Source organism: Marmota flaviventris, chromosome 18, assembly GCF_047511675.1.
Source record: "Marmota flaviventris isolate mMarFla1 chromosome 18, mMarFla1.hap1, whole genome shotgun sequence".
In the NCBI taxonomy this organism is placed as follows: domain Eukaryota; kingdom Metazoa; phylum Chordata; class Mammalia; order Rodentia; family Sciuridae; genus Marmota; species Marmota flaviventris.
The window spans coordinates 1,674,932-1,814,148 of NC_092515.1; the positions used below are offsets into that span (position 1 = coordinate 1,674,932).

General features: G+C 55.8%; 4 protein-coding genes across 23 annotated transcripts in view; 1 reads left to right on the forward strand and 3 right to left on the reverse strand.

The window, feature by feature from the left end:
- Positions 1–17,297: 17,297 nt before the first annotated feature.
- On the reverse strand, positions 17,298–31,034 carry Znf444 (zinc finger protein 444). Of its 18 annotated transcripts, XM_027921182.2 has the most exons (6): positions 30,912–30,990; positions 27,925–28,065; positions 27,240–27,424; positions 26,719–27,065; positions 21,404–21,512; positions 17,298–20,357 (listed from the first exon to the last, which is right to left on the reverse strand). In XM_027921182.2, exons 4-6 carry the CDS (start codon positions 27,034–27,036, stop codon positions 19,774–19,776), a joined length of 1,011 nt encoding a protein of 336 aa, XP_027776983.1. In that variant the 5' UTR covers positions 27,037–27,065; positions 27,240–27,424; positions 27,925–28,065; positions 30,912–30,990; the 3' UTR covers positions 17,298–19,773. The 18 variants fall into 18 exon arrangements, with proteins under 18 accessions (XP_027776983.1, XP_027776984.1, XP_027776990.1 ...); XM_027921183.2 differs by lacking the exon at positions 27,925–28,065 and having other exon boundaries at positions 30,945–31,034; XM_027921189.2 differs by lacking the exons at positions 27,925–28,065; positions 30,912–30,990 and adding an exon at positions 31,009–31,027 and having other exon boundaries at positions 27,240–27,296.
- A 13,028-nt stretch (positions 31,035–44,062) lies between these two features.
- Znf787 (zinc finger protein 787) lies at positions 44,063–63,609 on the forward strand. 3 transcript variants are annotated; one of them, XM_027921105.2, is made up of 3 exons: positions 44,063–44,451; positions 56,301–56,389; positions 61,895–63,609. In XM_027921105.2, exons 2-3 carry the CDS (start codon positions 56,311–56,313, stop codon positions 62,959–62,961), a joined length of 1,146 nt encoding a protein of 381 aa, XP_027776906.1. In that variant the 5' UTR covers positions 44,063–44,451; positions 56,301–56,310; the 3' UTR covers positions 62,962–63,609. The 3 variants fall into 3 exon arrangements, with proteins under 3 accessions (XP_027776906.1, XP_071461261.1, XP_071461262.1); XM_071605160.1 differs by lacking the exon at positions 44,063–44,451 and adding an exon at positions 44,751–44,955; XM_071605161.1 differs by lacking the exon at positions 44,063–44,451 and adding an exon at positions 51,421–56,187.
- A 23,091-nt stretch (positions 63,610–86,700) lies between these two features.
- Positions 86,701–121,256, reverse strand: LOC139702765 (NACHT, LRR and PYD domains-containing protein 4-like). Its single transcript, XM_071604902.1, has 12 exons — positions 120,977–121,256; positions 117,594–119,157; positions 116,351–116,512; positions 115,791–115,958; positions 114,763–114,930; positions 113,914–114,084; positions 110,932–111,102; positions 110,328–110,431; positions 89,729–89,879; positions 88,605–88,704; positions 86,978–87,195; positions 86,701–86,869 (listed from the first exon to the last, which is right to left on the reverse strand). Exons 1-12 carry the CDS (start codon positions 121,254–121,256, stop codon positions 86,701–86,703), a joined length of 3,426 nt encoding a protein of 1,141 aa, XP_071461003.1.
- A 13,868-nt stretch (positions 121,257–135,124) lies between these two features.
- LOC139702766 (NACHT, LRR and PYD domains-containing protein 4-like) overlaps positions 135,125–139,217 on the reverse strand; it is a 14,721-nt gene continuing 10,628 nt past the window's right edge. The window contains exons 7-9 of the mRNA XM_071604903.1: positions 138,656–138,826; positions 137,404–137,574; positions 135,125–135,206 (exon numbers count right to left, since the gene is read on the reverse strand). Of these exons, the coding sequence (XP_071461004.1) occupies positions 135,125–135,206; positions 137,404–137,574; positions 138,656–138,826 (424 nt within the window). The remainder of the gene's footprint in view (positions 135,207–137,403; positions 137,575–138,655; positions 138,827–139,217) is intronic.

A 139,217-nucleotide genomic window follows, 5' to 3' on the forward strand; every position in this document is an offset into this window, starting at 1 on the left:
AGGCGGTGAGTATCACATTGGTGACTGGGTCTGATTTGTGCAAAGTTTTGTCAGTACTAATTCCCAGATCATGGAAAAATGAAAGGTAAATACTGGATAATCCGTATTGGTGAACGTTTAACTTGTTTTCATCAGCTTGGAATTAATGTTAAAACTTTGGCTCAAACTAGATTCAATCGCTGGTTTGACATCCGTCAACATACTCTTTTGCAGCATCAGTGGGAACCAGAGAAAAGCAGGCCCACTCTGTGCCCCACGCCGGGGCCCCCGGGGGTGGTTTCTGGTGGATTGAGGCCCTTTGCTTGGGACCGGGGCTGCCAACCCCTGGCTGTGCCTCACAGGTTTAGAAAAGCCTTCATGTGGGCTGTGAACTGCGCGTTGTAGAGTCAGTGCTGGGTAATAATTAAGGGTTGGGCAAAATTAGGGTGTGATTTTGGAAGCTCCATAGGATGGACGTGGAAGAAAAAAAAATCATTCAAGCACAGTCTTAACACATTTGAGTTCACAGTGGACTTGTTCAACCTCCAAGATGAATCCGAGGGACGTTGGTTTAGATGGATTCTGCTTCACTGCCCTGGGAGATCCTGAGCAAGCCTCTGGGCCCTCACCCTGAACTCCTGCCGGTGGTTTTAGGGACACTTCACCTTCCTGCATTCCCTCCAGTGAGCAAGACCCTGACTGCGTGTGCCTGGCACACAAGGTCATTTAATCAAAGAACAAAAAACAAACTGTGATTACTTTTTCTTGTTGACACCAGAGGTGCTGATAAGAAGTCAGTTGAGAATGGGTTTAGCCAGCACATAATCTGTAATCCCATCTGCTCAGGAGCCTGAGGCAGGAGAATTCCAAATTCAAGGCCAGACTGGCAATTTGAGAGACCCAGTATTTGAAATGCTACGAAAGGAAAGGAAAGGAAAGGCTAGGGTGTGGCTTGGTGGTAGAGCACTTGACTAGCATTCCTGAGGTCTGGGTTTCAACCCTTGACAGCACAAAAGCATCTTACAAATTAAGAAAAAAAGAACGGATTTGTAACTGGAGTTAGTGGAGTCTGAAACCACCATTTACCTACCAGATGGCAAAATCCTCCACTCTGGAGACCTGCCCTCTGGGGCTGTGTGCCTGCTCTGAGTTCTCAGTTGAGCTGAACATGTCTAACTTAGGCCCAGCCCACTGCACTGCCTTGTCCTAACAGAAGCCCACAGAGGAGAGGGGGGCGGCTCAGTGGTTAGACTTCAAGCCTGACCTCTGAATTCTCTCTCTCTCTCTCTTTGTTTATTTATTTACTTATTTTGCTGGGGATGGAACCCGGGGCCTTGTGCATTCAAGGCAAGCACTCTATCAACTAAGCTATATCCCCAGCACCTCTCTCTTTTTTTAAAAATCATTTTTAGTTGTTGATAGACCTTTATTTATTTACACGTGGTATTGGGAATCAAACTCAATGCCTCACACATGCCAGGCAAGTGTGCTAGCACTGAGCCCCAGCCCCAGCCCTCTCTCTCTTTTTAAATAATTCCTTCTTTTAGTTGGCAATGGACCTCCATTTTATTTATTTATTTATTTTTCTGTGGTGCTGAGGATTGAACCCAGGGCCTCACGGGTGCCAGACAAGCCCTCACCCCCCCAGCCCCCGGCCCCGCCCTGAATTGTCTTGATTACATCCCTGGGTCCCTTCCCAGACAAAAGGCTTTCATTCAAAGCTCAATTGAAAGTCTATTGCTTTCTGTGTTTAATGACATATACTTATTTGACCAAAAACTTATATAAAAGGTATATAACTTGATTTTTAAAATTAATTCCTTTATTTTTAATTGACTAATAACAATGGCATATACTCAGGGGGTTCCGTGTTAGACTTTGATATATGTGTATGTTGTGGCTTGATTAAATCAAGCTGATTAACATGCTCAGTGCCTCTTCTGGTCTTTGTTGTGTGGTGAGAGCATTTAGAATCTACTGTGGGGGCGTTGAGCCTCTCTCTCAGCCCCCTGTGCTGCACTTAACAGAGAACCACCTTCACCTTCAACAGATCTGTCTCTTGCCTCTTAAAAAAAAAAATGTTCTTTTCACAATTTCAAAGTATGAGATACATTATTAACTGTGGTTACCAAGCTGATACTTTGATATTAAACATTGTTGAACAATCGCCACGACAGGGTAATTAATGTCCATCAACAAACATGGCTACACTTAACCACTGAGCCCCATCCCCAGCCCTTTTTGTTTTTGAGACAGGGTCTCCCTAGGTTGCTGAGATTGGCTTTAAGCTTGTGACCCTCCAGAGACACTGGGACCACAGGAGTGGCCACCACACCCTGCCCCTTTCCCTTTTCCATGCGTATGTGTGTGTGGTAAGATGCTCAAGAGCTTAAGTAATTTTTATCTTTTTTGGTGCTAGGGGTGGATCTGAGGGTGCTTTACCACGGAGCCACAGCCCCACCCTTTTATTTTTTACTTTGAGACAGACTGAGTCACTGAGGCTGGCCTTTGGGATGCTCCTGCCTCAGCCTTCACGGTCACTGGGATGAGAGGTGTGGGCCCAGCTCTCTCAGCAGATGTGGAGCGCAGTGATCCCTTGTCCTTGAGAGACGCCTTCCAAGAGGCTCACGTTGCTGGGACCTTGGGAGGTTCCCACCCCTGGACACAGGCTAAGCCTGCCCTGGAGCTGCTCTCAGAAGACCTGGGGCTACTTGGGGGCTGGGGGGTGACTGCTGACTGGATTCTGGGGGTGGAGCGACAGGGTGACAACGTCCTGTAACTAGATAGTGGCAAGACTCAGACGCCTGGACCCAGGGATGTGGATCTGCACTCTGGACCAGGAGGAGCCTGGGCACAGGAAGGCTTGCTGGGCTCCCCTGGTGGGGACAGGAGCCCCAGGCTGACCCCAGGAGGGCCAAAGGCGTCCCAGGGGAGGCCGGACTAGGCTCCTCCTCTCCTGCCTCCTGCTGAGGCTCAGGCCTCACCACCCTCCTGTCTGCCCTGGGGTGACTTGTGCTGGGGTCTGGGAGGTGAGAGCCCTCCGTTGGAAGGCGGCCACGTGGTGTGCTGAGGTGTGACTCCAAGGCACCGGGGACCATCAGAGTGTGCCCCTGCTCCTGTTTTTAACGGCAGGTGTACCCAGCCTCCCTGGGGACAGGATTGCCTGAGCTGTGGAGCTAAGCCCACGGTGACTCTTCTCTCAGGGACCCGAGGCCCTGTGGCCCCTCCTGGGCCAGCAACGAGGTCCTGGTGGAGAGGGAGACGCTTCCCCACTGCTGCGAGCCTCTTCCTGGGCTCTCACCTGAGGTGGCCGCGGGGAGAGCCCAGGCTCTGCCCTGAGCTGCGCCCGGCCCCTGGGTGGGTCTTCCCTGTCTACACTGAGTGGCTCCTGTGCAGGGTTGGCGTGGGACCCAGCCTTCCTGCGGTATCACCAGCGCAGCAGCCTCAAGGGCAAAGCCACCTTGGACTGGGGGAATCGGCCCACCCAGGCTGAACCCGGCCAGCACCTCGGTCCAAGCAAGCCACAGGGGGTTGGGGACCCCGCGGCCGAGCCCCGCCCCGTTCCTGACCTGCACGACTGCGCTGTGTGGAAGGAGATGCTGCCCAGGCCAGTGGGTTTGGGGGCCTGGAGCCATTAACGTCAAGCAGAAGGGAGATGAGGGTGGGGGACACCATGGAGCCCCAAGTGACACTGGCCAGCCACGCAGCAGGGACCTGCAGAAACCAGAACGAAGCCCCTCCCAGGGGCCGTCCAAAGCCCGCGGCCTTGGTCTGCACGTTGAGTCCTGTCCCGGCCCTGCCCCTGGCCCTGGCCCCGCCCTCCTCGACCTCGCTGTCCCCCCAGATCCCGCACCAGGTAAGGGAAGCAAGACCCAGCTACCGGCCACCTGCTGCCCTCTCGCTGCTCCAGGTGACCGCCCCTGCTGTACCCAAGGACAGGGAAGGGCGCTGTCCCCTGGGAGGACCCCCCCAGTCCAGCCTTCACAGAGTTCAGACCTGTCACTCACGGCTGATGGGAGGGAGGCCTGGATAACCCAGAAGGTTCCAGAGTACAGTCACTTTCCCCCGACCTCCCCAGCCTCCCTAACAGTTCCCCACCAATCAGCCCTGTGTCCTTTAAGGACATTTTATACTTATTCCAAGAACTGACCAATAAAACCTGAGACCCTCCAAGGATATTGTATTCATTTTTTTACTTATTTAAGGCTCAAGACGGAACCCAGGGTTTTACCACTGAGTTACAGCCTCAGCTTTTTTATTGTTTGTTTTGAGACAAGATCTTGCTGATTTGATGATATTGGCCTTCAACATTCGCTCCTCCTGACTCTACCTCCCAGTAGCGAGGATTGCAGGTCTGAGCAAGATCTTGCGACCCTTCCTCAGTACTCCAGCATTTCTTCACGAGGTCTGGGGCTTAGTTTCAGGGTCTTGGTGCTCAAACTCTGGGTTGCACAGTAAGGGGTCAAGCTAGAGGTCTTCCCAGGGGGCAGGAGGAGCTGGAGAAGAGAAAGACAAGAAGCCAGCGTTGGGGACCCCTCCACCTCAGGGCACCTGCCTCCTCAGGAACTTCCTGCCAAGGGAGCCCAGAGCCCTGGGAGAGGAAGGGTGGGTGGATGCTAGGACTCAGCAAGCTGTCAGCAAGTTCTAGGGGCCAATCGCAGTCACGCCCACCGTCCTTCTCCCCTTCTGCCCCCCACTACCCTCCCGCTCAGCCCCCCCCCCCCAGCTCAGCCTCCTGTTTGATTTCATCCACCCACACGGCTTCCTTTCCCACGCCCACTTTAGGAGAGACAGTCAAGGCTGGGTGGGAACTGTGAAGGAGGGGGCCTGGATCCAGCAGGCCTGGTGCTCGCCCTCGAGGGGAGGAGTGCCACTGGGACCATGTGAGGGGCAGGCACCCTGGAAGGTCAGCACTGAGAAGCAGCACACAGGCTCAGGCTGACGAAGGGGAGGGACTGGTGACATCCAGCCTGGGAGGGCAGGCAGGGCCAGTCCTGGCTGGGACCAGGACAGGCAGGGCTGGGGTCCCAGCACCAGGGACGGGCTGAGATGCTCGAGTTCGGGACCCCCAAAAGACCACCAGAGACCAAGATCGATGTAAGCAGCAAAGAGGTGTTTATTGCCAGCTAGGTCAGTCCTCTGCGCGCACACAGCAACTGGTGACGCTGAGAGGCCCCGAGCCCAGGGTTTGCAGCAGTTTTATACACTCTTTGGGGAAGGCAGGGACCCCCACACACATCATAGCATCTCTTAGCACATCATCACACACCGCGGGAAAATCATAAAACAACTCTAAAACATGATTAGCACATTCACTGGCGGGAACAAGTTGGGTAGGGGTGATTGGTTAGTACAAAAGGACGATTCATTTGAACTGATTGGTTTAGGCCACGAGGGGAGTACGTGCTGAACTACATGGTTTCCCAACATGTTATCAACCCCCATAAACTACTGGGGAGTCATCTGGCATCCCAGGTATTTCCCTGTCTCATGCTGATTGGTGGTTGCTAGGGGGCTGCTATGGTCCTCACCTAGCCTGACTGAGTCAGGGACACCTGGCGCCACAGACCTCTCCTGTTATTTGTAGATAAGCAACTCAGCAGGGTGGGTATGTGCCTGTGGGTCTTTCCAAGGACAAGGGTCACGCCCCCTTCTTGGACAGGCTTTGCTCTGAGGTAGAGGCTGGTTTCTCAAAAACTGGAGTCACATCAGTTTCTCAGGGCAAAGACGTCAGGGCTGGGGACTCGCAGGAAGACATGAGGAGTGACCACGGGCTGGTGCTCCCCCTGCGTGCAGACGCCCCCTGGGACCCGCCCCTGCGTTCTCCCACTGGAACACTCCTTACACCACTCACGTCTGGAGGGCCTCTACACAAGTGGAGGCAGGGTCCCCTCTCCAGGTTCCCAACTAGTAAGTGGCTGGGCGGGGGCAGCTGAGGCACTTGTGAGCCAATGGGGGGTTTCTGGAGAGGGGACCCTGACCCACTCACCTGTGGCCCTCCACAGGTCTAGGAGCTCCAAAGGCCACGCCCTCTCCCTGTGCTGGTCAGCTAGGAGGGTGGAGGGTCGGTGGAGGACTGGGGCAGGGCGGAGAGAGGGAGGGTCAGATGGTGAAGTGCAGCACCAGGTGCCTCCCTGGGGCCGGGGCACTGCCCCTGGACCTCCCCACCCTGCCCTGCCCTCAGAGCCAGGAGGCAGGAGGCAGGGCTGGGGTGGACCCCGCTGCGCCTGGCTCCAGGGCTACATTCTCCCTGCTCTGCCTGGCTGTGCAGGACCTGGGTCTACTGCGGAGGGGCACCCCCTTGCTCCACTGAAAAGTCTTAACGGGGTTCTCCAGAAGTCTCCACCATGGCTGATTTTAGGACTGTCAGCAAAAGAGTCTCTGCAAAAGAGGCCAATGTAGGATAAACTTCCTATTTTCATGTCGTCCTGTTTACTTGGCCACTGGCCGGGAAGATACCAGCAGTCCAGGTGCTGCACACCCCTTACTAGTTTTTCAGACATATGCAGTATAGTACTTTGAAGAAATGTGCAAATAAGGCCTCTGGCCTTGAGCTGGGCTTCACAGAGGTGTCTACATTTTTAGGATAAGAGGAGTTACCAACTGGGCTCCATGGTAACAGCTGGCAGGGGGAGGAAAGAGAGGAGAAGAAGCTCCCCCCTTCTCAGGTGTGGTCCTTGGAGGGTTAACTTGCCCAGAACAGTGAAAGAAAAAGCTGCTTTTATGTGAACTTCTGCAGACTGTGAACTTCTGAGCCCCTCCCCTTACATGCTGGGTGTAAAACTCTGAAACTACAGGAACTCGGGGTTCAGGGGATTGATTGATTAGAGCAACAGCTGTGCCCTCTGAGCCTGGCTGCAGCCAAATAGGACTGTTTCCTGCTGTCCTCGGTGCCTTGCCTCGTTTGTCCCTGCAACACTTGGACCACCGAGCGGAACCCTGCCTGAACCTGCCTCAAGCATCACAGGGACTTCAGCTGTCCTGGGATTAAGGACATGGCCGTGTGCCCAAGTGCCCAGGAAGCAGGGAAACCCAGAGGGAGGGAGGCAGGAAGAGGAGGAACCCCAGCCGGCCGTGGGCAGCACCCTGGTGTGCCAGCACAGCCCTCCCCATCCTTGTCTCCTAGGCAGCAGTGCATCACCCCTCCCCCCGCTGTCTCAAGGGGGAAACTGAGGCACGGGGGCAGCGGGCTGTGCACCAAGAAAGAGCTCACTGTGGACCTTAGACGGGCTCCGAGCCCAAACCTCTGCCTGGACAAGCCCCCGAGGCAGATGTGGATTAACCACAGGTTCCCTGGCGTGGGTTGGGGTCTTTGCACCCTCTGGAGCTGGGTCAGGAGAGAGCGGGCTCCCTTACCAGGACCCAGAGGGTAGCCAGCACTGTTGAAGGTCTAGCCAGAGATGGACAGATGGAGAAATGAGGATTCAGAGTTTCAGAGGGGCCGGGCCCAGGGTGGTGCAGGTACCAGGCCACTCTGCCAACGCCCTGGAGCAGGCCAGTCAGGACCCCTGGCACACAGCCAGTCATCAGGGACAGCTTCACAGGCACTGCTGTGGGAGCAGAGGGGCTGCCAGCTGGGCGGGCAGTGGGACGGCTCTCCACCTGCACCCAGAGCCAGGCAGGCAGGTGAGGAGAGGGGTCTGCAGCACCGAGCCTGTGGCTAACAACCCATATCTGTGCTTCAGACATGTTGAGAGGTGGGTGTGGTGGCCACGCCCTGTCCCAGGTACTGGGAGGCTGAGGCAGGCTGGAGTTCAAGGCCAGCCTGGGCAATGCAGCAAGGCCCTGTCTCAGACTGAAAAGGGCAGGGGAGATGGCTCAGTGGTAGAGTGTCCCCGGGCTCCACCCCCAGGACTGGAAAAAAAATTGAAGGACAGCTCTCACGTTAAGAATTATGACCACAAACAAACAAAACTGCGCACACGGGAGTGAGGGAAATACGGGGAGGTGGCTTTGGGAGCTTGGGGCGGGTTGTGGTGTCAGGGGTGTGCAACGCCTAGCTCATCCGTGTGTGCACAGGAGGCGTCTGTTAATGCACGTTGTGTTAACCATACCTCAAGAAAGCCTTAAAATGCAATACTCTCTCTGTTTTCTTCTGGTACTTGAGATTGAAACACTGAGCCACATCCCCAGCCCTTTTTTTATTTTTTATTTTGAGGCGGGGTCTCACTAAGTTGCTGGGCTGCCCTTGCACTGCTGGTCCTCTCCGCAGTCTGACAACTGCTGGGATCCCGGGTGCAGCGCCAGGCTGCAGCACTCCAGCTCCTTACCTGGTCGGGTACAAGGAAGGCTCAGGACACAGCCAGGCACTCAGCTGCGTGGAGCAGAGCTGATTTCCACATTCAGAGCAACTGAATTGCTTTGCTTTTTAGTGTGTTTTACATTGGCAAATAAAAACCACAGATGATTATGGTGAGCAGACGCTGAAATACTGAGCACCTGGCTCTGCCAGGCTGACGGACATGCGTCACCTCACACTCACCATTTGGGGGAGAGAATGCTTAGCCTACTCTCCCCGCAACTTCCGAACCACAGGCCTCTGGAGCATCTCCTGCTCAGGGATGAACCCAGCCGACAGTCAGGGTGCTGTGATCTAGGCTGTGCCCCCTGCAGATCCGGCTCCGCAGCAGCTGCCCCAAGGAGTGTGCTGGAGGCAAGTTCTCTAGCCCCTGTGCAGCACCAACCAGAAATGCTCATCCCGGGTCCCTTCGGGCACTTTTTCTCTGGGGTTTGCTTTGGGGTGGGCCCCGAGGAAGGCGCTATTGGCAGCTCCGCACCAGGAGGTGCTGGCCTTGAGCGCCTGGAGCTCCCACGCAGCCTCTGGAAATTTAAGGCCTCTCCCCAGAGGGCAGTGGCCAACCCGGGAAGGGACGGGTTTACCCTGTGGGCAGGTGCAGATGCCCGAGTCTCCGCCAGGCTCAGAAGGATGGCAAGAAGAACCAGAGGGACAGAGGGGACATGCATGGCCACAGAATGCTGCAGAGAGTGTAGGAGCTGCTCCCCAGAAGCAAGGGACGCTCAGTCCTGGCCAGGAGGAGTCCAGTGTCACCTCCACCGAGAGCCGCACAGAGCTCACAGCTGGATGGGCTTAGCCATGGGCACATGCCCTGCTGCCAGGGCACCAGCACACCGCCAGCTGCCCCATCCAGAGGGGCCCGGAGAACTCCTCCGTCTAGGCCACCCCGCCTCCAGCGTGAAGGTGCCTGTGTGGGGACTGAGAGCTCAGGGACAGGCTTTTTAAACGCTCAGAAAGATGAATGCGGGCTGAGCTGTGCTTCTCTGTGTAGGGAGCTGGTTGGGGCCTGGGGCTGTAGCCCAGTGGTAGAGCGCTTGCCTGCACATGTGAGGCACTGGGTTCGGTCCTCTCCACCACAGAAAAATAAATAAAAGATAGTGTCCAACTACACCCAATTTTTTTTTTTAAATAAAAAAGATTATTTAAAAGAGAGAGAGAGAGAGAGTTGGTTGAGGCAAAATGTTGGTTCAGGAAGTACAGCGGGGGGTGGTGGCCCGTGACTTCTTCCCAGCAGCTCAGGAGGATGGCGAGTTTGAGGCCAGCCTCAGAAACTTAGCCAGGCCCTAAGCAACTCAGTGAGACTCTGTCTCAAAATAAGAAATAAAAGGGCTGGGGATGTGGCTCAGTGGTAAAACATCCCTGGGTTCAATCCCCAGTGCCATAAAAGAATTTAAAAATAAAATAAAAAGTCCAACCTCCCTCAGTATCTGTAGGGGACGCGTTCCAGGACTGTCACGGACACCCAAATCAGAAGATGCTCCAGTCACCCACGCGGAACAGAGCAGCACTTGCAGGGAACCCCAGGACCCCGCCACGGGTCATCCAGGAGACCGTGCAGATGCGTTTAGGTCCCACAGCACGGTGGTGAAAGAGCCGGGGACAGGGGTTCTGTCTCCAGACACCAAGAACGGACAAAGCTTTCAGGGACACAAACATCCTCTCCCGGATCTGGTCATCACCCACTGTGTACGCGGATCCCAGCACACACTGCATCATCGTCAGGAATCAGCTCAGATAAAGCAATGTCCAGCAAACAGAAGCCACCCCCCAGGACGTGGATGATCTGAGGAATCCGCCCTGCTCCTGCCTGGGTCTCTGACCACCTCTGGCCATCCAGGCCTGGATGCCCACACCCGTCCTGCTACCTCTGGCTCCTCACCACCTCCAGGTCACCAGTGCCCCTCTCCCTCCTCTCTCCCAGGACCCCACTGTCCCGCATCCTCCCTGGGCCCTGGACTGTCCCCGCTGGGTTGCTGGCCGCTCTTGCCCCTCTCTGCGTGTGGCTCTTATGGCTTTGAGGAGGAAGGAGCAGGCAGGAGGAGGAGGGTGGAGAGGAAAGGAGCAGGAGGCGCACAGCATGGAGGTGGGGGACAGAGGAGCAAGGACTTCACCAGGGAAGGGGCCCTCGGTCTTGGAGGGAGGCCCACCCCTTCCTCCACTTATTTTATATTTGATTGACATGATGCATACACAGCCCTGTGTGTCCATGTCGGGATACCTGACAGGACCGCAAGGCGCAGGGGGGTTGTCAATCAAGCCCTCTCAGCATCACCCCGGCTTTGTGGGGAGCAACCTCTCTTCTAGTTATTTGGAAATATGCATCCCTGTGGTGGTCAGTGTCCTCATCATGGCGCTCCACTGCTGAGCTGCATCCCCAGGGCCTTGCTAAGTGCGGAGGCTGGCCTGGAAGATCCCTCCTGCCTGGGCCTCCAGGTGGCTGGGACTGCAGGCCTGGGCGGAGGGGCCTGGCTGACAGCAAGCTGACCACAGCCCTGGGTTACCTTCTGACTCAGCTGGAAGAGGAAGGCCTTGGGAGAGGGAGGCCCGCCCTCCACTGAGATCTGGAGGCCAGAGGGGGAGGAGGCCGGAGGGAGAGGAGGAGGGAGGGGGAGGCACTCTGATCAAGAAAGTGGCAAGGAGACCCCAATGGCTCTGCTGGGAAAGAGGAAGTGGGGACCCAGGGTGCAGTGGCCACGGGGAGGTGGCCTGGACCAGGAGCCAGAGGGGGAGGCCCAGGCCTCGCTGCCCCTGCGGCTGGTGAGGAGGTGATGGAGCAGGTCACACTGTCCACCCCTTGGTGCCTCTGTCTGCCTGCCTCACACAGGCCTCTGTGGCTGAGCCTGGCCAGTGTCTGCCTTGAGCCTCACCCTTCAGTAACTGAGGAAGCTGGGGGTGAGCCCCCCTCCTGCCCTGCCGCCACCAGCACTTCCCGCTCCCACCCCCTGCCCCCAAAGCTCCTCTGTCCACTGTCACAGGGGCCAGGGGCCCTCCTGCCTCTCCTCCCCTCCTCCCCCTCTCCCTACTCCCCCAGTGGGTAAGCACCAGTGCCTAAGTGCTCTGGGTCCCCACCCACACTCCATCATATTTATTCCAGAGAAGAGAAAATACTTCTCTGGGGGCTTCTGAGATAAAGGAGAAAAACTTTCTTGTTCTTTTTTGAAGTTTTTATTTTAAAATAATCTCCTGCTTACAGAGACTTTGTCCAAAGAATCCCAGTGCTCTGCTTCCAGGTTCAGCCTGGCACATCTGCGCCGTCCCCATGTGTGTGAGCTGTTTAGAGCAAGCTGCAAACACCCTGCCCTTCACCCAGCAATTTTCAATGCCTTCCCCCAAAACAAGGATGGTCTGTGGTGTAGCCCCAGCACAATTGTCAAAATACCCAAGTCGACACCGACGTGGCACTAATGTCCAGCCTGGGAGCCTGCCAGTCAGTCTACCCCTCAGACTCCTCCATCTCCTTTGCCCCCACGACCTTGGCATTACTAAAGGGCAGAGGCAGGGCATTTTTCAGGGTGCCCATCAATCCGTGTCACCAACATTTGCACACGTTGGTGGACAATCCCCGGAGGTCACGGCGTGTCGGGTGTGTCCGTGGCTCTCTGTGCCTGCATGGGGCCGGGCCTAGCGGGCCCTTTCGGCTCGGGGTCCAAACCTGACCTGTGCGCAAGGTCTGCCTCTTGTTCTCTTTGTGACTTTTTGCTCCCTGCTGCCTTTCTCCCTCCCTAGCAGCAGGGGAACCAGGTCAACGCCCGCGTCCTAGGCCAGTTCCTTCAGTGACCACAAGGATACAGGTCGCTGAGTCGCCAGCCTGGGCCTGAGCTAGAGCTACTGGTCGTAAGGACCCTGGGAGCCCTGTCCCTGCACTTCCCTTCCTGCCCCCATGAGGCGGACAGTGTTAGGGACCTCAGTCCCCTGCCTTTCCCTGGCAGAACTCTCCTTTTCCTCAAAACCCTGTCCTTGTTAGCGGATAGTGCTTGGGTGGGTACCGGGGGCAAGGGCCAAGCGCTCGGTGTCAATAGGAAGGTGATTCACCCATTGCTGGTGACTTAATTCCAATCGCTTGGTCAAGCTGCTGTCCCTAGATGTCTCCTCAGCAGACCTTGTCCCTTTACAACTCCCGTGGACCTGAGGGGAGAGACTGAGGTGCGGTGTGCCTCCTGGCTCTTCTGGGGATTCTGGCCAGCCTCTTCCTCTCTGGCCTCCCGTGTCTCCGCATCTCTCTCTCTCCCTTGCTCTCTCTCTCCACCTCCTCTCTCTCTTCGTCTCTTCTTTCTCCCTGTCTCCCTCCACTTCTTCTCTCTCTCTCTCTCTCTCTCTCTCCCTCTCCCTCTCTCTCCCCGTCTCTTCTTTCTTCCTGTCTCTCTCCATCTCGCTCCTCTCTCCAGGTCTCTACTTGTCTCCAGAAGCCCACAGCCCTGGGCCTTGTTGTCGTGCCTCCCTGTCACCATGAGGAGGAGCCACACACAGGTGGAGACTGAGCAAGTGACCTCTGGAGGGACCCTGTGCCGACTGGGCGACAGTGCGGCGGCCGTCAGCGCTCCTCCGCGCCCTCGGTTAAGCAGGGTGAGTTGCAAGGCGCCGCCGCCCTGCTCCCGCCTCCCGCGCTCCACCGCACCGGGTCCTGGGTCCAGGCGCGCCCGTGTCCCCAGCGCACTCGCTGCTCGGCTGTCTCCTGCGCACCAGCTCCAGGGCTTCCGATTTGACTGTCTCCCAGGGTAAGCTCACGGGGCAGGGACGCTCTGGTTTCTTTTCAATACTACACCTTCAGTGCTTAGCAGTAACGTTATCCTGGCGCTTGGCGTGCGCTCTCCTGCTTGGAAATCCGACCTCAACTGTCTGTTGAAGACTGCAAGCCACAGGGAGCCGGCTTTAGCCAGCAGGCGGGGAAGCTCTGCCAGGAGCTCTCCGTTGGATTGTGGGGCACGGGGGTGGGTGGGCGGGGACCTGGGGGTACCTGTGTCAAGTGTTCCTGCGCCCTCCAGTTGGGCGCTTTGGTTCTGTGGGTGCAAATCTTCATCCCTCTGAAATCGTGGCTAAGAATCTTTTTTCTACACTCCCTCCTCTTGCCTGCCCCACGATCTACTTGGCTGAGCACACCCATCCATCCACAGCCAAAGGACTGAGGGTCCCTCCACTCACTATCCGTCCAGTACTGGAGGAGATGGAGGAGGTGGAGTCAGTCGGTCCCCAAATAACAACAAAGTTTTAAGTAAGTGCCTGGAGGATGAAATTATATGTGAATCAAAAGAAGGGAAATGAGATCAGAGGCAGGAGGCACCAGGTTTTCCATCTGCTCTCTTCCACTTAGGAATACTGAGAAAGAAAACAGAATATGAGGTGGATGGACCTGGAAAAGGAGATGATAGGCAGACGGATAAAGATGATGGGCAGGTGGATAGATGATTGAAAGATGATTTATATGGAAGTTACATGGATGATAGGCAGACAGATGGCAGATGATTGATAGGTAGTAATAGATGGATCAAGGAATAGATTTATGACTCACAGATGATAGAAATAGAAGTTAAACAGACAATAGATGGTGGATAACCAGAAACTACACAGCTAAATGATATAGGACCTTAATCATCTCTGCCTTTGTTTTGTGAAAATTGAGTTAACACACTCACTGTATTTAGAATAACACCTGCTACTTAGGAAGTGCTCAAAATAGGAGATAAGGCCAGGTAGCTGTGTTCCTACTCATCTACATGGACAAAAGACACAGATGGCTGGAGAGAATATTTGCATCTAAAACAGATCCGTGCTGCTCCTCAGAGCTAGAGGAGTGGGATAAATATTTCCAGAGCAATGCTTAGTGGATGATAAAACCATGGCTCTGAGCCAGGTATGATGGCACATGCCTGTAATCCCAGTGGCTCAGGAGGCTGAGGCAGGAGGATCACAAGTCCAAAGCCAGCCTCAGCAATAGCGAGGCACTAAGCAACTCAGTAAGTTGGATGGGTGGGGATGGGGCTCAGTGGTCGAGTGCCCCTGAGTTCAATCCCCAGTACCAACAACAAACAAATAACAACAAAAATCTGTGGCTCAGCAGAGGGCCCTTCCTATATTCCAGGCACTGTGCATATAGCTTTATATGGTTTATCTCATTTATTCTCAAAATAGACCTTCTATGACCCTCATTTTACAAAGGGGAATCTTGGGTCTGGGGTCCAGATACTGTGCCCAAGATCGCATAGCTCAAAAGGGACAGGGTGAGGTTCAACTACAGATCTGCTGGTGTGTCGGTGGCACCCTCAGCTTCCACATGCAATCACACAGAACAAGCCAGGAACTTCTCAGTATGTGAACATCCTACAAAACTGAGGACTTCTTCAGGTTCAAGTCCCAGGAGAAAAGCAACTCAGTCAAAAGTTATAAACTTCTGAAACTCTTAATGTGTTTCCAAATTGCCTTCCAGCAACATGTACCAGTCTTCAGTTCCACTAGCATGGCAGGAAGATTCCCATTTTATTCCAGAAAGTCAAGCTTTGGGGAATATTGCTGAGAAAGCTCTGTCAATGTGGGAGAAAGCCCTGAGGGATTCTTGAACCAGTGTTATGTGCAGGCTATGGGCAACGACCAAACAGACTCCATTTTACCCTGACACTCCACGTCACGTAAGAAATCCTTCTCCCATGGGAACACCCCGGCCCTGCACCTATCAGTAGTTGCTTAGGATAGCAGGCTTGGCTACACAAAAGGGCAATTCTTAAACAATGTAAAATTGTTCTCTTTGGTTCCCATTTTTCTTGGACAATGTACCTTTTTCAGAGGATGATTGTCTAGATGTTAGTAATCATTCTTTAACTTGTATTCAACTGGGGTCATTTTGATCCACTTCCCTTCTGCTTATGAACATGGAGATTCCCAGGATGAAAATATGATTATGGGCATTGTGTTGCCTCGATAACTGCTCAATCCAGCTTCGGTACCTGCTTGCATGCAGCTACACCAACCCAGATGTGGTTTTTGCCTTTAAATACCTTGAAAGGCTCAGGCTCAGGGCTGCAGAGACAGTTTTGGGTTCTACGGGGAGCAGTTGCTAGCTGGCTAATAAAGACCCCCCAATTCAGAGTGTTTGGAGTGGTCTGCCCCAGTGTTAGCACAGCTGCAGCCATCTTCCTTCCCCACCCCACTTTATGACAAAGTGGCTCCAGGTAAGACCTACGTGCCTGCAGCCTAGACACACGCTGGTCTCTCCTGGTCTCACTGAGAGGTAGGAGACAACCTACTGGCCCTGAGACAGGGACACACTGGTTCCCTGTTCTCTCCTTGAGAAGATAAAGGGACCTGCTGGTTTCCCTGCTCCCCTCTGAGAGACAGGAAGGCTGCCTGTCTCTGTTCCCAAGAAACAAGACCAGGGATGCTCACTAAAGCCAGTCAGGACAAACCCGCCCCTGGCGCACGGCCAGGACTGCAGCCTGTAAAAGGCCACGTTCAAGAGGAGTGGCTGCGCTCTCCCTGCTGCTCTGCTGTCCCTCTCTTGGTGCAGAGCAGCTTGTCAGGCCCCTGACAATAACCGGCTTCCTATCCCAGGTGTGTGTGATCAGTCCTGCGCCACTTTTCTTTCACTCATAACACCAGAGGAAACAAATTCTTGGATTTTCCGAGGGCAAATGTGCTGATGAAGTTGAAAATAATGGTTTCAGGAAGACTAAGGTGTTTAAGAGGCCAGGCCCGATGACGCACACTGTAACCTCTGCAGCTTGGGAGGCTGAAGCAGGAGGATTGCAAGGTGGAGGCCAGCCTGGGCAATTTAGTGAGACCCTGTCTCAAGATTTAAAAAAAAAAAAAAAAAAAGGGCTGGGGAGCTGGGCTCAGTGGTGCATGCTTATAATCCCAGTGGCTCAGGAGACTGAGGCAGGAGGATCACAGGTTCAAAGCCAGCCTCAGCAATGGTGTAGCACTAAGCAACTTGGTGAGACCCTGTCTCTAAATAAAATACAAAATAGGACTGGGGATGTGGCTCAGTGCTCAAGTGCCTGAGTTCAATCCCTGGTATTCCCCCCCAAAAAAATAGGGGTAGGGATATAGTTCAGTAGTATAGTACCCCTTGGTTCTACCCCCAGTGCCAAAAAAGAGGTGAAGAAATGAAGGATAGGAATCTGCAGCCAGGGAGAGAATTCAGAGCTGACTCTCCTGAGAACCTGTCATTGGGAAGTCGAGGTGAGTCAGAATGGAGTGGCCTTTGAGGGCCCATTTGGGGCCAGAGTTAGAATGTCACTACGGACGTTGCCATCACAGGCTCAGTCAGGTGGAGAGACGTGAGAGCAGGGTGCTGACTCCATCATGGTGGCGGAGAGGGTCCAGTAGCCTGGCTGGTGATGGCAAGCAGCACAATAGTGAATATCTCCATCTGCCAGGGGCAAGTAGATGCCAAGTGACAGGAAATGAAAGAGCTGAAGATGTCCCCCCCCCCTTTTGAGTAAGAAGCAGCACAGGAAGTGGTGACCACAGAGATGGCCCTGTGTGACCGGCCAGGGGGCCAAGCAAAGACTTAGTGCTGACTGGATGAGTTGAGGACCCTCCCTAGTGGTGCTGGGAGCTCTGATGAGGGAGATGCTTAGAGACCCCTGCCCGGGCTCAGCTCTAAACTACTCCTCTTGCAGCAGGAGGGGACAGATGGACTGGGGTCAGAACCAAAGGGCAAGGGTACACTTGTTCAGAAGGGACCAACTGCTCAGACATCCAGCCAAGACCTGCACAAGCCCACGAGCCACACAGACCAGACTGTGGCCCAGTAGGCACAATGCCACCAGAAAGCACAGTTGTCACAAGACCCCAAGTCCCTGGGGAAGCAGGACATTAAGACCTGCACCCACCAACATAAGCTTGGTAAGACCAGTTCCAGTTAGGACCTGTGGGTGGGCCAGGATGACAGGATGCTCATCAGCACAGCACCATGACGTCAGAGGAACTGTAGCTCTTCTCCCCAGCGGTTGTGCCTAGATACCTGCGGACAGAAGCATGCGCAGCAGAGGTTTGCCAACCTGATGGACTGTCCATTCAGAGCCGGAAGGTCTTTGCCATACTTTTACTACACTTTGTGCCTTGCTTGTCTTTTGTGAGAACACCAGCTGAGAAGATAACTCCAATCTCTGGTGACAATAGGAAGTCATTCCAGTTGTCCAAGAAGATAGGGGAAGTTGCTTGGCCCATGTGGGTGATGAAAATGGGGAGAGAGGCTGGTTTGGGGAGTATTTTGGAAGAGGAATTGGAATGGGTTCAGGACCAGCTAGCAGGCCGCTGAGAGAGGAAGGGTTGACTCAGGGTGGAGAAGGGCTTGGATTTGGTGTGTGACCCCCCGCACGTGGTCCTCAATCCAGGTCTCATTTCCCAAGGGTCCCAGCACCTTCAGCTGACCTGTCCCTGAGTTCTCGGACTTCCCTCAAGTGATGTGCCTCCTCTTCCCCTCTCTGGTGACAGGTGCTCCTGGCACTCCAATCCTCTGCCATGCCAAGCAGCCTTGGACAAACAGCTCTCTACAAGTCTGTTTGGATGTGTGTGAGGGTCTTCCTGGTTGTGGAGGGGAGTGGCCCATGATATGCTCCTGTAGTGGCACCCCCTCCTCCACAGAAAATCTTAATTAAGCTTCTCCGGAAATCTTCACCATAATTGATTTTAGGACTATCAACAGCAGAGTCTCTATAGAAGAGTTCAATGCAGGTAAACTTCCTATTTTCCTGTTGCTGTATTTTCCAGGCTTCCTAGCCTGGAAGAAATCAGCACTCCAGGTGATTAACACCCCTTTACTAGTTTTTCACAAACATTTATCCAGAATAGTAGTTTGTAGAAGTGTGCTTTCAAATGCAAAGATTAAAAAAAATAATAATAAAAAAAGACAGACCCTTTAACAAGGCCTCTGGTCTTGAGCTGGGCTTCACAGAGATGTTGACATTTCTAAGAGAAGTTACCAACTGGGCTCTGTGGTAACAGCTGGCAGGGGAGGAATGAAAGGGGAGAAGCTCCCCCCTTCTCAGGTGCTGCTCTTGAAGGGTTAACTTGCCCAGAACAGTGAGAGAAAAAGCTGCTTTCATGTGAACTTCTGAGCCCCTCCCCTTACATGCTGGGTTTTAAGTTCTGAAACTACCTGAACTCGGGGTTCAGGGGATTAATTGATTACAACAAAAGCTGTGCCCTCTGAGCCTGGCTGCAGCCAAATAAAACTGTTTCCTGCTGTCTTCAGGCCCTACCTTGTCTGTCCCTACAGTAGTCCTATATTCTAGATTGTTCTGCTTCAACCTATGCCCCACGTGTAGTGCCCCTTAAAGCTTCCTGTTGCCCATGTGGACAGTATTTGTTTTAGGCTTCCTGTGTCTTACCTCAGAGGAAACCATCTAGTTTTGGCCACTGGGGTCTGCACTCTCAACCTCGTATGCTTTCCTGCTAACCTGCCAGGACTGAGCTGTGGGGCCAGGGTTGCCCACTCCCTCCACTGAGGTTTCCCTGCTAAGCTACAGGGCAGTGCAATGCCGAGCTCTGGGAACGCAGGCACCCAGCAGGGTCTGGCCAGAGCCTGTGCACTGGACAGCAGACAGCGCCCCTTCCCAGAGCCAGGCTGCAGGCTCATGGCCTGCCCGCAGGACTGGAGACTCCCTCTTGGCCAAACGGGCCGCACAAGACACCTACTAATACTGATACCTGGGGGTCCTTGAATGTCCCAGGATGGCATGGCTAAAGCAGCAGCCTCAGCAAGGCACCACTGTGGATATTATATCAGATGTGGAAGCTGCTGCTCAGAGAGACACGTCTTGCCTGAAGCTGCACAGCCAGGAAGAGTGGGGTCCAGAACTGAGCTGGAGACGGGCAGGGCCCCTTCTCTGAACCTCCTCCCTGTCTTTGTAAGATAAGCATGGGGCAGCCCCACCCCTGCCCCCAGAGCTGAGCCCAGACTTCAGGAGGGTCTGAGGTGGGCCCAAAGGTTCAGTCCTGGAGGGCTGTAGGCATGGTGACAGCCTGGGACAGCAGGCTACACACTGAGTCAGCGACTTTATTAATAGTCTCCGATGCTGGTGAACTGTGGTTCCTGACCACCTTCCCAGGAGCAGGCACCCATTCACCTGGGTCGCAGAGAGGTGCCCCAGACCAAGGTGCCCCACCTGGCTGCTGGGTCTAGCGGGTCAGAACCTTCGCCCCTCCCTTTCCTGCCTCCATCTGGCCTGGGGACAAGACCCAGCCCTTTCCTCAGGGTCTCCTTCACCCCAGGAGCCCCGCCACTACTCCTTGCCCAGGCTCTTCTCTAGCGAGTGGGACCCTGACTCTGCTCGCCGCAGGGAAAGGGTGGCAGGGGGAGGAAGGAGGAAACAGAGGAGGGCTACGAGAGAAGCGAGGCCCTTTACACAGGGGTAGGAGAGGCTGAAGGCTCGCCAAGGGAGGAAAGGAGGCAACAGTGAGGCTCAACTGGAAAGTGGCATCTGGAAAGAAAGAGTGGGAAGGGAAAGGCGGGCTGGGGGAGGCGAAGGGAGGCCGTGGGCAGTGTGAGGGCGGTGAGCTAGCTACCCAAGAGGCCAGGGTGGGAATGAGCCTCCGCCCTCAGGGACCGGCGTGGCGGTCCCCTGTGCGCTAGCTGCCGCTCGGCCGTGAATACGCTGGTGGCGCAATACGTGCTCCCGGCGCCCGAAGCCCTTGCCACACTCCCAGCAGGCAAAGGGCCGCGCGCCCGAGTGCGTCTTGCGGTGGCGCACGAGGTGCTCACGCCAGTAGAAGGTCTTGCCGCACTCGCAGCATGCGTGTGGCTTCTCTCGCGCGGGCAGTGGGCGCAGGGCCGGGCCCGGGCCGCCAGGGTGCGTGCCGCGATGTCGCCGCAGGTGCTCCTTGCGCCGGAAGGCCTTGCCGCACTCGGGACAGGCGTGCGGCTTCTCACTGGAGTGGCTCTGCCGGTGGCGCTGCAGGTGGGCCGGCTTCAGGGGCGTCTTGCCGCACTCCGGGCAGGACGCGGCGCCTGGGGCTGCCAAGAAGACAGGTAGGCCGGGCGCTGGAGGTGCTGGCGGTGGGCTGCCCGGCTCCTGCTTGTAGGGGCGCACGGCCCGGGTGTCCCCTGCTGCTGGCGGCACCTCAGTCCCAGGCACTGCATCTCCTGCTGGAAAGGCGCAGGGTCAGGGGCCCGCTGTGGGCTGCGATCGGGGCGGGCGGGGCAGGCAGACTTAGTACCAGTGTCTGCGGGTCTGGACAAAGGCTGGCGAGCAGCCAGGCCTAGGTGAATACTCAGTGGACAGATGGACTGCGTGGGGGACACGGACGTGTGGGTGGGGAGGGGTGACAGGACGAACACCGGTGGAATGACAGGTGGGGGAGGGAGGAACAAGCATACAGAGGGATAGGGCAAGTGCAGATGCCGCGCTGGGGTGGCCACACGATGAAGCGCAGCAGCGGCAGGAAGGTACCAGGAAGACACGGCGGTGGCCGTCTGGCTGGGTGGAGATAGGATGGGAGGTGTCGGGGTGACTGGGAACCAAACTAGACAGTCAGATGAGCGCCTATGCCTTCCTGCAGGTTCCCCATCTGCTTTGGTTTTCCTGTTTTACATTGTGAGCTCAGCTTGACCCTCCCGCCTGGTCTCCAGCACTGGTTCCGCCTAGACCACCAGTCTCTTCCTCAGGTGGACGTCTTTGGCGGTCCCTTCTCCAAAGGGGCTGCACAATGGCGAGCCCTCCTTGCCCTAAAGACTGCACTCCCATCCAAGGCAGTAGGCCCAGAGCGTCACACCCTGACACAGTGACTGTGGGAGATGGGGCGGGCTCCACTGGAGGGGACCTGCTGAGGGCTGGGTGCACAGGCTCAGGAATGGGCTGCCAGCACTGCTCTCCAGACAGCCCTTTCTAGCACCTACTATCAGTAGCCACAAAACACAGAGAGCAAGACCTTCTCTCCAGGGGCTGCTGAGGGCTTTGGACAGAGGCAGCACTCACTGCAGCCGGTGCTTCTCACCGACTGCTCCTGTGGCCTGCCCTCCTCAGTCTGACGCCATCTACCGCCAGCTCCCCAAGGGCAGAGACATGCCAGAGTCATCTCTGGTTCTGGTGCCTCGGCCCGTCACTGAACAAGTGGATGACAGCAGGGGCCAAGGGAGAGAAGGGACCCCTAGTGCTGGGGGCCAGGAGAATGTAGGGAAGAGCCACTGCTCACCTAAAGGCACCATCCCTCTATCTTCCTTTCCGACACTGACCCCGGAGCCTTCTGTCGTGTCCTGAGATACCCTCACTGCTGTTGAATGATTTGGGGAGGTGGCTGGTCCCTGAAACGAGAGATACCACATTCCAAATTGAGAGACCGGGTCGCAGCCTGTACCTCCCTTCCCTCACCCACTTCAACCAGTCATCGGACTGGTTTGCTCCAGGCAAACCCAAAGCTGTGCTGGAGAAGCTCCCCTGGCCTCTGGAAACCAGTGTCAGGGAGCTGTCTGGGAGGTGTGTCCTCCGCCCTGTCAACCCTTAGCCAGGCCACCTGTCCGGCCACTCTCACATTGATGACCCACACAAACTGGGCTTCAGTGTCTCTTTAAGCTCCTAAACTTGGGGTGATTTTTTTCCATAGCATCAGATAACTAATTCACACACCTGTTGTAAATCTCACTGTGGCTTCTTGCTGTCCTTTAGATAAACTGCAGAACCTATAAGCTACTTTTAACTCAGGAAAAAAAAAAAAAAATGAAGTGAGTTGAGAACCAGGGCTTCTCTCAGCACAAATGGTGGATAGCTTCTGAGTAGATGGTACCAGCCAAGAGCCCAAAGGCCAAAGAAAAGCTTTGGATTGTCTGTTTTTAGGTCCTTTGTGCCATGGTTGCCATTCCTCAAACCCTTGCCCCAGATGACTGTAGTTCTTCTGGGCTGGTGGAGTTGGCCCAGGACCACACACACCACACCCCTTCACTTGAACTCTGCTTGGAACATGAGCCTCTCCCACCCGAATCACCAGTCCCTGGGGACACTGGCCATGCTGATGGCCCCACTCTGGGAGGACTCCAGCCTTTCCTGGAAATGCCTCGTGTTGGGAGATGGGGACTAACTCCTGACCACTCAAGCAGCTCCAGTGGTTATGGGCTGCTGACCATCCCTTGGAGATGGCTCTGGTCTTTGCCACGCGCTCTAGCTCCACCCTGCTCAGGCCCATCCTTGAACCCTAGATTCAGGTCACAAAGTCAGAGCTTTATGGAGGTTTCCTCAGGATGAATATCTGTGCGTCTGATTAAACCCGGCTTGCCTTCAACATGCCAGTTTACCAGGTGCCGGCTCACATCCTATTTGGGATTCTTGTGTCTTTTTTCCTTGAGATGGGCCTACACCTTGCTTTTCCTGGGCTGTCCTTGCATGGCTAGGCCAGTTGGGGGGAGGTTTGGCAGCCTTGCACAATGGGCTGGGTGCGGTCCCACCTTCTCTGTGTTCTCAGATAGTTTATAAAAGACAAGATGAGCCATTTCTTGGAAGGGCTGGCAGCACAGAACTGCTGGGGCCTGATGCTTTTTTCTTTTTGTACTGGGGATTAAACCACTGAGTACATCTCTGGCACATTTTGTTTTTTGAGACAGGGTCTCACTAAGTTCTCAAGGCTGGCCTTGAACTTGAAATCCTCCTGACTTAGCCTCTCAAGACACCGGGATTACAGGAGCGCACCACCACAGGGGAAGCTGGCTTGACACCTTTTGTGGAGGTCTTTGATAAATATCTGATTCACCTCCTCTGGCTTTTGGACTGCAGATGTGCTGCTTCCTCATGAGCACAATTTCCCAGAAATTGTGTACTTCCTCTGGGTGCATAGAGCTGTTCTCTCCAAGGGTGAGCTGTTCTCACCCCTGCTCTGTTCCTCACCAACTTGCTGATGGTCTGTTACAACTTTATTCTTCCCAAGTACAAGTCTGGGGCTTTCTGGTCACACACCTTTGCTTCTCACTACCTCCTGCCTGACCTGTGGACCCAGGATCCCCTCCTTTCCTTTCCTTTTCTGGGTTTCTGTAGTGCTCCAGGGCTCTGCCTGAGGCCCCTCCCCCAACCCCCTGCTTCCTGGCCACCCACCAGTCTTCCTCTGGGTTGGGTAGGCTGGCTAGTGCCCTGCCCCCATGTCTCAAAATAATCCTCTTTAGCTATTGTGTGCTGAGACCAGCTGCTGGGTGACTACAAACAAGTCATCTGAGCTCTCTGGGCAGATCAGATTCTCTCTCAACAGAAGTGGGGAAAGCAGATTATGCTGGGGCTTCCCCATGTCAAACTGGGTACTTCCAGGAAGCGCAAAGATTATTCATTCCCCCAAAGCAAGCATTTTCTTAGTAACTACTACGTGCCAGGGACACATCAGTGAACAAGATGACGCTCCTATCTGAGAAAGGCTGAATCTACAATCTGGCTAGGGCTCAACATGCCATCAAAAAAATAAAATTAAAGGGTCTGGGGATGTGGCTCAGTGGTAAAGTGCCTGAGTTCCATCCCCAGTACCATTAAAAAAAGAAAGAAAAAAAGTAATGCACTAGGGTACAGTTCAGTGATAGAGCACTTGCAGTAACATGGGTGAGGTCCTGGGTTCGAGCCCCAGCCACACACACACACACAAATTAGCAAATTCATCAAGGCCAGCATCTTAGTGAGGGGCTCCCTCCATCCTCTAGAACCTGCAAGGCTAAGCAAAGCCCCTGGGGCCAGGGAAGGCTACCGGTTCCCACACTTAGATTCCCCCAGCATACTCCCTCCCTTCCCCAAATGGGAGGGATTTTTCTGCTAGATACACAAATGCAAGTTAAAAGCAACAGTAATTACTATGACTTTACCATCTTACCTAAAAGGACATTTTAATGCCCAAGGAGGCAATTGAATGAGCCAAAAGCAGTAACAGCAACTGGCCACCAAGGGGTGTTTCTGTGCAGGGTTGTTCTGAGTTTGTTCACTCCCCCCACAAGGTGGACATGCACTCCCACCTTGCCGTAGACTAAGTCAGGGCTCAGAGAGAGAGCTATTCACCTGCAGTCTTGAGGCTACCACCAGGTGGGAACATCTCCAGGGCCCTTGGAGATGTTCTCTTGCCAGTGGTTGCCAACCCCAGTGGTAAACAAATTGTGAGGAGCTTTTTTAAAAATGTGAAATTCTAATACCGACAAAGGACTTATATCCATAATATACCAACAATGCTCAACACTCACCAGCAAGAAAACAAACGGCCAGTTCAGAAGCCAGCAAAAGACTCTGCTGTGGGCTGAGCGCCTTGCCCCAACTCCCCAGCTGGGAGCCTCACCCCCAGGAGGTAGTGCCAGCAAGGTACGAGGTTGTGAAGGTAGCTCTCCGGAGTGAACAGAAGAGGCCAGAGTCTCCTGGCCCCTCCTGCCTTTGGAGGATGCAGAGAAAAGGTGCCATCAGGAACCAAGAAAGGGGCCTTCACCAAACCCACCATTGTCTTTGACCTCAGCCTTCTGCATCCAGACTGTGATGGCTTTCTGCCGTTTATGAGCTGCCTGGCCTTGACACTTGGTTACAGGGCCCAAATGGATACATGAAAACCAGAAAGCACCTCCAACAGAAACCTACACTGGAGGTCACAGCAGCTGATTCCCAAAGACAGTGGGAAACTGGAAGCCCACCTGCTTGAGTGGAGAAGTGGAGACACATCTAACATGGTCCAGGTCACAGCATGCCAGGGTGGCCTTAAAGACACTCTGCAGAGTGGGAAGCCGCCTGGAAGGCTGTGCACCCCAGGATTCCCTTAACTGGGAGCAGATGCTTCTCTGCTGGGCTGACGCAGGGGTGAGGGAGTGCGGAGACAGCAGAGCTGGCCAAAGGGAGTTCTTTGGGGTGCTGGGATAGTCTGATTGTGGTGGTTATGAAATGTCACGCGTCAAATGCATAAGTGCATCAACTCAGATCTATCATTTTGCAGTTTTGGAGCCAGAAGTTCAGAATGGGTCTCTGGGCTAAAATCAAGGTGCTAGCAGGGACGCCTTCCTTCTGGAGTCTCCAGGGCCAAATATATTCTGGCGGCTTTTCCAGCTCCCAGAGTCTGCAAAGGGAGGAAGCCAGGCCCAGGAGCTGTGTGTAAGCCACGTGCCACTGGTGGTCTGTTACAGCACCCAAACCAGAACACGGTGACCCAGAAAGGGTGAGGAGAAGGCCTGAGCAGCCAGTGGGTGAGCATGGGGTGGCCACAGGGTGGAAGAGGTAAGTGTGGCCCAGAGGAAGAGAAGAGAGCCTAAAAGGCCAGGCTAGAGAAGGGAGCCAGAGGCGGTGGCTGGAGTGGGAGGTGGAGGTCACTTGGAAGAGCAAGAGGACATCCAACTCCCCTGCACCCAAATTTTGCTCAGAGACCTGGAGATGCTGCCCTTCCCTCTGCTATGCCCCAGTCCCCTGAGGATGAACTGTCACTGTTCTTCCCAACGCCTCACCCCACTGCTGCTCCCCTTGACTGCACCACACCTACAAGCACGCATATCTGCTCCAGCTTCTCCTCACCAGCCCCACATGGTGGCTGAGGCCACATGTTGAAAGGAAAATGCCTTAGACCCTGGGTATTAAAACCAAACTTGCCTGTCTCCTTTTTCCTCTTTTAATGTGGCTGCTGGAACACTTGGGAAGACGTGTGGCTTACATTCTATCTCCCCAGGACAGCATGGCTCTAAACCAGGGTAGACAAGCTTCCTCTGCAAAGGCCCAGATGGTCAAGGTTTTTGGCCTGGCGGGCCACCAGGCTTGGCCCAGTGCTGTGAAAGGCTAGAAGGCCAGTTTTGTCGCTGTGGCTCCAGACCACACAGAAGTAAGAGCCATGGCTGTGCACCAACAAGACTTCTAGAAAAAGGGGTTATGTCTGCAAATCCCTGTAAGGAATTTAACCTTGCCCTAAGAGCAGGCTAGGCCTTGGCCTTGGCCTCTGGGAAGTCATCCCTGAGCCCTCAAGGCCTGGCCAGCCAGAACACAACAAGGGATTTAGAGTGGGACCTGGAGCCACACAGCGGCAGCTGACTTCCAGGCAGGGCGGAGACGGAGACGGGCCCCAGTAAACACCAGCTTGGCCAGGCCCCTGGCTGATGGTGCTGTGTGCGCTGCCACGCACTGCCACAGGGCAGGCAGCCCTGTACAGGACCCCATGGGTGGACAGAGGGGATGTGTAAGACCCTTCCAGAACAGCATGTCTCCCTACACACAGCAGCTCTCAGGAGCCCTGAGAGTCCTTCCAGCAAGCACCACAGTAACTGAGGGCCTGGGTCCTACTGGGCGGCAGGTGTTGAAAGGAGAGTGGCTCCTGTGCCCTCTTCCTGCCAGATGTTCTCTGAACTTCACCCGTGTCTGCTTTGCAGCATCTGCACTTGGGCTGCACCTTGGTTGTGTGTTCCGAGTGTGTGCAGTCTCCCCCATGCCCTGAGGGCTGGCATCCTCTGCAGTGCAGAGCGGGCTCTTAAGAAAGTCCTCCCCGGCCCCGAGGAGATGGTGGCCAGGGAACCTCTTGCGCAGCCCCGCCCCCTGCCAGCTCACCCAGAGCTCCTCCAGCAGGGCCACGGCCTCCTCCCCGCTCTGGGGCCTTCGACTGCACACCCAGGCCTGGGTGTCCGCGGGGAGGGCACTCAGGAACTGCTCTAGCACCAGCAGTTCCAGCATCTGCTCCTTGGTGTGCACCTCCGGCTGCAGCCAGTCCCGGCACAGGGCACGGAGCAGCCCCAGTGCCTCTCGCGGCCCTGGCGCATCGCCCAGGTGGAAGTGGCGGAAGCGATGCCACGGGGAGTCCAGGGTCAGGGCCTCGGCCACCCCGCCCTCCTGCTTCACTGGCAGCTGCTGGGGCACAGGGACCTCCATGGGGCCTTCTGGGTTGGGGGTGGCAGCACCTGTGGGGAGGGGAATTTTGAAAGTGAGGACCCAGCTCCATCCCCCTAGAGACCACTGCCTTCCCCTGTGCCCAAGGGGACCGCAGGGCCCAGACAGGTCTGAAGCCGGGCAGCATCCTAGCTCCACTGCCCTCTCTGACCTCAGCTTCCTCCCTTGTCAGATGCAGTACTTGCCTGTCTCTCCTGGCCACGGGTAGGACAGGTCAATCGAGGTCCCTGTGAGGTGCTGTGCTGAAGAAAGGGTGATTGTGACTCCTCCTGGGAACAGACGGATTCAAATCCTGGCCCTGGCCCTGCTCCTCCCTGGGGGCAGCCCTGGGTACTGCTGTACCTCAGGCTCCTCCAAGCTTCTCCAACAGCTTCAAGGTGAGGATTAAAAACATGTACAGGGCTTATAAGGAGGCCTCAAGAGCAAGCACCACCCACCCTCTTCCTCCTAAATAGCCAGGGGCTGATCTTCGGCCCTAGGACTACCCACGTGTCTGTGTCTCCTCCAGCTTTTGGGAGGGAGCAGGTTAAGTGAGATAAGGGGAGCAGTGGGATAGGACTATGACCTTGTAAGAGACTGGTTCCTCTCTGCCATGCAAGGACAGTGAGGTGGCCTCTGCAATAAGAGGCCTCACCTGCCCCCCACCCCCAGCTGCACTCTGACCTCAGCCTCCAGCCTCATAAACAGATTCAGTTCAGGAAGCTGTAAAAAAGCATCACAGGGGGCTGGAGTTGTGGCTGACATGCATGAGGAACTGCACATAAACAGCACTGCATATAAACAAATAAACAAAGTCTATGGACAACTAAAAATATATATTAAAAAAAAAAGGACCAGACTGGGTGGCCTGGACAACACATAGACGCTTACTTCTAAGGCTGGAGTCTAAGGGGAGGTACAGCACCGGGGCTGCTCAGGCCATGTCCGGCTGCAGAGGCTGCCCTGCGTCTTGTGGTGGGCAGGGGAAGGGAACTCGCGTCTTTCCTTGAGGAGCACTGATCCCTCTCATTCCTGAAGGCAGAGGTGGACAAGGCTACGGCTGCAGAATGGGTGATGCTACCAGAGGGGACACTTAGCAAGGTCTGCAAACAGGTCTGTCAGTGCACAGAGAGAGCCCCGCACTGTTGGCCTCAGTGGACCCTGGCCAGAGGTACTGGTCAGCATCCTACAGTGCACAGGACAAGCCTCCAGTCAGAACCATCTGCCCTCACATGTCAGCAGTGCCAAGGATGAGAAACTCTGGACAGGAGTCATGGTCCTGGGTTGTCTGGAGACCTCTGAGAGCCTTCCAGGGGTACTATGGTTCAGTACTGTTTTCATGACACTAGGAAAGTGATCTGCTTCCGGCTTCTTGTTACACTGAAGCCAGGTCACCCTGACAGGCCAGGCCCTCTGTGGCTCACAGCTGAGAGTTGCTAACTGATCTGTGATCATGAGATGAAGAGTTCATCTGCTGTGTGCTGGCTCCACGTTGGGCATGAACCATCTGGCAGAGGCCTCCCTCCTCTGGTGCAGCACTCCTTCCCTGTTCTCTATACTCCAGCCACATAGGCTCCCTCCTATGCCCACTCAAGGTAGCTCCCACTCCAGGGCCTATGCCTGGCTCCTCCTCTCTGCCATGCACCTGCTGTCTCCTCCCTGGATGGCTCTTCTGCCCATGGTCACACTCAGCTGAAACCATCTCCTCACTGGGGCCTCGATGCCCCTCTGGAGATGCTCCCAGACCATGCACCCTGCTGTGGCATCCATGTGCATTTCTCCATTGCCTCCCTATTACTAGTTTTCTTTTAGTATTTAATAAGATGTGGCATTAACCATATTGCTGTTCCATCTTCCTTCACTAGAGTTTAAGCTCCAAGAAGGCAAGACACCATATATTCCAGGCCCAGAATTCTGGTGGGCACTCAGAAATTTTATAGGATGACCAATCCCACGGGGCTGGTGTCATCACCCCTTCATGCAGATGAGAAAGTACAGCTTGCTGAAACACCAGCTAGTAAGTGGAAGAACCTGAATTCACCCCACTTCTGCAGGGTTCAAATCTAGGCTGCAGCATCCCCTCCACCCACCCAGGTCTGATGGGCTTGGAAGCCAACAAGGAAGGCATCCAGAAAACCAGGGCCAGTGCCAAGCCTCAAAAGCCTCACAGAAACCTGTTCTACCATGGAAAGACCCTTGTGCACTGGAGAGGGACTCTGAGCCAATGGGAGTGAGGTCCAGGCATCTGGCTGACCTGATTTATAAGCCTGGGTTGCAGAGAGTAAGCTGCTTGGGACAGGGAGGACTTTTTGCTAGGACCTGAGGTCACTCAGTTCAGGAATACGTACTAAATAATGAGTATGATTATTCACCCTGTAGGTCAACCTGTCCCTCAAGGAGTACTCTCTGCCATCTGCATGAAGGCAGCTGTGACCCTGTTGTCTGGCAGGCTGGTTGTGCCACAGGGTTCATCCCAGAGCCACATACCCTGGATACCTAAGGAATGACATCTGCCTTACACTGCAACACCTTCCAACAGCCCTGAGCTAGGATCCCACTGTACAGAGAAATGTACACCAAAGGAGTGATGGAACTGAACCCAGATCTGACTCCAGGGCTCACGCCAGTCATACCCAGCATCATGGTGCAGCATCCACACAGGCTGGACTCATGTCATGGTTAAGAGCCAGGCTCTGGAGCATGGCTGGCTCACTAGACTTCTAGCTCTGCCACTCATCATCATCAACTTGGCCATGTGACTTGCCTTCTCTAAGCTTATCAGCTCCACCTTTAATTAATACAGGACCAATAGTAGCCCCTGCTCCTCAAGTAGAAGCATGGATTAGACACGGTACAGCATAGATCAAATGTCCCATAAAGGCCTGCTGGCCCCTGAGACTCACAACCTCAGCATTAATGGCATCTGGGACTGGACAATTTCTGTGTCACAGGAGGCTGTCCTGTGCAGTGCAGATGTTTAGCAGTATCCTTGGCCTCGTTCCATTACACGCTAGTAGCACTTTCTAGGTGTGACAACCTCAAACATCTCCAGTTATCGTTGGCTGTTCCTGGGGCGACAAAACCATGCCTGGCTAAGAAGCCACTCACCCACAGGCCAAATATTTACTCAGAGCAAAAGAACTCTGAAGCAAATTCCGGCTCTGCCACCTACCGTCCAGCGTCCTTGGACAAAGTACAAGGACACGTTTTACACACAGAATCTCCATCTCCTGGGCCGTAAAATAGGGACAAAAATAATAAAACTAGCCCAAGAGCCGCAGTGAGAAATAATATAAGGAAAATAAAAATGCGGAGAAGAGCACCTTGCAAGATGTCTAGGTGCTCAAGTTAGCATTTAGTCTTATGATTGTCCAGAGTCCCTTGCGAGATGCTACGGGAAACAAGCACACAGATTGAAACACACTTATAAACTGCAACAGGCATCAAAACAGGACTTAGGAGTGGCCCCACCCTAACCGGGCGGCCCCTCCAGACGGCCGGCCACCTCCAAGCCCACAGGATGAATTCTGTCCCCTTGCAGCACGCTACTGAGGCAGGCGCCCTTGACCCAGAAATAAAGGAACAGGGCCGCGATCCTCACCCGCGGGAATCCCAGCGCCGTGGGGCGCAGGTACGCGGCAAACAGCGCGCACGCCAGGCCGCCGCTCGCCACCCGCCTCGGGTCCCTCCCCGAACCCCGCGCGCACCTTCCCGAAGGGGCGGCTCCCTCGTGGGGTCGCGCTCGGCCGCCTCCCTCCCCACGGCCCACCCCGGACAGCCCTCCGCCCCCGACGCCGCCCGCTCCCGCCCCGGGCCGCGCCCCAGAAGCGCCTAGTCCCCGGTCCACCGCCCAGCCCTCCTCCTCTCCCCTCGCTCACCTCACTCCCGGCGCGGCCCCCCAAGCCCCTCACCTTCCCGCACATGCGCACAGAGCTCACCGGACTCCATGCCCCGGCAGGCTTTGCGCCAACTCACCCGGCTCCCCCTTCCCCTCAACACCCACACCCCGAGTTGCCCGTTCCGCCCAACAACTCCCCTCCTCCAGGGCCGCTCTGGGACTACGCTTCCCAGGGGGCATCGCGCCAAAGGCGGCTGCCCATTGGTCCTCGCTGCGCCCCGCGTCTCCACCAGCGCTAGAACTACATTTCCCAAGATGCATCGGAGCGCGGCCTGCGCCCAATAGACTACCGCGAACGCAAACTGAGTGCTGCGGTCTTCGGACTACGTTTCCCCGAATTCATGCGGGGGCTTCCTATTAGCCAGCGCGCCAGCCTCGAAAGAAGAGGCGGAGCCATGGCGGCGGCGTCGCGGAGACGAAGTGAGGGCTGGCACTTCTCCTCACTCCGGAGAAGCGCCTCCGGGACCCAGGAGCCTCGGCCGGCAGGAGGCGAGTCCGGCCCGGGCTCTCCGTCCTGCCGCAGCCGCCGCCTCGGCCGCAGGTTGCGAGAAGCCCCGCACCTCTAGTACCTCTGAAGACCCCTGCAGGGACAGGGAGGCGGGTACCTAGCAAGCATCCGCCAGAAGGCAGCTGGTTACAGTGCTCACCGAATTCGTGGATGCACAGGTGTCACGGCGGTTAACTGGCGGGCCTACCCACCGTGGCCTACTGCCCTGCCCCACCTGTAAGGCCCCCCTCTGCCTGCCTAACGTGTTGTTGTCATCCAAGCCTCTTCTGCTCCTAGAACCCCGGTCTCGTTTTCCTGTGTTATCTAATGGCCTATTTCACACCTCCACTTGGATTCCTAGGCCCCGCCCATCCCAGACTCTCCCTCCCTGCCTGCCAGGATTTCTTAAAAGGCATCTCTGACATAAAATGGGCAGTCGAGAATGTTTCACTACTTTCCTTTCCCGAGAAGAAACTGGTTTCTTTCTGCTACACCATCTTAAACGTGTCCATCATTCATCCAAATGTTCAGGCCAAAAATGGCAGGGTGGACCTTGAGTCTCCTCTTCCACCATTCCTACACAAGCGAAGGGTGGTCTTTGAGTCTCTTTTTCCATGCCAGTCGCCCATACACATCTATTCTAACAGCAGGTCCTGTTGACTCTGCCTTCAGAATAGTCAGGACTATGATGGAATGCTATTTAGTCTTGAAATGCGATTTAGTCAGAGCTGTCCACAGCTCTCCCGTCCACTGCTAACCTGGTCCAAGTTGCTTTGCCCCCTCTGAACATTGACCTGCTTGCTCTCTGGCCTCCTGCACCCAGTTCCTTCTGCAGATCACAGCCAGAGGGATTTTTTTTTCTTTTTTCTTAATGGTAAAATTTACATAGCATGAAACTTGCTTTATTGACCCATTTTTTTATTGTACCTTTTGGTGGCATTTAAGTACATTTAGATTGTTATACAAAACCATCCACCTCCAGAACTTCTTTATTTTGCAAAATTGAATCTGCATCCATTAAACAATAGCTTTCTATTCACTCTCCCCAGCCTCTGGCAACCACCATCCATTTTTGTTATTGTTGGACTGGGAATTGAGCCCAGGGCCTCACACATGGGAGGTAAGTGCTCTGCTACTGAGTACACCCCCAGCCCCTAACATCATCATCATCATATTGTTTGTGTTGAGGTTGGAATTCAGGAACTCATGTATGCCTAGGCAAGTGGTCTACTGCTGAGCACTTGCTTAAGCCCCACCATCCTACTCTGTCTCTGTGGATCTGACTATTCTAGGTACCTTATATAAGTGAAATCATGAACTTTTGGTACTTTTGTGGCTGGCTTATTTCACTGAGCACAGTGTCCTCCAGGTTAGTTTATGTAGCATGTGTCAGGATTTCCTTCCTTTTCAAGACTAAATAGCATTCCATCATATAGACATATAACATTTTGTTGCTCTGTTTTAGTTTTTTGTTTCCACTCCTATGGGAGGTGGGGCTCTGCCGTGTTTGCAGCCCTTCAGGGTGCACCTTTGACCCTGGTATGCACAGTTCCCCACGTGATCTGAGCCCTCAGATCCAGTGTCCTCTGTCCACACAGGGTCAGGCACTCCTCAGAAGCTGCAGGCCTGAGCCAGGGCACAGGGCACAGGCTTGGCAAGTGGATTGGGAGGGATGGTTCAGCCACCACCTCCAGCCTGGCCGGGTGTGTGTGGGTCGGGTCCTTGGTTCACAGAGGCCTTCAGCCCAGCACCCCTTCCCACCTCCTCACTGTGCACTGTGCGTCAGCACACTGGCCACTTTGTGTTCCTCTAACACAGGTTCTCCAAGTCCAGTCCCCAAGCCAGCTGCACAGCAACACCTGGGATGCAAATTTTTGGCCCCTACCTCTGGTTTACTGAATCAGAAGCTGCTGGTGGGCCTGGTGGCTTGTTTTCAGGAGCCTGGGGGTTGGGGTTCTGGTGCATGCTGGTGGGCCCCTTATGTCCTACCTGCAGGCTAGAGGAACTACCACTTACTTGGTCGTGTTCTTGTGCAGAGTACCTAGGACTTCCAGGTGGAGCAAAGATCCTAAAAACACCTTCGATTCTTGCTTTATCTACACTAAAGTTCTGTACCCAAGCCAGAGCAGTTGAACACCCACTCCCCACCCCCTGAATGTGGCAAAACCAGCCAATTCCACCACAAAATGTTGTCTCCCCTTCATTCAGTTCACATGGATTGGGCACCTTCTGTGAGACACTGTGCAGGCTTGGAGGACAAGGGGTGGAAGAGGCAAACGGAATCTGTGCTCCCCCCAAGTTGAGGGCATACATGGGAGGAACATGTGAGAGCTGGGCTTGAAACTCCACCTAACACCCCCCAAATGTGAGACCTGGGCCACTCACCAGTGCTCCATTGAGATGGCGATACAGGACTGCTCAGAGTTGGGGTGGGGGTTAGTAAGGGCTGGGTCTTTACTGGCCTAAGCCAATCAGGACCTTCCCCTCCTTGCCAGTTATTGGTGGAGGCCCAGGTGTCTGACTGGAGAGATGTGGGGGCTGTTTTGCCCCCACCCCAGCGGTGGGAGAACTTGCAGAATGGTTTTCCCAGCTCTCAAGAGGCGAGAGGAGGAAACAGTTGTCCTGTGACCTCATCCTGTGTGTGGGTGATGCTTTAAACTCTGGCAACTGTCTGGGTGTCATGAGGATGATGGTTGGAGCTCCCAACTAGGACAGGCAGGAGGGGAGAAGGAAGAGCTGGGTCCTTCATGATGCAGTAAACAGCTAAATTGACCAGCCAAGGCTGGAGCTCCTTCATCCCCTCCTCTTGACACCAAGCAAGTCTCCTCAAGCCATACTGGGATTATCTCTTCTTGGAACTGGAAGTGTCAGCCAGTCACATATCTGGGGCAGGCTTCTTGGGGTTGCACCCTGCACACCATGTGATGCCCTGAAGTTGGTCTTGGGGTTCTTGATCAGCAGGGGAGTCTGCCCTGGGCCCTGCTCCTGTGCATGTCTGTGCAGTGTCTGAACTCCACGTTCAGGCCAGGTGTCCTTAGTTCAGGTTCCTGGATAGGAGGGCCTGATCTCATTTACCTGGGCAGATGGTCCTTATCTCATATCACTTGTGATGTACCCTGAGTGCACCATAGACACTAGCAGGGAGCAGGAGGGAACCATGGCTCGGTGGACTTCCTTCCTCCCTTGTACATCCTGCGTCCCGCAGTGACCATTTCAGATGTCTCCTGCTTCTGGAAGTCTTGCCAGACCACCCCCACCTCAGTAAGCCTGCACAAAGTTCTCCACTGAGCCTCCCCAAGGACACCCACCCCATGCTTCATGCAGCAAAGACCAGCTGTCGCCTGCCCAGGCCTTGCTTCAGCTTGGCACCTGTGTGCAATGAGGGAAGCGGGTCTCACCCGGCTTCCCAGCCCCCGGGGTGAGAATTCCTTTGGCAGCAAATTTAGCTCCTACCCCCCTAAAGCAGCCTGGTTCCTTTGTAGCATGCCTGTAATTATTACTCAAAACAATAATTAACGTTTTCTGTCTGTATGGTGCTTTGAAGCCACAAGGTCCTCCAGGGCAAGGATGGGGTTCGGTTCATTGCTGGGTCTGCAGCCTCTGGCGCCAGGAGGCTCAGGTTGTTATTGGACAGATGGATGATGGGTGAGTAAGCGAGCCGCGGAGAGCCCAGGAAGGAGAAGCCTAAGTGAACAGCACCCGTCCATGCAGCTCTGTGCCCCATGGCGGGGCCTCCAGGGACTGACTTGGAGTGTGAATCATTTTTGGATCCCTGGGCCCCAGGAAATGTTTGAGAATGGATAATTAAATTAATAAATGAATTGCTTAATGATGGGAACACGCTGCCCATTATCTCTGCCCGCACGCTCACCTGCTCACCTGTGGGAGACGGCACCTCAGACACCAGCACATTCCGCCTTGAGGATGAGAGGCTTGCGGGCGAGTGTGGTTCCCCAAGTGGCAGAGGAGAGGCCGAGGGAGGCAGAGGAGAGGCCGAGGGAGGCCGAGACCCAAGTGTCTGCCCATCCCAGCCCTGGTGGCAGGAATACTCTCCTCCGGGACGGCAGGCTACAGGCAGGACCCCATACCCTCACTGCCAAGGCAGGGAAGAACCCAGGAGCCTGCCCAGCCACTTGGCAATGTCGAGCCAGAGCAGTGTGGTTCCTGGGAGGAGGATCTCTGGCTTCCACCCCACTCCCACCCATCTCTTCTCCGGAGAGGCTGGGAGTTAAAACTGTTTGCTGGACCTCCTGTCTGCTAGTCAGGGATCTGGGGGTGAGTTTGGTGTGTGCTGGTGTGTGTTGAATGCTCCCCTGGTCCCAGCTCTGGGTTCAGTGGCTGCCCACTTCCACTGGCCACCCTTATGAGGGTGAGAAGGCCAGGGGCGTGTTACCCAGAGTTGCGTCTTGACCCTTGCCAGAGGCAAGGCTATCAGCAGGAAAGCTGCCCGGTGGCCTGCCTAGCACAGAGGCCCTGTGCACCACTGTGCTGGGGAGTCTGGGAAGTCCTACAAATCAACACTGGCTCGTGTTTTGAGTTTCCTAGGAGTCGGGCGTACATTCACGGTTGCAATTATTGCCTACATTCTGTTAAACGCAGAACAAAACAAGCCTGAGTGTGTTGAGTTGCTGCAGGAGTTAGGTTCCATGCGTTCACCACAAAGGAATACTGCCACTGACAGTGGCTGCCCACAAGGCAGGGGCTAGTGCTGTGTCCTGGGCTCCTGAGAGAGGGTTTCCAACAAGACACAACACCTGGTGAAAGTGTAGCAAAGTTTGTTAAAAAAGAAGGCACCAAAGGGAGAATGGGGTTATTTCCAAGAGGAGACCCAGGACTGTCTTCTTTGTGAGCTCAGTTTTATTGAGTAGGAGGGGAAGTTTTGGGAGAACCCTGGCCCAGTACCACTCCTAGCTCCTGATGGACAGTGAATCATGTCACTTCCTAGATCTCACTCTGCCTTTTACTCAAGGGGGGGAGTACCTAACTGCTATCCTGGAGCAAGGGGGGAGAGCTGTACCCAACTGCTATCCTGGAGCGGTGCTAGCTACCTAAGGTAGGGCCTGCCGTCCTAGGCCCAGCAACAACAGGTCCTAATTGGAACTAGTTTTATGGAATTTATGGTCAGTGCGCTGAGACCTGAATCACGCTGCTTTCCCAGGTCTGGGACTCTTTGGCTGGTGTGGTTGGTGCAGGTCTTGTTTAAGATGTCTCAGCAATTAGGCCCTTCTGAACAAACACAACCTTGTCCTCCCCTGGGTTGATCCATCTCCCTCCTGCTGCAGGAGGAGTAGTTGACAGAGCCGAGCCCAGGCAGGGTCTCGAGGTAGCTAACTGGGTGCCACTGACTTGTTCTGCGAAGTGTGTTTGCCTAACCGGCTGGCTCCTGCTCACATCTACATGCTGCCCAACTAGGGGCAGTTCTGGGGAGCCTCCAACCATGTGTTCATCAGCTGATCGATACTTAGCCTTGTTTGGTGTGTTCCTGTTTAAAGATGCCTTATATGATGTGTGTTGTTGACTCATGAACATTGAACTTGAGGCCAATGGCACCATAACCCACCTCAGAGCCACCTGCCCCTAGCTGGCTTCTCGCCCAGGCTCATCACAGCTTCCTGGCGCTCAGGGGAGGCAGAGGTCTCCTGCAGCCTGGGCTGCGGGCGTGCTGTGCTCTTCCTGTGTGGACACATTTGAGAGAGTAGGCAGATTCGCTCGCATGGACTCCATGCTAATCAGGATCACACACTGTTTTTGAAAATTGTTTCCCAGTTTTGTTTATCAAGAGAATCCCAACCAAAACGCAAAACAACTGTCTTGTGAAACTGAGACGGGCCACGTCAGGCCGCCTTCTCCAGTACCAGTTAGCTGGGCATGGGGCCTCGCGGGCTGCCTCAGGTTCACAGTGGCCTGGTGAGGCTCCAGGGCCGCGCATGCCGCAGCCCTACACAAAGTCGCCACCTGAACTTCAAGGCTGGCGCCATCTCCCCCTCTTCAAGCAGCAGGTGGCAGGGATGTGAGATCAGATCTGGAACACTTGATGTCCTGTGATCATGTCAGGAAAAACCACCCCAGGTAAGCTCCTGCAGCTGCGAGAAGGGCAGGGAGGCACGTGTTTCTCAGAACACTGGGAATTTACAGAACCTCTTTCTAGCTCTGCGAACAAGGCCCTGCCTGAGGAGGACCACGGGCATCTTCCAGGGTCCGCTCATTCACATCTCTGCTTTGACAGTTTGTGACGCCAGGGTAGGTTTCCCTTGAAATGAACCGCGCCTGGAGGGTCAGAATACCCTTTTCTTATTAAAGGACAGGGGCTCGGTGGTTAAGAGGTCCGTGGATGTCTTGTTCTGCTTTGTTCAGTCTTTTCTCCTGGGTGTCAGGGTTTTGGGGAGCAGGAAGTGCAGTGGATAGCCAACTACACCTCACTTAACAGACGTAGTTACAGATGCATTTCATTCCTAAGAGTTGCATATCATGCCTTTGCATATCCTTTTAAAGAGCACACAGACACATCTGCGCCTGTCTTCCATACTGGCACCTGCCTCGGAGACCCCTGTGGAGCTTTGTGAGATGAAGGATGGAACCGCTGGGGACCAGGCTGCTCTGTCTGAGATCAATGAGGGTTACAGGAGGAAAGGCAGCACCCTGTCCCTGCTTGCCCCTAGCCCTGCGGTGGTCTGGCTCAGCTTCCTCTCCCTCGTCTTCATTAACTACACCCTGATATTCCCAGGGAGAGAGACACCGGTCACCTCTTCCCCATCTTTCCTTCCCTGGGGTTCATCACTAATTCCAGGAGTGAACATGAGACTCCAGATCTGCCAATCAGAGCACTGTCTACCCCACCCTCTGTGATTTGCTTAGGTGGCCCAATCAGAGCCAGTTGGACAGGAGGGGCATCTGCTGGGGCACTGAGATGGGATCAGGTGCCAGCTTCACCTGCTGACTTCTGCCTGGGTGAGCAGAGGCTGGCCACCGCTGGAGGCTGTCCTTCCACTGTAAGGGTCCCCAGAGCAAAAGCAAAGCTGGCAAGCAGAGCCTGAAGAGGTGCAAGACCAGGCCCTGGTGACACTGAGGTGCTGGCTCTAAGCATGCCTGAAGACATGCAGGTTCAGGGATTTTTGGTGGTGGTTTCTGTTTTTGGCCACCTAACTGAAGTCTCCCTGCCCCACCCCCTTTTTACTTTGAACCTGTTGGACCTGCATTTCTGTCTCCTCTGACCTGGGCCCTGTGTTTATAGTCTTTGTGGTTGATGACTGAATTCCTGGGTAGGAGCTTGGAATCCTTCAGGTTTGTGAAGACTGCAGAGGGCGACCAACCCCTGGATCGCGTGATTCTAATAGAGCCACAGGCGCTTAAAGGAAGCTGGGCCTGACCCTCTCCAATCCAGATGGCCCCGGGCTGAGCCTCGGCTCTGCTCTGCTTGCTGCAGGATACAGCAGGAGGGATGGGGTCGTGTTGAAGGAGTGGGTGCAAGTAGGTGGTCCACACCTTGACAAATCAGGAAGGATGTGTGGGAACGACCTGGGGAAGGGAGAGGGCATCGTGCTGGGGAGCAGCTGGAGCAGGTGCCAGCAGTGGAGAGTTGGTGGCACCTCAGGGGCATGCCCAGTTCTCTATGGCTGTCACCTTGTATGGCCTCCAGTGCAGGTGAGCGTGTGGGTGTAGGGTGAGGTTCTGAGACATGAGGGGTCCTGTAGGCTCAGGTGAACAGCCTTGGCTTCAGCCCAGGGCAATGGGGGAGCTGCAGGGGGCTGAGCTAGAGAGGTGTTAGGAATCTATTTTGAGGCAGACATGGGGAAGAGGATGTGGAGGAGGTAAGGGCTGGACAGGGTCAGAGCAGGGGCTCGACCAGCTGCATTCAGACCCCAGCCCACCACTCACTCAGCTTCTTTGGGTCTTGAATAAGTCTCCCTCTGCCACCTGCACCCCCACCTCCCTTATCCAACACTGAGGGGTTGGAAATACTCTCATGCTGGAGAGTCCTGGGTGTCTGTCAGCACAGAGCTTCTAGGGACCAGGTGAAGCCCACAGAACTGTTGCCGCTTGGCCTCTGATGTCAGGCAGGACTCGATGAGAAGGTAGCCCGCGGCTCTGGGCCCTCAGGCTCCTGTCTCCATCACTGCTCCCACCTGCAGGGAGCAAGGGCAATGGTGATGGTGTCATGCCAGATTCGTGGGACCCCAATAGACCTCCAGGAGCCGAATCCAATGCAAGCAACAAGGTCTTTATTGCACGCTCGAGCCTGGACTCACAACTGTTCCCGACGCAGCGGTCCCAGGGAGTGAGTCCTGATCCTTTGTTCAGTGAGATTTAAAGGTTTTGGGGGATACTCTATGTGTCACAGCATCACACAGCGAATCATTTCACACTGCGGGGAAGTCAGTCAACAACTCTTAACATTGATTAGCACATTCACTGGCGGGAACAAGTTGGGTAGGGGTGATTGGTTAGTACAAGAGGGGGATTCCTTTGAACTGATTGGTTTAGGCCACGAGGGGTGTACGTGCTAAACTACATGGTTTCCCAACATGTTATCAACCACCATAAACTACTGGGGGGTCATCTGGCATCCCAGGTATTTCCCTGTCTCATGCTGATTGGTGGTTGCTAGGGGGGTTGCTATGGGTCCTCACCTAGCCTGACTGAGTCAGGGACACCTGGCACAGCAGATCTCTCCTGTTATTTGTAGACAAACACCTCAGCAGGGTGGGTATGTGCTTAGGGGTGCTCTGTGGGTCTTTCCAAGGACAAGGGCCACGCCCCCTTCCTTGGACAGGCTTTGCTCTGAAGTAGAGGCTGGTTTCTCAATGCTTTCTGTCTGTGTTAGGTGGGATGTGCCCCTCTGTAATTGACAGAAAACTCAAATCCAACATGCTCAAACTGAAGGAGGATTTATCAGCCCCAAGATAGGGATATCTTCAGGAGTTGATTTGATCCAGACACAACAAACTGCCATCACAGGCCTGTCTTTCCTGGACTCTGTTTCCTGTGGTGTGGGCTCTGTCTTCAGGTGGTTATCCTCATGGTGGCAGAATGAATGTTGCTCTGCCAAGTATCATGTCCTGTATCCTGCCATGCAGGAGGCAACTTTATGCCACAGAACCCCACTCAAAACACTTCTCTGTTATGGGCACAAATTGGGTGACATGCTACCCAGAGAGGGGAACCGTGAGATGGGATTGTGCTCAGCTGTGTAGCAGGTGTTGCTTCCATTTCCATACAGCCAGGGATGGAATCATCTCCCTCTTTTCTACACTCCTGATGCCCAGCCTGGGGATGCCCAGAAGAGGTGTGGGATCTAGGGAAATGGGTGGGGAGGTGCTGTCACAATCTGGGGCTGCTGGGCTCAATGAAAGGTAGGACATCCAGTTACACTGTTTCAAATAAATGACAAGCACTTCTTTTGGGGACCAGTTTGGGACATGTCTATACTAGAAAACCATAGTTGCCTGGAATTCAGATTAAAGAGGGCATCCTTGGTTGACCAGGGCCAGCCTTCCTCACACTTCTGTGTGAGGAGGAGTCCTGAGGGTGAAGGTTAGAATGCAGATTCGGATTCTGTGGTGTGGGGAGAAGCCTGGGAAACTGCACTGTCCACAGCACAGTTGCCAGTGTGCAGCGGAGGCCCCCACTTTGGGGAGTAGAGCAGGTAGCTCAGAAGGGAAGTCGCTGGCCAGGGAGAAAACTCAGGAGGTGCTTGCTGACTTAACAACGGGGAGATCTGCAGAGGGTGGCTGTGCACTTCTCTGAGTACAGGGCTTCACAGCAACGGGACTTCAACAGCTGCAGACCCTCCGCCTCTGATCTGCCAACTGCAGCTGCTCCTGACGGGTGGGGCGGTGTGGGACGACATTCACATGGGGCTGGCAGCAGCCCTAGAGGCATGCTCCGCGCCTCAGAGAGCTGGCCACTGGGGCTTTACTGCTCAGCAAGAGCCAGGCCCCCAAGTGCAGTGCCTGGAGACTGGGCTCTTCAGTTACCAGTGGCAGAGACCCACATGAAGTTAGCAGAGGCCTTCCTGGGGACCTCCTGGGGACTCTGGAGAGACGTCTGAGGAAAGGAGAGCGTAAGCTTCAGCACGGCTGGTGGAACTGGGGCACCAGGGCCTTCTGGCTAGGATGGCTGAGCCACGGGTCATGCCCTCTCACCCCTCACCTACATGCCCAGCCTCATTTTCTGCTGTGGCCTCCTCTGCATGGTGGGGGACAGGTCACCGTTGGCTCCAGAGCCTCCCTGTCCCAGTGTCTGCCTAGGAATGCAAACTTGTGGGGCCACAGAGGAGAAGGCCCCTGGCTGGCTGGTGTGGATCACGGGAGGCAGTGAGAGCTCTGCTGTTCTCTCTATATGCAAACCCAGCACTCCATCATACTCAGCGTCTCTGCTTCAAATCATTGCATCTAGAGGACAATGACGTTTGGGGGTGGGGGTGGGGCTGGCAGTTAGGCATACATCTGAAAGTCTGCATCAGGGAGGGCAGCTGCAGGAAAAGTATCTCTCCATTAGAAGTCGTTTCTATTCATATTTTAAAAACATTTTCATTTGTGGTAAATGCACATAGCTTAGCCATCTTTAGTTGTATAGTTCAGTTTAATTATTTTCCTTTTGTGCTTCCAGCGTCACCAAAAGTGAAATGAGGCACCCTAACCAACACCTCTCCATTCCTCCCACCGGCCCTCTGGTGATCACAGGTCTGCCTATCTCTGACTTTCTCCACTCTCAGTACTTCCTGGAGCGGAGTCACACAGTTTCTTTTCTGACTAGCTCAGGTCACTTAATGTCTGCAAGGCTCCTCTGTGCTGTTGCACATGTCAGAGTTCCTTTCCTTTCTAAGGCCAAACAATATCCCATTTTGTCTATGCATTCATCTGTCCATGGACACTCAGGTGGCTCCCATCTCTCAGTTACTGTGGACAAAGCTGCTATGGCCATGGGTATGCAGATCAGACGCTGCTCTCTACTTCAGACGGGCACCCGGTGGGAGAATGGGTTAACACAGGGTCAACGGGGGACCCAAGCTTCTCTGGCTTTGCTGTTTCCTTTGTTACTGTCCATGTCCAGCCAGCAAGAGGGGAGACAGTGAAGCTCCTAAAAGCCTGGGCCTGGAAGTGGCCTGTGTCACCTGTACTCCCATCCCATTGGTGAGAACCCATCATGAAGCTACACTGAGATGCCGAGAGGACAGTGTAACCCCAGGAATGACCTTAGGCCAGAGGAAGGGAAGAGCGTGGGTTTTAGTGGTAACGGAGCCACTGCAACCCTGCCCTGTGGTTGAGAAACATCCCAGTGCTCGTTTGGTTGTTTTACAGACTCAGAACTAGCAGTTTCCCTCTCATGTGAAACTCAGCAGGCACTGTGCCTGTCACAGAACCATCAAGTGCCTAAGTCACCCTGTCTCCTAACTCCACCATCTTCTACGCGTGGCTTCCGTCTGGTGATCCAAGCCAGCTGCTCCAGATCTCAGTGTTTGGTTCTGTTTGGCCAGCTAGTAAGGGAAGGGGACAAAGAGTGAGGAAGCTGCCCTTTCACTACAGCCTCCACAGGACACCTGCTGACCTAATTCAGAGGAACACAGATGTGGTGTTTCTTGTACATGGGCTGTGTGTGCAGAGTTCATACACATGATCATAAATCTATAGCAGCATACTCCTTCTTTACTAAGATTTGTTTTAAAAATTGCCTTTGCAGTATTTTTGAAGCCGGGACACAAACATATCTTACTATTGGCATGCAAAGACATTGAGTGTGCAATCTCGGGATTCGTGTGGACTGACCTGAGGATTCCCCGCAGCTGTAGCATGAAATGGCTAATAAGTAATCATTGTCCCATTGCCGTTGGGGTTTAGATGAGCCAGGGAGCGAACTGAGCGACGTTCACAGGTGTTACTACACACATGGTCTTCCCGCCCCGTTTCACAGATAAGAAAGTGAGGCTGAGAGAGGTGTCCCATCACAAGTTAAGTGTAGCGCTTGTGTCTCTGACTCCCAAGCTTGCTGTCCGTTTCAGTGACGACAACATAAAATGATTATAATTAACCTGCAGCTTAGGTCACATTAGGGGAGAGGGAGTAAAATAGGGAAGAGAAGACACCAGGGGCTCCGGCTCACAGACACTGGTGTGGACCATTATTTAAAAATACGTGTTTTAAGGCCCTTGCTTGAGGGCCGCCCTGGGCGGCGGGCGAGACGGGTCGCGGGGCAACGGCCCACACAGGAGCCCTGCCTGGCAGCGCCGGGGCCCGCGCGGGGACGGGGACTCCCGCTGCCGAGTGCACAGTCACGGCGAAACGCACCCTCGCGAGTCGCTCAGTGAGCGCCCTGGCCGCTCGCGCTCCGCAAGTGGGGAGGAGACCCATTACGAAGCCTGGTTGTGCCAGGACCTAGGGGAGGCACCGCGCGTGTCGCGTCCTTCGGCAGCGGGAAACTGAGGCCGACAGGAGCGGCAGGGACAGGCTTCCCTGGCGCGGCGCCTGAAGCGCAGCACTGTCCGGCAGCCGTGGGGCCCAGGGCCAGATCCCGGGACGGAAGGGGTTACCATGATAGAGACGACAGGAGGACCGGGTGGCGCGAGCGTCCCCGGGGTGGCGCGGCCTGCGGACCGCGCAGGCGCGAGCGGCCGGCTGGGGGCCGCCCAGACACCCGGAAGTCAGCGCCTAACGGGCCGTGCCGAGCCTGCTGTCCTGGGAGGGGCGGGGCCGGCGCCCCTCGGCGCGAGGCGCCATAGAGCGGGGACGGAGGACTCGGGTCCTAGACGCGTCCGGAAGTGGCTTCCTTCGGCGCCGCTCGGCACCATAGAGCTGGGGGGCTGCGGCCAGGGGTCGCGGAGCCCTCCTGCCTAGAGCGGCGAGGACGGGGTGGCGGCCCGGGCGGAGGGGCAGGGGAGGGGGAGCGGCGCGGGCGGAAGCGGCCGGGAAGGTCACTTCCGGCCTGGGCGCCCGTCCCCCTGACCCCAGGGTCTGAGTCGCCGCTGCCGCCGCTGCCACCATCCGCGAGGCAGGCGCGAGGAGGAGGAGTGCGGCGCGGTGGCCCCGGGCCGGAGGAGGTGAGGGCGGCACGGGCGTGGGGGGCGTGCATCGGGGGTGGCGGGGGGCGCGCGTCGGGAGCCAGGCTTCGCACGGGGGTGGGTGGGGAGGCGGGCGGGCGAGCGCGGCCAGGCGGGCGAGCGCGCGTGCGCGCCGTGGGGGGGGGAACGTGAGCGGGCGCGCGACCGGGGACTGCGCGTGCGCGCGACCCGCGGTTCTGGGGCAGTGCGCGGGCGCGCGGCACGGTGGCGCGCGTGTGACTGTTGGGCTGGGCCGGGTCGGGTCGGGTCGGGTGGCTGGGTCCGTGGCTTCTCCGTGCCGCTCGGCACCTCCGCCCCCCGCGGCCGGAAGTGCTGGCGACTTCGGGTGGGGGGGAGTTGAGGCCGCGCGGGGCCGGGCTGGCCGGAAGCGGCGGCCGGGCCGTCGCGGCCCTAGGTCTCGCGGGTCTCTTCCTTCCTTCCCCTTTCCGAGTCGGCGTGGTCCGCTGCTGCCCCGGGCGGGCCGCTCTGCCCTTTGATCCACGGGTAATTACGGGGATGCGGGCAGCGAAGGCCCATTCATTCCCCCGCTCGCCGGCGGGCGGCAGGAAGCGCGTCCCGGGCAGGAGGCGGCCGGGCCAAGGTCAGCGCCGCGTGGCCGCGCGGGGCCAAGGCCGCGGCCTCCCTGCGCGCCCCGCCGGCCGCCGCGCCTCCCCCGCTGCCCCTGTGGCGGCCGGGGGAGCAAGTGAAGTGAGGACGGAGGCCGCCTGTGTCCACCCGTGCTGGGCATCAGGGACCGCGAGACAGCACGGGCCCAGGTGGAGGGCTGACAGCGAACCCTGACAGGGCACCACCCTGCCAAAGCCCTGCTGGGTCCGGGAGCCACCCCGACCAGCCCTTGGGGCCTCAGGAGGGCAGCGACTTGTTTTTTTCCCTGTGGTTTTCTGGTTGCAGGCTCCTGTTGGGCAGTGCAGAGGAGCCAGTTGAGGTCTGGCCTCGGTGCTGGGCCAGCACAGTGTCCTGGCGCCTTGGCAGACCCTGAGCCTCTTGGGCTCAGTTTAGACCCCTTGCCTCTGCCCAGAGAACATCCCGTCAGTCAACAACTTGTGGTGCCGCAGGTCCTAACCTTCCGAGCTGAGCGGAGGAACGGGAAGGGCTTATCCTGCCTGGCACATGGCGCAATGCCAGAGTGAAGAGAGGCGCTGGCCGGCCGGGAGTATTCCCCAAGAACGCTGGGGCGCCAGTCCTTCAGCCTGCCCTCCTTCCTTCTACAGCCGGAGACAGGAAATTACACTCCTTTTCTTCCTGGACAGCCCTGGTTGATAAGGACAGCGTTAGCTTCAGTAGAAGGCTCTTGATACTTCCCTTTAAGAGCCAGGGCAGAATTCAAGAGGTCAGTGTAAAGCTCTGGAAAGGGCTCTGGAGCCAGGCATTGAGTTCCCATTTTGGCCCAGTCTAGTCCAGTTCTGTGACCTTGGATGTGTTACTTCCTCTTTCCTGGACTGTTTCTTCTTCCCTCCTGCAATGTGAAGAGCCTGGTGAAATTCCCTTAATAAACTAGTCCATCAAGGACGCAGACACAGGTGGTTCCAGTGTATTGCTGTGCTGTGGGGCCCCAGACTGGGTGGCAGAGGAGGGTCCCAGTGCCTCTTGAGCCAGGCCCAGTGGCTGTAGAGAGATGGGGTGATTTGCCAGAGTGGCCCCAGAGACTCAGAGGGAGTGCACTGTGGTCAGGTGAATGTGCAGGGCCAGCAGCACATCTGGGGTAGATAGAGTAGGAAATAGCCAAGAGGACCCAGGGACCTCAGGGGGATGGCAGGATGCATAGTCAAGGCCATAGCAACTGTGCAGCTGCCCTAGGGTCTTCTAGTCACTGATGAACACCCAGCTCTTAGGACTGTACCCAGACACACCTCATAGGCCTCCGTGAACCTGGGTTAGTTGTCCTCTGGAGCTGAGGTCATGCCAGTATTGGGCCTTGGTATTTAGCGGTCTGCAGACTTGACACTTGCCATGCGTTTAGTGTCTGGTGTTGCCCTGAGTTCTTCAAGGCCCTGGGGCAGAGGTGGTTACCCCATTTAGCAGGATTGAATGGAGGCTGGTCAGTGCTCACAAGCTCCAGGACCCACAGCACCATCAGAACACTGTGCTGTGTTTAGTTCCTGTGCTGGCCCTTGACTGCTGTACCACCCCTCTGCTGGCCTGATTGTTTTGGCTAAGAGCCGAGTCAGAAGAGATGAACCCGAACCGAAGGCCTCTTAGTTGTAGAGTTGTGGTCTCTGGGTTCCCCATTCTGTGGGGTGCACTGTCATGAGAACTCCATGCAGGGCTGCTGGCTGCCTCAAGGGACTCTTTGAGAACCAGCCTCCCATTTTAGGGGTCCTGCAGCATAGGGAGAGATTCATGCCAGCCAAGTGGATGGGGGAATTGGGGTTGTCACACTGCTAGTGCTGGTGGCCCTGTCCTAGGAGCTCAGAGAGCACGTGCCTTACTGCTATGGAGGAGCCAACCAGCTTGAGCCCTGGCCCAGGTGGGCCAGGCCACTGGGGCCCTCCCCAGTGGTTTCCACACTTGCCTTTGCCATCCCCTTTGCCCTCTCCCTGTGAGCTTGCAAACAGTGGCTTCTCTATCCTGTGCTGAGGGGGGAGCCCTGTCCAACCTCCCCCAGGATGCCTGGCCTTGCAGTAGATGATACTAGGAACCCAGGGAAGATCAGATGAAGTCGCAGACTCAGTGCTCAGGGTCAGGCTGCTCAGAGCCATTGATTCCTGAGGGTGCTGTAGGGTTTGTGCTGGGCAGTGCTGCGAGTAGTCTGTGCCCTCCTTGAGGACATACTCTGCTGGACGCTGTTTAGGACTTGCCAGGGGGTCCCATGGCAGGAGCCACGGAGGTTAGGTAGCCATCTTTCCTAGGGAACAGGTCTCACCCATGTTAGCAGGCGCTGACAGGGAGCCAGTGCCAGCACCGAGAGACTGCAGACTGTGTCTCGGCTGGGGCTCTGTGGCTCTGGCATCGCACCAGCCACACAGCCTGTCTCAACCTCTGGATCAAATGGCAGTGATGGTGTTGACACCTTCACTGTGTCTGCTGCTGCTTGTCGAACTCTCAGCGTGCCTTATCCTGTTGGATCCCAATCCTGGCCCTGGGAGCGCAGGACGGACACACAGGCAAAGCACCTTGCCCAGGTCACTGGCTGCTCTGGTGGGGCTGCTTGCTGACCCAGCAGCCTGCCTGGAGAGATTGTCCTTGCGCCTCGCCATCTCTCCTAGGTGTTAGGGGATCAGGAGTGGAGCTTATGTGCTTACGGCACTCTGTGCCTGCGGGTCTGGGGCTTGATCTGTGTCCATGAATGTGCTCTGTTGCCTCGGGGTAAGGAGGACAGTGGAGCTGGGGGAAGGGGCAGTCGGACAGCTTCCAGGCAGGGGCCATTGATGATGGGGTTTGTCAGTGGGCACACTGCCTCAGCAGAGAGCAAGCTAGAGAGGCGAGTGAGGTAGGGGCAAGTATGTGTTGCTGGAAGGTTGATGGGAGGGTGTACGCCCAACCAGAAAGTGCCCTGCTGGGGGCTGGTCCGTGCTTGTTCTTGCCTATCTTTTAATATGCTTTTTTTTTTTTTTTTTAAAGGGGCACTATAGATTGAACCCAGGGGCACATAACTACTGAGCTATACCCTCTAGCCCCTTTTTATTTTTAATTTTGAGACAGGGTCTTGCTCAGTCACTAGAACCTCACCAAGTTGCTGAGGCTGGCCTTGAACTTTCTATCCTCCTGCCTCAGCCTCCTGAGTAGCTGGGATCACAGGTGTGTGCCATCATGTCTGGCATGTATGTTAATTTTTAAGAGCAGTTTTAGGTTTGCAACAGAACTGAGTAAAGTTTGCAGGGCTCCTGTGTGTCCCTGTCTTTCTGCCCTCACCGTGGCCATGTTTGTTAACCCTGATGAACTCGCGTCACCTGTTACCACCAGAGTCCATAGTATACGTTCTGAAGAGTAATCTGTTGGGTTTTAGCAGGTTTCAGTTATTTGCCAGCATTTGAGAATCTGAGTGTTGGGAGTAGATCTGAAGATCAGCATGCACAGAGGGCAGCCCGTGGCCAGGGAGGGGCAGGGTTGCTCCCCAGGGACCTGAGCTCCTGCCACTCCAGCTGCACTGCAGCTTCACAGTAGGTGAGGGTTCTAGAAATGTCTTGTGGAGAAGGCGGGTGTGACTCCAGGGCAAGAGCCATCTATGTCCTGCTCAGTCATGTGTGGGGAACCAGGGGGGCTGGGCACTGGTCTGCTGAGGCAGCAGAGGTGCCCAGCATGTGACCTTGAGTGGGAAGAAGACTGGGAGGGGGGAGCAGGTGCCCTGTGGTGCTCCCAGCCACCTTTAAATGCAGCCTCAAATGGACTGAAGCGCAGATAGTGTTCTCAGAGAATGTGGTCTATCAGAAGTGGCTCCAGGTGAGATGCGGGAACCTGGGGCTCACCCCCAAACAGGAGTGAGAGCCTGACATGCGTCAGAGTCGATGGTCAGGCCTCGCCCCAGGCTGACCGTGCTGAGGGCCTGGCTTTGGCCTTGTGCAGATGTAGTCCTGGGATCGGGGGGCAGGGAGGGAGGAGAATGGGTTCCAGGACTGGCACGAGCGAGGATGGGGGAAGGAGGTGGTGGGGAAGCAGTGGTGGTTCTGTTGGGCCCAGGAAGAGGTGGGGGCGGTAGGATGGAGAGGTCCACTGAGGTCATGAGTCTGTGTCTGGGACTGCGGGTGCAGGGGAAAGGGGGAGGCACACCTAGAGCTCGCCCTCAAGGAACTTGTGGCCAGGAAGGAATAGACAAGGTGACTAGAGGGTGGGAGGTGGCCAATGGTGGAGCACCTGCCTGCCGCGCACAGTGCCCTGGGTCCAATCCCCAGCACCGCAGGAACCAAGAAAGGATGATGAGAGGTGGAGGAAGAAGGGGACCCTTGAGCCCACCCTTGAAAAGGGGAATGGGCTGGCAGGTGGAGGATTGGGCAGGGCTCTCCAGAGAGAAATGCTAGGTGTGGCCAGGAGAGGTGGCAGTGCACAGGGAATCCAGGTCTGGAGGAAGACGCCGCTGCAGGGGAGACAGGGCCCTGTGGAGGAATCTGGGTTTCACAGTGCTCCTTGGGCCAGTGGTGGGCGCGTGGGCAGGGAGCACTGAGCTGCGCTGCTTTTACTTGTCGTCGTGGCTTTGTTAAGGTAAGGCCCCCCATGCCACAGCTCACCCATGTAAGGTGTGCCTTCCCAAGTTGTGCATCCATTGCCATGGTCGATTTTAGAACACCGTGCTCCTCCCCAAGAGAAGCTGCCCTCTGAGTGGCCATCCTGTCTACCTGCCTGGCCCGGGAGCTGTCAGTCCACTGTCTTTCTCCACGGACATCTGGACATCATGCACACTTAGAGGCAGGCAGTGCCCTCTGCCTGGCGCACTCTGAGCCCTGAGTTTGCAGGGCTCCTCTGTAGGGTGGGTGTCAGCTGGGCGGTGGGTGCCTCCGCTCCGGCTGTGGAGAGTGTGTTTTTGTGGACATTCACGTCGGGGGTTCTGGGTGGCTGTGTTCTTGGGTGTGCGCTCAGGAGTGGAGGTGCTGGCCTGTGAGGGCTGCCCATATCCCACTGCAGTGCGCTAGCCTGCCCAGGAGAGGCTTCCAGCCCCCCCAGCAGCCCCGAGCCCGTGTTCCAGGGGTGCGAGGTGCCAGGTGCCATCTCCTTAGGCTCCTTCAGTCTCCCTGAGAGCCGATGGCCTGGGGCAGTTCTCCGAGCTTGCCACCACTTGTGTGTGTTCTTTGGAAAAATGCTTGTTCAGCGCCTTTGCCCAGTGTTCCTAATTAGATGTCTTATTATGCGCCATGGTGGGGTTCACATTGACCACCTCCCACATGCACTGAATACCGTTTGCTCCACTCATTCTCCAGGGCTTCCTCTTCCCTCCCTCCCCTGCCCCCGATCCCCTTCCTCCACGCTTGTCTTCCTTCTATTGTTTTTAAAAATTGGCGTTTTATGGATGTACACAGAGGTGGAATTCACCGTGATGTATTTATGTGTGTACATAGTGTGATTTGCTGTCCGATTCCACGGCTCCTCCCTTTTCCCGTCCCTCCTCCCTCTACCTCAGTCTCCTTCCTCTGCTCACTGATCTCCCTTCGGGTCTCCTAGAATCATGGCATTTCCTCCCCTACCCCAAATTTCCCCCCTTAACTTTGCTCTAGCTTCTGCATGTGAGAGAAAACATTCTGACCCTTGACTCTCTGGCTTATTTCACTTGGTATGATGGTCTCCATTTCCATCCATTTACCAGCAGATACCATAATTTTATTCTTTATGACAGTAAAAGTTTATTATGTATAAATATCATATTTCTTTAACCCAATCTCGTAGGAGCACAGTTCAACAATAGCTAGGTTATGGAACCAGCCCAGGTGCCCAGTTTTTAACAAGGTTATTTGAACAGAGTGACTTTTTACAAGGGTTCACTGGTTGTGATGTGGGAGGGGACTTGAGAAGGGCAGGCTGGGAGCCTGCACTGTGGTAGCCGAGGGGGGAGGCCCCCAGGAGCTGGCAGTGGGAAGGGTGGGTAGAGAAGCCTGTGCTGGTGAAGGGAACAGGAGGAGTGCATGAGGTGCCCGTGCCCATGCCTTTGCCGGTGCCACAGCGATGTCAGAGGGTTCATGTTGAAGGGTGGCCGCAGCATTGGGTGACTGAAAAGTCAGAGGGTGTTTCTTAACTGAGTTGCTAAGTGGGAGGAGTGCAGATGGTCAAGGGCTGCCCAGGAGGTGAGAAGGAGGTACAGTCCCCCTCCAAGGCTTAGCCAGTGTGTGAGGATGCATGTGGGTGGGAGAGAGGGTCTGGGAGCATCTGCTGGGAGCAGCCTGGCTTGGCCTTGCTGGGAGGGGTTGCTTCTGACCCTGCCCACAGCCCCAGTGTCGGGGAGGGGAGGGGAGGAGGAGGCTGGATTGGCAGTAGAAGAAAGAGGGGATAATTGGCGGGCAGGCATCCAGCAGGGTGGGTGGGACCTCATAACAACAATAATAACAATAATTTGTCTGGGGCTTAATAGCCCTGCCAGATCCACGTGCTAATTGGACTGCTGGAGGGCCCGACTGGGGTGGGTGCAGGAGATGCCCTCCCCTCCTTCCTTTGGAGGTGGAGGTCAGAGCAGGGTGAACACCTGCACGGAGAGGGCCCTGAAGGGAGTGGCAGGACAGGCAGGGATGGCTGGGGTAGGCTCTGATTCAGGCTGCTGCCTCTTGCTTCGGGGTTCCCTGAATTGCCTTCAGTGCTCTTCTTTTCTAGTGTGTGGTGCTGGGGATCAGACCAGGTCCTCATGCCTGGGGTTTTCTTGAGAGCAGGTGAGGGACCTTCTCCAGGGAATTGCCCTGGGTCCTGAAAGTGGAGTCAGGAGCTGCCCGAGGTCCCCAGCTCCTCATCTTTGACCCCGCAGATGAAGCCCCACTCCCCACACCGTGAGGTCCTAGGGGTGGGCCCCAGAGCCCAGAGGTTTAGGGAGGAGGGCCAGCACCCAGGTGAGGGTGTCAGGGAAGGTGAATGGAGAGGAGGAGGACTGCGTGGCATTTCAGCTACCCTTAGGCTGTTTGCCAGTCTTGCTGATTACTTCCTACACAGTGGTACCAGTCGTCTGCTGTTCCTTGTCCCCATCCTACGGAGGATGCTGTTGAGGCCTGAAGAAGCAGAGCCTTGCTCAAGGTCAAAGAGCAGTGCTGCCGAGGGACTAGAGAGGGCGTCTGCGCTCAGCTTGTTTATGCACATCTGCCTCCCAGGGATGCTGTCCTGCCCCAGACCGCAGCTGCTCTCAGCAGCCACCGACTGGGAGAAGTCAGGGGCAAGCAGCACCTAAGCCTTGGTAAAGACCCCCGCCCCTGCAGCTGACCGCCAGATGCCTGTGCTCCAGCTCAGTGCCCATGCGCTCCTTCTGCCACGCCCGCTGCAGGCCCTGGTGCACAGTGGTGATTCGGGCTGTGCAGAGTAGCAGGAGGAAGGCCTCCCTCCTGCCCAGGCTGCTCTGGGTCTGCCGGGTTATTATGTGGTCTGTCACCTGTGAGCCCACCCAGCAGCCCTCATTTATGAACCTTGGATCCACAGACAGAATCATCAAGAATTTGGGGTCAGCAGCCACACAACACTGAGGGCAAGCTGGGGCCTCCCTCCTGCCTGCCCTGTTCCTGTCTCTTCCCTCCTCCTGTCCTCAGTCTCCCCCGGGTTCCTCTTTGCTGGGCCTTGAGAGCTTCCCTCCGGTCCTGTAGCCCCATCGTTCACATCAGGAGTCAGTGAACTTCTGTAAGGGGCCACTTCTCAAGTATTTTAGGGTTTGTGGACCAGGAGGCAAGTCGCCTCTGTCATTCATGTAGGTAATTAGATAAAAGTCTTAAAATGTGACAATGACCATTGGCAGGTGGGAGGAGTTTGTTGACCTCAGACTCCTGCAGAGAGCTTAGGGTCAACCCCTCCACCTCTCAGCCGCCAGCTCTCTTCCTGGCCCTGATGCCTGTGGCCTCACTGCCCTGGGCTGCCCCTCCCTGCAGAAGCTGGGCCTGAGACTGGGGCCAGGGAGGGCTCTGAGCTGGGAAGTCCCTGTGCCTCTTGAGCTTAGGCTTTCGTCTCAGGGAAACATTATCGCACTTGGCAGAGAAGGCTCAAACAGCAAAGGCCATGAGGCCTGGCCCTCCCCTGGCCCTGGCGGCCCCTGGCAGCAGCCTCCCGTCTCTCCGGTTCTCTTCCCATGTGGTGTTGTCGTCAGTGGGCGGGGCGCTCTTCTAGAGTTCACTTTTTACTAGAGGTTTGTGCGCACTGAGACGCTCTTCTGCAGTGTACAACTTGGTGGTCTCTATCATTCGCGGAGTTGCTTAGGCAGCACCACTGTCTAGTTCCAGAGTGTCTCCTCACCTTCCAGGAGCCCCCACCACTCGGCATTCACTCCTGTTCCTGCCTTGACCTCCAGCAGCCACTGTGTCTTTCCTGGCGCAGACAGCCTGCATGGGGAGTCCCCGCCATGTGTGCCTTGTGCCCTTGCCTTGGCGTTTGGATTGGTCCAACTTTTTGCCCATTGGGAACAACTTGCCATGAACACCACCTGTGGCATTTGTGGCGGACATGAGTGTTTTCTTCTGTTGGGTATGGGCCCAACAGTGGACTTGAGGGTCTGTAGTCAGTGCGTTTGTCACTAGAAGAGTTGCCAGGCTGTTTCCCAAAGCTGGGCACTACTCTTTGTCCCTTGCAGTGTGCCAGACTTTGCCTGATTTAAAAAAAAAAAAAAAATTTGGTATTGGGGATTGGTTCCAGTGGTACTCTAGCACTGAGCTACATCCTCAGTCCTTTTTTTAAATTTTATTTTGGGACGGGGTCTTGCTAAGTTGCTGAGCCTGTCCTGAACTTGTGATCCTCCTGCTTCAGCTTCCCGAGTCGCTGAGGTTACAGGTCTGGTCACTGTGCCTGGCTCCTATGGTGTTTGGAGGTTGATGATGTATTGTGTAGGCTGCAGTTTTGTGTCTTTTTTTTGGGGGGGGGTACCAGGTGTTGAACGCAGGGGCACTCGACCACTGAACCACATACCCACCCTGTTTTATATTTTATTTAGATACAGGGTCTCACAGAGTTGCTTAGTGCCTCACCCGTTGCTGAGGCTGGCTTTGAACTTGCAATCCTCCTGTCTCAGCCTCCAAGGTGCTGGGATTACAGGCGTGCACCACCACACCGGCCAGTTTTGTGTGTTTGCAGGGGAAGCAGAACTTCCTCTCGTAGGGCCTCTGGGCCTGAGAGGCTGACAGGAGACAGATGACCAGGAGAAAAGCATGTGCCTTAACCTTGCCTGTGTGCTGGAGGCGTCCTGGGACAGTGAGGCCCAAGGCTGGGGACCGCCGGGAGGGTGGCCGCGTGGCTGGGGCTGAGGGGAATCCGAGCTTCAGCGGGGCTTGTTTGTGCAGAAGGCCGAGGCCTTGGCTCCCCTTGTGGTAAGTCGCTCGGCTGCCCGTACAAGGAGCAGAGCACATTGCATGTGGGAGTTTCTCCCCTGCTTTCAGGCAGAAAGGGAGTCGCCGCTGCCTCTGTGGTTGAGGTCAGCCCTGGCTGGGCGTATCCCGGGCACTTCTGCTGCCCCCCACTCTGCCCTTGTGCCCACCACTTGCCCATTTGATACAGTTCTCACAACTGTCAAAAAGATCAGTCTTTATAGTCTTTTTCTCTTATTAAGTAATTATGGGCTGGGGATGTGGCTCAAGTGGTAGCGCGCTTGCCTGGCATGGATCGACCCGGGTTCAATCCTCAGCACCACATACAAAAACAAAAGATGTTGTGTCTGCCGAAAACTAAAAAATAAAAAAAAAAGAAGTAATTATATTTTACTATTAAATCAGAAAAATAGAGTCAGAAGGAAGTTAGAATCAATCCTCATGTGATGAGCAGGTGGTCCCTGTTGGTGGCACCCTGCTATCATTGGGGCCAGCCCACCCTCTGTGGAGCAGGCCAGTATGATTCGCTGACACTTTCTTCCATTGTTGGGCAGGTGTGACCTTGCTGGCTTTCTGGTGCTAAACTCTGCCATGATCTTTTTTTCCCTCATAAAAAGCGTCTGCTGAGGTTTTGGTTTTCCCTTCTGAGTGGCTTCTGGAGAGGTGATCCTCTGGTCAGGGGCCTGTATGCTGTGCAAGCTCCCGGGCTGTTGGTGTCTGTCCCCAGCGTGTTCTTGCTGGAGTTCTGCCTGAGCCGGGTGGGGAGGTCCTGCACGTGGGGTGCGGCAGGCTATGCCTCAGCAGGCTGCTCCCTCAAGTCTTGGTCCACATTCCCGAGAGCACCCCCATGCCTGGCGCTGCAGGGGTGCAGGGTTAGTGCTGCCAGTGGGCAGGGGCGTGCAGACCGACCAGCAAGAGGCGAGGGAGCTAGGGCCTTCCGGAGGAGGGCCGGCAGTGCGAGGCTCTCTGGAGACGGTGTCTCAGAACGCGTTGAGGGGTTTGGGCTGGCTGGGCTGATGGGAAATGGTCGTGCTGCCGAGGCTGCCGCCGAGGCTGCTCCCGAGGCCCGGAGCTGGCTGGCCCTTCTGCTGCCTGCCTGCAAGACCCATGCATGGCTCTTGTCTTGAGGGTCTGGAGTTGTGACAGCTTTGTCTCCTGCAGGTGCTGGGGACTTGAGAGCCAGTCAGAGTGCCTGTACAGGAGGCAGGAGTTCTTTGTGTTTGGAATTCCCTCTTACTGCTCTGTTTTGGCTGTAGAAGCTGGCAGCACTGTGTCAGTTCCCCTCCCCAAATTCTACTGGAACTTTCTTGTTTGTGAAGTCCTAGCATCTGGAAGCTGCCTGCTGGCTCTGCCATTCCTTGATGCCATGTGTCACTGGAGTTCCCTGCACACCTGGATGCCAGTGTTGTCTGGCTGCCGTCTGAGCAGATACCCTCGAGGTCCAGTTACTCTCCTCGAGTGCGCTGGTGGACTGGCGTCAGGAACCTGCCCACGGTGTCTGGCTTGAGGATTTCGTGTGGTTGGGATATAGGAAGGCCTCAGGGCAGGCAGGTGCACTTGCTGCTGTCCAGTCCTGCTGTGCTGGTAGGTGACCTGTCATAGGCACAAGGACCTCTGTGGCTCAGGAGTCCCTCCGTGGCAAGAGTGCTGTATGCATCATCCTGTTTGCACCTGAGGTCCTTCATCTTGCCTATGAGGAAACTGAGGCACAGAGGCAGCACTGTACGCTGTGTCCCAGCTGTAGTGGCGCTGGGCAGGAGGCTGGTGTGGCTGTGGCCTGAGTGGCTGCCCCAGGCCTTCCCTCCACTCCCTGTCAGAGGCGAGTTGTGGGCGTTGTCTGCTGGGCTGTTGGTGCAGTGCCTGACCCCAGGGCCTTCAGTTCCATCTGGTGCCCTGTAAACTGTGACCTTCTGTCTCATCCACTTCCTACAGGGACGTAGACATGGAGCTTCGGGAAGAGGCCTGGTCTCCAGGGCCACTGGATTCTGAGGACCAGCAGATGGCCAGTCACGAGAACCCAGGTGAGGTGGCCCTGTAGGTTCCACTAAGCCAGCTCCGCTGCCCTCCCGCCAGGGGGGGAACGCTCTTCCCCCTGCTGTGACTCTGGCACGCCTGGTTCCCCGCCCCTTCCTCTCCTCCCCAGGGCTCTGCATCCTAGCTTGGAGGGGCTCCTGTTGGTGTTTCCAGTTGTCCTTGCAGTGGAACCGTCCTGAGGCCTTGGGGACCACCTCTGTCTGATTTCTTCTCCGGTGCCTCCAGCTTGGGGCAGCACCCTGTCCCTTGCTGAGGGTACCCCTGCTCTTCCACTGGCCTCTGGTTCCAGGTGGCCCTTGCTCCCTGGCAGGCTGCTCCTCAGACCAGGGGTGGCCAACCCAAGTGCAGGGCCTGGAAGGCAGCAGTGACCTGCCTGGAGGGTGGGTGCCTGTGTTTCAGGGGACTTGATGGGTGTCACCATGAAATCTTTACGTGTTGGCAATGTTTTTTGTTTAATAAAGTATTTGGGTGAATAAAACGCATCTGTAGGCTGCACAGTCCAGGGTGTGTTTGAGACGCAGCCCACCACACACTCACTCCCTCTGTTGCCATGACTACAGCCCAGGGATGAGAAGGCCCTGGGAAGAGGCGCAGTGGCAACAGGCAGCCTCGCCCCAGGTTTGGCGTCCTCAGTGCCCAGGCAGCACTGCTCACAGAGCCTGAGGCTCAGCTGGCTCAGTTGGGGCCTGCGTCTGCACCCAGGACGTGGCCCTGTGCCTGCTTACATGGGGCTGGAGGGAGAGTGGGGCACAAATCCTGACGTCTGGAAGCACTCACTGCTGCTTGCCCGTGTTTCTCCTGCCCTTTGTCCTGCCACTGGCCAGCCAGCGCAGTGACCTGCTGCTGGCACTGTGGCCAGGCCTGTGCTGGAGCAGGCGCTCCTGAGGGAGGGTGCTGAGCTGCCTGGTGCCTGCCTGTCCACTGGAGACCAGCGAGGGGGTCGCGGAGGAGAGCCGAGGGGGCCGTCTTCGGGCTCGTTGGTTTGCCAGGGTCTTGGTGCCACTGGAGGCTTTATCGTCGTGTTCTGTGTTCGAATGCTTCTGAGAAGTGTGCTCAGGTCCTCCAAGCCAGTCCTTCACCGAGAACGGCACTTCGTTCACCTGTCCCCACTAGTTCTCTTGAGGTGGGTCGTCTCCTGGAGCCCACACAGAGCCCAGTGAGGTTGGGCTTCCTGCTGATCAGTGCCATCCTTCCTGTCCGCGCAGGTGAGGCAGCAGAAGCCGTGACAGGGTGTGGAGGTGAGCCCCGTCTGCCTCTTGGGCACCTAGTCTCCTGATGGCTCGGTCCCGACTTGGGGTTCTCAGTCTGCAGTGAGCAGTGGTGGGTGGGCAGAGCCCCAAGCCCTCCAGGGCCTTCGCTACAGGGCGTGAAAGGAGAAGCGGCCCACACGACCTCCTAAGGAGACATGCTGATTCTGAGGGAGCTTTCTCAGCGGCTGTGTGGCCCCGGACGATCCTCAGGTTCCCGGGCAGGAACTTAGCAGTTGGATAGTCAAGCCCAGCACACTGCCGACGCGAGGCCCAAGCCCCTGTGGACTGCAGCGAGGGTGCTGGGAAGAGGAAGGCGGGGCGGTTGCCTTCAGGCTCTTCAGGAAAGCATGGGGGGCCTTGGAGATGGGCAGCTGAAGGAGGGGCTGCTGTGTCCAGGCCAGGGAGGTCTGAAGGGCTGGAGCAGCCCGGGCCTGGGGCTCTTGGATCAGCCAGAACCAACAGGAAGCCTGCTGGGCCCCTGTCCTTGCTGACAGAGAAGGAGAGAGGGTCCCAATGAAAATGGGAGCAGCCAATAGAGCCCCGCGGGTGGGCGCGCGGGTGGCCACTGAGCACGGGGTGCAGGCAGCTGAAGTCAAACTCACCACCTCCGCGGATCCTCGTGAGCCACAGAAGAATGCTAAGGGCAGCCCCCAAAAGATACCCTGGAAAGGACAACAGAAGAGCACACCCAGGAAGGTGAGGATCCCTGAGATGTGCAAGATGCACAGCGCGTGGAAGAACCCCAGAACTGCAGAGCCCAGGATTCCTTATGAACAGTTGAGGTGACAGAGAGAGGACGTAAAATGGAAGAGAAATGAAGAGGGTCAGCAGTGACGCGTGTGGAGGCCAGGCACAGGGAAGGCTCACGCACCGCGAGGCAGCCCTGCGGAGTTTGTCGGGGCGAGAGAGTGAAGCAGGAGACCCCCAAGCAGGCCACGCAGCATGGACCCCACTGCCTGCCCCTTGTGGTGTTGCAGCAGAAGTAGCACGTGATGTGACGTGAGTGGGTGAGCACCGCTGTCCAGCGCCCAGGGCAGAGGCGGGGTCCTCGGGTGAGCCGTGAGCCCAGGTGCCCGAGCGCCCTCCCAGGGAGTCTGATGGCAGACCAGTGAGCCTCAGACGGCTGTGGGCGGTGAGCGGCCAGGCCTCAGCACTGCGCAGGTGAGGCTGTCCCCATGTATGCCTGGTGGGTGGGCACAGTTGTGTGCGGGGCATGAGGACAGCAGATGCTGCGGGGTCCCTTAGGTGCATGGCCGAGTCACCGAGTCAAGGTTTCACGGGGAGAAGTGGGGTGCAAGTGTCAGATGTGAGAGGCTAAATTAAAACCTTGGAGTCCCAGATGTGAATGGGGGTTTCACTGTGAACTCCTGAGGACCTTTAAAAAAGGAGCAGTGAGTGTTTCCTGATATTGCTTGTGCAAGCCTTTTGCACCACAAGAGGCCAGGGCTCTGGGGACACTGGTGATATGGTCTGGGGCAGGGAGTGTGGAAGTAGGTGGTGCTACTGAAGGCCACGGGTCCTGTGGGCAGACGGCGTTTCAGCCAGCAGCAGGAGGAGCTTGCCAGCTGTCCACCTTCATCCCCAGTGGTGCTGGGGAGAGGGGACCTCAGACGACAGGGAGCCAGTGCTTTTTCCTGAAAACCTTGCCATTGAGGGACAGTGAGCTCTTGACCCGCCATCACCTCCTGAGACTGCACTGGGTGCTGAGGGGCAGGTATGGGGTCTGTAGGATTCAGTTCAGCTTCAACACAAAGGGCAAGGGAGGGCCCTTTTGTGCACCCCATTCAACCTGTGGTCCACTCTGTCGGCGTTACGTGGAGACACACAAGGAGATGCTGTGAGCCCTCTGGAAAAAGCAGGACGACGCCACGCTGTGCCTGAGTGAGCTGCCTGGCCGAGGCCCGGGAGGACCCTGTGGCCATCTTCAACAGGAACACTGCGAGGAAACACGGGCTGTCCTTTGGACCAGCCAGCTTAGAGTGACACACCGAAGCACAGTGCCTCGGAGTGCAGTCCTGGTGGCAGAGCTATGAAGAAGTACCAGGAGCTGATCCGCTTGGGCTTGGGAGGTGGGGGGATCTCCCTGCGGGCGACGGAGATGCCTGGCCTGGTGTGTCTTTATATTGAGCTCCTTTCCTCTGCATTTGGTTTTGGAGCTCTTTGTGCCTGCCATGTGTGCCACAGAAGGCTGACATCAGAACTGTGGCTGCTGGGCTCCACTTCGGGGGTCTGAGGGGTGGGACACTGCCTGCTCTGTGCCAGGGCTGGAGGAGCTGAAGGACCCCTGAACTCCTTGTCCCCAAGCTGAGAACAGCGTTGGTCTGCTGTGGGGTTGAATTGATCCTTGGGCACATTCAGCAATAGGAAGGTGTCGGGACCCTGCCCTCCGCCCAGGGCCCTGCTCCAGCCTCAGTCGCCCTGGTTCCTGCTGGTTTTCATCGAGTACCTGTGTTCTGCACCACTCTCCTCCCGGGGATGTGTTGTGTTGTGTGCACTCACATGCGTGTGCTAGGGAACTGAACCCAGAACCTGGCACACACTGCTGCTGGGCTGCATCCCCAGCTTCTCCGGTCCTTTTAATTGACTGCGGGGATTCTGGGAACATGGTAGCCTCTTCCTCCTGAGATGGGGAGGCTGAAGGACCCAAGTGGCATTCTGCCTAATAGCCTGCCCTCCACCTGCAGCACCATGCGGGGCTGGCCTGGTGTGTGACGCGGTGCATGGTGGGACAAAGAGCCCACCTCCCGAGGGATGAGAGGGTCCTCATCCGGCAGTATGAAGCACTGTGTTGGAGGTAGCTGCTGGAACCAGCCTCTCCTCCAGCACCTCTGGCCACACTCCTGCACCTCAGCCTCCCGCAGTGCCCTGCTTGGCCTTCTCAGCTCTGCTCTGCATCACACGTTGTGTCCCATGCTCTTGACAACTTTGCAAACGAGGCAACTGTTGTTTTTATGGGAAAGCAGGTCTCCTACCCCGTTTCCCGGTCACTCTGCCTGGGACTAAGAGCTTCCGAGGTTTTTGTTTTTAATTCTCTTTTTAATGTACTTATAAGCTGTAATTTCTTTCTTGATTTGTGTTGACAACAAATTGGGGTTCATGCCATCTCTTCAGGGTTCCTCCCTGATGCTCACATCCTGCCTGGATTTTGTCCCCTGCCAATGTGACTCTAGTGTTCTTTGCCTTACAATATAGTAATTCTCAAACTCGAGGACACCAGAACCCCCTGGTGGGTGGACTGGAGTGAAGCCCAGGGGTCTGCATCTGCAGTTCCTGGTGGTCCTGGTGCTGCTGGCCAGGGACCCTGCTGGGAGAGTGAGGGCCTGTTGCAGGAGGTGGCTGAGCAGGCGGGCCGTGGCTGTCGGGGTGTGCCAGGCGTCAGCTTGTCCTGCCTGGGTTTCTCACTCGCAAAGACTCATGTTTCATAGCAGCCATCTTATGCGATCTGACATATAGAGGGCACGGAGCTCTGCCCTCGGAGGGTCTAGCTCTTCTCCCTGTGTTCACCAGTGACGTCTCACAGATGTATTTGAGCACTTTTGTGTTAGCAAGAGGGAACACAGTTCGGGTAGGTTGTGATTCCTGCTTTGAAGGAAATCAGGGTGCACCCCTTGAGGCCCTATAGCTCTGGCAGACCCCATGAGGAGAGCAGGTGTTGTGGATGTGGACAGCACCCACGTCTCAAGAACAGGACGGGCTGGGAGACAGGCGCCTGGGCGGGCATGGTGCACATGCGGGAAGGGCTTTGTCGGGGTGGGCTGCAGGTGGCGTCCTCCATCGTACAGGTCCAGGCTGCATCTGGGTGTGGCCCGACTCTGGCCCTCAGCCTCCCTGCCCCAGCTCAGGGCTCCGGGTTTCCCGGGTTCTCCCTGGAGGCCTTTCTTGGCCTCCTTCCTAAACATCCATTTATGTAGTTGGTGAATGGCCTCCTGGAGGTCCTTCTGCTCCCTAGGCATGGCTGCCACGGCCTGCAGGAGCGCACCTTGGGGAAGATGGGTGATGAACACTCGTGCAGATGCCCCCGAGAGGTCAGTGCCCTGGGCAGAGGACAGGCCGAGGGTGTGAAGAGCAGCAGACCCGACCCGCACTCTGTGATGTGGGTGCTGTCCCCACTGTGGTAGGGTGTACTCCATAAAGGCAGTCAAGAAGCTGTCCCAGCCAGCACTCAGCCAGGGTTCCTGCATGGACAGCCCTCTGTGGAGCTGCTGCCTCTGACTCCCTCCCCACCTCTCTCTTGTCTTCCAGTGGACATACTCATCATGGATGATGACGACGTCCCCAGCTGGCCCCCGACCAAGCTCTCCCCGCCCCAGTCTGCACCCCCGGCCGGGCCCCCACCCAGGCCACGGCCGCCCGCCCCCTACATCTGCAACGAGTGCGGCAAGAGCTTCAGCCACTGGTCCAAGCTGACACGGCACCAGCGCACGCACACGGGCGAGCGGCCCAACGCCTGCAGCGACTGCGGCAAGACCTTCTCGCAGAGCTCGCACCTGGTGCAGCACCGGCGCATCCACACGGGCGAGAAGCCCTACGCCTGCTCCGAGTGTGGCAAGCGCTTCAGCTGGAGCTCCAACCTCATGCAGCACCAGCGCATCCACACCGGCGAGAAGCCCTATGCCTGCCCCGACTGCGGCCGCAGTTTCACGCAGAGCAAGAGCCTGGCCAAGCACCGGCGCTCGCATAGCGGCCTCAAGCCCTTTGTGTGTCCGCGCTGTGGCCGCGGTTTCAGCCAGCCAAAGAGCCTGGCGCGCCACCTGCGGCTGCACCCCGAGCTGTCGGGGCCTGGTGTGGCCGCCAAGGTGTTGGCAGCCAGTGTGCGCCGCGCTAAGGCGCCCGAGGAGGCAGCGGCGGCAGACGGCGAGATCGCCATCCCGGTGGGCGACGGCGAGGGCATCATCGTGGTGGGCGCGCCTGGCGAGAGCGCCGCGGCTGCCGCAGCTATGGCCGGCGCAGGGGCACGGGCGTCCGGGCCGAGGTCACGGCGCGCCCCGGCTCCCAAGCCTTATGTGTGCATGGAGTGCGGGAAGGGCTTCGGGCATGGGGCTGGGCTTCTGGCCCACCAGCGGGCTCAGCACGGGGACGGGCTGGGGGCGGCGGGCGGCGAGGAGCCTGCGCACATCTGTGTGGAGTGTGGCGAGGGCTTCGTGCAGGGCGCTGCGCTCCGCAGACACAAGAAGATCCACGCTGTGGGCGCGCCCTCGGTCTGCAGCAGCTGCGGACAGAGCTTCTACCGGGCTGGCGGGGAGGATGAGGACGAGGACGCAGCCTCCGGAGGGCGCTGCACCGAGTGTCGTGGCACAGAGGGCCGGTAGGGGCGGGGGCGCCCGGGGGGGAGCAGGGCCCCTCGGGCTTGGCGGGGACGACAAGACCTGGAGGCCAGGGAGAAATGGACAGAGGGGTGCGACCGGTGGCATCCTCGTCTCCTGCCCCTGCTACTCGGCCTGCGCTGTCTTGGTGCGAGAGGACCTGTGGGCATTAGGGCAAGATGGTTTCTCAAGGTGCCCGCTGGCTCTCCCAACCCTGCCCTTTCTAGGTTCTCCGCCAGAGCTAGACAATGTGAGAACTGTAGAGGTCAAGAGGCCAGACCCTCACGCGAGAGGCTGCCCCTCTCTTCCCACACTGTCTGGGATGTTGTAAGGGATGGAGGGAAGTCTGGCCTTTTGTAATTAGAGGGTCCCAGAAAGGCGAGGGGAGAGGGGCCCTTTGCCCTCTTAGAGTTTTCTTTTAATCATACCCCTTACCCCCTCCCATCCACTATTTTTTCTGCCCTTCGAGTCCTATTGATTTTATAGCCCAGGTTTTCCTCCTGCTCCTGGGTGTGGGGTAGCAGAGGAGTGAAGCAGAAGGAGACCCTACACCCAGGGTAGCCCCCTTCAGAGGATGGGGTGCGCTGTCTGTTCTCTGGCGTGGGCAGGTGGAAGAAGGGGTGTGAGGGCAATAAATCACACTATTCGATTGTCCCCGTAGCCGTGTGGTTCTTGGATTTGGGAGGAAGAAGGGCAAGAGGCTGAAGGGCTCTGGCAACCCCAGGTGTAGCAGTGGACGCCAGCCCGGTCAGTGAACAGCCCCGCCTGTGCCGGTGCTCCTGCTGGGTGCTGCTCAGGAGCCACGGATTCCCTGCCACTGGCTGGAGGAAGGCGCTGCGCTGTGCCGCAGGGGGCAGTTCTCCAATCCCGGAGTCCTGCCTTCCTCCCTGGAGACAGCACACACCTCTCCTGCCCAGATGCCTCCAGCCAGTTGGTCACATGGGCACTTCTTGCAAAGGTAGCTGTGCTGGGAGGGCTAATTCCCAGTGACAAACTAGGGCACTGAAGGTGGGAGATGCATTTGGGGGCAGGACCTAGGTATCACTGAGTGCTGTGGCTGTGTGCAGCACTGAGCTGCAGTGTCTGCCGCCTGGTCCCTCAGGACCGCTGTAGCGTCCTGTCAGAAGGGTCCTCTGATGCCAATTCCAGTTACCTGGGTCACAGCCCCAGGGCAGAGACCCCTGTCCCTGGGGCCTTGAGGGGGGTGCGGTGACGCCCCACCAGTGGGTGTTTCCAAGCTGGCGGGCAGCCGGGAGGTGCTTGGAGGGGGTGGGCCGCAGGCTCCCTCCCCTGCACTGCAGGAGGCGGGGAGGGGCTTGTGCTTGAGTGAGCAGGTGCTGGGGGCTGGTGCTGCCTCCCAGCTCCTTGGAAGCTTAGGTCACTGAAGGAGGGGTGGTTTGCTGGGAGTCGTGGGGATCATGAAGACTGGGCTTCGTGCCCTTATGTCCCTCTGCTGAGCACTGACCTTGTGCTTCTGGAGGTGGGGGAAGGAGTGGGAGGTAAGCAGTGGGTTCTGGTGCCCGCTCAGTGTGGTAAGTTTGGCCCCTTCCCCAGGAGCTGACGCCGAGATTGAGAAAGATTCAGGGCCAGTCTCCACCCTGCCTCTTACCAGGCTGTTGGCTCTGGGCAAAACCTTGAGCCTCAGTTTCCTCCTCTGTGAAAGGAAAAGATTGCCTATCTTACTGGCAATCCTTTGGGAAGGGATCCAAGCCCAGCACTTGGTCCCAGAGCACGTGCCTCCCAGACAGGGGTAGAACCAAGTGGCAAGTCTCAAATCCTCTGGGCCTACATTACTTTCCCTAATGCAGGGATCCATTTAGTAGTAGTTGTGTTAGTGAGCTGATATGTCCATGGGCTTAGACAAGTGTCCTTGGCACTGGACCTGGCCCTCCTGTCTCAGAAGGAGGGGGTGCCTCCCTTCCCAGGCACTCACCACAGGTTGGCACTGCAACTGCTCTCACAGTGTGTGGGCGGGCAAGCTGAGGGCATGCCAGGTTGGGCCACCTTTCCAATCTCACGAAGCCCTAGCTGCGGTGGCAGCAGAGATAACTCCTGCCACCGTGTTTTTTGACTTCACACCCATCACTCAAGCCATCCGCTCTGGGCTGCAGTTTATAGGGCTATGCAACCTCCACTGCACCCCCGCCCTGAGCCCACCACCACCCTCCTGGATGGAGGAGGCCACATACTGCTCCGTGTTTACTGAGCACATGCTGTTTGCCACGGCTTTTTGGGGAACAGTGTGACCTTGGTGGTCACAATGTCTGCCCTTGTGGAGCGCATCTTCTAGGCCCAGGGGAGACAGCTGCCAAGAATTGAGGATGAAGAGGCGGACGGGAGGTAGGACGTGGAGGAGGGCCCTGGTGGGGCAGGAGCAACGGGCAGTTTCCTGGAGGGGTGCTTTCTGGGTGTGAGAGCAGGGGTCCTCCCTGGACTTCCTGCTCTGAACAGTGCCAGAGTTGTGTATTCCCTATAGCCCTGTTTTCAGGGTGTCCTGGAGAGTGCAGGTTCCAGGCCACACTAATGGGAAGTGCTGGGTTGGTCCCTAGCCTGGACACAGTGCCCACCTGGCACATGGCAGATAATGGAGATTTGGTGGTCTGGATGATCTGTAGAGAGGCATCCCACCCAAAGCTTTTGGGATTCTGCACTCCAGGGTGGGCACAGGTGTGGAGGGTGGGCAAGCCGTGTTCTGAACTTGTTCTGTCATGAAACCTCCAGTCACAGAGCATCTTGGGCTGGTGTGGTCAGGACACTTTGTGTGCATGTCGGGGGTGTGTATATCTGTGCATGTAGTTGTGTGTCTTATGTGTGCATTCATATGTGTCAGTACACACGTCTCATACATCTTTGTGCATATATGTGCAGTGTGTGTTTTGTGGTCGCGGTGTGCATCTACTCATCCACCCATCCCAAGGAGGTCGTGGGTGGGGAGGTGTTGTCTCTGACCCCACTCATTTCACCTCTCCTGCCTTGATGGACAGCTCTACCCAGGAGGCCCCCAGCAGGTCCCCAGCGGTGGTGCCTCTGGGTCAGGTCCTTCAGTACTGTGGACAGAGCCCCACCCTGGGTCTCAGGGGCAGTTCACAGGCCTCCTTTGAAGCCTCGTGGGGTCTCCGGCTGCAGGAGGGCGTGCCCCATTTTACAGACAAGGACTCAGAGGGGCAGGAGGTGGGACCCAGTCTCCCCAGCTCTCCCATCAAGCAAGCAGCAGGGCCCAGCAGCCACGTGCAGCACCCACTCACTGCCTGGCTCTGGGATGCTGTGCACTGGGGGTGGCCGCCAGTGGGCAGGCCGGCTGGCCATTCGGGCTGTGGTTCTGTACCAGGAGGGCTTGGGTCAAGAACTGATATGTTTAATCACAAGGTTTTTTTGTTTTTAAAGAAATATACTTGGAAGAAAATGTTATTTACAAAATCTCACAGGGCTGGGGTTGTGACTCAGCAGTGGAGCGCTTGCCTAGCACATGTGAGGTCCTGGGTTCCATCCTCAGCACCACACAAAAATAAATAAATAAAATAAAGGTATCCTGTCCAACTACAACTAAAAAAATAAATATTAAAAAAAAAATCTTTCGGGATTCCACCTCTTGGGTCCCCTTCTTCCTCCGGGAGAAGTCTTTTCTGCTGTCCTTTAATAAACTTCTGTTTTCCACTCTGAAAAAAAAAAAAATCTTTCTTATTCCAGCTCCCACATGCCTCATTCCTCTCTCCATTCTCCTTGATGAAAACACGATCAAGTGGGAGCACACCCCATCTACTTCTGCCATTGCCCATCTGTCGGCAGTCATCTGTGTGCCTCTGTGGTCTGTGTGCCTGTTTATCAATATCTCGTCATCTGTGTGTCTGTCATCCACCTAGTCTTCCTTGACTGCTGTCTGTGTGTCTGTCAACTAGCTGCACACCTATGGTTGCTCCAGAGTGGCCCGTGGCATCTCATGGGTGGACTTGACCTCTGTGTGGCTAATTCCCGGCTGATGCACTGAGCTCCTCTATAGTCATCTGCTGCTATAACAAAGCCACAACTAGATTGTGCCCTGTCTTGGCACGTGGGGCCTGCAGGAGGAAGGAGCTCGCTCCTGAGATGTTAGACTGACAAGTTGCCTGCCGAGCAGAGCAGCCTCTGCAGGGACTGCCTCCGCCTGCCCTCCCAGTGGGGGCTTTGGTGTGGCAGACACTGGAGAGACTGCGGGAGGGAGGCGAGGGTTTAATGAGCACTGTCTACAAGCTGGTTCTTCACCTGCCTGGCCTAGCCCTGCGCTTAGAGGGGAAGGCCCAGGGAGGCGGAGCTCTGCCCCGCTGCAGAGCAGCAGGATCCTTTTCCTAGCAGGGAGTGGGCGGGCCAGGGAGTGTGGGCCCGCAGTGGAGTGTTATTCAGCCCTGAAGAGGAGGAAGGCAGTGGTGCATGACAACGGATCTAAACAGCTTTCCCCACCCGTGGCAGGTTGGCAAAGCTGCCCATGTCTTGCCACGTGGATCAGGTGGAAACCAGCTCCGCTGAGGTGAGAGCCCTTGGAGTGTCAGGGCCGTCTGCCTGGGAGGGGCCAGCTGCTCTCAGCCTGGGGAGATGGAGCCCCCCCAGGAACATCTGTGTGAACCTGTCTGGTTGCCGCAGCTGGAGGGTGGGTGTCCCAGCGTTAGCACATCCTACGGTGCACAGGTCACGCCACAGCACAGAGCTGGGTGCCCCCCAGGCTGGAGGCCGGCTCCTCCTTCTCTCCGCCCACCCGTGCTCCAGCAGTCCTGCGCTACAGGGTGAGCTGGACCCAGGCGCTTGCCGCAGGACCACACCGTGGGACAATGGACACTTCTCTCGGGGACCAGTTTACAGCCTGTGGCTGAAGGCATCAGGTGACTGGGCTTCACACACACTTCACCCAGCTTCAGGCTGGTAGAGGAGGAAAGGGTCCCAGAGGAGGCCAGGCCTGTGCAGAAGGCAGCACCCCGCTGGGCCCCACCCACAGTGGGAGGCGGCTGGAGGCCATGCAGGGGACTCACCCGTCACCCTCTGGGGGGGGTTCCCGTCCTCCTGCTGCTCCTTCCCAGGCCACGAATTTAAGAATAGGGAAGGGACAATTGGGGCATGGGCAGTGACTCGTCTGGGTACAGACACCCACTCCTGGACGTCCTCCAAGAGCCCCGTGTCTTTCTAGAAGTCAGTTTTGGCCCCCAGGTACCCCTAGGCAGCCAGGCTCCCCGCCCTCTTGCTGGAGCCCTGCTCATCTCGGCAGAGAGCGGGAAGTAGTGGAGCACTGAGACCTCGGCCCTGGTTGCCAGGTGTCTGCTGCGGTCCTCTCCAGGCCTTTGTCTGAACACCTGGACAGTGCACCCAGTTCCACGAGCAAGCTCCACCGACCCACAAAGACACAGCCACACTCCGCCCCTTGCACCTCGGCTGCTCTATTGGTGCATCAGCCAGTGTTCTCCAGAGAGCAGAACCAGTCGTGTTTATATGCACGAGGTAGGTGCACGTCTTCCTACTTCCTACAGACGTGGGAGTTCAGCAGGTAGTTGGTCAGGTGACCTCAGTGGTTGGGAAGTCCCACCATGCTGTTGGTGTGCTGGAGGCCAGAGATGATGCTAGCTAAGACTCGGTCCTGAAGCCAGGACCTCAGACCCTGGGAGGATGAGGGTGCAGAGGTCCAGGAGCCTCTGAAGCCCCTTCTGAGGCTGGTGGCTTAGGAGCCTCCAAGGCTGACGCCCCATCTGAGGCTGAGACCGCTTCTGAGGTCGGAGGCCCAGGTGGCTCTGCGGGCCGCTGGTGCAAGTCTTGGGGTCCAAAGGCCAAAGAGGGCAAAATCTGATGCTCAAGGGTAGCTGCAGAGTGACTTCCTTGCAACAGCCAAATGAGGGTTTGTTTCTGTTGTGCCCAGAACACGCAGAGCAGAGTCCTCAAGGGACTGACGCAGGCCCCTCTTCTCATCCACTGGCTGCAACCCCAGGGCCTTGCCACAGCTGCAGCAGATCTCGGGAGCCCTGCCTGGGGGGCTCCTCCCCCATGTTCAGCTCTCCCGACACCTTCCAAAGAGCAGCCTTTTCCACAGCAGCCTTGAAGAGGGATGGAAGTAGGGAGACAGCTGGCCACAGGCAGGTGGGGGACTCCGGGAGGTGGGTGCCCTGTCCCCTCCTCATGGTGTCCAGCTGTGCATCAGAGCTCAGGACACACACTTAACAGGGCCTTTCACTGTGCCTAAGGCGTACCCCAAACCTGACTGTAAGCAATATACAGCCAGCGCAGGGACAGTGGCCTTTCAGACCACACAATAAGAAACAGCGCCTGCTCTCCAGCTCCCGGGCAGGTCTACGACGCTCTGACAACAGGGGTGGTCTTGCCTTGTCCCCCCGGTGGACGGAATGGCCTCCAAGAGAGTAGGGTCTTTGTCTGCTACTGACAACCCGAGCCCATACCCAGTGGAAGGGATTTCACAGAAGAATCGTCCTTTCATCTGTTTAGAAGTTGGAATCCAATAAGAAACAAGGCGACAGATGGCACTCAAGTGTCACTTCTGCTCCTCATGGGTCCGGAGCTGAAGCAGCTCAGCTTCCTGAGGTGCATGGAGCCCTGCACCCGGGAAACTCGCTGCCGGCAGGAGGAGGGGGGTGTGCAGGCCCTGAGCCCCAGAGGCCAGCCGCCTGGGCAGAGCCCACTGCCAGCAGGGCCGGACCCTGGCTCCCAGCCCACCAGGCTAGTCCCTCCCCTACCTAGAGAGGCCCAGGGCCAGAGAGAAAGCACTAACCTCCGGCAGGTGTGGTAGAGGGCAGCTTCCCCAGTGCGGAGCAGGGCCCGTGGACTTCAATGTCCCCAGCTTCCTGGGGCCCATCCTGCCTCGGAGAACCTGTGGCTGCAGCTGGCCAAGGGGAGGGGGCAGTGGATGGAACCTGGCTGTGGTGAGGCACGGCTGCTTGGGGGTCCTCTTCTGCCAGCCTGGCAGCACCTCCACGCAGAGGGGACGGCAGAGCAGAGGGGCCCGAGGCCTGCGGCCCGCAGCCACAGGAGTGCTCCCAGGGAGAGGCAGATGAGCCCCAGCCTGCCCACACCCCAGGGCCCCAGGGCTGCTGGTGTCTGCTCTCCTGCCCACAGAGGACGTGGGCGGCAGGACCTTGGCTGCTTTTCAGGACTCCTCTTCAAGCCGACACTGAGGTAGGTACACGTCTTCCTGTGTCACAGAGATGGGAAGATCCCAGCGTCCACTTGTAAGAGGGCAGGACAGCAGTGCGGCCTGAGCCAACCCCGTGGGGTGATGGGCTAGGGGGTGGGCACAGAGCCGAGGCCCCTGTGGTCGCTGTGCACAGCAACATCTCCTGGAAAAGGCTGAGCTGAGGCTGCTACCCGTGGTGGACCCCAGGGGTGGCCGTCCACCTGGTCTGTGTGCAGGTGGTCCCAGTGGGAGCCCAAGTGCTTCGGGAGGTGGAGGCTCCTCTAGCTGGGAATACTACGAAGTACCCTCCCTCCCTCCATCTTTCCCTCGTCCACCCATGTCCTGCCCCACGCTGTCCCCATGCCCAGGTGCCCACAGGTGGGCTGACTCTCCCAGAAAGAGTCTCAAGATTTCCTGCAAAGAAGCCACCGGCTGAGGAGGCCACTAAGAGCAAGCAGACGGGGCGGGTGTCCCTCCTGTCCCCAGGGCCACTGTTCCTCAGCTGCAGTGCAGGGGGACGCAGAAGGACTGCACCAGCGGCTCTCCCAAGACCAATCTGGAAACCCCGCAGGTTGGAGAGGCGCTTGCTGTAATCATGCCTTTACCAAGAAGGCGGCTTGCAGCCAGGGAAGGCCATGAGGTCTTAGTGGACACCACGGGCTCCGATGTGCGTCCCTGGCTTGAGTGGCCGCTGCTGCTCACGAGCTCTGCCTTTGCAGGCCTCCTGGGCCCAGTGCTGGCCCGAGGAAGGGCTGCAGGGGGAGTTGGTGTACAGACAGAGGCGGCCACAGTCAGGGCCAGGCAGACCGCTCACTTTCCACCACAGGACACGAGCGGCGTAGGACCAGGCCACGGCTGCGGCTGGAGCTAGAATGTTCCCAGAGTGCTGCGGTCAGGGTGTGGATGGACTCTGGGAAGTCGGCCCGCGTTCCTTGGTTTTTCTTTCGGGGGAGACCAAGGTCCCTTCCCCGCTGCTCTGTCATGAGGGTGTCCTCGAGGGGGACCGAGGCCCCTTCCCCCCTGCTCCCACCCTGCTCTAAGGTGAGTGGGCCTTGCTCTGCCAGGTCCCCCGTTGACCAGCTGCCTCACCCAGGCCCAGCAGCCACTGGGCCACGCCTACACCGAGGCCTCCCGAGCTGGGGTCCGAGCTGGGGTCTGAGCAGCCCTGGCCTTTGTGAGCCGGTTGTCCTGGGTGCGCTTTGGGGTGGTGAGCTGACCCACACCCTTCCTGAGGACAGAAGAGGCTTCTGCAGCCTGGGATGACCACAGAGGCCACCAAAGAGGTCTGGTCACCCAAGCCGTCCAGTGACTCGCCAGGGAACATTCTTCCAGGAGCCCACCACTGGCTGCCCTCTGGTTCTGGGGGCTCCCAGAGCCAGTCACCGGGGCTCCCTGATGACACACTGCGTGCTGTGAGCCACCCACACGGGAGCACCCAGGCCGGCCTCCTGCCGGCAGAGACTTGTGCAGTCCTGCTCTCGTCACCCAGGCAGGGGCTCCAGCTTTGTTTGTGGGTCAGAGTGGCAGGTCACCACCCATGTCCAGCCAGAGCTTCAGAGCCAGCAACAGTGTTGTGCCTGTGGGGTCACCCAGGTGCTCCAACCCTGCCGTACACCCTGTCCCCAGGCTGGCGGAGACGCCCACAGGGTACGTTTCCAAATGCTATGTTTATTTTACTGCCTCTGTGCTCAGTGTGGGACAGACATAGACGCCTAGGTCCTGTGACTAGGTCCCTGCCTTCCAATGCAGCGGCCAAGTGGTGGGGGCTGAGAATCGCCACCGCACGGAGAGAGGGCAGAGAGCCAGACGGTCCCGCAGCCCCGCAGGGCGCTCTTGAAGGTCCAGATGGCTGCAGATGAGGTCTCCAATCTTCAGCTCTTCCCCCAGCACCGGCTGTCCTGGTCAAGGGAGCACCAGCCGCTGTCGATCACCACGTGGGGCCTGAGCCGCTGCTCCTCCTCCAGCGGCCACCTCATCGGCCCCTGGTGCTGCGGCTTCTGCAGAACCCGCACGCTCTCAGCCCCTCTCCTCGCACCCCGAGACCAGGGGTGCCCCTCCTGGGAGAGCACACCAGTGTCCCAGCCCACTCAGTGCAGGGTCCTCAGGGTGCCCCCTGCTGAGCGCGGCTGCTGCGCAGGGGTGCCCGGGCCGAGGCTTGCTTCCAGCTGCCGAGGCAACACCTGCCGTGCCTTTGCTGGTCCGGGTGCCACCCTGTTGATTTCTGAGCTGGGGTATCTGCAGAGTCTCTCCTCACCCTCCCCAGCCCACCTGAAAGCAAGTTCCTGAGACGAGACGCTGTGCCTCCATCTCCTCGTCCCTGTGCCCCAGGGTCCAGCATGGAGCCTGGGACACAGCCAGCACCCACAGTGGGGACAGAGCTGGCTGCCGAGCCACCCTCGACTGTCCCCAGCAGCTGTTTCTCACCAGCTAGCCTGCCTGCCAGAGACGCAGGCCTGTGCCCAGCACACCCTCCAAGGACTCACCCAATTCCTCTCCCAGGCTGCACGTGGGCCGGGCCCAGGCGGAGCACAGCCAAGGCCCCTGAGGGGTCCAAGTCACCGTACAGCAGGTCCAGGCTGGTCAGGTGCGGGTTGCAGGACAGGGCCGAGGACAGCACCTCCAGCGATGAGTGGTCAGTCTGCACGCCTCCAGCCTGCCACAGCAGGTGCCCAAGAAACAACCCAGGATCAGTGCTGGGTCCTGCACCGACCCGTGGATTTCACCTCAATGTCAAAGAAACAGTGGGGTCTGCACCCCGTCTCTGGCTGGGCAGGTCCAGGAACGACCTGAAGTTTCCCATTGCAGACATGTCCCCAGGCCACACTCCTGCCCCTGAGCTCCCCTCGAGGGCTGCTGGATGACTCACATCACAGTTTGGGAAGAATGACGGGAGGCGGAGAGCTGTAAGGGGAGCAGAACAGGAGCCAGCCGGCCGCGCGCACCCGGCACAGGAGGACCTGCAGGACCCCACCCTTGTGGCCAGAGCTCAGCCGCAGGCAGTGGGAGGGCCAGGCTGGACCATGCGGGCTCCCCAGGCTTTGAGGGTTGACCCCTGACAGTGGGGAGGCCGGAGAGCTGTGGCCTGAGGAGGAGGTCAGAGGCTCCACAGGCACGCGGCAGCGAGGCCCCTGTGGGTGGTGGTGAGGGCTGTGTGCTCACTTCAGATTTGGGGGTTCTAAACTCACGTGATAGAGTGGGCTGGGCCCAGGGTCAGGTCTTGGGTTTGGTTCTGGAACAGTTATGAGGACAGAAAATGCCGTTAGGGAGGCTGAGCACAGAGGCACGGGGTAGGGACAGCGGCAGCAGGCGCTTAGGCAGGACTGCGGGGTCACTGCCGCGGGCAGTGTGCAGAAGGGCACAGGTGCAGAGCCCGAGGCTCCCTGGCGGCATGTCCCACGCGTTCCTCACAAGGGGTGCCACGGGGGTGGGGTGGGGTGGGGTTTCAGTCCCAGGAAGGTCAAGGTAGGCCCAGAGGGTCATGGGAAGGGAGTTGGTTGGAATGAATGTCACTGGAAGGGAAGACAAGAGCTGGAAATCTGATGCTGCGAAGGTAGGAAGTGACGTCCGTGACCCTCAAGTGCCCCTGCCACCAGCCCGCCTGTGCCTGTCACTTCAGAGCCTGTGGGTCCTGGGTCTTGGGGGGCGGGCGTGGGGAGCATATCAGGTGGAGGCCACAGCCCAGAGGAGACCAATAAAGATGACAGGACGTGGAACCAAAGGTGGCCCTGGAGAGGACCACGTGGTGGGGGGGTCCTGGAGAGGACCACGTGGTGGGGGGGTCCTGGAGAGGACCACGTGGTGGGGGGGTCCTGGAGAGGGCCATGTGGGGCAGGGAGTCCTGGAGAGGACCACGTGGTGCGGGGGTCCTGGAGAGGGCCACGTAGTGGGGGGGTCCTGGAGAGGACCACGTGGGGCGGGGAGTCCTGGGGAAGGCCTCGTGGGGCGTGCGTGGGTCCTGGAGAGGGCCATGTGGGGCGAGTGGTGGTCTTTAAGAGGGTGACTTGGGGTGGGAGACCACGTGGGGCTGGTGGGGGTCCTGGGGAGGGCCATATGGGGTAGGTGGGGGTCCTGGGGAGGGCCACGTGGGGTGGGAGGGTCCTGGGGAGGGCCACGTGGGGCAGGTGGAGGTCCTGGGGAGGGCAACATGAGGTGGGGGGGTCCTGGGAAGGGCCACGTGGGGCAGGGGGAGGTCCTGGGGAGGGCCACGTGGGGTGGGGGTGTCCTGGGGAGGGCTTCATGTGGTGGGCAGGGGTCCTGGAGAGGGCCTTGTGGGGTGGGCGCAGGTCCTGGAGAGAGCCATGTGGGGCAGGTGGTGGTCTTTGAGAGGGTGACTTGGGGTGGGAGACCACGTGGGGCTGGTGGGGGTCCTGGGGAGGGCCACGTGGGGCAGGGGGAGGTCCTGGGGATGGCAACATGGGGTGGGTGGGGATCCTGGAGTGGGCCTTGTGGGGTGGGCGCGGGTCCTGGAGAGAGACATGTGGGGCGAGTGGTGGTCTTTGAGAGGGTGACTTGGGGTGGGAGACCACGTGGGGCTGGCAGGGGTCCTGGAGAGGGTGACGTGGGGCAGGGAGTCCTTGAGAGGGTCATGTGGAGCAGGCGGGGGGTCCTGGAGAGGGCCTCATGGGGCTGGCAGGGGTCCTGGGGAGGGCCATGTGGGGCTGGCGGGGGTCCTGGGGAGGGCCATGTGGGGCAGGGAGTCCTTGAGAGGGTCATGTGGAGCAGGCGGGGGGTGCTGGAGAGGGCCTCATGGGGCTGGCGGGGGTCCTGGGGAGGGCCATGTGGGGCTGGCGGGGGTCCTGGGGAGGGCCATGTGGGGCTGGCGGGGGTCCTGGAGAGGGCCTCATGGGGCTGGCAGGGGTCCTGGGGAGGGCCATGTGGGGCTGGCGGGGGTCCTGGGGAGGGCCATGTGGGGCTGGTGGGGGTCCTGGGGAGGGCCATGTGGGGCTGGCGGGGGTCCTGGGGAGGGCCATGTGGGGCAGGGAGTCCTTGAGAGGGTCATGTGGAGCAGGCGGGGGGTGCTGGAGAGGGCCTCATGGGGCTGGCGGGGGTCCTGGGGAGGGCCATGTGGGGCTGGCGGGGGTCCTGGGGAGGGCCATGTGGGGCTGGCGGGGGTCCTGGAGAGGGCCTCATGGGGCTGGCGGGGGTCCTGGGGAGGGCCATGTGGGGCTGGCGGGGGTCCTGGAGAGGGCCTCCTGGGGTGGGCTAGTGTCCTGGAGGGGGCCACCCAGCCTGCGGTGCTGGTGCCCAGGTGGAGCCCAGGGCGTATAGCAGAGCCCCGGGCAGCTCACAGGCTGGGTGGCCACGCCCCCTCCTGGTTCTCCAGCTTCCTTGGCACATGGGGATGGCCTTGTGCCTGCCCCTCCCAGGCCCTGACACCGCATCCACCTGTCTGTGGGGCTGACTCTCCTGCATATTACCAACTGATGGGATCAACACACGTGACCTTGTGTATTTGGTCCCTTTCATGTGGCGTGTTTCCAAGGTTCCCGTGGGCTGTGGCAGGTCCCAACATGGCTGAGCTGGGTCCCATGCACGATCCAGCGGAGTCCTAAAGAGCCCCATGACGGAGTCCTAGAGACACCCTCTGGAGTGGGAGCCACTGGGGAGATTGCTCAAGTGCTGACCTTCCTGCTAGACAGCCACACCAGGTCCACCAACCCCACCCACTGCTCAGCACCACAGGCTGCCTGGGAACCCCCAGGGCTTTATCCACAGACCCCTTCCCAAGCCCTGCTGCCCCTCATCTCATCCACCGGACAGGCTGGACTTGAAGGCCAGGCCCTTCAGGCTGCACCTGTCCACCTGAGCACCTCCTCCTCCACCCTGAGCACCCCTTCCTCCACACCTGGGCACCCCTTCCTCCACACCTGGGCCCCCCGCTTCCTCCCAATGCCCCCCCCCCGAGGCCATCCCAGGAGCTCACCCCATCTCCTCAGCGAGCTGCCTGGCTGCCACAGTCCCTCGCACAGCACTGTCACTCCACTCTCCCCAGGACGTTGGTGGCAAGGTCCAAGCTCTGGAGTCGCTTGTGTGTGGAGGTCACGCAGGACAGGTTCTTGCAGCAGGCCATGGGGAGCAGGCAACCAACCTGCAGAGAGCAGAGGTGGCCATCTTAGGGACAGTGCCAAGGCGGGCTTAGAGACCCGGTGGGCTTCACTCACTCCCTGTGGCTGGGGGGCCATCTTTGGAAAAGGAAGTGAGCATGTCAGAGCTTGACTTTCCTGGAGGGGCCTGCCTCCTGGGGTCCCCAGCAGCGGGGTGGAGCCGCTGAGGAAGGACGGCAGGCGCATCTGAGTGGCGAAGATGGGACCGTCTGCACTGCACAGGCTGGGCGTCCTGAACCCCAGTGCTCCAAGATCAAACCCACTAATGGCAACACCCACCCCTGCTGGCGGGACAGGTCGGCCAACCCAGGTTCCCTGCAGACTGCACGAAGCCACCTTCAGGCCCCGGGGTACGGTGTACGTGAAACAAGTGACTTGTGTGTCGACTTGGGTCCCCGCCGCCATGTCTCCATCTACACACATTTCAAACTGTGCGGTAAACCCAAAGTCCAGGACACTCCTGGCTCAGGCACCTTGGACAAGGGACATTTGACTTGCATCTTCAGCTTGGAATCCACAGTAGAGTGACCCCCAGGTCAGAAAGTCCTTGTGAAGCATGTGGCTCAAAATGGGGAGGGACTGAGTTATGGGGGCTCACATCTGAGGGTCAGAGTGGAGGCTGTGCCTTACAATGACACTGAGGGCCATAATCCCCAGCAGTTAGTGCAAAATCCCTGAGGCTCCAGTCGACTGAGGGTGAAGTTCTATCCCATGCAGAAGTAGGGCTCAGGGGGCCGGTTGACACCAGTGGGGATCTGTACTGAGGGCACCCACAGGCTAGTAAGACAATCTCTCCAACTCCACTCACTAGTGGGAGGGCAGAGATTTCAAAATGGTCCTGCTCTTTGGTCTACCAGTTCTGTCTTTGTTCCTGAGAGACAATGCTATTAAGTGCTCGTGACTGAGACACGGGACCTAAGGGAAGTGCCCACCTGTAGGGGATTTTAAAGGCCACATCCACCATTGAGTGGAGTACTGTGTCATGCTTTCCCACACCCTATCTAGAGTGGAGAGTGGGACAAGCAGGGTTTGACGTTCCAGCGCCTGCAGGCTGCGATGGTGGTGCCCTCTGAGGTCGGACGGAGGAGTGCGTTAGCCTGACGCCAGGACCTGCAGCACAGGGCATCTGCCCTCACACTCTCTGCACCCAAATATCTGCCTGCCACGGGAGAGACGAGCTCCCGTGGACCCCAGGAGCCCCAGCCAACCCTGCAGTGCGCACTCCAGCAGGGTCCTTCAGGACCGGCACAGAAGCTTCACCATGTCGTCCACGGGGTTCTGCTGAGGCTCAGGAGCGCCACCACAGGTTGTTCATGAGGGCCAATGAGAGGAAGCCGCAGCCCGCCACGTGCAGGCCACATGGTCCAGTCTGTGGGACCCCAGGGCAGGCAGGGAGGGTGGGGCCCGCTCCCCTTGGGAAGGGCCGCGCCTGGTCAGGAGGGCTGCGGAGCTCTGAGGATGGGCGGCCAGGGGCACTGGGCATGTGGGGCGCCAGATTCTTCTCCTCTTTACCTTTCCTTGGACCCCGAGGACCAGCTTCCTGTGGCTGCCATTCGCGAGTGGCCACAACTTAGTTGCCTAGGACTCAAACCCACCACCTGATGGTGCTGGACATCCATTCAGCACGGGGGCCCCCTGGGCTGGGGCTCAGCGGGAAGCAGGGCCGGGTTCCTCCGCAGGGTCCAGGGAGGAGCCTCTTCCCGCCGTGGCTGGTGACGCATCCCTAGGACGTCCACCTGTGCTTCACTGCACCCTCCTTGTAAAGGCCCCGGATTGCCCCTGGCCAGCCCCGTAATCCATCCAGGTGTCTAGATCCTCAACCTCAGCCACGAAGTCCCTCTCGCCACGTGAGGTGGCCCATTCACAGGCCCCAGGGATAAGGTGTGGACAGCTGGGTGGGCACCCCTCCAGGCCCAGCACCGCCGTGCAGCCGGGAGGCTCGGGGTTGAAGGCCACTGTACTTGAGGTCCTGTGCTTTGTTCCCCGTGGGGCTAGGGACTGAACCCAGGGCTGGGCCACCACCGAGCCACATCCCCCGCCATTGTCGTTTCGGGTACTTTGACACAGGGTCTCCCTAAGTTGCTGAGGCATCTGTGGGGGTCCCGGGAGCAGTCCCCATCCTGCAGATCCCGGGACGCTTGTCTCAGGTCCCTTGGTGGCGGCATCCCCCACCCCACCCCAGCTCTGTGCTCTGGGAAGAAGCCGTGTGGCCACCCTCGGGCAGCAGGCAGACTCACATCGGCCTCCCGAGGGCACAGACCAGCAGCCGGAGGGGGCCCGGCAGGCTCAGCCCTCGCCCCCAGCTGGTTTTGGGGCAGGCACAGGTGCATCAGGCTGCGGCTGCTGACAAGGGCCGAGGCCATGAGGCCACAGGTGTCCATCCTGCAGGACGTGCGCGGGACGAGGTGAGGGGTCTGTCCCTGGAGCACCTCCCTCATCCCCGCGGGTTTCCTGTCCCTGTCCCCAGGTCTGTGAGCCTGTGGGAACCCTGTCCTTGTGGCGTTAGGCTCCCACGGCGCCTGTCTTCGGCTGTTTGAAGAAGCTCTGCACCTGAAGGCCAGGGCCCACCAGAGCCCACGACCGCTCTCCAGGCCTGTGGCTATGCAAGCGCCGTCCGCGTGCCGTGGGCCTGGCACAGGGGCCCTCGGAGGACCACAGAGCTCTTCCTGTGAGGACGCCGCCTGGCGGCTTGGCCAGGGAGGAGGGCCCCTGTCTCCTACTGGGATCCTCTGGCCTCGAGAGGCTGATCTGTGCCGCCGTTCTCAACCTTGGCTGTGACTCTGGAGCTAGGAGACGTGCTCCAGCGACAGCCAGGGCACAGCCTGGAGACCAGCCAGGGGTCGGGTCCCTGCTTCGCTGCCCGACAGTGGCCCAGCTGCGGGCACACAGCTCTCCCTGCCCACCAGCGGCTCGGGGCAGGGTGCCCGCAGGACTGCTAGACCACACCTGGACCTGTCCCTCCCCTTCCCCTGGGCAGAGGCGGAGGAGTCCCACCGGGACGTGGCCATGCTCTGCGGGACCCGCCTCCTGTCTGACCCAGTCGGTGCCAGAACCCGGGTGCTCAGGGAGTCTGCCTCAGTCACTGGGGGCCAGTCCCCCGGCCGTGGAAGTCACCGCCTCCCGCTCTGCTTGGCTTCAAGGGTACATGGGGTCGCTTGCCCAGGGCGGATTCCTGCTGCTGCCCTCACAGACTCAGAAGCATGACTCCCTGGGTCCCCCTGACTGGGGCACTCCAGAGGGCCACCCTCCCATCTGTTCCCACCTTGGGTTGGAGGGGGACAACCCCATCGTGCAGAGGGCCTCACCCTGGGGAGGGGAGCCATCACGTCAGCTCCGTCAGGGTGCCCTGTGAGGTCCCTAGGGCTGTGCAGAGTGGCTCGAGGCCCTCGTCCGTCCCCTGGTTCCCTGCCAGGCTGAGGGGTTTGAGGCCGGTGGCTGTTGCAAGCATCTGGGAGATGGGTGGGTAGCAGGCGGGGTCACCCCGCGGGAGTCCAGCCTGCAGAGATGGGCGGCGTGATGGCCGGCTCTCGCTCACCTTGGACACTGCTCCTGCCCCTGCGCTGCCCGGCCCAGGTCTCACTCGGGTGTCCCAGGTCTTACTTCTTCAGAACAAGCTGGACACACTGCCTGCCTCACCCACTGAGCTCCCCACACCCGGGGGCGTCCCTGTAGGTCCACCTTCCTGCTGAGAACGTCACCTCTGAGAGGCAGAGGCCATCTCACCTGGCTCCCTGCTGCACCACAGGACTGTGTGGCCCACAGACAGCCCCCAGCATCTGCCAGAAGGCCCAACCCAGGACCCCGGGCTGAGTCTGATGGCAGGAAGTGCATCTAGCCTGTGGCTTGGCGTTCCATGCCAGGTCCACCGGGCACTCAAGCACCCGCCTGGCAGGCAGCTGAACGTCCTTGGAACCGCCCAGCTCACCCTCTGGAAACCGGGATGGTGCCCACCCCCTGAGCACGTGAGATGTGTGACCAACGCCAGCCATGGCCACCTGCTCATCACGCGTGGAGCGGGACCACAGTGCGCAGCCTGCCTCGCAGCAGGTCTGTGGCTCGCAAGAGCCAGCGAAGGTGGTGACAGAGCTCTCTGACCCCTCCAGCAGTCCCTCTGTGCCCATGGAGGGTTGGTGTCAGCCCGGCCCTGGGTACCAAATGCCCCAGCTGCAAAAGGGTGTAATGCTTGCAGAGACCAGGTGGTCCCCCATGGACTGCCACCTGAGGTGGCATGATACCCAACACGGCACGAATGCCACCCGGGGCTGTTGTGCCGTGTTCCCCGGAACAGCGACGAGAGAGGGAAGGGTCTGCCCGATCTCAGTTTCCTCTAATCCTGCCAACAGCTCCAGGCCGATGAGCCTGTGGGCGCCAACGAGCTCGGTTCTGTGAACAGGATGTCTGCTCGGTGAAATGACCCACTCACAGGACTCCGAGCCCACCCTCCACAGCGTTGCCCACCTGCTGTCCACGTCACGTCCCGACAGCAGAGCCAGCCAGGCCTCCCCGCATCCTTCCACTAACCCTTGGGATATGACATGCCACATGTCCACAGGCCTTGGGGATATAGCGTCGAGGGAAATGGAGGTGTCCTGCCTGTCGGAGCCACCAGGAACAAGCCCAGTGTGCCTCTGGGGAGCTGCCGTCCCGGCTCTAGACTCTGAACAGCCCACCTCCTTCCTGTCTGGCAAGGTCCGCTGTTTTCCCTTTGAACCCAAGGCCCCACGAGTGGAGGAGGGCATGGGGGGCTGAGAGTTGGCAGCTGCCTACCCCGGGGAGCCACACACCGGGGGCCCTTCTCACCCTTAGGACGTCTCTGGCCAGCACGCTGCTGTGTGGGAGGCCAACCTTATGGGTGACTGAGTTACACTCCCCAGCTGGGTGCTGAGGCGCTCAGTCACAGAAATGGGTGTGTCTTGCTACAGCCCCATGGGTGAAGCTATGCTCACCTGTTCCTCTGTAATATAACCCCTTGCCCTGTTAAGGATAGAATCTTCCATGGAAGTGCCTTGTGTGTGTCCCCTCCTCTTACTGTGCCCTTGGGTGTGGCCTACCCAGGTGTCAGTCAACCTGCTGACAGTGGACATCATGAAGATAGACTCAGCCCCTGACACCTGACCCCTTGCCTCATTTGAATAACTTCTCCTCCATAAAAGGGGTCAGCGCGTGTGCTCTCTCTCTCTCTCTTTCTGTGGACCCTTAAGGTCAGAGGAGCTGTCACAGCAACCCCAAAGAAAAAGGTATTTGTGTCTCTTGTGGGGTTATTTCAGGCAGCCCAGTTAGCCCAGTTTAACTGGAGTGACCCCTGAGCCTTTTAGTCGCGAGAGCAGAAACCTGGCCCTACTGTACCGTGAAGGTGCAGTACCCGAGTCGCAGGTCCAAGCCCACACGGCAGTGGCCCAACACCTGGTCTCTCCTGGCCGCTGGGCATCAGTGACAGAGCCCGAAGCAGGGCCCAGGCTGCCCGTCGCAGAGGCCATGGGTGCAGCATCTTTGAGCAAGCTACCCTGACCCACTCAGAAGCTACGGTCATTGCCAGAAGCTGGACACCCCAAGACACCTCTGGTCAGGGAACCTTAAGCTGACCACAGCATGGCCTGGCCACCTGCTGGCACTGAGCCACAGAGGAGGCCACCTGAGGGCCCAGGCTGGGAGGGAGCTATGGTCTCAGGCCATGACTCCATGGTCCTATCTTACTGCAGCACCAGCCCCAGAAGTAGGCGGAGAGCACCAGGGGCCACCGGGCTCAGGGAGGCATGAGACCAGGGGGCGGCGGTGCCAGGCGGCGTCCTGAGTGCAGGACGGCAGGGGTCCGGGCCGAGGAGGCTACAGGAGGGCCTCGCGTGTTAATGGCTGTGGTGCGGTCACGTAGGCCGTGACCACTGGAGGAGGGCAGCGACCTGGGCGCAGCGACCTCCTGCGACGGCCGTTTCCACCCTGTGAAGCCTGCGGGTCGTCACTGCTGTGTCTGCAGCAGAGCCTGCTGTCACTGTGGTCATGCAGGTCGCTGCCAGCTAGCTTTTCATGGTGCCACTGAGTGGCACCAAGACCTGCTTGGGGGGAACCGCCCGCAGCACCACCCAGCCCTGCCTCCCCGTCTTCCCAACTCTGCTTTTGAAACTTTCTGTGATTATTTCAGAATAAAAAAGCAGAAGGAGCCACGTGGAGCCAAGGCTCGGCTCAGAGCCCCCAGCAGCCCCCACAGGCCCCTCACCTCCGCCTCCCACAGAGCCGCCAGGTCCAGCCGTCTGATGAGGAGCGTCCTCCGAGGGACCGCAGGCCGGGCGCGCCCTCCGCACCTTTAAATCTGCAGAGCAGAGGGGACAGACACTGACGCGGCCTTGCCTCCTGGGTTTGCCTCCTCCCCTTCTCCTGTGCCGGCTCTCAGGTCGCCATTTACTTTTAAGACATACAGGAGCACAGAGAGAGCACGGTCCAGGAGGAGAGGACCAGCATCCAACAGTGCTGGCTGGGGGCAGAGTGTGCAGGACAGACTCGGCCTGCTGAGCGCAGGGTGGAGCAGGGGAAGCAGCTCAGCCACGGGGAGGCCAGTGTGGGCCACGGGGATTGGGAGTCATGAGGATGAGTGTCACCGCAGGAGCGTTCAGGGGACACTGGGGATGTGCGAGCCGCTGCACCACCACTGGGCACCATGGTGCTCACGGGACACTGCTTGGGGGGAGGCCCAGGCTCCCAGGGAACAGCACTTTGAGGACAGACAGCCCCGGGGAAGTCCAGGCTGCGGGGTGTCAGGAGGAGGGATCACCCCTGATTCTGGAGCCAAACTCCTCAGCCCGCCTCACAGAGGGAGGGATGGGGCGGAGGGGGAGGTCAGCAACCGCGACCTTGATGGCCCTCATCCTGGTGCTGCCTCCTGCCATGAGCTCTCCTCCCATTCTCCCCTCCCAACCAACTCCTACTCGTCCTTCAAGAGCCAGAAGAAGGGAACTGGCTTCAACAATCTGGTGGCACGGTTTCCAGTCACTCCCCGCCACCTGCCACAGCACGTATTCCCTCGGCACACTGGGGTCACGGCTGGGCCTTCCCTCGGGGTGGGGGGAGGCCATGACAGTCCTGGGAAGAGGCGCTCTTGTACCCGGGCTGGGCAGCCTTCCGTCAGGCCGGCCACTTCAGCTGGACGCAGTGTCTTCACGGCCCACTTATTCAGGACGCTGCTTCCCAGGTTGACCTGCTGCAGGTTCCGGTGAGTTCCCAGGACCCGTCCACGGGGGCTTCTACAGCAGCCTGTCGGAGACACAGATGTGAGGGGCGGACCTGGACACCAGCAGCCCTGGGACAACGGGCAGCCAGACCGCAGGTTACGGCAAGAGGGCTCTTCAGACCCGCCGCGTGCACTGCGGACAGGCTCCCCCAGGCGCTTCCTGGGCATTTCCACGCTGTCGGGGAGCAGGAGGGTGGGTGGGAGCTGCCACGTGCGCTCAAACCACATTCATCTAGGTCCCCCAATAGATGCTGCAGCCACCGTGGAAACAGCGTGGCCACCCCACAAGAAATAGAGACCACCAGGGCACGACACAGCCATCTCACTTCTGTGCACACACCCCAGAGATCTGAAGTCAGGACCCGGAAGAGCTATTTGCACCACAGCCCGGACCTGGGAGCAACCTGATGTCCATCAGCCGATAAATGGAGAAAGATGTGGTCTCTACACACAATGGGGTTTTATTCTGCCTTAAAAAAGAAGTTTCCATTTCCAACAACAGATGCATCCAGAGGATATTAAGCTAAGAGGAGCAAGCCGGTCACAGAAGGACAATCACCATGTGACTTCTGAGGTGGGGGACCCAGGATGTGAACTCGGAAGCAGCTAGAGTCAGGGCGGCCAGGGCCTCTGAAGGAGGGTGATGGAGTCACAGTTCCGGGTCTGAGACTCGGTCCCAGAGACCCGCAGCAGAGCCAGCATCAGCGACATCGATTCTCTTGTGAAACAGTGGCCACCTGCTCATGGTGGCCACCTCACCACGGGGCTGACCTCTCCAGGGCACTGCCCAATCTCACCAGGGTGCCTCAAGGGATAAATAAAAAAGCCAACAGTCAATCTGAAGGACAGCATGGGAGGTGGGTGACCCAGGCCCAGAGGGACGAGCAATGACCTCACAGGAACCTGAACACGTCCCACGGTCATGGGCGGGTGGCGGCTGCTGGATCCTGGCGGGCAGGGCAGACACCGGCCAAGGGACAAGCTCCGTGAAGAGGAACAGGTTTCAGTGATCACTGGCACAACGTGGCGACCGTAGTTCATATTCATCTTAAAATTGCTTAAATGGTAGTTTAAGATGTCCTCACTACACAGAAATCATACCCAGGGGAGAGGATGGATTTGCTAATAACCTTGATTAATTGCTTTCAGTACCTGCATCAGATCACACTGTACCCCTCAAACATACAGCCGTCTGTCACCTGCAAATTGAACTGGAAGCATGTGGCAGTGCTGAGCAGCACACTGTGGCCATGAGGACCGGGTGTGAGCAGAGCCAGCTCAGCACACCCTGGAACACATTCCCAGCTTCTCGGCAGGAAAGTGCCCAGGCCCGGGCTCCCCTGGCCGCGGAAGGGCAGAGCAAGGCATCAGGCCAGGTGCCTTTTCTCCTGCCCCAGTGCGAGCTCCTCCAGCAGAGCAGGCGTCGAAGCTGATCATCCCCCACCCCGTGCAGCTGCCGGGTCAGGCCTGGCTGTTCCCAAGCACTGACCTGGGCCCCTCTGTGTGTGAATCTGCTGCCGTCCAAGGGGTTGGAGCTACTTCCCCATGCTGTCATTGCCACAGAGCTTGTTAAAGGCAGAGCTAAAATTCAAAACCAGTCTTCTCTACTGAATTAAGCCAGCCCTTGATCGGCACTGATGATATTACCCCCCAATATCTGTGCGCTCGGCAAGTTTCCGGATACTTGGCTGTCTGCACCATCTCATGACAGCCAGATTGGCTGACACCATCAAGTCTGTTTTGCAGATGAGGAAATGGGCTCAGGTAGTCGGGGAACATCCCTGAGCTCACAGTCTGGGAAGTAGTACACCTGGGTTTAGACAGAGAGACTGGGCTTCTATGTGGGTCATGGGAGGATGGGCTACCGGATAGACAGGTGAGCACCATGGGGCATATATGGTAAGTCCATCCACTAGGACCACGTGAATATAAGCAAGTTGCAGTGGAAGAAGATCAAAGGTCCACTTACCTCCTCAGTCTTGTGCATGTCAAGAGCGCAATAGGCATACGTGGCTGGTGGCCGCCATATTGGACAAGGTGTCATTGAACATTTCCGTCATTGCAGAAAATTCTACCAGCACAGCTCTGGACCCTGCACTAGAGGGCAGCACAGCGTGTGAGTCGCAAGGATCCAACTGATAGAGAGCTTTGGAAAACACCACAGCCCCTGGGTTCCAGGCCCAGATCCACCCCCGCAACGTGGGCCAGTGTTGTCCAGGAGCTTATCCACGGTGAGCCAGATTCAGTCCAGTCATCTTAGCCAGGGGTCTGGGTGATTTGTCCTACAAGGATCACGTGGGCCCTGCCATTTCTGGCCAAACCCCAGCCCCAGAACAAAACCGCAGGAGACACGCGCCTGGGGGGACCCCGGGGCACCCTTCGGCAAGCTCGCTCCTCGAGAAGAGGTCTCTGACGCCCACCCGGATCTCCCGCAGATGCTGGCAGAGCTGAGGCCGGAGGAGGCGGCCACGAGGTCCTCCCTCTGCTGGTGGGAAGCCGCACTGCCTGTAAGCTGCTGTAAGCAGGCAGACTCTTCATCCCAAGGCTCGAGCAGCCAGTGGAAGGAGTCCAGGACATCCCGGGGGTGGCCGTGGCGGCCTGCAGGGCCAGCAGAGATACCCAGCGCAGGAGTCCTGTTTCACTGCCAGGGACACCGGGCAGCCCGGCAGGTCCTCCGGCGCCCTCAGCACGTCCTTGCTCATGAGCCTGAACCAGAACCGCTTCATCCAGAGCAGGCAGGAGCCCAGGACGTCTGCTGAAGCTCCCTCAGCCCCAGCATGTTCTCAGGAACAGGAGCCACGGCCCCACTCCCTCTCCAGCCCTTCCAGGAGGTAGGACGGGGCGGCGCAGAACTCCTGCAGGCCGGGGTGCAGGAAGGAGTGACTGCTCTCTCCGCAGTCCTCCTGGAGGGGGACGTCCATGTGAAACAGGGCAGACAGCGTGGCCTCCCTCAGCCCATGCACCCGCAGGTTGTCCTTGTAGAACCTGGAGCCCTTCAGAGTCACCCTCTCCCCCTGGTTGAGGCGGCCTGGTGGCACGTCTCGGAGGCCTGAGCTGGCGGAACATGAAGGCGGCATCCAGGCCCATGAGGGACCAGCAGACAGGGGCCAAGCCCCTCCCCAGCTGCAGGGCCATGCCGAGCAGTGGGCACGCCGTGGACACCTGGCACTGGCCCAAGCCGGTGACTGCCCACCACCGAGCGCAAGAGCTGGGTCTGGTAAGGGTCATCTGTGATGCGCTCGAGGAGCAGCCAGGTCCTCCTCTCCACCGACATGCCCGCACCATCAGGTGACAGGGCACTGAACCAGGGACTTGAGCTTCTCCATGCCCACGTGAGTGATGGTGGCCATCAGGGAGGACCCCAGCAGCAGCACTTCCCTTAGCAGACTGGGCATCAGGATGCAGGCCGGCTGCTTCTCAGCCCCATCTCCACAGAGCCGCTCCTCACGCTCTCTGCAGGGAGTCCAGGTGGTCAAAGTCGTCCACCACCACAGCAGCCTCTCAGGCCGGGACGTGATCTCTGCCACTGGAGCCTGGGAGTCTGGCCACAATCAACTTTGCAAAATGCTCTCCTCCATCTGCTGAATGTCCCTGTCCTGGAGAAATGAGGCGTAGGAGAAGGTGTCGTGGAGTGTGCCCTGCGCCCAGCTCAGCATGAGCCTTTGGGCCAACACCGACTTCCCTGGGCCCGACTTGCCGTGCAGAACCATGGGCACATCCGGGAGCCCCTCTGTGAACAGCGTCAACCAGAGTTTGGTTTCTGGCCAGTCAGCAGTTCTCTGAAAGCGGAGGTGTGCGTCCAACTCTGGAGAATCTGGCTATCACACAGCCACCTCCTGGCAGGAGGCAGGCAGGAAGACAGAATTGGAGCAGAGTGGCTTTTGGTACAAGTGAAACACAGCGGGGAGAAAGCAATCGCCGATGAGAGGTCATGAACCTCAAGAGAGAATCTGGATGCACTCACCAAAAAAAAGAAATGGGCGTCCACAGTGATGGCTGCGCTAGGTCCCCGCGGCCTTCACCACCAACACACCCAGGATCCAACACGCCGTCTCCACTCGGGCAGGTGCAGTAAATATGCACAGGCCCCGGGCAGAACCGTGGGTCCTGGGGCAGAAGCCCAAGTGCCAGGCCGTTTGTCCTTCCTGGCTGTGCACTATTGACGGAGCTGTCCCTCATCCCCTGCAGCGGTGGCCCCTCAGAAGCCGCAGACTCTGCTCACCCTGACTTCTCTCAGACCCCAAGACCTGCGGGCTGCGTTTCTGTTGGCTTACGACTGTCTCTGCCTGGACTCTGCGTGGGGCTTCCCCTCTCCCAGGGGCTCAGCGTTCCTAACAGGGCCTGGACCCGTGGGCACCGCGTTTTGTGGAGTAACCTATGTAGTCAGGAGCTCGGGGGAGCTGAGGGTCTTGCACCATGGCCTTAAAACCTCCATCTGTGGGGCAGGCGTGCAGTCCCCCCGACTATGGACACCCCTGGGGGTCCTGCTCCTCAGAACAGGGCCGTGGTCCCTGGAGTCCCAGCTGCACTGCAGTGTCCCTGAGATCTGAGACACGGATCCCGTGCTCTGGGCTCCAGCTCCCCACCTTTGAGGCCCTCCTGTGGGAGGTGAGAGATTTAAGAAAGAGCATCGACCTTACTAGCTCAGGCTGGCCCCGGGTGCCAGGTGGGGCCGTGAGCCATGCCGTCGTCACCTGCTGAGTCCGTGCTCGTTATAGACTCACTCTTCCTTGCATCTGCACACTCATGAGAACAGGGCTTCGCCCTTTACCTCCGCTCACCCAGCGCCTTCACCAGCCTGTTCAACACCCAGACCCACGTCCTGGGACCTTCACTTTTCTGGTCCGGCCATTGTGCTCACAAAAATCACAGCAGGAGTCTCTGCACCACGTCACGTGACTAGTGACTTCCTACCGAAGTCTGTGAACCAGGATGAAGACTTCCGCGTCCTATCTCCGCGAGGCAAAGCCGCTGACAGACCCGCCCTGAATCTGTTTGAAGGAGACAGGAGCCTGCGTTGGGGAGCCTGGGCCCAGGTCCCCCTCACAGGGGTTGGGGGCTCAGGAGGGAGGAAGACGCGCCAGTTGGACCCAGGCTGCTTTGCTTCCTCCTCAGCCACCTCTCTTCTTCCGTGGGTCTAAGTGTCCAGAGTGCACACCCCTAAGAGCTCCCTAGAGCCCAGGCTCACCTTCCAACTCGGCACCCACAGGGGCCCCGGGGACCCCACAGCATCAACACCCACTTCCTCATACACCTCCAGCCCCAAACTGATGGCTTCTCTTGGATTCCTGTCAGCCGTAGGAAGAATCAGGCGTATTAACACACGGTCGGCATGTGGTGGTGTCCCGGGGAGTGAGAGCCCAGCTCGACACATTCCAGGGTCTGGGCCTGCAGTCACGTCTCCCTCGCCACCGCCTGACGGGCCCTCCCAGCAGCACGTGGGGCGGCTCCTCAGGCCAGTCTTCTGAGGCCGCTGGACACCAGGTTCTGCTGCCAGAATCTCACAGGAGCCAGCCTCCGGGTCGCCATCACTGCCTCTGAGCACAGCATCCTTCACAGCAGCCCAGAGTGGGCCCAGCCAGGCTCACCAGCCGGGGACAGGGGGAGACACCACGGAAGGCCCAGCTGTCAGGCACCACTAGGGGCTGACGGTGACAACATCGATAAACCCTGATGGTTGAGGCCAGGTCAAGGAAGCCTGTCACCGAGGCCACACTGTTCCATTTATGTAAGGTGCCCAGGGGGTTCCTGGAGACAGCCCAGGGCCTGGTGGCAGAGGCCATATGGAGTGACTGTCTAGGTGCAGGGTTTGAGAGGGGAAGTGTCCAGTATCGGGTGATGGCAACGGGAGGAGACCCACGGATGCAGAGAATCTCTGGTCGGACATTTGGAAAGAGGGAGCTGTGGATACGCAGCGTGTCTCCTGAGAGGCCAAGGCCACAGGCCTGTTCCTGGAGTCTGCTGTGACTCCCTGGGTCAGCACCTGCTTCATGCCACCTGTGCACTGGGGACGACACCATCCTCCCTCTGTGTGGTTTAATTCACACAGGACTCTGGACTATGGAAACCGTGGAGTTGAGATGTCTGTGACCATGTATCCCCTTGCGGGTTCTTCATGGTGGTAATTGTCTATAAAATACTCGTTGGTAGGAGCTGAGAAAACCTCCAATTTTGGAGGAGATACTTTCCTACTCTCAGCTCTGATTAGAGCCGAGTAATTCTGTGCCTGATGCTCCAGTTCACTGGAACCAGAGGTTCTTCGGGACTTGCCTTCATAACAATATGATGAGTTAAGCCCATTGAATGACCCACCTGGGCCCCACAGCCCGCTCCTCCGCCCAGCTGCCTCGGCTGCCAAGGGAACTCTGGCTTCCCGCGCCTGGTCTGCACAGCTCTGCGGCCGTCCCACCATCCCGCTCTTCCTCTGGTGAAGTTTCTGCAAGAGAAGTGTACGACCTGTTTCCTGAAAGCCACAAAAAACTGAAAGAGGCCTCCAAGCACTGGTGAGATCACCCTGGGTTCATGGCTGAAGACTCGTGTTAGTGGGCAATACTCCCAGTCCTGACCGAGTGATTTCAAGCAATCCTTGTCAAAATCCCAGAGGACTTTATCCTCTTTTATGAAACTGTCAAGCTGGTCCTGAAATTCCTATGGGGATCGAAGGGACTCAGATTGGCTCAAAAATCTTGAGGACAAATTGGAGGATCACACCTCCCGACGTCAAAGCTTACCATGAACCAACAGTGGTCAGGTCTGTGTGGTATTGCCACAGGACAGACATGAAGATCTTCTGCCGGCTTCGGATCCTTTCCCAGGTGTGCTTCTGCGCCCTTCTCTACCTGCCCACCACCTCGTCCAGGTGGTCCCCGCGTCTCTCCTGGCTTCCTCAGAATGGCTTTGGCCTCCCCATAGCTCCTGCGGGCCTCAGCCCTTCAGCACCAGCTCAGAAACACCCGCGGTTCCAGCCCGCCCAGGGCACGGCTCACTAACAGCTCAAGGTGCCAGCATTTTGGAGAGGCTGTGACCTCAGCAGCTACTCCCTGGTGTCACCTTCCGCTGGTCCTCGTCCAGCCTGAGCCCTCTCTTCACCAAGGCCTCCTACCCTGCTGCCTCTTGCTCAGAAAGTTCTGCACCTCGCCCTATTCCTCTGCCCACTGTTTTAAGGTTCCATGGTTGACATGACCTTTGGCAGCAAAGCAGATGGAGGCACGTGGGGTGTAAAAGACAAGGGTGAAAACTACGTTCACAGGTGGGCATGTACACCCTGCAGAGAGCTTGAACCCCCAGATCAATCACGACCTGGAATTCAGTTGGTGATAGGTGAAGTGGCAGTCCCCGTGACTTGGGAGGCTGAGGCACGGGGGTCACAAATTCAAGGGCTGCCTGGGGCAACTCAGTGAGATCCGTTGTCAAAAAAAAAAGGACTGAGTATATGGTCACTGTAGAGCCCCTGGGGGTTCAATCTCCAATTCCCAACATTGAAAGAAAAAGAAGGAGGTCCAAGATGGCGGGCTAGAGGGAGGCAGCATTCTGTGTCCCTTTGTGACCTAGGACTCAAGTTGTGGGACACTGCTTCTCTGTGAATGAGATTCCTGCTCCCATGTGGGAATCATGGCCACTGTGCCCTTCCAGGGCTCCAGGCCTCAGCATCAGAGTGGATCTCCCAACTACCTGCCCATGCAGGACTGTCAGGTACTCAAGCGGGCACCATCAACTCCCGCGCAGAACTTTTGGCCACCCACCAGTGGAAATCACCCACATCACTCCATGCAGGACATCGGCAGCTTCTCACACACAGGAACTATGGCCGCCACTCTCGTGTGGACCCCCATCTACCAGCGTGGGCCCCCTGGTGGCCCCCATCTTGGGACTCTGCAGCAGGGAGATAGTCCCCTACGTGCAGTGGCCTGCCTGCACCCGGGGACTTCACACAGGCTCTGAAGTCAGCGACAGCCACACACTGCACGAGCGCCTCTCTGAGCTCTTGGTCCAACGCCATTGCCCAGCTCCCCCCACTCGATCCGACACCCCACAACTGAAAGCCAGAACCTCCATCTTGGGCCCCTTCATCACCATCTTCAGGGGGGCAACGGGAACTGCAGCTGGCCAGGTACCCAGTTTCTAACTCCCCCCTCCCCAGCAGCCGCTACCCCAGCACAGTGACACCCTGGTCACCTTCACCATCCTGAGGGCGCAGACACCAGCTAACAACAGGCGACCCACCTACTGGATGAGAAGAGAAGCAGGAAAGACACTGACCTCCAACCAACAACCCTGTCTCTTCCTTCAAGATCTCCCCTCCCTCTCTATTCCCACCCTCCCATCCCCAACACAGGTGAAACCAGGTACTTTGCATGAATTAGGATCTTGGGAGCTGGGACGTCTGAATAGCATACTTCACTTGTGTTGTGTATATATATATATATAGATAGATTTCTTTTTTCCCACCAATTTCTACTATTTTGACATTCTTAACTTTTCTTGGTACGTGTGTGTGTTTGTTTTATGTTCTCTCCATCTTCCCTCCTACTTGTTACCCAAATTACTTCCTCTCCCTTCTCCTGGGCTCATCCTCCTCCTTGGATTTCCTAGGATACAACGACCCTGTCTCCTCACCTCCTACCTCCTCAGCACATCATCCTACTCCTCAGCCCTGTTCTTCGTCCAGCATCAGAAACTGTAAACCCTTTTACAAACCTACGAGTCTATGGTAGATAATAATTGAACTCAGCATTTCTGTACATGGTGACCAAACTGCAAACGTCTTAATAGCAAACATTTGTTTTTAGGGTGTGTACTGTTTACATTGGGATCTGACAACTTTGTCCTTCACCTCGGAGGAGAGGTATTGGATCCCTACAGGGCACTATGAGCCTATCGGGTAAAACGGTAACACCCCAGGTCCACAGTGATAAGGGAAGACACACAAGCAATATGAAAAGACAAGGGAAGAAAGTGCCCCAAACAAATAAGATACCACATTATTAGAACCCATGGCCAGCACAGCAGAAGCAATGACAGAGAAGGAGTTCAGGATGTACGTAATTAAAATGTTCTGTGAATTAAAGGGTGATGTAAGAGAGTAATACAGGCAGCAAAAGATCATTTCAATACAGAGCTACATAAGCAAATTCAGAAAGCAAAAGATTACTTCAATAGGGAGATAGAGGTTCTAAAAAAAAACCCCAGAAATCCTTGAAATGAAAGAAACAATAAACCAAATTAAAAGTTCAATTGAAAGCATCACAACAGATTAGACCACTTGGAAGACAGGACCTCAGACAATGAAGACCAAACATACTGAAAAGGTCGGGCGAGCGCCGGAGGAAAAGACCACCAAGAGACCATCTCATGCAACAGCAAAGGGTTTATTGGGGGTCCAGCATGCTGGGGCTCAGAGCTCACTTCAGAGGAGCAAAGAACAAAGAGCCCCGAGAACCAATTGAGCAGAGTTTATATACATTCTTTAGAGAGGGCAGGGGCTTTACATACATCATAGCCTCCTTTAGCAAATCATCATATACCGCGGGAAAATCAAATAACAACTCTAAAACATGATTAGCATATTCATTGGTGGGAACAGGTCGGGTGGGGGTGATTGGTTAGTACTAAGATAGGTATATATTTAAACTGATTGGTTGAAGCCCTGAGATGTATATGTGCTGAGCTACATGGCTTCTGGGAAGGGGTGATTTAGTAACTAGGTGGTCAGGGGAAGATTTCGACACACATCTAACAGGCAGTTCCGGGAATTGTCTTGACTGCCACAGGAATTTCAGGCTCTGAGTGCAGCTTGGAAACTTTACAAACCTTATCCTTTTCATTTCAATTTCTTTGTCCTTTCATTTCCCACTCCTTTTTCCGACTACTTTTAATCTTAAAAGTGATAAATTATTGAGGGGTACCACACTCTGCTTCTGCTAATGAGGTATATTGCTGTCTGATTACCATAAGTTTAACTTGTCCAATTTGAGCTTGGAGAAAGGAAATTACACGGTTGAGCACACAGGGTCCTATGGACACCATTAAAAGTAAACCCAATAAAGGGCCTCATAGGGGAAGAAGGTAGGGTAGAAATCCATTAAGCCCAGTCCAGAGGGGATTTTCAAATAGTTCCCTTCTTCTCTTTTCTAGATCTTCTTGAAGCTGCTTAATTTTAGTGCGTACTATGCCTGATTGGTGGCTGCTAGGGGGCTGCTATGGGTCCCCACCTAGCCTGACTGAGTCAGGGACACCTGGCAGATAACAGCAGATCTCTCCTGTTATTTGTAGATAAACAACTTAGCAGGGTGGGAATGTGCTTAGGAGTGCTCTGTGGGTTTTTCATAGGGTTTTTCCCTTCCTTGGACAGGCTTTGCTCTGAGATAGAGGCTGGTTTTTCATTCCCCCCTTTGTCTGGAAACTTGGGAACCAATCATGGTTTCCTCAGTTGGGGGCCTATTTGGGCAGGCTGTACATCTTGGTAAACAGTAATCCTCAGGGGACAGTCTTCAACTTCCCAAACTCACTTAAAATTGGCCTTCTAGATCCAACCTGACTCGATTTACCTATCTACACTGCCTATCCATTTCTGGCTTTATTTCCCCTAATTTTAGAAACTTTATTGCTGTAAGGAGAAGGGGTGAGAAGGGGCGATGGCTCGTTCTGGCTGCTTCAGGCTGAAAAGGGGTGTCGAACATGAGGGGGCTCGATGACGTGGGGGACGATGGACAATGTGGGAGACGACGACATGGGGGACATGAGTTCCCTTTTAGAAGTCAGTTCCATTTGAGGTCTGGTTGGGGAAAAACAGGTTGTCATCTGGGGATGGGTGCGTCTATGAGAGAAACAAAAACCATGAGTACTGCATAAGTGTCGCAGCAGCTGGAACATGTCACTGCGCAGAAGTTCCCTCACCAGGCTTTAACATCCCCAGTTATCAGGACTGTAAACATAACATTTAACTTTTAGGGTTACAGATGTCCTTCCCCTTAAGGTACAGTTTAATAATTTAATGTCATCTGATCTTGCAAAATCCTTTTACTAGTATGACCTGTGTCTAATAGAGAAACCTTTAATTCTGTTACTTAGGGCTGGATACTCATACTAGTAAACACCAAGCCTACCTGTGTAGGTTAGGAATATCTGTGGGCCTTAAACTAAAACTACTCTGGCAGTTTCTTCTGATAGTTATCAGGCATTCCTGCCTAAGAATCTCTTTTGCAGCCTCCAGTTTACTTATTCATGGAAGTTACATTTAACTATTATTATTATTATTATTATTATTTAAAATGCCCAGGAATAGCTGTGTTTTGGCTTTGACTGTCTTTGCTAGGTGTTTAAGATGAAGCAAGTCAAACTGACTTTTGTTTCTATCTATTGTTAACAGTCAGCTGAGTTTCCCTGGGAGTCCTCGGGGAACTTACAGCAGCTTCTCAGTTCTGCTAGTGCCATTTGCGCTGCTAGTGCCATTTGCGCTGCTAGTGCCATTTGCGCTGCTAGTGCCATTTGCGCTAGGATGGGTCCAGGCCTTGCTTGACCGTGTGGCTTTCCTCGGAAGCGTCAGGGATGTCTCCCTTTTCTGATGACCCTCCTCTTTACAGCAAATGCACTGATTGGCTTTCTGTCCTCCACTGGTCTCATTAACCTCCCTGATCAGGAGGTTATATGGCCCAGAGTTGCAAAGCTCTTTGGAGAAGTCCCTTATTCCCTGATTCAGACTGACTCAGAGGGCAAGAGCCAAATATTGGTTTTCTTGGCCCTTTTAATTTAACTTTAATTTTAAAACTTAATCTTAAACATCCAGCAAATAAGTTTCAACAGCCTTATATTAAGAGTACTGGGCTTTAATGTCTATCTCTCTATCCTGTAGGTGATAACTCCTTATCTTAAATTAACCCAGGTTGTGTGTTCTTAAATCAGTACCTCTGCAAAACATTAACAGGGCAATCTTTAGAACATTTATAAGAAAACTACAAGATAAAATTAACAAGAGTAAAAACATATTTAGTTCATGTAATGGCTACCTAGAATTTTGGTGGAGTATATCCCCTGTTTGAGATCCTGGCAATCGTGACAAGAACCAACTTTTGGACACAACTTTAAATGTACTGAAATCTGGCCTACTTCTTTCATAGTCAACTTTCACATGCAGTGAGATGGGACATAGAGCCTTATCTCAAGTAAGGCGGGGCTCTTCATAAATCTTAAATACTATAGTTCTGAAGCTGATCTGTGCTTTTTAGACATCATTTTACAAAGCCTACATAAATTGTTGTTCAAGTTTACATGAATATTAGCTAACACAACATAATATCACACCTAAAACATGAATTAAAGAAAAGCTGAAAGCTTTTAACCTTTTGTAGAAAAGTAGCAAAGTATTTTTGTGTTTTGCAATAAAACCTTTACATAGATTAGGCTCTCATTAACTTAAAAATACATTTAAATTGTATCTCAGTGTAAAAAGTAACATGGAACTGTACATATCTTATTGATAACAAGTCCAGTTATAGAACACAAATGATATAAATAAATCTCCAACATGTTTTTCTTTTAAGCCTAAAATTACCATACAACTTTAGAACACCAGCTTGATATAATGCTCTTTTGTAGCTTCTACCTTACAGACTTGTATACCTGGAAGATATGGACACATTAATGGCACCACAATTATATTGATGTTTTTATATTAACAAAGTTTAGCTTTTAAACAAATAACATTACAATATTGAAAAATAACAGCTGTTGTTTAACCATAGTTGTATAATTTTTAATTTTTAAAGATTATTTGCTTTTGAACAACCCACAATAAAAAATTTAAAAAAAAAAAGATTATTTGCTCAAAAACTTACACATATAACCAACTTACACAAACCTTTTTTATCACTTACTTAAACCCTCTTAATTACTTAATCATATAGACTCTTATCCAGAAACACATTTTCCCTCTATTAAATCCATACCCAGAACCTTCTAGTTTTTCTTTTCCATCTGTTAACCTCCTTCTGTTCACATTTTGAAACAATACTTGTAAATTTTTGAATTTAGGCAGATTATTTCATAGACATCAGCATTTTATTAGGTTTTTTTTTTTGAGCACCTAGAAAAACTTATAAGCTTAATTTTAAAGACATCTTTACTTTTATCTGTTTACCCAATTTAAATTTAACCATTTGAATCACGTGAATCAAAGATATTTGGATACATTTTAAAAAATTTTTTTTATGAGCGCTCCTCATCTGTCAATTGTCATATAACTGCATGATATATGGACATACACACATACAGACATACTGACATACGACACAAAACACAAGTGTGCACACATACACAAGGCCTTGTAGCTGTTTTTTTTTTTTTTTTTTTAGGTGAAATCTCCATTGTAATGTTTAAAAACTCTACAGTTGATCAAAAATAGAACTGATCAGAAAACATTAACTTGTCTGTAGGATCAAAATCATGAGCTCAAAAAAAAATATACAGAATCTAAGAAAAAGCAAGAGTCCTAAAAAAGATGACCGGCCAGTAATTAGTAAACACCATACAATTTACTTTTTGGTTTGGTCTAGTTTGAGTTCAGGTAAAAAGATACTTTTACTCTTTTTTTCCCCTTGGGCCTCAGATCGGTCTCCTGAGCCCCAGGCTTCTTCTATTTGCATATCAACTTAAGTCCTGGCTGAGGTCTGGAAGGAACTGGGAAAACTGGAATTCTGAGCAGAAACCTCATGCCTAAGGCATTTTAGCTATAAGTCACAATTTTCAGGTTTGGATGTTGAAAATTATGATACAAGTTTAAGATGCAATTCTCAAAATTTTATATCTTTATATCTTTCTACACTAGAAAAACTTGCTCACACAAAACTGAAAATAGGATCTTTCTTGATAATATAAAAGCCACCATCAGAAGAAGTTCCTTCAGGATCATTAAGCTACTTTCTTTGTTCTGAAGTTCCTAAAGTAGTATTGAGTTACATTAAGTCACCTGAAAAATTTTTAAAAGAGAACCACACACTACCATGTATATCCAAAATTAAGCTTTGAAAATTCCCAAGACTGTTGCTAATTAATGTCATTTCAATAAGCCAGACCAACATTTAAATTTAACATTTTTTCCCCTGAATCTTACACACTGAGGGGAACAGATATCATATCATAATTTATTATCCTTGCCCAAGTTAATGCACTGGTATACCTAGTGAAATCTTTTCAGGCTACCCAGTTAAAAAATTGATGAAAAAATAAAACTAAATTATTGGGAGTTACTTGCCAACTTGGAAGTAGAGTTCTTTAATTTTCTATCCTAAGTATTTAAGTTTTCTAGCATGAACTATCTGAAATCACAAACTAAACAATTACCTAAACCCAACTTTTAACTGCAAGATTGTGCAATGCTTTAGAAACCCATTCAGATACCAGATTGTTACAATAAAAATCATCTTTTAGATACACATTCAGCCAAGGTCATCCCCAAGAAACAATCTATAATATCAACACATTCCTGCATTCATTGTCCCTTTGTTTAAGTAGACAGAGGTGGAGTAATCCTTAAAGTGCAGGTAAGGAATGAGGACCTTCCCCAAAGTGAAAATGGCTTTGGCAGCTGCTGGGAGTCCCTCAGTCCCCCTTTGTCTTACAGGATTAGTTCCTCTGGTTTGGTCTGACCCCAGGCACCAGGCACTCTCCACATCTCCTAACTTTTCAGTAGTCAGCTCCCAAAAGTTCATCCTCTGCTTGCAGTTGTTTCGAGTGCTAGGCTTCCCCAAGAAGGCAGAGTGGGGACTCCTCTAAAGGCCCCTCTGGGGTGCCAAAATTTATGACTGAAAGTTCGGTTCCCATCCCCAAAGCCAATTAATGCCAATTTAATAATGAGGACAGGGTTTTGAGAAAAGTTAAAGCGAGATATCAAAGTTCTTAGACCCCCAGCAGGCATTTCCCTCTGCAGTGGGTGCTCTCAAGCCAACTAGGGGAATAAAAGGGAACACTGCTTCCCTAATCTCGCTTAACAAAGGGGAGTAAAGTTTATCAAAGTTCTTTAAAACACAGCTAAAAGGGGTGTAAAAGGTGAGAACAGAAAAGCTGGCGGTTTTATTGACTTTTGGTCCCTTACAGGAGAAGCATACTAGGGACAATTTAGGCTAAAATTTAGCTAAAGTTACCTCCACCCATCTAAGGCAGATTGGAACTTGGGACTCTGCATCGGTCCAAAGTAAAACAATGCCATCACACTTAACAGAGACACAGACAAAGACACACAAAGACATAGATTCCCTTTTCAGATTGTCAAAAAAAAAAAACGAAAGTGGGTGCTGGCCCCAAGCCAACTGGGGCCGTCCCTTCAGACAAACGGATTGGGGGAGCATCCCCTTCAGATTGGGTCTGACGACCCCAGATTGGGAGATTAGTTACACAAACACTGAAAGTAACGACACAGACAATAAAGACAGACAGTAAACGTTCAACACGAGTTTGAGACAGACCAGAACTGAGTAGCCGGCAAAACCTGGTGGGCTGGCAAACCAAATCCGAGGCAGAATACTGCCGAGTCGAGGAAACTACTGTTCCTCGATTTCCCGAGTCCTCTGGAGCGTCCCCCAGGGACGTGGCCTGTGGCTCTGTGACACGTGTGTCAGCCACCGTCGGAGAGAGCTCACGCTCTTCACCGACAGCCACTTTGCCAAGCCCTAACCTGAAACCCGAAACCAGAAAGAGGCGCCTTACTTACCCCAAGAGGAGTCCGTTGGGGTCTTTCGTCCGCCACTGCCGGATATCTCAGCTGGGGGTTCCAGATGAAAAGGTCGGGCGAGCGCCAGAGGAAAAGACCACCAAGAGACCGTCTCATGCAACAGCAAAGGGTTTATTGGGGGTCCAGCATGCTGGGGCTCAGAGCTCACTTCAGAGGAGCAAAGAACAAAGAGCCCCGAGAACCAATTGAGCAGAGTTTATATACATTCTTTAGAGAGGGCAGGGGCTTTACATACATCATAGCCTCCTTTAGCAAATCATCATATACCGCGGGAAAATCAAATAACAACTCTAAAACATGATTAGCACATTCATTGGTGGGAACAGGTCGGGTGGGGGTGATTGGTTAGTACTAAGATAGGTATATATTTAAACTGATTGGTTGAAGCCCTGAGATGTATACGTGCTGAGCTACATGGCTTCTGGGAAGGGGTGATTTAGTAACTAGGTGGTCAGGGGAAGATTTCGACACACATCTAACAGGCAGTTCCGGGAATTGTCTTGACTGCCACAGGAATTTCAGGCTCTGAGTGCAGCTTGGAAACTTTACAAACCTTATCCTTTTCGTTTCAATTTCTTTGTCCTTTCAATATAATCTTTTTTTTTTTTTTAAGAGAGAGAGATAATTATTTTAATATTTTATTTTTTAGTTTTCGGCAGACACAACATCTTTGTTTGTATGTGGTGCTGAGGATCGAACCCGGGCCGCACGCATGCCAGGCGAGCGCGCTACTGCTTGAGCCACATCCCCAGCCCCCAAAACATATAATCTTGAAAACAATGTAGATCAAACAGTTAAAATGGTAAGAAACCATGAACAGAGGTAGAGGAACCATGGGTAGAGGAAGGCACAGAGGTCCAAACCAAAGGAATGAGCAATCTATTCAATGAAATAATATCAGAAATTTTTCCAAACATGAACAATGAATTGGAAAATGAAATACAAGAGGCTTACAGGCTGTTAAATGTACAAAATCACAACTGATCCACACTAAGTCACATTATAATGAAAATTCCTAACATACAGAATAAGGAGAGAATATTTAAAAGCCACTCGAGAAAGGAATCAGATTACATATAGGGGGAACCAATTAGATTATGTGCAGATTTTTCAACGCAGACCTTGAAAGCTGGAAGATCCTGGAGTTACATATACAAAGCTCTGAAAGAAAATGGATGCCAACCAAGAATCTTATATCCAGCAAAATTAAGCTTTAGATTTGATGATGAACTAAAAATCTTCCATGATAAACAAAAGTTAAAAGAATTTACAACTCGAAAGCCTGCACTACAGAACATCCTCAGCAAAATATTCCATTGAAAAACAACAATGAAAATCAGCAAAGGGAGGTATTACACTAAAGGGAAAATTAACCAAAGGAGAAAGCAAGTCCAGTTAAATACCAAAAATAGACAAAAATGGCTGGGAATACAAATCAGGCCTCGATAATACACCTGAATGTTAATGGCCTAAATTCACCAATCAAAAGACATAGACTGGCATATTGGATTTAAAAAAAAAAAAAAGACCAAACAATATGCTGCCTTCAAGAGACTCATTTAATAAGAAAAGACATCCACAGATTGGGAAAAATCATTCCTCATTCATGGACTGTGGAAGCAAGCAGGGGTCTCCATCCTCATATAAAATACAGTAGACTTCAAGCCAAAGTTAATTAAAAGGGATAAAGAAGGATATATTATTCTGCTTAAGGGAATGATTCATCAACAAGACATAATAATAATAAATTTATATGCCCCAAACAATGGCGCATCTATGTTCATCAAACAAACTCAAGTTCAAGAGTCAAATAGACCACAACACAATAATTCTGGGTGACTTTAACACACCTCTTTCACCACTGGATAGATTGTCCAAACAAAAGCTCAACAAAGAAACTATAGAACTCAATAATGCAATCAATAACTTAGACTTAACTGACATATATAGAATATTTCATCCTTCAATGAAATAATACACTTTCTTCTCAGCAGCACATGGATCCTTCTCTAAAACAGACCATGTATTATGCCACAAAGCAACTCTTAGAAAATATAAAAAAGTATAGATACTACTTTGTATTCTATCAGATCATAATAGAATGAAATTAGAAATCAATGATAAAATAAAAAATAAAAGCTACTCCAACACCTGGAAAGATCTACCTTGTTCTTGGATAGGCAGATTAATATTATAAAAATGACCATACTTCTAAAAGCACAATATAGATTTAATGCAATTCCAATCAAAATCCCGATGACATTCCTCATAGAAATAGAAAAAGCAGTCATGAAATTCACCTACAAAAATAAGAGCCCCAGTTTAGCTAAAGCAATTCTTAGCAGGAAGAGTGAAACAGGTGGCATCACTATACCAGACCTTAAACTATACTACAGAGCAATAGTAACAAAACCAGCATGGTATTGGCACCAAAACAGGCTGGTAGACCAATGGTACAGAATAGAGGACACAGAGACTAACCCACAAAATTACAATTATCTTATATAGACAAAGGTGCCAAAAACATGCACTGGAGAAAAGATAGCCTCTTCAACACATGGTGCTGGGAAAACTGGAAATCCATATGCAACAATATGAGATTAAACCCCTATCTCTCACCACGCACAAAACTTAACACAAAGTGGATCAAGGATCTAGGAATAAATCCAGAGACTCTGCGTCCAATAGAAGAAAAACTAGGCCCTAATCTCCATCATATTGGATTAGGCCCCTACTTCCTTAACAAGACTCCTATAGCACAAGAATTTTAAAAAATAATTAATAAATGGGGTGGATTAGAAGTAAAAAGCCTCTTCTCAGCAAAAGAAACAATCAGTGAGTTGAACAGAGAGCCTACAGAATGGGAGCAAATTCTTATCACTTGCACATCAGAGAGAGCACTAATGTCTAGGGTGTATAAAGAACTCCAAAAACAAACAAACAAATAACCCGATCAACAAATGGGCCAAGGACCTGAACAGACACTTCCCAGAAGAGGATATACAATCAACCAACAAATATATGAAAAAATGCTCATCATCTCTAGCAATTAGAGAAATGCAAATCAAAACTACTCTAAGATTCCATCTCACTCCCGTCAGAATGTTAGCTATTATGGAGACAAACAGCAATAAGTGTTGGTGAGGATGTGGGGAAAAGGCACACTCGTACATTGCTGGTGGGACTGCAAATTGGTGGAGCCAACATGGAAATCAGTATGGAGATTCCTTGGAAAACTGGGAATGGAACCACCATTTGACCCAGCTATCCCTCTCCTCGGTCTATACCCAAAGGACTTAAAAACAGCACACTACAGGGTCACAGCCACATCAATGTTTATAGCAGCACAATTCACAATAGCTAAACTGTGGAGGCAACCTAGATGCCCTTCAGTGGAAGAATGGATAAAAAATGTGGCATATATACACAATGGAATATTACTCAGCATTAAAAGAGAATAAAATCATGGCATTTGCAGGTAAATGGATGGCATTGGAGAAGATAATGCTAAGTGAAGTTAGCCAATCCCCCCCCTAAAAAAATGCTGAGTGTTTTCTCTGATATAAGGTGACTGACTCATAGGTAGGGAGGGGGGCATGGGAGGAATAGACGAACTCTACACAGAACAAGAAGAGGGTGGCAAGAGGGTAAAAAAAAGAATATACTTTGTATAAAACCAGAGATATGAAAAACTGTGCCCTATATGTGCAATATGAATTGTAATGCCTTCTGCATCATATATAACAAATCAGAATAAAAAATTTTTTAAAAAGGAAGATGTGCTCATGATTGAAATATTTGTGTTCATGAATTCCTACTTTATACTTAATCCCAAAATAATTTGTAGGTGGAATAGAACATTTCAATCCAATAGGAGAAAAGCCAAGGAAGTCTTCAGTCAACTCACTCCCCTCCCCAATCCAAAACAAAACAAACAAAAAACCCCCAAAGCAGCAAATCAATAAAACCTTACGTCTCTCCAGAAAACAAACTGGTAAAAATACACTTGAAACTTATGAGGAATACTTTACATAGCTGTCTCTTCGACTCCATGGAGAGGATCTACAGCTCAGGGCCGTGAAATGAGCAAAGAATGTGAGCAGGTCCAAAAAACTGGTCTGCCTTCGTTTTTTTTGGGGGGGGTAGTTGGTGGGGGTACTAGGGATTGAACCCAGGGGTGCTACACCTCTGAACCCCAGCCCCAGCCCCTCTTTATATTTTGATTAGAGACAGAGTCTTGCTGAATTGCTGGGGGCCTCGCCAAGTCTCTAAGCCTGGCTTTGAACTCGCGGTCCTCCTGCCTCAGCCTCCCAAGCTGGTGGGATCACAGGCCTGGGCCACAGTGTCCAGCTGGTCCAGGACTTTCGATGCACACGAACACCACTGACGACGTGGTACCCAAGGCCACAGTGATGTCTGTGCTTGACGTGTCCAGCTGCTCTGTCCTGCCTGACTGTCCCCATGTCCCTGTGGAGGCAGGAAGAGGGCCCGCCACTGGTGCAAGAGCGAACAAGCACCATCTGCTCGGGGACGCTGGGGACACCACCCTGCTTAAGCCCTGGCATCATTAGACACAGCCCTGCTCAAAGCAGAGGGACCCTACAGGGCCTGGAGCCCTCAGTGCAGGTGGGCTGCCTCCAGCACCCACCCTGCCCTCAGCACAGGAGGCTCAGTGCGGCTGGCACCCACCCAGGTGCAGAGGACCAGGGCACAGAGACACCTGATGGGGACTGAGGGACACCTGCAGACGGCAGCCCTCCACACTGTCCTCTCAGTGAACACTGAGGGTGGCCCAGGATTAGAAATCACGACAGTGGAGGCCACCTCACCCAATGACCAGCACCACCTCACCATCGCCCACAATGGGAGACTATGTCAGAGACCACCGAGGGTCAGGCCCTGGATGGCGCACAGCAGGCCAGCGGGAGCCAGCGAGTAGGTGCCTTCCTAGGGGGACACAGCAAAGGCTGACGGGGTGCGGAGGAGGAGAAATGCGTCTTCATCAGTTAAAAAGGTCACATCATAACTGCAGCCCCAAATTCCCGAGTTTCCCCTCCCTCAGTCCATGGGAGGACCACCCAGAAGCCTGGGCGCTGGAAAACAAAATGCTCTCAACTGCTGGGTGGAGCGGCTAGGGGAGGAAGGGGGCAGCCTGGAGGCTGGACCGCAGCTCCCTGAACACTTCCACGTTCACGCGGGGAGCTGGGCCCCTGCCCACTGAGGCCATGCCCCAGCTGCAGGGCTGGGGAGACCCCCACCTGACCCAGCAGAGGGCATCAGTGCCCAGGTCATCCTCAGGGAGAGGTGCGCTTCCAGGGAGGGCAGCACCCAGAGCAGGGCACTCCCTCTTCCCTAAGGCCTATCTCAGCTGTCCTCCGCCCACGTTCCCTTACCCACCCTGCCCTGAAGGACGGGGACCAGCAGAGGAGACCTGGCCTGGGGGCCCAGCAGCATTGCAACCCTCGCCCCAGGGACTCCCTTACCCTCCTGCAGCTTCAGCCCCAGCAAGATCTGGCCTTTCCACCTCCCTGGCTCATGGTCACCTGGCATTAGCAGGTCAGTGCCCTGCCCTGCCCTCACCTTAGGCCTCAAGCCAGGGAAGGGACTCCCCAAGTATCCTAAGGACGTGTACCTTTCCCCACAGGGACCCGCCATCCTGCACCCCAGCGGCCCCGCTGACAGCTGTGTTTGCTCAAAGCCCCACCAACAGAGTAAAAGGCAGAGGTCTTCTCCCTTTGACATAATTAAGAAATGGGACCTGTGACTCTCTAATTAGCACTTCAAGGTCCCCAGGTCTTGGAAGGTTGATTTCTCTAGTCCATTTCAGTTTTTCCTCAGCACTGACGAGCTCCTCATGAATCAGACAGAGAAATAGAGTTCCCAGCTTGTCATGTGGCCTTTGCTTTGCCTAAAGTATTTTTTAGAAATAGAGATGGTTTCAAAAACCTTTATGATTTTCTTTCCTCTGTTGCTTTTGAAGTTTGATCTTGGGTAGGGACGTCCTCTCCAGGGCCTGGGTGTAGAGACACTAAGGCGTTTCCTCCTGGGGCTTCTGGGGTTCCAACTCCTTTCTGCATTTGCGCCTCTGACCACGTGGAGATGGTCCTGTGGATGCCGTGGGAAACAGACCTGGGCCACGACACTTATTGACAGTCCCTCCACCGGCCAGAGACGCCCTGCTGTCAGATGGGCATGGGACTGATCCTGCGCCTGGCTCCTAGGCCGCCTGTCTGCCTGTCTGTGCCTCTGTCAGGCCTCTGCCCTCAGGAGGAGGCTTTAGGGGCCCCAGTGTCTGCAGGGTCTCCTCCTCCTCCTTCCTCTTCCTTCCAGCATGTTCCTGGAGATGCCTGTGGAGTGGTCAAGTGGCATTCTGGGGCGCGAGTCTCAGCTCCAGGGATCCTGATGGACAGAAGCTGCCCGCCTTGGTGGGCGCCTTCCACGCGGGAGCGGGGCTCTTTCCTTAATGGGTCAATTCTCCTTCTAGGTCCTGCGGGAAGGAACTGCCTGCTTTTCTCACCTGAGGATTCCTTATTGTTAAGCTTAAAAGGAGGCACTTCCTTTTCTTCCCTTCTCCTTCCTGGGCTAAGGCGCCTTTTCTGTAGTTGCTTCTCATTCCATTTGCATTTTGACCTCTGTGCATTGTCAGGGGCTCTCTGGCCGGCCGCGGTGTGTGCCCACTCTCTTATTGTCAGGGTGGTTTTCTAGGGAGACTTGTGGGTTTGCAGCTCTGCAGTCAGATCATCTGTGACGGGTTTCCCTGTCCCTTTCCACTCCTCACACCTTTCTCTGGTGGCTCTCTGACTGCCAACTGAAAGCCATTCCTTAAACGTGAAGTCCTGGTGCACGTGGCTGACTCACTCTCTGTGGCCTGTGCTGTGTCTGAGCAGGTGTGGCTGGAGCTGCCCTGGCTGGTTCCTGAAGTCTCCTGTCTGCGATGGGCACTTCCCTGGGGTTCTCCTGCGGAAGCGGTCACTCTAAGTGGCCTCCACCATTTCAGGCCTGCGTTCTTCCCAGCCTCCTGCGTGGGCTGTGAGAGCTCTCTGGCAGTTGGAGAGGTGGTGGTCAGGGCTCCCTGGACACCCTCTGCCTGCCTGGTCCCGCCAGAGTCTGCACCAGGATCAGGAGTTTGCTGCCCGCCCCCCTGCTCTCTGCAGGAGCTACAGCCTCCTGGGCCACGACTGCCCAGAGTCTAGCCTTCCAGGGCTCTTGCACTGCTGTGCTGGGGACCCCTGGGGGCCTCCACCTTGCTGGGCTCCATGGGAGACTGTCCTCAAGTCCCTTTCCTGGTCCCTGCTTGTGTGTCACCTCAAGCGCCCTGTGTGACGTGCTCTGCACCAAGGAGAGTTGATCCTGGCTGTCCAGCTCTGTGCACTGTGGACGTGAGAGCCCGACTACCTGCCCACAGGTAACTGGAAGCCCAGGGGAGGGTGGGGTGGCAGCTGCTGGGCTGCACAGGTGGGAGCACTGAGTGTCCGGGGGCAGGGGACAGCCACCTTCTTCCCTCTCACCCTGGCAGACAGTTTCCTTCCTAGGGCCCATTAGGGCCTCACTTTCTGCCCAGACTGATGTCAGGCGCTTGGCCCTGCATGTGCCTCTACAAGTGTCAGCTGTGGGCCTTCCATTGATGCCTTCCTCCACACTGAGCTGAGGGTCTCCCTTCCTTCCTGTCCCCAGCAGCCTTTCTGGCAGACGCTGCCCCCGCCCCACTCTGCTCCTGACGTGTTGGAAACTGGTTGTGCAGGTGCCTGCACCTCGGGGGCCCTCTTCTGTTCCCTGGTCCTCAGGTCTGTTCCCTGCGGCACCAGCACTTGGCCAACCACTGTTCTGGGCTGCTCTGAAGCCAGCTGCTGCCGGCTGTCGGGGCTTCCTTCTTTCTGATCGGGATGGCTTGGCGTGTCCTCTTAGGGAGACGTGTGAATTGGGGATTGGTTTCTTCCTATCAAGGAGGACACTGGAACTTGCAGGATGGCTTTCTTTGGGATGAATGAAATATGTTCTGTTATTCCAATTTTATTCCCTTTTAGAGTTTTGTGGGGCAGAGTTCTAGCTAGAAACCTGGGGGTGGAATTCCAGGAATAACAAGAGCTGTGCTGGGGAGGGCCAGCCCAGGACGGCACCCACCAGGGCCACAGCTCCTGGGCTTCGCCCGTCACCCGGGCCCTCCAAGCTCATCTTCTCACACCCAGGGACATTCTCCTCACCCCTTAGCCTTTGCAGGAACTAAGTCACATGCAAGGCCTGCTGGGGGGCGGGCACCTGTGCACACAGCTCTCCAGGTGGTCACGGTCTCCCTCACTCCGTGCTCTTGGGACTCGCTGCTGGGAGGGTGGACGTTTGAAGCTCAGGAGCTCCGTGGTCAGCACTGCCCTCCTGCTTTCCCCCTGACCTCCAGCTGGGGAAGGGCCTGTTGGGACAGAGGGGGTCACTGTGCCCCAGGGTAGAACAGGCACTCCAGGAACAGTTAAGGGAGATGGGAGAACAGGTTCCTGTCACCTGTCACCCTGGGGTGGGGAGTCCTTGGTGTTCTCCCCCCTTTATTGTGTAAAATATGCACAACATCCCTTGTTGTTGAGACAGGGTCTTGCCAACCTGCTGGGGCTGGCCTTGAACTCTCCAGCCTCTTGCCTCACTTCCCGAGTCCCTGGGAGGACAGGTGTGCACCATTTTGAAGTGCACATCTGTGCTCACAGGATACACTAACAGTGAAGGGGGCTTGCAGCATCGTGTCCACAGCGTGGTCTTGGTAAGGCATGAAAAGCTCAGTGCGGTCACTGACGGACGCAGCTGAGCACAGGACAGGTGCTGGAGGCTGTGCACCCATCTCACGACAGGGCTGCCTGAGGCTCAGGGACAGGGAGGGACAGGTCGGTTTGCCTCTACTTGTAGTGTGAGGTGGAAGGACTGTGTGGAAAGGTGTTTTCAGAAAGCCTTTGTCAGGAGAGAGAAGAAAAGAGCCGCTAGACCCCAAGAAGAACTGTCAGGAAGGCAGTCAGTGTGGCCAGCGCCTTCCCAAGTCACCTGAGAGGCGGCCATGTGTAACCCTCGCTCCTGCTTGTCATTCAGCAGTCACAAATTCCATCTCAGGGTTTTCCCAAGTGCTTTAAGATAGGATAGTTTATTGGGTTTTGAAAATGTCCTTGGAGACAGACCCTCTCACTAAATCTTCTACCCTTTCAGCCTCTTCTCCAAGGACCACAGAACAAATTAAAGATCGTACCCTGCAGGACACAGGGAAGGAGCTCAGTGCCTCAGGGAGGGGACACCTCTGTGCCAGGCCCGGCTGTCCCCTGCACTTGTCCCCAGGAGGGGGCGGGAATCAGGGTGGCGGGGATGGGCTTGCAGCCTGGTTCCCCATGGGTGCTCCGTCACTAATCCATGGAGATCATACAGGGAGGTGGGTTATCGTGTCTCAAGTCGAACCAGAAACCTTCCTCTGTTGAAGCCCTGCTCATTCTGCAGAACAGAAAAGAGCCCTGTGTCAGTCACACTGAAAATCTCACCTTTGTCCCTAATTTCCTCCAGGCAGAGTGCAGAGATCCTGGCGATGCTCCAAGGGACAGACGCCCCGTGATGAGAGGAGGTGGCTGGTGAGTGTTCAACACCTGGACTCCACCCTCCCAAACCCCAGTTGTCGCTTGGCCAATTTCTGTGACGTCAACTCTCCAACTGGACCACATGTGATCTCAAACTGCCAGTTGGACGCCACTGACCAGAGCTGCTGTTGGAAGCCCCAGTACACGGACACGCGTGCACACCCACACGTACACACAGGCACACACAGACCCGGGGTTTGGGGGCGAGAAGCCAATGGATTTGGAGTTATGCTTTAAAGAGACAAAATGGTAATAATTTCTGTGGCCTGGGTGTCCCACCACATCTTGTTCCATTTTCAGAGCCACCCCGAGGACACCAGTCCCCACGACTGGTGAGCAAGACGCTGAACCTCGTCAGCTCTGAGCCAGTGACCAGACGCGGTGCAGGCAGGACCCGAGGCCCAGTGATTCTCTGGGCCCCACCTGCACCCTACGACACACTGACTCGGATATGACAGGCTCGGGGCCCCTGTGTCCTGTTTCTTCTGTGGATACATGTGTCTCCTGTTTGAGATGCCTCGTATGCCACTCCCTGGCGTGAACCTGTCCCCATGTACTGTCCCCTCAATGCGCATCTTGGCAAGACGCTCCAGGGAGTGGGAAGAGAGCAATGCTGGCCATTTAGTTCCAACGTTCTTGTGTCACTGGATGCACATCCTCGATCCCCGCCTCATGCCATTACTGCTACTTGGCAGAGAGAAGATGGTAATTGGAGAGGACAAGAGCCTTGCCCAGGCCTCGAGCTGGACACATGGGGCCAGAACTGAGACGCAGACCCCCAAGGCTCAGGACACACAGCCAAGTCGGTCCACCATCGACATCGGCCCCCCGCACTCGACACTCTGAACGGCTAGCCAACGTCCAGAGGGAAAGCCACGGGCCCAGCACCCAAGGGTCCCCCCACAGTGCGAGGGTAGACTGCACACTACGCACCAGGTCCTCACAGGAGGAGCACTGCGCACTGGGGCGGAGGGTTACAGTTTTAAGTCAACAGGGTCCCTTCTAGAAGCCGGGGGCCGATAGCTGCCTGGGATGGCTGTGGTCCTGAGGGTGGAGAAGAGTGATGTGTAAATGGTGTATCCCATTACACTGTTTCATAATGTGTTTAGGAGTAAATTATATAGTGTAATGGGAATGATGTATTTATAACTGTCAATGTCACTAGTCAATATACATTACACCTTTGTATAATTTAGGTCTATATGAACATAACTTATAAATATAATGTTTCCAAATATGAAGTTCTGTTTGTAAATACAGATCCTTCTCAGGTCACGGTGGGGTGGCATTCTGATTAGCCAGTGTGTAGGGTTCGGATGCGAGGTGTCCCCCAGAAGCTCACGGGTGACACAATGCAAGGATTAGAGGAGAAATGATTGGCTCGTGGGAGCCCCAACCCACTCAGTGAATTCACCCCCACGGGGTTAGCAGAGTGGTGACTGGAGGCCAAGGGTGGGGCTGGAGGAGGTGGCCTTCGGGGTCCTGCCTTTGGGGTAGATGTTTGTGTCTGGAGAGGGGCGTCTCTGCCTCCTGGTCACCCTGACGTGCGGGGCTTCCCTCGGCCACTCTCCTCCACCATGACGCCCTGCCTCACCTCGAGCCCCGACGAAGGGAGCTGGCCTTCTAGGGACTGAGACCTCTGCAACCGTGAGCCCCAAAATGGACTTTTCCTCGTCTGCGGTCGTTCTGTCAGGTGTTCTAATCACAGCAGCGAAAAGGTACGGCCCCACGGCAGGCTGAAGACGTTGTCAGACACACACACACACACACACCCCCCTCACAGCCTGACCGACTGAGCCCCACAGCTCCACCTACCTCACCTACGGCCGGGCAATCACCCAGCACCCAGCTTCCTGGGTAATGGCGCACAGGACACCTCACACAGTGCTGAACTCTGCACTGAGAGGGGGAACCGTGTGCACGGGTGCCTTTTTGCACCACTGTGAAGCCAAAGAATTGTAGGTCACCCCCGTCCGCATGAATGTAAAGTTCTATCTACAAATGTAATGTGTGCGACTTGTGTTAGGGTGCCAAGTCCCTTTATGGGCTCCCACCTCCCACCTGCTGCTGGGAACGGATTTTAAACTCACCCTTGTGTTCCTGCGACACCTGGGCACGAGCTTCACTTGCATGTGGCAGCAGTGAGCCTGTACCCAGCAGCTGCACAGGGGAGCCCACACAGACGACATGCAGCTCACCTGAGCCTCCGCAGGACTCGCCCAGGACATCTTATGGCCTCCAACAGGAGATTCACGCCACTAGGGCTGAGGGCGTTACCAGTGACCTCCAGTTCAAGCAGACTCTGACTGTGGGCAATGACAGAAGCCAGGTCCTCGCAGCAGGCTCTGGTCAATTGGCAGGAATCCAGGCTGCAAGAGAGAGGATGCGAGGAGCAGCCCTGGGTGGTTCCAGCCAGACTGCCCAGGCTCACTCCCCAGCCCCTGGGCATCGCCTTCCTCTGGGATGGAGTCCTTTCCCCGGCCCTTGGACAGGGACCAGGGCTGGGAACCTCACTCTGAACACTAACCGGGCACCCTGGAGGCGAGGTTCTGCAGTTCTGGGCCTCCCCTCAGATGCCTGCTAGGTTTCTCTTCCTTTTGCACTGGTTCTCCAACCCAAGGTCGCTCTACCACTGCCCAACACCCCCCGCCCCTTCTACTTGGAGAGAACTTCTCCAGACTTGCTGAGGCAGGCCTTGAACTTGTGATCCTCCTGCCTCAGGCTCCCAGCCACTGGGAGGACAGGGGGGACCCAACACACCAGCCTGGTACGCTTCCTGATCCCGTGGAACCCCCAAGGCGCTGCTCAGGGCTGCACTCTGTCCCCTCAGAGGGCCGTGTTGAAACCCCAGCCCCAGGTGTGACTGCACTTGGAGACAGTCTTTGTGGAGGCACTGAGGGTGGACCCCAACGGGCTCTAACTGGTGTCCCCGCTGGAACAGGAAGTCCAGGCCCACACAGGCCCAGAGGGAAGACTGAGGACAGGGAGGAGGCGGCACCTGGAGCCAAGGAGCAGCCTGGAGCCGTCCTCCCTGCAGGCCCTGAGAAGGAACCAGCCCTGGGCACCTTGAGCTGGACTTCCGGCCTCTAGAACCCAGCACCTGCGCTCAGGGCATCTCCGTTTCTTGGTCTGTGCACTTTGCTAGCGCAGCCTGATGAACACATGCAGATGCTGTGTCAGAAGCCGGACTAAATATTAAATGAGACGTGGGCTGCCTCCCTTGGTGAAGACCTGCAGCACGACCTGCAGTGCTCCCTGCAACCGCAGGAATCCCCGAGCACTGGACGGCGGCTCCTCTGTCCCGAGATGCGCCAGAGTGTAAGCCAGGTAATAGGTCTCAGGACAGAAATGTACAGTGCCTCACGAATTCTTGTGTTGATTACATACTGGAGCCATAGCACTTGATACACGGGTAAGTAAGCTGTATTATTAACTGGTTTGGGACTTGACACTGAACCCTCAAGTAGTTAACCACTCAGCCATTTCCCCAGCCCTTCTTATTTAGAGACGGGGTCTCACCCAGTTGCTTAAGGCCTCGCTCACTTGCTGATCAACTCCTGATCCTCGAGCCTCAGCCTCCTGAGCCGCTTGGACGACGAGAGTATGCCACCACGTGATCCAGCCAGTAAACTGATTAAACTTCCCTGCTCAGTTTCACCTGTGTGTACTGCAACTCCAACATTTCACACAGCATGCGGGCCGGCACCACACTCTGCGGGAGAAGGTGGATACAAGTGGCCCTCTGCAGAGAGTAGCAACGAACTTGCACTCTTCTGGCCCTTTCGGCTGTCGGTGCCATCTGTTTCTTTACTTCTCTCCTGTTCCCTGCATCTCTGTGGTTTGGCAATTGAGACAATGTTGAGCTGGGCACACTGGCTCACGCCTGTAACCCTAGTGCTCTGGGAGACCAAGGCAGGAAGATCCCAAGTTTGAGGCCAGCCTCAGCTATTTGGCAAGACCCTCGTCAATTTAGAAAGTCCCTGCCTCTAGGTCAAGAACAAGTTTGAGAAGAGGACTGGGGTGTAGTTCCATGGCTGAGCACCCCTGGGTTCAGTCCCTGGTACCTCTTGCACAAGTGTGCCCCATCTTTGGCCACTCTTTTTCTTCCATTAGTTCTAACCCACTGTGCAAATCATCTATGAGGTGAACACTGACCCTCATCTCTAGGTGATCCATTATCTGCTGCTTCCACGGGGTCCCTGTTCCTAAGAGCTGAAAGGTGTTCTTTTATTGAAGCACAACACACAACCGTTTGACCCACGAGTCTGAGGTTGGGGGACCTCTCTCTTGTCTTCTTGCCTCTGTTCCTTATCTCCTTGGAGCTTAGGTTCTTTTCAGTGGGTTGAATTAATTGACCTTGGAAGATCCATTTGGAGTATGTCAAGGTCACGGCTCATGTCCTCCATCATCTGCACCCACAGAGGATTGTTCCATGGATTTTTCCGGGGGTCTGGCCGACACTAGTTTGGGATTCTTGTATCTAAATCCAGTCTGAAGGATCTGGGGAGAACCTCACGTGACCTGCACTTAGACTACAACTCAGGTTTATTCCTCTTCCATTTTTAAATATTGTGCTGACATTTGAGTGGGCTTCTTTCAGAGACTGACCGGCAGCTTAACCCACCACTGCAGGAAGGAGATCGCTTCTCCTGCTCTTCTATGATGGCGTCTAACGTCCCTGCAGCCAGGACCACGAGGGTCACGCTCAGATTTCCTAAGGGATCAGGTGACACCTCCCCCCTAACTCCCTGGAGCCTGGAATTCTCAGGGAGGCACCTGATCAGGACGCGCTGACCCTCCCGCTTCCCGGGATTCCGTCAGGAAGCTCCTTGGCTGTATCAGCCTGAATCCTCACACGGAGCTGGGGTCCCCATCGCCACGTTTCCCCTGGAGGGTGGGCTCTCTTTTCCCTCCTGATGACACAGGTTCACCTTGGGCACACATGCCAGTCATCGAGGCCGATGCTCTGCCCACCACAGGGCCCTTCCTGGGTCACCATCCCTACGCCCCTGAAGGACCTGCCCCAACATGTGCATCTGTGCTTCACAGGAACATCTCCACCCGAACCTCCGCCTGACGCCTTCAGCCTCCCTGGGAAAGGCACAGACACTGTCCTTCCTGAGGAGGGTGCCTCCCAGCCTGGGGCAGGGCCTGGTCACCAGGCCACCTCCACGGCCTACCACAGTGTCTGCAGGCTGCAGGTGGGCTGTCGCAGGGCCTCACACAGCTGTGCCACTCCCTCGTCCATCAGGGCGTTTCTGCTGAGGTCCAGATGGCTCAGGTTTGCATTGCTCAGGAGAACCTCAGAGAGGTGTGGGCAGCAGTGCTCACAGATCTGGCAGCCGGCCATCCTGGGGGGAAGCAGGGGACAGCAGGTCACAAGAGGGCCGAGGGGCCAAGGATACCTCACCTGCACGCTCAAGGTGGTCTTTGTGGCCCTGTGTACGAACTCAGTGGGACCCAATCTCCCCTTTGACTGGTCCTTACCCACATGAGACAGGCAGGAGGAACCAAACCGACACAGACCCTCATGAGAAAACCAGGGGTGAGAGGCACAGCTCAGATGCCCAGAATCTGTCAGTTCTAGTTCTGACTCTGCATCTCACCCCGTCTTGGGACAAGCCTGCGGCCCCCTGAGGCTGTTGCCCAGAGCACGGGTGACGTGCAGGGTGACGTGCATGGGTCATCTCAGGTACCAGATCCTCAGCTTGTCCGGTTCTCCCGAGAATCCTAGCAGGTTCTAATGGCTTCTTACAAGGAACGCTCTGCCACGTTGGGAGAGCCAGGGGTACAGGAAAGAACAGAGCAGAGGTGGCAGCGGGGTCCCCACAGGGGCCGCTTCTGCTCCCGTTCACAGAGGGGCAGCCCGCAGCCGGGAGGCCCAGTGAGTGATGGAGAGCAGCAGACCCGGGGCTGGACCTCGAGCCGTGGATCCTCAGCTGCTGCCAGGGCTGCTGCGGTCTCAGCTGGGGGACAGAGCACAGCGACCCGGGATTATGCGTGCCCCTTGCCCACCCCAGTCCACTTACACCAGCGTCTGCAGGGTGCAGTCTGGGTGGCGCAAGGCCGCGCACAGTGTGGACACACCCTCTGCCAGCTTGTTGTCACTGAGGTCCAGCAGCGTCAGCTTCCTGTTTGTCGCCAGCATCGAGGCCAAGGCCGTGCAATCCGTAGGGGAGAGGCCCGAGTCCTTAAGCCTGCAGGGAGGGGACACCACATGCTCTGGGCTTCCCTGCCTGGACTGTCCCCTGGCGCTACTCCTGTGAGGGCCTGTCCTTCAGGGAGCCTCCTGGGGAATCCTGTCATCACCCCCCAACCCCCGTCTGCACAGCTCGGCCCAGACTCAGTCACTCTGTGCTTACCCACCCCAAGTCACTTCCCCGACCCCAAGGCAGCCCCACACAGGATCCGTGTCCTGCGAGGCCCCTCCTGCTCCCCAGCCTGTGCCCCCACCACACCAGGCAGTCTTCCTGGAGGACTCAGGATGCTGTCCCCAGCAGGTCCCCTTTCCAACTACTGCCCCACGAGGGTGGGGTTGGCGTTGCTCAGGGAGAGTACGACACTCCTCCACAGCATAGGTGACGCCTCCTAGACAGCATCCCACGGGAGAGTTAAGCCTGAGGTGGGGTCTCTGCCTGTAGTCGTGACTCCCATCTCAGGGGCTGTCCCTGCGCGTGGGCACACACATGCGCTAAGCCCCCGGATGACAGAATGGACATATGCACAGCCTAGGTTTCTTGTCCATTGAGGAAAATTTCCACTTCTCAGGCCTTAGGGCGTCCTGCCCTAAATGTTCCAGTGTCCCTCTCTCCCCAAACTGAGCCACCAACACCTGAAGCACTTCTCCTGGGTTACGTTGTGCACCAGACTCTGCCACAGCTGATCTGGGGTTTTGCACAGCGCCCGTATCGATGTAAAACTAACTTCCCTATCCTGGTCTCGCTTTCTGGAGACCAGACCCCTGTACCCAAGGGGCAGGAAGTAGGACAGAGATGCCCACGTGAACGCAGCCCAGTCCTCTCTGGAACCCACCCCGAGGCTGGCGGGCAGCACTCACAGCAGCTCCTGAAGGTTGCACACTGGGTTGCTCAAGGCCCTGCAGAGGAGCAAGACCTCATCGTGGGGGAGCCGGGTGGAGGTCATGCTCAGGTGTTGCAGGTTGGGGTTACTGGTGAACACCTCAAAGAAAATCCCGGTCTCACAGGAAAAGCAAACTTTTCTTGTCCTGCAAAAGCAAAGGTGACTCTGGATGATTGTGGTCCACCCATCTCCAGCAGCGCAGCGTGAACGCCTGCTGTGGTCACCTCTGCGCCATCAATGACCCACGGGCCCGTTCCACGACCCCAGTGCCTGGGTGGGTTTACCCCCAAAGGCCACGTTTGGAGACGGTGTGGTTGGCAGAACTAGAGGAAGCCATGGGGTCCTCCTTTCTTCTAGAGGAAGCAGAGCCCAGGGTGCCTCTGGGACCCCACAATGCACGCACAGGCCGACCACCAAGGAAGAGCTTCCCGGGCACCAGGGGCGCTGGGCTCGAGACACCTCCCTGGGGTCCAGCCTCTACCTCAGGCTGGCAGGGAGGTCAGCAGTCTCCACGCCCCAGGCCCATCTTCCACTCACATGAGCCTCTGCACGGGGCACGTGGACTGTCGCAGCTCACAACACAGGATCAGCAGCGTCCACTTGCCGAGGACGCTGTCCACCACCCGGAGTTTCTGGAGGTGCTCATTGGCGGTGAGCACAGAGCAGATCTGGCGCCACCAGAGGAGAGTACGGCTCGACCTGTAACAGGAGAGAAGAGAGGTTCTCCACAGAGGTCAGCTCAAGGCAGTCACAGCCTCTGAGCACAGTGTCAGCTGCTTGGACCCCCAAGAGGGGGAGAACGAGGTCAGCTCTCCTCCTGGGGTCACTTCTCGGCCAGGACCTTGGCCACGCTGCAGCCTTTCAGGCCTATACTGCCCAAGGGCCGGGGCTCCTGACACCAGGGCAGGGCCAGGGATGCCTCTGAGCATCCTCCAGCTCAGGACAGCCCCACAGCAAGGCCATAGCCCACCCAGGCCACCGAGGTCCTGGGGTTGGAGACCTTCCCTTGTTACCAGTGGAGGCCGTCTAGAGGAAAGAGGAGGCAGGAGGCCAGAGCCAGCCTCCAGCCAGATCTCCTGGCCTCCAACTTGGCCCTTGCCCCATCCTGACCCTGCCATCTTGGTGGGCTGACGTGAACTGTCTGTCCCGTTTCCTCCCTGCAGCACCACAGTAGGAGGATCCGCCTGCTGGCTGACGGAGTCAACCAGGAGTTTCAGAACACAACAGCACTAGTCTCAGCTGGGAGGACAGGGATCTGGAGCCTGGTCCCAGGGAGTGACCCAAGGGTGAAGCCTGCCGAGGGCCTGGAAGGGAAGGGAAGGGAACGCATCCCAGGGAGCCTGGTCTCCTCCCTCAGAACAGTCCTTACTGCTGCTGTGGTGAGGAGACCCGTGCAGCTAGGAAAGGCCAGGCTCGGGGACGAGGCCACGTGCCCCATCCACGAGCACCACGGAAAGACTAGGGAGAAGGGACCCAGGGGCTGGGGCTCAGCGGTGGAGCGCTGCACTGTACCTGGGGGGCTCAGGGCTGGATGCTCAGCACCAAGTCAAAATGAGATTAAGAAAGCTACTGTGAACATCTACAAGTAAAGATTTTCATTTAAAAAAAAAAAAACACAGTAAAACATAAAGATGATTCAAGGACTTTTTCTGGAGCTCTCTGGACAGAAAAGGCAGGCAGTGACCCCAATCCACGTGAAACGCCCCGTCACCAACACCCTGTGAGGACACACACACAGATTCTGAAAAAGGGTGGAAAGAAAGTGACGGCAGGGACTCACATGGGGTTTGGTCCCCTCTCTTCCGGAAAGATTTCTGGGACTGAGACAGTGAGCTCCCTCAAGCTGGAGCAGTATTTTAGGCAGTAGGCAGCAACCGCCAAGTCTGGCCTCTCCCGAAGGGGGAAGTGGGCCTCGCGGAGGCTGCTCATCAGGTGGCTGGCAAAGGCGTCACTCTGCACCTCGAACAGGGCATAGAAGAGCAGCAGGAACTCCACCTGGTCCTCAGGATCCTCGATCTCCACCAGGCTCCTCAGACATCCCAGGAGCTGGGGCGCCAACTCCCGGGACCTCTGCATCTCAAGAAGGGCATCCAGCCTCTGCTGCTCACTTTCATGGAGGAGGCCAAACAGGAAGCAGCCCAGGAACACCCAGCTTGCTCTGTCTTTCCTGAAGTACGTGGGCAGCAGTGCCTCTATGGGCCTCACGGCCCGGCTGGGGTGGTGGCGGGGGCTGTCCAGCAGGTAGTACATGGCGGCACAGAACTCCTGCATGCACATGTGGATGAAGGAGCAGGAGCTCCCAGACTCGCTGTACTTCCGGAGGAGCCTGAGGTCCAGCAAGGTGGGGGTGTCAGTGTCCGCGATCCCGTTCCTCCTGAGCTCCTCTTCGCCAAACACCCACGTGTCGGTCCACATGCCCTCCGCGGCCAGGGAACACAGCGCCTTCAGCAGGCCTTGGCCCTGCTGGCTGGGACGAGGAGCGCCCTTGGGTGTGAACGCTTGAAACATGAAAGAGAGGAACACAGAGGTGGACCTGCAGCAGGTGGCTGCCAGGTCCCTCCCGCGCTCCATCTCCTGTTTCAGAGAGGTGCACACCATCCAGCAGAGGAGGGGGACGTGGCACATGGTGAAGAGATGCTCATTGTTTCGCACCAAGCTGAAGGCTGCCAGGGCTCGGCCCCTGTCTTCAAACGAGCAGCAGAAGTACTGCTTCACGTGGCTGTCCTGGAAGCATTTGAGATCTTGCATGTTTGGGTGGTCCAGCTTGCTCTCCAGAGCTTCTGGGCGCATGGGCATGGCAGCGAGGAGCAGAGCGGACTCTGGGAGGATCCTCCTCCTCAGCAGGCTGCTCAGGACCGTCTTCACTGAACGCTCCTCCCTCCAGTCACGGCACAGCTCCGACTCGGGCTCTGTCAGGGTGCACTGCAGCTCCTCTAAGCTGTCGATGATGAACAGGATCCTCTCTGGTTGGGCCACGATGTCCGCCAAGGGGACAGAGTCATCGGGCCTTTCTCTGGACATGAGCCCGGCCAGGCTGGTCACCCTCAGCTGCTTCAATTCTCGGCAGCATAAGTAGAAAATGAAAGAGAATTTGTCCCGATAGAGGGTACCGTCTGACCAGGCCAGCATCACCTTCATCAGGAACCTCGTTTTCCCCATTCTTTGTAATGCGCGGAGGACGACCGTGCGAGGCCTCCTGGGTACCCTTGGAGTGAAATACTCTTCCAGACTTTCATGCTCTTCACAGGTCAATGTCTGGTCAAAGCAGCCAGGGATCGCAGTGAAGGCGCCCCTGGACCACATGCTGATGAACTTCTTCTGTATGTGAGCTCGATAGGCATTTGCTAGTCAGCAGGGGCAAGAGAAGAACACAGCACGTCAGAGTTCAACCCCCACACAACCTGAAGGCTTCAACCTGAATCTCTCCTATGGGAAACAATGTCCTCAGGGCCTGCAGGCTGTGGCCACAGCCTAAAGCACCAACCAGACAGCCCCCAGGGTCAAAGGCCTGCCAGGCCAGCTCCACACACACACACACACACACACACACACACACACACACACACACACCTGTTCATCTCTGCCAGGAGAGCACAGAACTGCAAAGCCCTGCTGGCTTCCAACTGAAGACAGTGGAATGCACGTCAAACCAGGGAGGGGCCTCCCCATGAGGAAGCAGGAGCTCTGTGTGGGGACAGGACCCTGCCTCTGGGCTGTGGGCTGTGGTGCCCAATAAAAAGCCAAACAACAAAAGGGCTGAGCCTTCGGGGCTGGGGATGTCGCTCAAGAGGTAGCGTGCTCGCCTGGCATGCGTGCGGCCCGGGTTCCATCCTCAGCACCACATACAAACAAAGATGTTGTGTCTGCCGAAAACTAAAAAATAAATATTAAAAAAAAAAATCCCTGCTGGTGCCCACCTGCCTCCTTCCAGTTCCATTGCCTCCGTCCAGTACTTCCTGTACCAGGACACGTAAATAGCAATGTAAATATGTAAATTCTCATTGATCTTTAAAAAAAAAAAAAAGGGCTGAGCCTTCTAGAATCCCTTCAGGCTGAGCTGAGGCTGGGTCCTGCTCTGCACTTGCCACAGGCTCTGGTGACACGGGAAGGTTGGGGTGCTGAGTGACATCAGAGGGGACCCTGCCACTAGGTGGTAGACAGGTGAGGTTCAAAGGGCACAGAGGGCCGCAGGAACGCGGGAAGTGCACAAATGAATGCCAAGGAATTTAGCAGGGATGGCTGGGCCAGCTCTCAGGTTAGGAAGAGAGAGCTCCAAAGGACTCCACAGAGGAAGGCAGCCAAGACCAAGGTCACTCCCTGAAGGACCAAGGTCAGGGAAGGACCAAGGTCGTTCCCTGAAGGACCAAAGTAGCTCCCTGAAGGACCAAGGTCACTAACAGAAGGACCAAGGTCACTAACAGAAGGACCAAGGTCACTAGCAGAAGGACCAAGGTCACTAACAGAAGGACCAAGGTCACTAACAGAAGGACCAAGGTCACTAACAGAAGGACCAAGGTGGTTCCCTGAAGGACCAAGGTCACAGAAGAACAGAGCCTATCCTGAGAGCGCAGTGGGGGACCTGGGGGAGGGGACGAGACCACCTGTGGTGGAAACTACATTTAAACAGGCAGAGCCAGAAAGCCGGCGTGCAGGACCAGCTTGAAGAGCCCCATCGGCACCTCAGAGCAGACTCCAGAGACCCCCAACTGACCAGGCAAAGGACCATGCACAACAGCACTTTGGGCTCCAGGGCTGTGCAGCCCAGGGGTCACAGCTCTCCTGCCTGCACCTCTGCCTGATGAATGCGGAGTCACCCCCAGGGCATCAACTCAAACCTGGGGGGCACCTGCATCTCAGGGCCTTTCCAAAAGGCCCCGACCACACCCAACCCACCTGACCTGGTAACCTCGGATCCAGGTGCCAGCTACAGCAGCTGTCAACTGCTGCAGTCTGCGCCCAGTCACCGCCCTCTGCCCGGGGGAGCTGGCCCAGGACAGTTCCCAGCTGTGGGTGGGGTTCCGGTGACCATGCCCACCTGCCCTCTCCACCCCTGAGGTGGGGATGAGGCTGCCCCCCAAGCCTGGGCAGCTCTCCCCACCACGGCTCGCCCTGGAGACCCTGTGCCCCAGCCCCCTGCGCTCTCCCAAGGAGCCCCCAACTCACCTGCGCTCTCCCTCGAGGCCTTGTCACAGAGGTCCTTCCTGTGGATCTTGGGGAAGATACAGAGGGCCAGGTCCCACGCCGGCTGTTCCCCATAGCGCTGGGTCATCAAGCTGGCCAGGTCCTGGCGCCTGGCCTTCTTCACCTGCGCCCAGGGAATGGGCTGGAGGCCGCGTTGCACAGTCTCCTGCTTGAGCAGCTGCTTAAACTGCAGGAACTCGTTCTTCTTGAGTTCATCCAGGAAACAGGTGAGGCGGAAGTCAGGAATGGAGGACGCTGCCATCTCGTCCAGGCCCGAGAGGAAGATGCTCAGAGACGGGGACCAGGAAGGACCAGGAATCAGACAGCCTGAGGGAAACGTCAGGGTGGCCCCGAGTTACTCAGAAGGAAAGGGCCTGGCACAGCCTCGTGCTGGTCCTGGGTGAGGGCTGGGGACCCCCCAACTGCCTCCTGTCCTCTCCTCACTGACGTGGGCTTGAAAGCAGTGGTGACTCGGACACCAACCTGCGCTGGCCTTCCTGTCCACACGCCTTGCCTGCGACCCAGCTCAGGGGGTGCCCGGAGGGAGCCCCACAGAGCCCCAGGGTTAGCATTAGAGAAGCTTCCCCGGGCAGACAGACAGCTTCTGGGACAACCAGCTGCCACACAAAGACGGTGGCAGTCGCAGCAGGCACGGGCCTGCCCTCCCAGGCTGTGGGTGATGACCGGAGGATCTCCATGGGGGAGGATGCGTGGGATAGTCCAGGAGACGCCAGCACAGCACCCCACTTCACCTGCACCTTGGACACAGAAGCCGGCACAGACGCCCCCAAAGGACGGTAATGGTCTCCTCAGTGACTGATGGAGGAGCTATGCCTCACACACCGCCGCTGCCTTCTGTCAAGAGCTCCAGGGAAAAGAGCAGTGCTCAGCAGAGGAGGCTGTACAGCTGGAGGCCCGGGGAGAGATAAGCCTGGAGGGACCCCGGACCCCACCCAGAAACCACAAGTCTGTGAGAAGGGGCAGGAGACCAGAACAGACGCTGGGGAGAAGCTAGGCGGTGGGACCTTAGCGGCTCGAGAGTCGCTGGACGTCACTCCTCACCAGGAGGCTGAGCACTGAACTCTGAAGGAACAGCCTGGTCACCCACAAACGTGGCTCAACTCGCAGCACTGGTCATGCCCACCGCTGGGGACGATGCCAGGCCACAGGCCCTCTCCTGTGGTGGCCTGGGAAATGTACAGCCACCCAAGGAGACCTCTGGACCAGCCTCCTGGACTGTGAGAATAAACTCCGGCTGTGAGAGTCCTGCAGCCCAGGGAGCCTGTCACTGTGCCCGATCCCAGGGGTACGGAGCCCTTTGCAGTCAGCACCCAAGTCTGTGTTAGTGATCCCCCAGGGTCGGTGAGCCCTTGGGACATCTGTGTCTTAGTAATGGGAGATGTTAACCCGGGGGACAGTGGGGCATAGGACCCACAGGGACCACCCTGGTGGTAACTGGAGGGCACCTGGGGTGGGGGATCCACAGACTATAGGCTCCTACTCTCTGGGTCTACAATATTTCCAAAACGGAGTCTAGAAACCTAGGGAGAAACCATCGTTATTGATATAAGTGTGTGGGTGGTAGACGCAGGTTTCAAGTAGCACGTCTTCCCAGGGACATCTGCAGAATCCTACACACAACGGAGCCCTCTTCAAGCACACACACCTCATTTGCAGCAACTGACAATTCCCCGAGTCATAAAGCATTCCTAACACGACAGGAAAGGCTGAAAACAGACCATCTTATTCATCGAAAATGCAACAAAATCAGGTGCCGATAATTCAATGATACCGTGAATAAGAATAGAATTTCATTCAGGTGTGACCATTAGGCAGCATTTTCTCAAAATAGTAGACTAGCTGATTTAGAAAAATGAATAAATAGATCTTAATAGCATTAAAGGTTAGAAAATGAGGGGGAAATGCTAAGCCATACACAGAATGAGAACACTATTACACAAAGGTGTCCTTCACGGGCTCTGAAGTCAGGGCTTCTTAGAAACCTGCTTTGAGTGAGGCCTTGAGTCAAGACACAAGGATGAATCTTTAGGCCCCCAAGAAACAGCCCAAAGCCAAGATTCTCCGCGAGGCCCTGCATGCACCATCGGCACCAGCTGGGTCCTGGTTCCCCCTGGTCCTGCGAAGTTCCCAGGGCGTGGTTCCCAGCCCTGTGTTAGACCTGCAGTGGATTCTGAGGTAAGCCCCTGTTTGAGAGCTACCCACTTTGGACAAGAATCCTGCTGCCACTCTGTGCCGAGACCTGCATTCCTGGTGCCGGGCCTCCTGCTCCGGTTGGGGGCCCTCTTTACAGGGGGTTCAGATTGGGTTCAAATTGCCACAGTCGCATTTTAAATGCTCTCCCAGACACATACAGGCTTCTACCACCACCCCCCACCAAGTCTCCAAACTCTTTCCCTGACCCCATGCAATAGCATGTAGACTACAGCAGGTGTGTCCTCAGGGCTGGCTGTGATCCCCTGCAGACGTCAGAGGTGGGCGCTGTTACCCTCAGAACCACAGAGGGTGAACTGGTTTGGAAACAGGGCCATGGTGGAGGAACCAACTTAAGGTGAGGTCATTCTGCAGTGTGCTGGGCCCCTAAGCCACACAGGTGGGAGTCTTTTCCCCCAGGGGCACATTCAGACCCAGAGGAGGGGAGAATGGCACTGAGAAGCCCAAGCAGGTCAAGGAGCAGAAGTTAGTGGAGACAGAGGGATCTCCTGCACAGGCCTCCGAAGGAAGGAACCCTGCCCACATCTCCACTCTGGAAGCCGGGCCCCCGGGACTGAGACACCAACCTCCCTTGTCTGAGCCACTTAGTTGGTGGCACTGTGTTCTGGCAGCCCCAGGAAACCAAGGCAGTGTTACCCTCAGCTGAGGCAGGTGAGTAGTGCTCTGGACGACGGGTCAGGAGAAGTCACCCAAGATGACAAAAAGCAGAGAGGACCACACAGGGAGGATGACAGGGCCTAACACTTGTTATGAGAGCCCCAAAGGAGAGGAGAGGGAACGAGGGACACAAGTAGCAGCAGATGGCCCCCGACTCGGCAGCGTCCACACAGGAGTCCCTGCCCACCATCACTAGGTCATTCTGTTTCCCCTCCAGTGTGCAGACCCTTAGGAAAGGCCTTCACCTCTGCACTCCCAGCCTGGCTTTGTGTTAGATGAGCTTAGTCACCTGCCGGCTAGGGCTCCCACCTGCTGCAGGTCGGCTGGGCTGTGGTGTCCCCAGGCATTCTAGTGGCATTCTGGGGCACTGAGTGTGTCTGCCACTAACCATGGGTTTATTGGGATGCAGCTTCCTTGTATGCCGAGGAGCATGTGGACTTGGAAAGATCCCTCCTGGGACCTCCATTAACTGATGGGACACCTGCATCTGCTCCTCAAGGAGCTCAAGAGCATCAACACGTCACACTGAGACTCATTCTAGGGAAACCAAGACATTAAAGACCAAGTGAAATACCTGGAAGCTTTCCACAGTGGTGGTCAGGAGGAGGATGACCTCTCCCCCATCAGTGGTGCACTTAGATGGACAGAGGATTGACCAGCTGCTGGAGAAAGCAGCCAGTCATGGAAAGTGCTGGAAGTTGCTGATTCAAGTCTAACCAGAGCTGTTACCGGCGCTGTTACCCTCAGAACCACCGAAGGTGAACAGGGTTGGAAACAGGGCCACGGTGGACGTACCGACCTAAGGTGAGGTCATTCTGCAGTGTGCTGGGCCCCTAAGCCACACAGGCGGGCGTCTTTACTACAAGGTGCACACTCAGGCACAGACGATGATCCAAAGAGACGGGGAGGATGCCATTAGAAGCCCGAGAAGGTGAAGGTGTCGGAGGTGAGTGGAGACGAGTGTGAGCACGACGATGAGAAACCTGCAGACACATGAGGATCTTTCCAACAGCAGATTCACACCCGAATGAATTCTAGACGCTGTCAGAGAGAGAGAAGATGGCCCTTTAGGAAAACTCAGAGGCCTGAGGGAATGAACAAGATTCCTTTTGGAATCTGGTGAGGTATGGAACGGAATTGAAATTCATCACCGTGCCAGTGTGAAAACCTGAGGAGGAGAAATCAGATCAAAATCCATCAATGGGGTGGACTTAAACTATAAAGCTTCTTCTCAGTGAAGGAGTGAGGTGAGAGAAAGCCTACATCTGGGAGCAAGTCTTAGCCACATGCACATCAGATAGAGCACTGATCTCCAGGATACATAAAGAACTCAGAAATCTTAACACCCCAAACCCAATCAATGAATGGGCTGAGGAGCTGAACAGATGCTTCTAGAAGGAGCTGTACATTCCATCAACACATACATGAAAAAATGTTCATCTCTAGTAATTAGAGAAATGCAAAAGTACTCTGAGATTTCATCTCACTCCAGTCAGAATGGCAGCTCTCAAGAATACAGACAACAATAAATCAATAAGCGTTGGCTGGGGTGTGGGGAAAAATGTACACTCATACACTGCTGGTGGGACTGCAAATTGGTGCAGCCAATCTGGAAAGCAGTATGGAGACTCCTTAGGAAACTTGGAATGGAACCACCATTTTACCCAGCTATCCCACTCCTCTGTCTATTCCCCCCAAAGGACTTAAAATCAGCATCCTATAGTAACACACCCACAATGTTCATAGGACCACAGTTCACCACAGCTAAACTGTGGAGCCCCCCTAGATGCCCTTCAGTAGATGGATGGATAGAGAGACTGTGGTATCTAGACACAGTGGAATGTTACTCAGCATTAAAAAGAATAACACGATGGCATTTCAGGTAAGTGGATGGAGTTGGAGAGTATCAAGCTAAGCTTAGTAAGTCAATCCCAAAACTGAATACGTGGATGCTGATCATGGATGAGGGTGGGGCATGGGAGAATGGAGGAACTGGGATTGGGGAAAGAGGAGGGAAGGGAGGGACATGGGGCAGGAAAGGTGGTGGCATGAGATGGACATCCTCACCCAGGTACAAGTAGGACTGCACATGTGGTGGGACGCTCTGTTGTGTACAACCAGAGAAATGAAAAGTCCTGCTGCACTTGTGTATGCTGAATCAAAATGTATTCTGCTGTCATGTATGCCTAATTAGAATAAAGGAAGGAAGGAAGGAAGGAAGGAAGGAAGGAAGGAAGGAAGGGAGGGAAACCTGGAGAGGAGTACCAGAATATCAGGGGCCCGGCCTTCCTCTCTGGGAAGATGATCCAAGTAGACATCTGACAGCAATTTCCAATAAACCCAAAACAGATGCTAGAATTCAGATATAACCGAAGAGGGTTTGTCTGCCAAAGCAAATAGAAGGAAAAACTAACATCCAGAAAACAGCCATTGAGGAAGGAACAGGGTCATGGAACAGATGGAATAAATAGGAAACCAAAACATGGCAGGTGGAAACTCTTAGTGGTCAATGCACAACACAAGGGTCTCCCTGGTCCAGGGAGACTGAGCTCTGAGCAGACAGAAACACACACGCTTCCGGAGCATCAGACAGCGACACCCCAGAGAGGAAGAGGAAGCATGGGGATTCTGCCCCGCACCACCCCTCACCCTGCGAGCTCCCGACCAGGAGCCGCCCATGAACACCAGCATGGATGCAGAGGCCAGGAGACCCCGGTGCACAGGAGGGAAACCACGCCTTTCCCGTGGCCCAGGCACACCTGCTGTCAGGGCTGGCAGGAGGCCTAGGAGGTGCACAGGTAGCCTGGACACTGCACGGACTGCACCAGGACCCAGCCTCACAAAGGAAACGGGGAGCCTGCAGACACGGCAGACACGGCAGACCTTCCTCTGGTCACCCCTGCTGGAGCAGCAGCAGAACACATCACGACAGAGGGCTCGTCCATCCGCCATGAACTGACCCCAGGAGCAGGTTTCAACACCTGACCACACGGAGGCTGTGGCTAATTCACGTCTGGAGTCAACTGTGGAATGATGAGAAGGTGCCCAAGGCCAGGACTCTGCTCTAAGGATGTGGCCAAAGAAAATGGGTCGCACAGTCCTGAACTGAGGTGACCTTCACTCATGCATGCAGGGAACAGCCTGAGCCGGGTCAGGAAGCCACAGCGGCCTGCGGCAGGAGCTTGAAGTTCCAGGAGCAGATCACAGGCAAGGAACAAAGGAACATCAGGACAGAGTGCTCCCTAGGGACATTAAAAATGAGCTGGGCACGGTGGCCACGCCTGTCGTCCCCATGACTAGGGGGCTCAGGCAGCACAATTTCAAGTTGGAGGCCAGCCTCAGCCACACGGCTAGACATGGGCTCAAAATTTAAATAATATTTAAAAAAAAGGACTGGGACGCGGCTTAGGGATCAAGTGCCCCTACACGCAACCCCCAGTCTTAAGAAACACAGGTACAAGACGCGAAGTCAGTAAACTCCGTGAAGACAAAAAGGTGAGAAGCCCTACGAGGCGGGATGAGAAAAAAGCCAGGTGCAACACCCCAGGAAAGACAGCGATGGCCACACACCTGGACGGCGTCACAGCAGATGGCGGCCACCTCAAGTCAGTCCAGCTGACGACTGCGGTAAAACACATGAATTCGTGAAAAAGAACAAACTTCATCTTCTGTATCTGTGTGTCAGGTTTTGAAAGCTATCTGTTGTAACATGTAAAAGAAATTCTACCCTGCAACAAGACTCTGGTTCAAACACCTTCTGCAAGGTGGGTCCACAGTTAAAGTTCCTTTATTTTCCCAGAAACACACACACTCTCTCCGCCCTTTTAAACACAGGCACACACCACTCCCTTCAACTGAGGTGGAATACTGAAAACCAAAAAGTGCACTTGAGAATTCAATCAAGAGTTAATTCTCTTGTGAAAACAAATTTTTTTAATCTTTTTTAATTTAGTCGACCTGAGTGTAAACCGTTTATATAGGTGGGAGAGTGTGAGTGGATGTCCTGACACGGCTAGGTTGGGGTGGTGGGTGGAACACTGATGACCAGACCATAGCACCTGCAGGGCGTGGGTGGAGGGTTTCAGGGGAGTTTGGGGTACCTGGTGCGCGGTGCACACACTGCATCCAAGGAGCAGGAAACCCAACTGAAGCAGAGTGAAAGCCGCAGGGCAAACGTCATGCTGGGGCCTCAGGTGAGGGCCAGAGACTGGCTGTCAGGCCCCCTTCTCCTGCCTAGCAGATTTGGTAAGTGAAAGAAACAGCACCCTGGTTCCCTAGGCTGCCATCGCCAAGGGCCACCAAGAGGTGGCCTGAATCAGCAGACCTCGATGGTCTCAAGGCCCCGGAGGCCAAGTGCCCAAGAGAAAGCTGTCAGCAGGCCAACCCCACCCCCACCCCACCTGCGGAGCCTTCCTGCCTCTCCGGGTCCTGTGGGCAGCTGGCCCTCCTGGCGTCCCTCAACTGCAGAGCCCTGGTCTGGCCCATCCCCGGTGCCTGCCTTCCTCGAAGGACCAGGCCTTACAGCAGGGCCCACCGTGCCAGGACCAGCTGGCCATGGCTGAACACACGCAGGGCCCTCCCTGGCCCCTGTGAGGCACCGGGGAGGGACATGGGTGCATTTCATCAGGTGGAAACAGTTCAGCCCCACACAAATAGCAAGGATCCCCTTTGGTGGGTAGGGAAAGGTCTCCCCGTACACGTTACTTCATCTTCAAGATGAGCACTCTGGGGGCCAGTGGTCTCTGACCTCAGTTCCCGAGGTCTTTCTGCCCTGGTCAGAGAGCACACCTGCCTTGGCAAAGGGGCTCAGACCTGGGTGTGCAAGCCGCCCTCCCCTGCCTCCTGCCGTCCTCGGCTCCAGGCTGGCCTTCCGCTCTCACTGGTGTGCCCAGGTGTCCTGAATCTAAGGCACACGCACCCACCGCCCGCCCAGGTCTGCAGTCCCGGGTGCTGGACAGGACCCTCACCTCCACCTCCGTCTGCACCTCAGAGCCCACCCCACTCTTCCTCCTGGGTCTCAGCCTCCACTGTGACTCCTCTTCTCACCAGCGAGAGCCAGGTGACCACGGGGTGGCTTGGCTGGGGACCCGCAGGGGCCAGCTCAGAACAATGGGAAGTCGGCAGTTTCCCTAAAAGGAGGTCGAACAGGGCACTGCAGATTGCCTCGTGGGCCAAAGCCCGAGACCTGGGCCAGGAGTGAGGACGCTGGGAAAGGCAGGACGAAGGGCGAGAAAGCAGACACCCCAAGTGTGGAGGAAAGAGTGGAGCAGAAGCGCAGGGACGAGGCCTGACACTCACCACGCAGGGCCTCCTATTGGTCCTCGACGCCTGGCAGCTGCAACTGGAAGAAGAAGGCTCTGGGGCCCTTTGATTGGCGGGCGAGCTTCTCCCTTCCCATTGGTCCAGGATGCCTGGTGGGGAAGAGACCCAGGGGATGCAGATTTGCCCACCTTGGAATGGTCTAAGCTGGCCCCTGGCAGCCTAAGGAGCATCAGCTGTTCCACAGCAAGGTTCTGATTTGGGATTCCTGGGGCTTCTCACTGAAGCTGGTCCCCAGCCTCCCCCAGGGCTGATTCGGGAGCCAGCATGGCTCTGGGTGCCTGACCCCTCCTTCCTCTGAGGCTCCTGCCAGAGCTCCTCTTGGTTGGTGCTCTTTCTGCCGTCTGTGTCTAGCATGTCCTAGGGCCAAGGAACCTTGGCGACTGTTGATGCACTGTGGATACACCTGTGTTTGCACAGAGTGTCTCATTGTGAGGCGTGAGTCTGAGTTACCTGTGGGCAAAGTGCACGGGATGCATGAGATCGCCCCAGGATTCAAATAGGCGTGTGGGGCTGAGTGCTGCCAGGTGGGGTGGGGGCTGGATCCTGCTGGCAGAGGCCCTGAGGCCCAGGAGGGGAGGATCTACTGGAGGATCAGGGCCTGCTCTTGGCCTCTGCCCTAGTGGGTGTCCGTCTCCCAACAGGGGGCTTCCTGTGCAACTCTGTGTCCTCCAGAGGTGGGTGTCCATCTCTTAACAGGGGTGCTTCCATGGACCTCACTCAATATGGACTGTGGCGCACACAATGGGCGTGAAAGTGCACACAGTTGGTGCTCCATGTAAGATCACATAATTTCACTGTCCCCTTCTTTGAACATTAGGGTTCTCCCCTTTGAAATGTCCTCTAAATCCCTGCACTGCTCAGTCCTGCATGCGTGCAGATCTCCACAGGTGTGCGAGTGCTACTTGGGAGGGACACTAGGAAGGGAGATTGCAGGTTGAGGAAAAGCTGCCCTCTGCTTCCACTCTGACGCCAGGCTTCCATCCTAAAGTGCAGGTGTCCACGTCTTCCTCACTCACTTCTGTCCTGGGCCAGATTCCAGCCCTTGTGCCTTGGGCTCCCTCATTTCACCACACTTCCCACAAGCTGCTGTGAAATGCTCGGCCTTCTGGTATTCAAATCAGGGTGGCAGTGGATGCCTAGGAGGTTTTCTCTATTTAAGAGCCACTGAGACTTTTTCCTGTTTTAGTGCAGGGGACTGAGCCTGGGGGGATCTGGGACTGGGCCACATCTCCAGCCCTTTTCATTTTTTATTTTGAGACAGGGTCACGCCAAGTTGCCCAATTTGACCTTGCACCTGCCATCCTCCAGCCTCAGCCTCCCAAGTGGCGGGGATTACAGGCATGCACCACGACACCTGGAAGTCCATCTGTTCTTTCTTAATAGTTTCATGTTGCTGAATGTTATTAAAGCGAACATTAAAAACGAGCTTCCCATGCTTCTGTGAGTTTTATTTTACTACAAGTGAGAAGAGAGACCCTGGCTTCTGATTTAGAATGTGTTTCCCTGGAGATTTCCTGTGTGGTCAACGTGGAACCAAGTTCAGGAAGCGCACGGTGGGTCTGAGTGGGTCAGACACACCTGACTGACACCCAGAGCCTTTCCTTCACAAACGTGGAGTGCGCCTAGGGTATCACTCTGTGAACTCCTGCAGGTCCATATGACGGTCGCGTTCTCGAGTTTTCTATCACGCACTTCCTTTCTTAACTTTTGTGCACTGATACGTGAAACAATCTATGTATGGGCAGGGTATGGATGCTGTGTTGATGACATACATGGTGTGATTTTTAATCTCCTCAAACATTTTTTAATGGCAAAAGCCTTCCAACTCCTTTCTTCAGCTCTTTAGAAAGGCACGGGGCGTTACCCCTCTCCACTTGCCTCAGTGGGCAGAAGCCCGCAGGCTCCTGACTCCCAACCAGCTCTAACTCGGCCCCCACTGTGGCCGCTCCCGTGCCCCAGCCTCTGATAGCCACTGCTCTCCCCTCAGCGTGGAGAGGTCAGCAGCTCAGATTCCTCCTGAGTGTGGTGCGGACCGTCTCTCCGGGCCTGCTCTACCTCCCTGGACGGCAGGGTGTCCAGCTGCCCTTACGCCGTCGGAACCCACAGAGCTGCGTTCTGCAGGCCAGGTGGTATTGGGTGCTGTGTGGGTACCATGTTTCTTAGCCCATCCGTCGGTGGCCAGCAGGTGGCTTTGTCCTTGGCGACGGTGGACAGTGCTGGGGTCGCCACAGGCTCAGTGGTCCTCGGACAGGCGGGCCGCATGTCCTCTGGAGGCACCCCCAGGGTGAGGCTGCTGACCACAGGGTTTCTGCTCTGCTTTCTTGGGGACCTCCCCAGCACAGCCAGGGCCCCGTCCCCCGCCTGGCCTGCTGTGGCTATCTTGTCTTCGTCCTCCTTCTGTGGTTGTAAACGGACACGAGGCCTTTATTTCACAGGTTGATTTTATGTGGTGCCAGGGATCAAACCGAGTTCCTCGCCCATGCCAGGAAGTGCCCTGCCCGGAGCCCCAGCCCCAGGCCCAGCCCAGGTCTCCGGAGCCTGGTTAGTAGCCCTTCTTACGGGCTGAGGTGACCTCGCTGTGACCATGAGCATTTCCCTCGTGGTTAGTGACGCTGAGACCCCACCACACAGCTCCTCAGGATTCCCTCGGAGCCCAACTGCCATCACGGCCTTCCCACAAGCCTCTCAACCCCCCCTCCTCCTGCTCTTGAGGCCGATTGGCTGGGTCGTGTGGGCGGAGCCAAAAAGTCCCCCAATGAGCAGCTCCGTGGTCTGAAAGGGCGGGGAAACAGCCCAATGAGCATCACCGCAGAGGAGCCAATCAGCTGGCAGCTGGAAGTTTGCTGGGGCCCCTTCGGCTGTGGCTCTCAACAGTCAGTGATGCTGAGAATTTATGTCCCTGTTGGCCATCTGTATCTTTTCTTGGGACAAATGTCTGTTGCCCATTTTGTGGGGGGGATATCAGGGATTGAACTTGGGGCACTCAACCACTGAGCCCCATCCACAGCCATATTTTGTAATTTATTTACAGACAGGGTCTCACTGAGTTGCTTAGGGCCTCACTGTTGCTGAGGCTGGCTTTGAACTTGGGATCCTCCTGTCTCAGCCTCCGGAGCCACAGGGATGACAGGCGTGGGCCACCACGCCTGGCCTGTTACCCATTTTTAACTGGTGTTTCTGCTACTGACTTCGCAGCCCCTGACCGGTGGCGGGCACCAGTCTTGTAGGACGTCGCCTCTCTGTGTGTGTTTTCCAGTTGGGGAACCTTCACTCCACTGATCATTTCCTCTGCCCTGCAGAAGCCTTGCTGGATGGAATCCCACTTTTCTGTTTGTTTTGCTCCCATGTTCGGGGATCTTATCCAGAAATCCTGCCCAATCCAGTCCTGATGTACTTAACCTAGGTTTTCTTGCAGCAGTTTTGGTCTCAGATCTTTCATGAAGTTTTTAATCAATTTTGAGTTGATTATATCCAATTTCCCCAGCATAGTTTATTGAAATACTGATCCTTCTCTGATGCCTGTTCTCGGGAACTGTGTCAGGGAAGCCGGCTGTGGTGCGAGGGTTTATTTCTGGTGCTCTACTCTATTCCACAGGTCTCTCTATGCCAGTACCATCCTGTTTTATACTAGAACTAGTATAATTTGAATTTGGGTTGTATAATGCCTCCAGAGTTAGTCTCAGGATTTATTTCTTTACTTTCCTTCTTTCTTTCTTTTTGTCATTTGGAGTGTTTTGTGGTTCTATATAAATTTCAAGGTTTTTTAGTTCTATGAAACAGTCATTGAGCTGGACACCACTGTGACTTGGGAGGCTGAGGCAGGAGCATTGCAAGTTTGAGGCTAGCCTTGGCAATTTAGTGAGGTCCTCAGCAATTTAGACCTTGTCTAAATTGAAGAGCTGGGAAGGTGGCTTAGTAAGTGTCCTTGGGTTCAGTCTGTGGTACCAAAAAAAAAAAAAAAAAAAAGTCATTGACATTTTGCTAGGGATTGCAGAGAATCTACAGACCTCTTTGGGTCGTGTGAATATTTTAAAAGTTTCTTCAATTCATGAACATGGGATATCTTTTTTCCATTATCTTTTATTTATTTCTTAGTAAATGTTGTATAATTTCATAGTAGAGCCCTTTCACCTGTTTAGTTAAATTTATTCCCAGGTATTACGTAGTTATTGTAAATGGGATTGCATTCTTGATTTTTTTACCAGAGAATTCAGTATTGGCATTCAGCAACACTATTGATTTCTGTATCCTGCAATTTTGCTGAAAACATTCTAAAACTTTGGGGGTTTTCTACATAAAACATTGCATTACCTGCCCAGAGTGACATCTGACTTGTCATTGGATGCTCTTATTTCTCTAGCTTGACTGCCCTGGCTAGAACCTGCAGGGCCTCGCTGGATAAAGATGGCAGGGGGCTCCCCTGTCTTCCCCAGCCTGGGAAGGCTTCCAGGCTTTCCCTGGTGGTGTGCTGCTGGCTGTGGGTGTGCAGGTCGGGCCTTCGTCACGGGCCATGTGGTTTGTAGAGGCACATGTCAGGCGCTTGGCCCTGCATGTGCCTCTACAAGTGTCAGCTGTGGGCCTTCCATTGATGCCTTCCTCCACACTGAGCCGATTTGTGTCCTCGGTGGGAGCTGAGGGTCTCACTTCCTTCCTGTCCCCAGCAGCCTTTCTGGCAGACGCTGCCCCTCCTGGAAGCAGCAGCAGGTGTCCTCCTGAGTCGGTGTGCACTCCCACAGCCCAGGGGTTGAATTACCTGACCTGCCCTTGTAGCCCTGCCCCTCTTGACCTTTTTTGGATGGAATTTGCTAAAGAATGAGGGTCCCCCAGTAAAAGTTCACTTTTGAAAGTGCTCCCTCTCTCGCTGGCCTCTGGTGACATTCCTTAGTGTCCCATTTGGGGAGCTTGAGGCCAAGAGTGGAGGAGCCGTCCTGAAGCCTGATTTAAAGGTAAGTTGTGTGTCTGTTTTATTTGGCGTCCTATTAAATTCACGCGAGCGACCTTTAGTTTAGCCCCTGTGCTGGTCGGGTGGACTGCTCTCCACTTACATGGGACATTCTACTTTCCCAATCATCCTTTCATGATGTTCAGCCCCCTCCCCACTTTACTGTGGTAAAATATGCACAACATCCCTTGTTGTTGAGACAGGGTCTTGCCAACCTGCTGGGGCTGGCCTTGAACTCTCCAGCCTCTTGCCTCAGCTTCCCGAGTCCCTGGGAGGACAGGTGTGCACCATTTTGAAGTGCAAATCTGTGCTCACAGGATACACTAACAGTGAAGGGGGCTTGCAGCATCGTGTCCACAGCGTGGTCTTGGTAAGGCATGAAAAGCTCAGTGTGGTCACTGACGGACGCAGCTGAGCACAGGACAGGTGCTGGAGGCTGTGCACCCATCTCACAACAGGGCTGCCTGAGGCTCAGGGAGGGACAGGTCGGTTTGCCTCTACTTGTAGTGTGAGGTGGAAGGACTGTGTGGAAAGGTGTTTTCAGAAAGCCTTTGTCAGGAGAGAGAAGAAAAGAGCCCCTAGACCCCAAGAAGAACTGTCAGGAAGGCGGTCAGTGTGGCCAGCGACTTCCCAAGTCACCTGAGAGGCGGCCACGTGTAACCCGCGCTCCTGCTTCTCATTCAGCAGTCACAAATTCCATCTCAGGGTTTTCCCAAGTGCTTTAAGATAGGATAGTTTATTGGGTTTTGAAAATGTCCTTGGAGACAGGGTAGAAGATTTAGTGAGAGGGTCGTTCAGGCTCTTCTCCAAGGCCACAGAACAAATTAAAGATCGTACCCTGTAGGGTATCAGCGCCTCAGGGAGGGGACACCTCTGTGGCCAGGCCCCTCTATCCCCCGCACTTGTCCCAAGGAGGGGGCGGGAATCAGGGTGGCGGGGATGGACTTGCAGCCTGGTTCCCCATGGGTGCTCCATCACTAATCCACGGAGATCACGCCGGGAGACATAGTCTCGGCTTTGAGAACCTGCCAGGAACTCCCCAGTGCAGTTTTGCTCACTCTGCAAAACAGAAAAGAGCCCTGTGTCAGTCACACTGAAAATCTCCCCTTTGTCCCTAATTTCCTCCAGGCAGAGTGCAGAGATCCTGGCGATGCTCCAAGGGACAGACGCCCCGTGGTGAGAGGAGGTGGCTGGTGAGTGTTCAACTCCTGGACTCCACCCTCCCAAACCCCAGTTGTCGCTTGGCCAATTTCTGTGACGTCAACTCTCCAAATGGACCACATGTGATCTCAAACTGCCAGTTGGACGCCACTGACCAGAGCTGCTGTTGGAAGCCCCAGTACACGGACACGCGCGCACACCCACATGTACACACAGGCACACACAGACCCGGGGTTTTGGGGCGAGAAGCCAATGGATTTGGAGTTATGCTTTAAAGAGACAAAATGGTAATAATTTCTGTGGCCTGGGTGTCCCACCACATCTTGTTCCATTTTCAGAGCCACCCCGAGGACACCAGTCCCCACGACTGGTGAGCAAGACGCTGAACCTCGTCAGCTCTGAGCCAGTGACCAGACGCGGTGCAGGCAGGACCCGAGGCCCAGTGATTCTCTGGGCCCCACCTGCCCCCTAGGACACACTGACTTGGATATGACAGGCTCGGGGCCCCTGTGTCCTGTTTCTTCTGTGGATACATGTGTCTCCTGTTTGAGATGCCTCGTATGCCACTCCCTGGCGTGAACCTGTCCCCATGTACTGTCCCCTCAATGCGCATCTTGGCAAGACGCTCCAGGGAGTGGGAAGAGAGCAATGCTGGCCATTTAGTTCCAACGTACTTGTGTCACTGGATGCACATCCTCGATCCCCGCCTCATGCCATTACTGCTACTTGGCAGAGAGAAGATGGTAATTGGAGAGGACAGGAGCCTTGCCCAGGCCTCGAGCTGGACACATGGGGCCAGAACTGAGACGCAGATCCCCAAGGCTCAGGACACACAGCCAAGTCGGTCCACCATCGACATTGGCCCCCCCCACTCGACACTCTGAGCGGCTAGCCAACGTCCAGAGGGAAAGCCACGGGCCCAGCACCCAAGGGTCCCCCCACAGTGCGAGGGTAGACTGCACACTACGCACCAGGTCCTCACAGGAGGAGCACTGCGCACTGGGGTGGGGGGTTACAGTTTTAAGTCAACAGGGTCCCTTCTAGAAGCCGGGGGCCGATAGCTGCCTGGGATGGCTGTGGTCCTGAGGGTGGAGAAGAGTGATGTGTAAATGGTGTATCCCATTACACTGTTTCATAATGTGTTTAGGAGTAAATTATATAGTGTAATGGGAATGATGTATTTATAACTGTCAATGTCACTAGTCAATATACATTACACCTTTGTATAATTTAGGTCTATATGAACATAACTTATAAATATAATGTTTCCAAATATGAAGTTCTGTTTGTAAATACAGATCCTTCTCAGGTCACGGTGGGGTGGCATTCTGATTAGCCAGTGTGTAGGGTTCGGATGTGAGGTGTCCCCCAGAAGCTCACGGGCGACACAATGCAAGGATTAGAGGAGAAATGATTGGCTTGTGGGAGCCCCAACCCACTCAGTGAATTCACCCCCTCGGGGTTAGCAGAGTGGTGACTGGAGGCCAAGGGTGGGGCTGGAGGAGGTGGCCTTCGGGGTCCTGCCTTTGGGGTAGATGTTTGTGTCTGGAGAGGGGAGTCTCTGCCTCCTGGTCACCCTGACGTGCAGGGCTTCCCTCGGCCACTCTCCTCCACCATGACGCCCTGCCTCACCTCGAGCCCCGACGAAGGGAGCTGGCCTTCTAGGGACTGAGACCCCTGCAACCGTGAGCCCCAAAATGGACTTTTCCTCCTCTGCGGTGGTTCTGTCAGGTGTTCTAATCACAGCAGCGAAAAGGCTACGACCCCACGGCAGGCTGAAGACGTTGTCAGACGCACACACACACACACACACCCCTCACAGCCTGACCGACTGAGCCCCACAGCTCCACCTACCTCACCTACGGCCGGGCAATCACCCAGCACCCAGCTTCCTGGGTAATGGCGCACAAGACACCTCACACACTGCTGAACTCTGCACTGAGAGGGGGAACCGTGTGCACGGGTGCCTCTTTGCACCACTGTGAAGCCAAAGAATTGTAGGTCACCCCCGTCCGCATGAATGTAAAGTTCTAGTTATGATTTGGGTTGCAGTGCCTGGCCACATCACAGGGCACGCACCACAGTTGCAGCTCACCTCAGCTTGTGCAGGACACACTTAGGTCCCCTCACGGCCTCGCACAACAGCATCACGCCACCAGGGCTGAGAGCGTTCCTAGTGACGTCCAGTTCATGCAGACTCTGACTGTGGGCAATGACAGAAGCCAGGTCCTCGCAGCAGGCTCTGGTCAATTGGCAGGAATCCAGGCTGCAACAGAGAGGATGTGAGGAGCAGCCCTGGGTGGTTCCAGCCAGACTGCCCAGGCTCACTCCCCAGCCCCTGGGCATCGCCTTCCTCTGGGATGGAGTCCTTTCCCCGGCCCTTGGACAGGGACCAGGGCTGGGAACCTCACTCTGAACACTAACCGGGCACCCTGGAGGCGAGGTTCTGCAGTTCTGGGCCTCCCCTCAGATGCCTGCTAGGTTTCTCTTCCTTTTGCACTGGTTCTCCAACCCAAGGTCGCTCTACCACTGCCCAACATCCCCCGCACCTTCTACTTGGAGAGAACTTCTCCAGACTTGCTGAGGCAGGCCTTGAACTTGTGATCCTATGCCTCAGGCTCCCAGCCACTGGGAGGACAGGGGGGACCCAACACACCAGCCTGGTACGCTTCCTGATCCCGTGGAACCCCCAAGGCGCTGCTCAGGGCTGCACTCTGTCCCCTCAGAGGGCCGTGTTGAAACCCCAGCCCCAGGTGTGACTGCACTTGGAGACAGTCTTTGTGGAGGCACTGAGGGTGCACCCCAACGGGCTCTAACTGGTGTCCCCGCTGGAACAGGAAGTCCAGGCGCACACAGGCCCAGAGGGAAGACTGAGGACAGGGAGGAGGCGGCACCTGGAGCCAAGGAGCAGCCTGGAGCCGTCCTCCCTGCAGGCCCTGAGAAGGAACCAGCCCTGGGCACCTTGAGCTGGACTTCCGGCCTCCAGGGGCCTCCAGAACCCAGCCACCTGCGCTCAGGGCATCTCCGTCTCTTGTTCTGTGCATTTTGCTAGCGCAGCCTGATGAACACATGCAGATGCTGTGTCAGAAGCCGGACTAAGCATTAAATGAGACGTGGGCTGCCTCACTGTCGTCCCCAGCTGCCAGCCAGCCTGCCCGACCAGCCCAGGGCGAGACCAGCCATTCCCAGCCAGGATCAGCCAGCAGTGAGCGCTCAGGCAGCCTCGGGCAGTGGGGTGGATGGGTGTGCAGCAGCAGCCAGGTGCGGCTGCCCTCACGGTCTCCTCCTGCCCATCAGCCTGTCCTTCTGCCACAGTGAGGATGCACCCCCGGCTTCCCAGCACCCACCTGAGTTCCTTTAAGCCGCAGTGGGGGTGCAGCAGAGCTTTGCTCAGCAGCCTCACGCCAGCATCTCCTATGTTGTTGCCCCCAATCTTCAGGATTCTCAGGTTAAGGTTGCTGGCGAGGACGGAAGCCAGGTCCCGACAGCCCCTTGGAGTGATGTCGCACCTCTGCAAACTGCACGGCAATAGACAACGGAAGAGACCCATTACCCCGGGCCTGGAGGAGGCCTAAACGGCTCAGTATAGACGCAGGGAGAGAAGAACCAGAACTAAGAACCATTACAACCATGTCCTGGATGGAGAGTGTGCGACAGTCCTCCACGTTTAGATTTCATTATCAACCTCTTCTTCACCGGGTCGAGGAAGTTCCCAATATTCATAATTTTCCAAGAGTTATACCAAAGGGATAGATCTGAATGCCGACTATACCTTTTAGGCAGATTTTTACTTTTAACCAGTTCCTATAGAGAGTTGCCCGCACTGACCTTTTTCTAAGCATCTCCTTTGGGAGGCGGGGAAGGGCCCAGGGCCCTGCAGCTGCCCAGCCTAAGCTCTGTCTGCGAGCC

Coding starts and splice junctions, on each gene's coding strand:
- Znf444 (XM_027921174.2), bottom strand. CDS start 30,981: ATGGAGTCCGGTGAGCTCTGTGCGCATGTGCGGGAAG. Junction 27,324..30,944: donor CTGTGCGCATGTGCGGGAAG/GTGAGGGGCTTG, acceptor GTCTGTTCCCAG/GAGGAGTCACAATCACCCTT. Junction 21,513..26,718: donor CCCTGCTGGAGGAGCTCTGG/GTGAGCTGGCAG, acceptor CTCTCGTTTCAG/GGACCAGCCACCTCCCCAAA.
- Znf787 (XM_027921105.2), top strand. CDS start 56,311: ATGGAGCTTCGGGAAGAGGCCTGGTCTCCAGGGCCACTGGATTCTGAG. Junction 56,390..61,894: donor GGCCAGTCACGAGAACCCAG/GTGAGGTGGCCC, acceptor CTTGTCTTCCAG/TGGACATACTCATCATGGAT.
- LOC139702765 (XM_071604902.1), bottom strand. CDS start 121,256: ATGGCAGCGTCCTCCATTCCTGACTTCCGCCTCACCTGTTTCCTGGAT. Junction 115,959..116,350: donor TGCCCCGTGCAGAGGCTCAT/GTGAGTGGAAGA, acceptor TTGCTTTTGCAG/GACAAGAAAAGTTTGCTTTT. Junction 86,870..86,977: donor CAGATGGAGGAGAGCATTTT/GCAAAGTTGATT, acceptor GACTCCCTGCAG/AGAGCGTGAGGAGCGGCTCT.